Source organism: Mastigoproctus giganteus, chromosome 6 (assembly GCF_048544385.1).
Source record: "Mastigoproctus giganteus isolate SK-2022 chromosome 6, ASM4854438v1, whole genome shotgun sequence".
NCBI lineage: Eukaryota > Metazoa > Arthropoda > Arachnida > Uropygi > Thelyphonidae > Mastigoproctus > Mastigoproctus giganteus.
This window is the reverse complement of record NC_143580.1, coordinates 14428983-14565121: the sequence shown is the minus strand read 5'-3', so window position 1 is coordinate 14565121 and position 136139 is coordinate 14428983. Positions and strand designations below refer to the sequence as shown.

The 136139-nt window shown below is 36.3% G+C and overlaps 1 protein-coding gene across 2 annotated transcripts; it reads left to right on the top strand.

Moving 5' to 3' along the window:
• The first annotated feature begins 16862 nt into the window (after positions 1 to 16862).
• On the top strand, positions 16863 to 131064 carry LOC150083962 (unc-112-related protein-like). 2 transcript variants are annotated; one of them, XM_090375840.1, is made up of 14 exons: positions 16863 to 17349; positions 39039 to 39199; positions 45107 to 45340; positions 57979 to 58184; positions 70866 to 71062; positions 79062 to 79164; positions 91590 to 91697; positions 101378 to 101550; positions 105848 to 105963; positions 112214 to 112320; positions 116126 to 116341; positions 116941 to 116943; positions 121264 to 121410; positions 130116 to 131064. In XM_090375840.1, exons 2-14 carry the CDS (start codon positions 39058 to 39060, stop codon positions 130404 to 130406), a joined length of 2043 nt encoding a protein of 680 aa, XP_090231966.1. In that variant the 5' UTR covers positions 16863 to 17349; positions 39039 to 39057; the 3' UTR covers positions 130407 to 131064. The 2 variants fall into 2 exon arrangements, with proteins under 2 accessions (XP_090231966.1, XP_090231965.1); XM_090375839.1 differs by lacking the exon at positions 116941 to 116943.
• Positions 131065 to 136139: the final 5075 nt, after the last annotated feature.

Below are 136139 nucleotides of genomic sequence, written 5' to 3'. Positions count from 1 at the left end.
GTCCGAATTTTACAAACAGGAACTTAATTATTCCATGGGATAAAAAACGCTTACTGTGAAAATTGCTAGTGATTTAAATAAGGGAAAATGAAGTGGCGAGCAGTTCATGACCCATATTACATTATGTAGGCCATTATATTTCTTTTATGAAAATTTCAAGTGGCAACTGGTACATGACCTGCATTGGAAGCGACACGTCACTTGGTGCTTACTGTCTGTCATGGGTGATTAGATTCACTTAAACTTTATTCTGACTGATGAAATATTTCAAAATAGGTTCAGAAACCTGCCATTTTCCAAGTTAAGTGAAGATTAACACCAAAGGAAACAAAATTTTCTCTCTCGCTAGAGGACTAAATTTATATTTGTTTACAATATGGATATATAAAATACATTAGGTACAAAGCAAGGTTTTCAAAATGCAATTTTTAAATCGAAAGTATGAATAACTGTGCACAAATAAGATCGTTAACACATTAAAAAATTAATTAATTCGATTGTTTATTTTAAAAGAAGCTATATGGTGCTCGTTTTGAAGATAATGGAAGGAGACCAAATTGTTTACAAGTGTCAAAACAAAATGAAAAGTAATCACGATATGATATTCAGTATAATGGGTAAAACATAAATTTTAAAAATCTGATTTGAATCGACTCAGTATGGTAGATCATGTTTTTCTGCTTAAGAGATTATAGAATATTACATGGTTAATTATACCAGAAGTGAATATTGTACAATAATAGCTATATTTCAATTTTCTCAGCGATTTTGAGGAGACAAGGATTTGGTCTCATCCAGATATTACTGTAGACAATATCGATGATGGAGCATGGTAGTTTGAATAATTTTAAATCATTGTATCGTCGGAAAAAAAAAGTTCTTTAATATCACATTTCTTTAAATATGAGGATTCAAAAGAGAACCCTGAAAGACCCAGATCTGAGGGCATTATGAAAGAAGCAGAAGCAGCATCTTCACTTGTGATCCTTGAGATAAAATCTGCCCTTTTTGCTCATTCTGTTCTTTCTGCCTCGGGTTTATTCCATACAATTTGAGTTTCCGTGCAATAATATCATGCTGTACATGATCAAACGCCATCTTTTTGAATATATGAAAGAAATTCAAAAAGATGGCGTCAGTTTAATGACCTCTGCTAGATTATTGTTGTAGGACTTTAGGAGCATCAGCGACTACGGCCATATTGCTCCTTGTATACTGTCTGACGATTTATCCTACGAGGACTTCTGCTAGATTCAGATGCATACAGTGTGCAATCGTAATCATATTTGAAATGGCAAAACGATTAAAAAAAATTCCAGTTGTATTTCGAAAATGAAAGAAATAAAGTATTATTAATTTCATAAAACATGTAGCATAATCAAAGATAGCATCAACTGAAACCGAAGTTCCACTTAGCTGGAGAAGGCCATCTGCTCTGAAAAACTGACAGTGCTACTCTAAGATTAATGACAGTCCTTCAGTGAAGAGCAGGAAAGTAAACAGAAAATATTTTATTTTGAAGAGTGAGTGCATGATTTTTAGGAGTACAATATGTAACCGAAGCACTGAAGAGGAGTGACGTTCTTTTACTTTATGTATATCAGCTTATAGAAAGTTTGGTTGCCATTCTCTTGGAAGAAAGGCAAACATTTTTGCTTTTTTTCCCCCAAGATTGTTTTCAGCTGGACCCTTTTATTCTGAATTAATTGAGAAGAAATTCTAATTATTAATTTTATAAATTGACTGAGCTTGATTTGGTATTAATTTAATTATAATCAATAATTAAATTAATATTATGTTCTGATAATTATTATTATTATTAGATTCGCTATTCTCTGTTATACTTCACACAGATTCGACAACTTTCTATTAGTGTTCAGAAGTTTAGAGCTGAACATGGCGAAACATATCTTGTCTGAATTAGAAATGTTAAAAAAAAAATAATAAAAAAAATCCACAGGAGAAAGAAAAGTGATAAATAGAAGGTAGAATTAGGTCACACATCCAGCAACAGCTAGTATGCGTTTCTTTCAAACAGTTCATTGGTTCTTTGCCAACGTTTCCAGACAGCGTTCTCTTCGTTGGTAAATAAGCCAATACCCAAACAATCTCCTGCAGTCTCGATGTCTCACAGGTGAATAGGATCCATGAGGTATATGCTTCTTCTCGGGAAGGTATCAGCTACTCTTCTGGAAACTGATAATAAAATTACAAAAAAAGTTTAAATTTTATATATAAAAATATTGATTTCATACACATTAAAAGTTCAATAACTTATACATACTTGTCCATAAACTTACGTACGTGAGGCCATCACGGTTAGCACAGTGGTTATAATCACCGGCCTCCTGCACACCAAGTAGTATTGTAGTAGAAGGGTTTTAGGAGCATCAGCGACTAAGGCCATATTGCTCCCTGTATACTGTCTGTAAATTGCATGCGTTCTGACGTCGAGTTTCTGTTTGCTGGATGAAAAACCCGTGTTTCCGGGAGAAAAAGCCATGCTACCCTCGCCTGAAACTGAATAACTCAGCCAGTTGTGAAAAAGGCCCATAAAAATTCCTCATGTCCTCGACGTGAGGAATTAATTAAATTAAAGAAATAATTAAAATAAGTGTGCTGTAATTTTGGTGTTTATTTTGTGTTTGGTGGGTTTTTTTTTTTTTTTTTTTGTGATTTATGAAAAATTTTGTTCACCAAATTGTATGAAAAAAAAATTCACCAAATTTTATGAAAAATTTGGTGTTTATTTATCGGTTTAAATCAGGAGGGGAGAATAAAGGAAACAGCATGAGTCCGTGGACTCCTCCTGCGAGGTGTCAACAATGCAAGTTGGTAATGGCGGTGTAATGGTGTAGAGCGTGCTTGCTTTCACGGTGCCCAATGGAACCGAATACTAGAGCAACATCAGATGCTACAAGTTTTTTATTATTATTATTATTATCTCTTAAGTTAGGTTGGTCCCAGACTATGGCAAACCGGCCACGTGTTTATGTGCATTACTGGACCCAGCAAGGCCGTTCCATGTTATGTTACACATCTATATTCTGATCCATAGCAGACTAGTATAATACATGTATATAATTCGTCACATATAAGTTGGTTCCAGTCCATACTCAGTATTGAACTCAGTAATCAATGAATACAAATCCGTGAATTAGAATTGTAACATTTTATCCGCCATTGTACAGCACAAGGAGCTGCATCATAAACTAGTTGTATTATATCCTCCAAATTGCAGCACAAGGAACTGCAGAGTGCAGCATAAGGAACTGCATCGTAACCGATTACTACCTGTTATCAATATGCGCAGCACAATGAACTTTACATCCTACAGACACAGCACCATGAGCTGCTTCCATATAAATGCATGATCCTTATATTACCATGAATTCACAACACCATGAAATGTGTGTTAAAGGAACTATAATTCACCATATATCCTTCTGCATTCATCGCCATATATAAGTTATCTGGAAATTGTTTCCCACTAGACGCATTCCTTCATGGTATAGTGTATCCATCTGTGAATATGTTCTTTCAACATCATAATGCGCTATGTTTCAAGGACAAAATTGTACAGAACTGATTCCAGTAACATAAGAACGAATGCAGCCTACTGCAGTGACCTTCCCAATCACCAGATTTCAATCCAATCTTAGTCTCAATCCGCAACCGTCCTGTTTTCAACAACTTTGGGAAGCAACTGAGCCAACATGGAGTAGCATCCCTGTGGCACGCTTTCGACACCTTGTTCAGTACGCCCTAGAATCGGGATTTTCTGAAGGAGGAACTAAAGCAGTATTTAGAGAAATCATTGAGCTATGGTCATCACGTAGCAATAAAAAATAAGTAAAACAAAATCCACATTATTTTTATCATGGAGAAACTATAGTCCATTTAGCCGCTATGCAGGTTGATTGGTGTAGGGTTTTAGGCACATCAGCAACTTACGCCGTGTTGTGCCGTAAATGTCGATCTGCTGTTTGCTGGACAAAAACCCAAGTTTTCGGGAGTAAAAATCATGTCTGAGACCGACTAACTCAGTCGCGTGAAAAAGCCCATAAAAATTCCTTGCATCATTGACAGATTAGAACTCAAGTCTTTTCCACCCGATATGGGGTGGAAGTTGATTATACCAGTTGTGCTACCCACGAGAACTCCCCATCTGGAACGGCCATTTGGACAATTGTACCCTTCATACACGGTGGTAGCAGTATGAGAAGAGCCTTTTATATTTCAGCATGATATTGAACGATAACATACTTCATAGCCTGTAGTGGCTTTGTTTTAAGATATAGACTTGTAAAAGCTTCATTGGCCTGCCCAGAGAGCCGATCTTAATCCCACTGAACACCTTTGGGTTGTGGTTGAAGTCGGCTTTGGGGCAATGTCAACACGCCTCTCAGTGGATTAATTGCCTGCTATGCAAGAGGAATGGACAGCAGCACCGCATGTCTCTTATAAATAATTGGTTCGGAGTGTATCGACAACGATTCAGTGTGTATTTAATTAAAGCCAATGGTGTGCGAACGCTTTAATAAATATTATATCAGTAAAAGGTTCTTTAGAACATGCAGATGTCCGGTTACTTTTGGCAATATAGTGTAATTCGCAGTTATCAAAATTGGGACATTTTTAAAACTGTTCTAACAATTTAAGGAGAAGACAACAGTGTAGAAATTTGAATCACGTGTCCAGGTGTTTTGCTCTCTGTACCACCAAAGTTTCTTGAAGTAGTTGTTGTTGTTATTTGGTTTTTAGGAGCATTAGCAACTAAGGCCATATTGCTCCGGGGATATGCGGTGGTCATTCCCTGACCTTTCCGCAGCCTCCGTATTTGGTGGTCACGGACTCGAAACCCGGTCTAATCAAGAAGCGTGTGCTACGCACTGCTGCTCCTGCCCACCTGGCTACGGAGGCGCCTTCTTGAAGTAGTCGATGCTCTTTGATCTCCAGTGTATGCGTAACATTTTGACATACTTAGATAAGTAAACAAGTCTCTGATCGGTAACTGTTTTTTTTTATTACTATTTTTCTTCTAAAAATAAGCAAATATTCCCTTCTTTCCTAACTTGTTCTCGTGATCCCAGTATTGCACAGACCACAAGTACTTTAAGTAGTTTCTGCAATTGGGAAACACACATTCAGGCAAACGCGCCTAAAAATCCCTGAAAAACGTCTGTTTAAAGGGATTAAGGCGAGCAAGGCAAAGAAAAAATAAATAAAAACACCGCATGAGCCTAACCTAAACCCACACACAAACCAATTCTTTCAAACTTCCTATAGAGAGCTAATAATTTCTAAGAAATTGCAACTTCCTTTTTCTTTATTTTGTAATCAGTTCCTTGATTTGAGGAAGTAAGTTATGTGCGTAAGAAATGGAATCAGGTGAGTTGTTGCTATGAGAACATCTTTGAATAATCAGGAAGAGGAGAAATTGATGCCTCCTAAGCATTTTTAGTTTCCCTCTTTGTCGTGATGATAAAGACGGAAACTTAATTGCATAATTGATTGACTCATATGGATATGGAAGAGGTAGAGAAAACGAAAAATTTATGCATTCTGCTTACAGAATCATAAAAATGCTCTAAGTTTAATTGACTCTGTTTAAGTACAAGGGTTATATCCACAAAAGGATACAGGGCTCCTTTGGCGGTGGCTGTTTCGAGAAAATAAACTGAAATTTATTTATTTATTATTGTTTAATGCGGTAAAGTTATTTCACTGGAAGGAAAAATGGTTTCTGGGATATGTTTAATAAGCAAAATCAGCACCCTAAAGTACGCAGTTTTTTCATTAGTTTTTAGGATGATGGCGCCACTTAAGTTTCCCCTTCGTCAAAAATTCTTAAGAACCAAGGAATGTGAAAGTAATGCTGATTATTGCATAAGACTATAATGACGTCATTCTGAATTGTGACGTTTCACATGCGAACGCTAAATGCTGCCTGTCACCACTCATTCCAGCAGACAGTACCAGTTATCTTGCACGATGGTACGTTTGGAGCTGTGAATGCGTTATTCCAGAGGTGGCATTGGGAAAGTGTTACCTTTGGAGTAGTGCTCGCCTCCTACCCCCTTTCCCGAGTATTCTCCAGACATGGCATTGAGTTGTACAGAAAGCTGCAGATTACTTTGACGGAATGTAACAGTAAAATACTTGTAAATACGAGTTATGGTAATAAAGGCCCTCGAGTGACGCAATAAAAATGACCCAAAGTGAAGGAGCTGAAATATGGTTTTATTTTTATTCAAAGTAATCACTACCTGATTGAATGCACTTATTACACCGTTCCAAAAGTTTCTTTTGGCGAAGGCGTCCAAAGAGATAATGTTCAGTTGCGGTCACGTTTTTCTTTAAGTCCTGAAATCTCTTTCCTTTGAGGACAGTTCCTTGAAGACTTCTTTTTCCCCAGATTTTCATCTTGGGAAAAAGGAAGAAGTCCATTAATGCTAGATCGGGAGAATAGGATGAATTGTTCATCTGTACAGTGCCATATTTCATCAAAAATGTCTTCATAACAAGTGTGGAATGGGCGAGGACATTGTCGTGCAACATGAACCAGCTGACTTTCTCTCGACATTGCGGCCCACCTGGGAAATGCGCTTCAATAATCTTTGAGGCACCTATACACAGTACACATTGACTCTTTCTGTCCCCTTCAGGTACAGATGGCTTGTGATTCCCACCGTGTTTGTCGAAAAAATAATCGGCATCGTCTTGATCCTGGACTTCTGTAAACGAAAGGCTTTGTGCCTTGGTGATGATTTCGAAATCCATACATGCTCTGACGCTTCATCTCTAGGTTATACTGAAACGCCCAACACTCATCTCCAGTATCAATAGAGTTGAAAAATTAGGATTGTCTTGACAAGTCTGGATGAAGTCTTCGCATGATGACATTCTATATTGCTGCTGCTCATCCGTGAGACCGTGCGGCACAAACTTTTCACATACCTTCCTTTTCCATAATTCTTCATGAATTTGACGAATCTTCTCCTTGTCCATAACTAACTCATCAGCTATCATGCTGCGGGTCAAACGACGATCTCTTGCCACAATTTCCAGAACATTTGGAACTCCTCATTTCAAGAGATTGACGGACGCTCACTTTTTGGGCCATCGCGAACATCCTCACATCTGTCTTTGAACCGCTTATACCATTCAGACAAACTGGTTCGGCTTCAAGTTTCACACCAAAATAGTTTTTTAACATTTCACGCGTTTCTGTTGTTGATTTTCCCAGTTTAAAGTAAAATTTGATATTCGTTCATTGCTCCATTGCAAAATCGTGACACGGAACACCAACGCTACTAACAAAACTGGTTGTTACTTGCAATCTGTGAGCCTACTGGACTGTTTCTGTACCACCATCTGTTGGAGGAAATTAGAACCACAACGTATCACTTCCATTTATTTTCAAACTCAGCGAACATGACTACCATAGCACCACTCCGGGAATTTTATTGCCACACCTCGTATATACATTTGTATATATATATACAGTATTTTAATAGACATTTTACCACAATTTTTTTCAGAAACCCTTGTAAGTTGATGTGGCAAAACGTATGAAACGTGAGCGTTTGTTACTGGTCCATTCTAACGGAAAAATATGGAGTTCTTAACAAAACAATGATTTTACTGAGCAACGTGTGTTTTGCGTGAAAATGTTTTATAGAATCTATTGGAATATACCTCGACTTTCATTAAGATTTGACATTCATTAAGATTAAAATAATACATAAATGTTGCCTAAAATACCATGAAGAGAAATGGGCCTATATGATTTTGGACTATCTACTGGTTTACCGGACTTTATCAACATCTTTAAATGAGCAGATTTCCAAGCAAGAGAAAGTAAGTGGCCATTAAAACAACTATTATAAAATGATGGAGAACCTTTCAGAACTTGGAATACATTTTAGTAATGAATAAACGTTCATTCTTATCCTCACCAAGACATTTTTAAAGAATTTGTCGTGGAGATAGCAGCATCAATTTCAGCTCTAGAAAACGGCGAAGCTAATATTTCCAACTTGTAAGAAATATTTTCACTTCTAGTAGATTAATGTAAAGGTAAGTCTGCTTCTAAATCATCCGGTAACAAAAATGTGTCAATATCCTGTAATCTTTTTTAGAAATCGCTACATTTTTATCGCTAAGGTACGGTCCAATTTGTTTCACTTTTGTTTGCATTGGTTATCGTTTTGTTTTAGATATTTTAGACACAACTTGGACTCAGCCTTCGTGGGTAGCATCGTTGGTATAATCACCGTCCTTCGCACATCGGGTGTAAAAGAGCTGAGTTCGGTTCCCGTCTATAATGTGAGGCATTTTATAGGCCTTTTTCACAACATGACTGAATTAGTCGGTTTCAGACGGGGGTAGCATGGTTTTTCCTCCCGGAAACTCAGGTTTTTCGTCAAGCAAACAAAAAAATCGACAACAGACCACACATTTTGTAGATATAATGTGCGGCGAAATATGGTCTAAGTCGCTGATGCGCTTAAACCCTACAGCAACCAACCAAACCACCATAACTCGTCGTCTTGCCAACTTGAATAAGAATATGTTGGTGTGTGTTTATTAAGCGCCAAAGCAACTAAGGCTATGAGCCGGATATAACAAGCAGAACCAGTACTAGGTGTTTCTGCACGTGAGAAAACTGTTCTAAAGGGAGATCAAAGTAGCTATTCAGAAATGTGTTCCCTGTTCCTTCTCCAACTAACTATATCACATCAACTTACACCATTAAGTCCTTTAAATCTTGCTTCCTTGGGAAAATGTTCACTGCCGCTCCTGCTCTTTCAATGTGAACGCTGTTTTTGCTCCTAGCTTAATTCACTCACACATACAATGAATTAGTCCTTGGTTAATTAGGTGGCAGTGCCAGCCACAGCTTTCAGGGGGAGAACACAGAGAGTGGTAATCAATGGACACTGCTCATTGTAGACTAATGTTATTAGTGGTGTCCCTCAGGGTTCAGTCTTGGGTCCATCGTTGTTTTCTGTATTTATAAATGATATTGATGATGGTATATCAAGCTTAATGTCCAAGTTTGCAGACGATACAAAAGTTGGCAGGGTTGTTAAGGACACTACTGACAGTATGCTGCTGCAACAGGATCTGGAAAGATTGAGCAGATGGGCTGAGAGGTGGCAAATGAAGTTTAACATTGACAAATGTAAAGTACTACATAAGGGTAACAGTAACCCCAGAGCAACGTATCAACTCTGTGGTACTACACTGACAGTGGTAGAGAATGAAAAGGACCTGGCGGTAATTGTGCAGGCAGATATGAAGTTCTCTGAGCAGTGCAGAGGGGCTGCAAGAGTAACTCATGGTGTCTTGTCAATGATATACAGGAACTTTTCTAGCAGGGATAAGGAGGTGATTATTCCCTTGTATAAGGCAATGGTCAGGCCACACCTTGAGTACTGTATACAGGTCTGGAGGGCTCATTTCAAGAAGGATGTAGCGCTGCTGGAACGAGTACAGAGAAGGGCAACAAGATTAGTGAATGGAACAAAGGGTTGCTCTTACGACCAAAGGCTTAAGTTTTGCAAATTACAGTGTCTGCAGACTAGGCACCGGCGAGGTGATCTGATGGAGGTGTATAAAGCCTTGAATGGTTTGAGCACGCTCAGTGCTGATGGGATTATTCCTCTTGCTCAGAATAATCACCTGAGAGGGCATAAATTCAAATTGAGGAAAGACAGATGTAGGATAGATGTGCGGAAATTTGCCTTTAGCCAGTGGGTAGTTGGTTGGTGGAACAGACTTCCATCTCTTGTTGTAGAAGTTGATAGCCTAAATAAATTTAAGGCTCAGCTGGGCAGGTATTTCGAACGAACGGAGGGGTGAAGTGGAATTTTTTTTTTTTTTTTTTTTTTCCTGGCTGATGCTGCTGCATAAGCTTGCTTTCTTGCATCATATGCCTCTACTAATGCCAATGCTAATGCTAAAGAATGTCGACCTCATGAAGTCTCTCTCTCTCTCTCTCTCTCTCTGGTGCGCCACCAAACAAGGTGCTGTAATGGCTTGGGGTATGTTCTGTACGAACTAAGTCCACTCATGCCGTTACGCCTTTAAAAGATCATGATGCCTCCAATATAAATGTGGTTCGGACCAATTTTACCCTGCAATATTTCATTTTTCTTAGGATTGCGATAAAAGTTTTCAAGACAACAACGCAGAATTTATCCACCTTGATAAATTTGACATTCCCATAATTCCCATTTCTTCCCTAGGCGCCTAATTTTCCAGATCTGAATCCAATTGAGAATGCCTGGGATATGATGTAAAAGGCAGTTCGGTTTCGCAGTTCTCTACCAACCACAGTACAGCAGCTGACTATCCTGATGAAAGAATGGTAAAATCTGGAACCAGGCTCCCTCACTCACCCAGTTGAATCCCTGACACGACGTATACAAATTCGGGCCAAAGGTAGCCCTAATGGATATTGAATATCGATGTGTTAAAGTTTGTGTGTGTGTACCCCAGGGTTTTCCTATTTGCCACTGAGTCATCTATAGTGAGGCAAAATGCCAAGGCTGGCCGTTTGTGTGTAGTGTTTGTATAGAAGCGTGATGTTTTGTTATGTTGTAGTATTGGTGACCGGCAACTGGCTTCTTAGCAGCCAAGAAGCAATTAACACCAGATCAGTCGCCACCTGACTCCCGCCCGTACAGCCGGGAAGTGTGACAGATTTTTCTATTAGCTCAGGTTCGGCTTCCCAAAACCAAAGGTTTGGTAGAAGCGCGGGTAGTCAGAGGAACGGCATAGGAAGATGACCAGAAGTCTGGCAGTAGTGGAATGGGGAAAAGTGATAGAAAGTTGGGAACAATGAATGAAGCATCCCATAAGAAAAGAAAGTAAAGAGGTAGTGGAACAGAAGTAGGGTTGGACAGTGGGAGTACATGTTCCCACCCCTATTTCTAGGGTCGGCAGAAGTGCTATGCCAGTGACAGTAGCAATGTTCCACCCCCAGCGCAAGTCGGAGATCAGCAAATTGCCTTCCCCGAAGGGTTAGGTCAGTAGCCACTCAACGTCAAAGTTGTAGACGTCCGCGAGTATGTTAGTGGCAATGATAAAATTGGGTGTCACGTCTAAGAGTGATGGTCTAGTCGAGGATTTAAAACTGTGTTCAGTACAAGTTGCCTTTGCATACGGTCAGAAGTCCACCTGAGGTGATGAAAAAGAAACAATTCCGTTTGGTTAATTATTGCTGATGTCCTGTCTGGGTTGTTTGTTCACTATATGTGGGTTTTCACTACTCTTCACTTACAGTTTTTGGTGTATGTGTAGAGCACTAAGTAATTTCATTATTTTCAGCAAGTGTGGTAGCTGGAGACGAACCATAGAAGAACAGTTCGTCTACAGCTCCAGGCGTGAGCAGCAGCCTGAACAAGAAGATGCAGGGTATTTCAGAGACTGTTGGGAGACATTGCGGTACAAGTAAACACATGAGTTGTGTTAGGGTAGCTAAGAATAGGAACAAGTGCATATATACTTGCATGTACACCAATGCTAGGAGTTTGGTAAATAAATTTGATGAATTTGAGGTATTGCTCAAAACATCAAAGGCAGATATTGTTGGGATATCAGAGACGTGGTGTCACACAGATATAAGGGATGCAGAACTGCAATTTGGGGAGTACAACGTCTGCAGAAAGGATAGGAAGGGAGGAGTTGTTATGCTATTAGTTAAGAAACACATGAAATCCAAGGAAGTACTGCCAATCGACATGGCTGGACAATGCAGTGTCAAGTCAGTTTGGTGTGAAATAGGTTGAAATGTCTTATACACCTAATGACATCTGATGAGTATAATAAATAACTACAGAGAAATAGATTGGGCCAGTAAATCAGAGAGTCTTGTAATAGGGAATTTTAATTTCCCAGATATAGACAGGAATTTGTGGGTTGGTCACTCACACACTAACAAATCCACTTCTGTGGATTTATTGGATGATTGTTTTCTACATCAGCATGTTCGGGAGGCAACTAGAGGGAGTAATACTCTTGATCTGATTATCAATAGTGATTCTTCATACATTAAGAATCTGCAGATAAAGGAACCGCTAGGTGGCAGTGATCACAGTGTGCTGAAGTGGGATTTACTTAAAGAGGTAACTACCATGAAGGGTAAAGGGAAGAGTTTTAGCTTTCGTAAAAGCGACTACGATGGCCTGAGACAGTATTTAAATTCTATACAGTGGGACCAACTGATGATGTTGCCAACAGCAAAATCAAAATGGGTAGCATTCAAAGAATTTATCTTGGAAGCTACTACGCTTCATATACCAACTAAGAAATAATGTTCAAGGTTTAGGCCTAAATGGATTCAGATGAACTAATGAGACAAATGGTTGAGAAGAAAAATGCTTGGGATACATATAAATTAATGATAGATAATGATGGAAGGCTGTGATAGATATAAGCTGGTTTGAAACCAAGTCACAAAGGAAATTAGACAGGCAAAGGCAGATTATGAGAAATCTTTGGCAATGGATGCAAAGAAAAACAACAAAGAGTTATTTACCTATGTAAACTCTAGAAGGAAAGGGATGAATCAGATTGGTCCACTAGATATTGATGGTTCAACTGTTGATGATCCTGTTCAGGTGGCTATCAAATTAAATGAGTATTTTGCATCTACATTCACCCATGAAGAGTTATTCAGGGAGGGGAATGCCAGACGTGAGTTAAACTTTGGCAGTGAGCTAGATGATTTTGTAATAACTGAGATGAAAGTGGAGGAGAAATTGTAGAAGATAAACATAAAAAAGGAACCCGGGGTGGATGGTATCTCCAGTTATATTAAAGGAGGCAGCAAAGAAAGTAAGCAAACCATAATTATGAGAGCTTCTTTGGACTCAGGGGAGGTACCTATGGACTGGAGATGTGCAAATGTGACCCCAATTCACAAAGGAGGATCAAAGGCTGACACAAGTAATTATAGACCTGTGAGCTTAACTTCTGTTCCAGAAAAATTAATGGAGGCACTGATTAAAGAGTCACTGCAGGATCATCTAGACAAGACTTCAGTAATAGCTCAGACACAGCATGGTTTTGTTAAGGGAAAGTCTTGTCTGACCAATTTGATTGGATACTATGATGTGGTCACAAAGGAACTGGATGCAGGGAATCACTTTGATATATTTGGACCTTAGAAAGGCTTTTCATACTGTTGCACATGGAAGACTGTTGAACAAATTGGAGCAGTGTGGCATTGGAGGCAAATTGCTGCTATGGATAAAGGGATGGTGAGTGGGAGAACACAGAGTGGTAATCAATGGACACTGCTCATCGTGGACTAATGTTATTAGTAGAGTCCCTCAGGGTTCAGTGTTGGGTTCATTGTTGTTTTCTGTATTTATAAATGATATTGATGATGGTATATCAAGCTTAATATCCGAGTTTGCAGACGATACGAAGGTTCGCAGGGTTGTTAAGGACACTAATGACAGTACGCTGCTGCAACAGGATCTAGAAAAGTTGAGCAGATGGGCTGAGAGGTGGCAAATGAAGTTTAACCTTGACAAAAGTACTACATATGGGAAGCAGTAACCCCAGAGTGATGTGTCAACTCTGTGGTACTACACTGAGAGTGTTACAGAACGAAAAGAACCTGGGGGTATTTGTGCAGGCAGATATGAAGTTTTCTGAGCAGTGCAGACGGTCTGCAACAGTAGCTCGTAGTGTCTTGTCAATGATATACAGGAATTTTTCTAGCAGGGATAAGGAGGTGATTATCCTCTTTTATAAAGCAATGGTCTGGCTACACCTTGAGTACCGTATACAGGTCTGGAGGCCAGATTTTAAGAATGATGTAGAGCTGTTGGAACGAATACAGAGAAGGGCAACAAGATTAGTGAATGGAACAAAGGATTGCCCTTACGAAGAAAGGCTTAAGTTTTTCGAATTAGTGTCTGGAGACTAGGCACTGCGAGGCGATCTGATTGAGGTGTGTAAAGCCTTGAATGGTTTGAGCATGCTCAATGCTAATGGGATTCTTCCTCTTGCTCAGAATAATCACTTGAGGGGGCATAAATTCAAATTGAGGAAAGGTAAATGTAGGATAGAAGTGTGAAAGTTTGCCTTTAGCCAGCGGGTAGTTGGTTGGTGGAACAGACATCCATCCTTTGTTGTGTAAGTTGATAGCCTAAATAAATTTAAGTCTGAGCTGGACAGGTATTTGGAATGAACGGAGGGGTGAAATGGTAGTGGTTTTTTTTTTTTTTTTTGGCTGATGTTGCCTAAGCTTACTTTCATGCATCGTATGCCTCTACTAATGCTAATGTTAATATCAGCATATATGTGACAGAAAAACCTAAGGTGGTCCCATGTTTCCGGGGACCCAAATGAACAACCCATCCAGTGTGTTTGCCAAGCGCATGTTAAAGAACTTTGCGTTAAAGCTTCCATGACCTATCAGAAAAGCCACATGAAAACCAGGACCATTGGTTTTTTGCAATGTGTTTAACTTCTGGTAGGAAGAGGTGCGTGATCTGTTCGTATTCGAATGGTTGCCAAATGGCCTGTCATCTTGTTTGGGCGGTATAGCTGGGTTCACTTCAGTTCCAAGAGTGTTGTCTCTGATTTCCTTTTGATGAAGGTACTTCAGGTGATGGAATACACTGGGTTGGTATCATTTTCCCTGTGATGATCTTCAGGACATTTGACAGTTACCTGCAGGCCTTGGTCATGAATAGAAGCATTGCTCTTTGTGCTTGTTGTAGCTGCTTGAGTAGAGCCAGCCTCTATGATAGCCTTACACCCTCAAGCTCCCACTCCATAGGTGACGATGGTCAGGAAGATTGTCTTGTAGTTAAAGTTTCACAGTGCCGGGTTTGAGTCCCCCATTGTTTTATTGTAACTGCTACTAATCTTGCTGGAAAGTTTGGTTTTTTTCTTTTATGTAATGCCCATGTGGAATAAAGGACAATATTTGGTCGAAGATCACTCCGATACACTTGAACTCTAACACTTATTTGATGGACTGATCGTTATACTTCAGAGTTGGTAGTCTGTGTGGATCCAGTCTCCCTCTCAGGTGCATTTGTACTGTTTTCTGTGGGGAAACCTGGAGTTTGGGATTTCAGTTAAAATGAAGTTGATTCTATATTCAAGCTGGGCCCGAGAGTTCCCAGCCACCATTACGGTTAAACATCGGCATACGGGACGAATGTACAGTTATCGTAATGTTTGTTAAGCCAGGTGTCAAAAGCATCGTTCCAGCACAGGAGCCATAGAAAAAACCCCTGTGGACAACCCTCTGGTCACCTGTCTGTTGATACTCTGATGTGCGGTTCTGACAACTAGAGTTCTGTCTGAAAAATAGCTGGCGATAAGGCTATAAATAGGTTTTGGGAAGCCGGCTTCCTTGAGTCTCTCCAGGACACTTTGCTACCAAAGAGTTGTCAAAGACCCCTTTGAAGTCTTTGAAGAGACCAAGATATTTCTGTGGCGTATTTTCTGCAATGTGCAGTATGACCCTCATGGCATCTACAGCAAAGCCGTACTTATGGGAAGCGGGTTCCTAGTGTTTGCCCTTGATATGTCTAGATGAAGCATTTGGCAAGAAGTTTATGTAGAATCTTGGCAAACACTGGCATCAGGGAAATTGGCCTGTAGGACTCCGGCTCTGCTGCCAGCTATTGAATCGATATTGAATAAAGATTTCTAATTTTTTGGTCAGTGAGTGTATGTATATCCAGCAAAAGAGTATGTGGTAGAGGAGAAAGATGTGCGTCCAAATCAAGTTAGAAATTATCGTTTTTTCCAATGGGTAGGAGGGACTTGTGGTTAACCACGGTGTTCAGGTCGTCAGGAAGAAAATGGAAAAGAAAGAAAGTTTTAGTTTTCAAATTGAATATGCAATATTTTAATATTTAACTTATGTTTAATGGTTATTTTTATCAACAGAGGGAGCAGCGTACATACCCAAGAAAATAAGAGAAATCTACGTTAAAAGAAATTTATAATAATCGTGGTTTCCTTTCCTACGTCATTATCTAATGCTACTGCCACCATTTAAACGAGTATTGATTTCTGAGACAATAAAATGTCATTATACAATATTCTAAGCATAAAACAGCCCTTCGCTTTTTGGAGATGTGGAAAAGTCTTAGATACGTGAGGGATGGACTAAGCACTAGTATTGCCCCCATAGCGGTGCTGTGCAGTTTTACTGTCACCAGATAATGATAGGATAAACGGGGTTAGGAGTACCAACTCGCCAGGATGTTTCCTAATGGACTGTTAGAATTTACTACAAATAGCCAATTCAATAAGATGGATTTTTGCGCAAAATCTCGGCAGATTAAATACTACCTTGCTTGGAAGCTTGTTTGACCGTGGGCGGTGATTTTTCAAGCATTTTGAGCTCGTTGTGTAAGCAGAAATAATCCCATAAATTTTATAAACTACTTAAAACACCTAACAGGTGTTTCCACAATTGGGTAAGCAACGCCCACACAATGTTTTTCCCAGTTCTCTAAATTTTATAGTATTTATTAAAGCCAGTTTTTCGTGGGTGTAACAAAATACAGATGTGCGAAATTGTGGCTTGTATATCAAACCGGGCTGAAAATTGAACTTTAAATGGCATCATTTTAGGCCGAAGCAGAAGATGATTTTCACTAAGAACTGTGCCAAGTTCGGAAGTTAATTGATTTTAATAATAGAATGCGCCGTGAGGTGCAGCGTAATTACCTGAGTAATTTTTTTTTATTGCGCATGTGTTATGCATACATGTCAAGTGTATTGGCCAATCACACACCTTGACGCCAACCGAGAACGAGTAGTCTCGGGTTCCGGAACTCATTTCCTTTTTTGGGCTCAGTTTCTCTTACTTCGTACGCCTCTGCGTGTTCTCGTCATAGCCGCACGTGAGTGTCATTTGCGGAAATTGCGGTCTCACTTAACTTACAAGCCGACGTTAGGATTTAGAAAAATTATTTCTTAAAAAAAAAAAAAGAAAAAAGAAAAAGAAATTAAGACGTGGGTGTTGTCTGAAGCCTAGCCCGAGCTAGGAGGTGTGTAGTGTGTACCTCCGTGTTTTGTTAAAAGTTTTCGAGTACGAAGTTTGGAAATGATGTTCACTTAGGCGTGTCCGCGGACTGTTGCGGGGTTTCACATGAAAACATCCACCGTCAGTAACTCTACTCTTGGATTCTTCCGTGCTTGTTGGCATAATATCAATCCCAGCGGTATATCCGGTCCTGACACAACCCGGAGCATATGTGATTTTATTCTATTACTTCACTAGTTCGTTGGTGCTATCGGTGACTAGCATTTCGTGTTTAGCTGTTATACTCAATTTTCTTCGATAAACAGGTGAGGATTTATCTCTGAATTATATAGTACAATAATAGTTAATTAATGTTTGTACTACAAAAAAATAAAACGTGGGATTTAATTGTAGACTAGATATGTGAGAATTTTATGGGCAAGTTTCCTTCTAGCCAAATAATTAATTATATAAACAAATCGTGTTGAATTGGAAAAGTTGCGAAAACAAAATAAATGAAAACTATTCAAAAATAATTGGCATAGTTTTGCTAATTTTTTTTTTTTTTTAAGGCAGTTGATACAAGTTTTGTTTATGTTACTTTGTGAATATTAAAAGCATGAAATGTCAAGTTAAATGTCAAATGTCGGACTTATGACATTTGACTTAATGAGCTGATCACAAAGTTAATCGTAGGTGAGTTTTGACTACAAGAAAGAAATTTTGTAAATGTGTGAATTGGTTTTTATTTTAGATGCAAAGAAAGTAGGTTTGAATGAAACGTGATAGTTGCAAGTTATACTGTTGTGTGCAACGAAGAAATATAAGTAATCCTTACAGCTGATGTTACATTTCTTGATACAATCAAAACAACATTGACACCAAAACTGTTGAAATCAGATACATTTCGAAATACATACAAATAAATGTTTCGTCAACCCCCTCTCCGTGCGATTAATTTATTTATATTAGAAATCTCATATTATAAACTACTACTGTTCGAGCATTTACAACGTACTCTCAGTGAAATAGCTCTCAAGTTAAAACTTAAGAACTTTAACCTCGATAATTAAATATAATTAATCGTCAAAAAGGGCTTTTTCATACCCTTGAGAAAGAGGTTTACAGTGTGGGAAGGAGATGCGAAATATGTTAGTAAAGCTATATAACAGATAGATACGGATAGTTTTTAGCGAAGCTGAATGATATGCAGATTGTAGCATGTTATGATCCATATTGCTATTGTGTTCTCAGGTTCGCACTGATAGGTGCCAACCCACCTGCTGAGGAGATGCCAGTAGGTTGAAACAGCGGTCTGGGTGGTTTCAACACATGATTAAACAGTATTTTACTTCTCCCTAGGAAAGAGATATTTAAGCTGTATTCACCAGCAACTTAGAGGTGCCTACATTTCAGATACCACATGGCTTATATATGTATTTTATTTTTTAATTTTTTTTTCTTAAGCTCCTCTTTTGTTATGGTATGTGTAGCTTAGGGCACACAAACCATTTCTTCTGCATTAACTAGCCTGTTTTCCAGTCTGATATAATGTTTAATCGTTTATGTTTATTCAATGACATTAATCAGTTCCGTTAAGTTTAAATTTGCTTTGAATATTTTATATATACAGTATATAGGGTTTTTTTTTTTTTTTTTTACAAACATTTGTTGTCAGTATAGGAGATGTTTTGCTCAAGTCCTGCATTTTAAAATACTGAATTGATGAAATAATAATTTATACGAAATATTATTTAAAATAGCTAGTCAAAAATAAATAATAAATTATAGGAGATCAGGCCTCAGTCACTAAGTGGTACAAGTAGCAACTAGGTTCACCAATGTGTCCAATAGTTTCTAGTTTGTAGTTGCACAGTAGCGTTTCCTTATGGTTGCTTGTTTACAAGTTACACTGTTACATGTAAACGAAGTATCTTTGAAATGTGGTTCAAACACAATTATTATCCGCACAATTTTTTTGGGAAAAGGAACCACGATAAATTCAATCCAATACATTGAGACATTGGACAAGCTGTTGGGGGGGGGGGGAAATCAAAGTAAGGCTTCATGATATAGCAGTGCTGCTTCAACACATAATGTCACTGCAACCATTGCATGGTTTCAGTGACATCTCCAAGGTAACAAATATGACTCTGGTGAAAAAGTTTTAAAAGCAGCCATGAAGAGGCATTGGCCTGTTTGCCAAAAACAAATTAGTTCTTTTTCCCTTTCCCATACATCCATCACTACATATACATACATTGATAGATCTTATTTAGCATTGCAATAATATTGAAATGTTATTATGCATTTCAAACATATCTTGTTATATATTCAAGATATGTTTGAAATTATTATCTAATAACTCAAAATATGTTATCAGGGGATACTCTCCTTATCTGTGTTGATAATATGTTAAATTCTTTGCTTACACATTTGGTAACTGACTTTGGATGTGGAGGTTCGAAACATTAAGTGCATCCCATATAGGTTGATTTGACTGTACTCCCCTAAATATGTTGGCCGTTATAATCTGTCTTTTAAATTCTGTTGTATTAATATACATTATTGTTTTTTGATGTATTACCATTCTTTAGAATTGATTAAATCTTTCTCTCTGTCGTATTTGGCATTCATATGCAAATTCTAATCCTCATGGTATATTAATGCATGTTCAACCATTTAATTGATTTATGCAATTTGATTATTACCTGTTACTCACCTTTCATTTTGCAATAGAAATAATTTCTTATTCTTTCTTTTTATATTAAAATAAAACTAAATGTAACTATGCATAATATTTTAAGAGCTTAAAATTATCTATATAATATCGGTGTAGATACACCATAGACAGCTCTTAAAGAAAAAACTACGATAGTAGTGTAAAGGGAATTATTTCTTTTGGTAATATGAGATACAGATGAAATGATGCCCTTTTCACTATTATTGTTTTTCTTTAAGAGCTATGAATGGTGTATCTACATCAATATTATATAGATAATTTTAAGCTCTTAAAAATGTTATGCCTAGCTGCATTTAGTTTTATTTTAGTATTATCACATGCACCTTTTGGCATCTCTCGTATTGTGGGATTAACTTCACAACTGGGTTGACATGTTCGCAATACCAGGGTACCTGCCCACCCACCGATGAAAGGCCAACAAGCTTTGAAACAGTGCCATCTGGGTGGTGGTGCCCACCGGGAATAAGTAACAATAGTCTTCTCTATTAGTGAAGCATTACTTATTCAAAGTAATTACACACGATAACTCATGAAGGACGATCACAATATTAGATACAGATGAAATAGATGCCCTTTACACTACTGTTGTGGTTTTTTCTTTTAAGAGCTGTCTATGGTGTATCTACACCTATATTATATATATCCTTTTTCAAACATAATTTTCTATTACTTTATAGGCTTAGCAAACTATGTACTTAACACTGCATCTTTTTCCAATTTATTCTTAAATTTACATATATTATATTTAAATTCTGATCAAGCTGCTTTGCACTTCATAGATCTAAATTCCATATCCCGTTTTTATCTAAAACTCACATTCATTCATCCATACAGTTTTGTTTACATCATAATAAAAATGAAAGAGAGAGAAAGAAATATATATAGCATTAGCATACAGTGATAGTAGAGGCATACAATGCAAGAAAGCAAGCTTATGCAGCATCAGCCAAAAAAAAAAAAACACTCCCATTTCACCCCTCCAATTCAAGAAAGAGCTATATATATATATATATATATATATATATATATATAGAGAGAGAGAGAGAGAGAGAGAGAGAGAGAGAGAGAGTTTTGTTTACATCATAATAAAAATGAGAGAGAGAAATATATGTATTATTATTATTATTATTAGCTACATGGTGCAAGGAAGCCTTATGCTGCACCAGCCAAAAAAAAAAAAAATCCCGAGTTACCCTGAGAGAGAGAGAGAGAGAGAGAGAGAGAGAGAGAGAGAGAGAGAGAGAGAGAAATAGAAGAGAATCACCAAGAAAGAGAAGAATGATGATATCCAGCTCGGGACCCTGGGTGTGCCAAGCCCATATTCACCAGATGTGAGCCCCAGGGGTTACTATATATATATATTTTTTTTTTTTTATTATAGCCTTAGTAAAATAGGTACATGCTATTTAGTCGGATATTATGTTAGTTATATTGGTAGAGGCCGAAAATGTAAAAAACCAAATCTATTCTTGTATAAATATACGAACATATGTAATTTAACATGCTGACCACGATATACCTGCAGATCAAATCATCCAAGAAACTCTATAATAGCCAATAATGGCTTCCGTGGCCAAACCTAATGTGGCAATACTAATGTATTGCTAATTAGTATTCTTTATACTAATAGCCAATAATGGCTTCCGTGGTCAAACCTAATGTGGCAATACTAATGTATTGCTAATTAGTATTCTTTACTAGGTTTGGCCACGGAAGCCATTATTGGCTATTATAGAGTGTCTTGGGTGATTTAATCTACAGGTATATCGTGGTCAGCATGTTAAATTACATATGTTCGTATATTTATACAAGAATAGATTCGGTTTTTTACATTTTCGCCCTCTGCTAATATAACTAATATAATATCCGACTAAGGCTATAATAAAATATATTACAACGGATGTAATGTACAATCTAATATAGATGGCATTAATCCGATCTGGATTATATTACATTATATAAAATATTTATTAGTAAATAAATAAGAGGAGTTAACCTCAATATAGTACATGGAACACTTCCGTATGATACCCTCCAGAAATTAATTTCTGGAGGGTATCATACAGAAGTGTTCCACGTACTATATTGAGGTTAACTCCTCTTATTTATTTACTAATATTATCATCAACGTAGAACATATTGAGTTATTACAGCTCTGATTCATACTATAAAATATTTATAAATTGCTCTTATTATATATATATATGTGTGTGTGTGTGTGTGTGTGTGTACATATTAAAAAATATGACAAATAAAAATAAAGATGATGGTAGTGCAAAATGTCCGGAAAGCCACAGGCCAAAAAAGGGAGATAGCCGAAAATGTGGTAAGCTTTAAAATAAAAATGTGGTAACTTTTAAAAATAAAAATAAAAAATAACAGCAGCCTACATCAGATAAAGGTGGAAAAAAATTTTATAAAAATACCTCGAAACGGGAAAGAAAGGCAAATATGCCATTAATAAAAAAATGAAATCTGATGACGGCAAAGTAAATATTGATACATAATTAGGTATTTCATCACGGAACTACACCTAACCATGCATCAAACGACTGCGTTTTCATACTTGCCAATAGCTATGTAAGGGAAAATTTTAAAATATAAACATAACGGAAAGATATCTCTTACACGGACAAGGTAGTTCCTACGCAGTTTTTTAAAAAAAAGGAAGATACAAGTAAAAATTAGTAAAAACGATAAGCTGGAAGATTAACAATTATACCTGAAAATGGCGAAAGAAAATACATGAGGTTAGACCAATACCTGCAAACCAAACAGTAACAAGTAGGGAGAAATCTGTTAAATAATACAGCAACTAACATGAAAGAGAGCTATAAAAAATGGAGGACAATATATATATATATATATATTTTTTTTTTTTTTTTTTCAAGCAGTTTGTAAGCTATTATTCTTATTGTAATTGTTCTCAAATATTGCAGAAACTACCCACACTTAGAAATGTCAATACAAAATATATATATATATAGAGGGAGAGAGAGAGAGAGGCAAATATATATAAAGAGAGAGAGATAACACGTATATAGAGGGAGAGAGAAAGCATGTGAACACACACACACACACACACACACACACACACACACACACACACACACACACACACACACACACACACACACACACACACACACACACAGGGTGTTTTGGCGCCTCCGTAGCCAGGTGGGAAGGAGCAGCAGTGCACAGCACACGCTTCTTGATTAGTTGATTAGACCGGGGTTCAACATTGTCACTACCAAATACGGAGGATGCGGAAAGGTCAGGGAATGACCACCGCATATCCCGGAGCAATATGGCCTTTGTTGCTAATGCTCCTAAAAACCAAATAACAACAACAACAAACACAGGGTGTTTCAATTTAAAGGCACCAGAGTATACAGTTTCCTCCTCAGTGGGTAAGCTGTTATCTAAAGAAAATAAAATAATATTAATACAATAGTTGTAGCACAGGAAGTCACAGCACAACTGCATACACACAGCTAGCATAACTTATTGAAAGAGCAAACACACCACTTACAACTGTTGTTTCTCTCTCTCTCTCTCTCTCTCTCTCTCTCTCTCTCTCTCTCTCTCTCTCTCTCTCTCTCTCTCTCTCTCTCTTTGACTAAACTGATAATGGAGAATTTGGAAATCATATCTAATTGGTAACACAGTCTAATTTTAATATCCAATTCAAAAGTTTCAGCCAAATGTATAATAAAAAGGTTCAAATGATAAAATATATACAAATGTATAAAAAAATGTATAATAAAAAGGTTCAAATGAATTATATATACACATAAATGCAAATTATTAATAGAATACAGTACATTGTCATCATTTAATATATCTATCACATAATTAACTTTTAACTATTACTTTCCTTCATTATGGCTGTTATAATTAATTTTACTTCTACAAACAACACACACACACACACACACCAATATCTGAATAATATATATGAGAATAAATTTAGCATATGTACCAACCAGTACCACTGCTTTTTTCTTTTTTTATGAAATTCCCAAACATGACAGCTATTAGAACTTATAGAACTTAGTACCATGCTTGGGTTGGAGGTTGAGAAGACGAAAGAAGATATTTGCTGACATTAGACTTGAACTTCTGCAGACTGTAATTTTCAGGAAATACATATGAAGGAAGGTAGTTCCAGAAAACGGCAGTTGAATGAATAAACGAGGAAGATGAAAAGTTGGTTCTGTGAGTTTGAAGTTGGACAGTAAATGGATGTTGGTGGGTGGCGGCACGTGTTCGGACTGTTTTGAAAGAGAGAATCAATGGAAGAAGATCATTAATAAACAAGAGGAAAAGAGTGGGGGAAAGAACTGAACCTTGGGACACACCAGCATTAGTGGAGAAGTTAGAAGAGAGAGAGTCATGTACCATTACCCTCAGTGAGAAAACTGGATAACCAATTACAAAAAACAATTGGCAAACCATAAGGCGGAAGCTTGTTTAGAAGACCTTTATGCCAGACACAATCGAAAGCCTTTGAGATGTCAAGAGCAACTGCTTTTCGGTGTGTTTCACCGAAATTTTCCATTCAATTTCTCCATAAATGGGTAACATAAGCCAGAATATCACCAGTGGATCGACACTGATGGAATCTATACTGGCAATCGCTGATCAGATGGAAGGATTGTAAGTAGTTTAAGAGTTGGCAGTTAATTGATTTCTCCATTACTTTAGAAAGAGTAGAAGCAATTGCAATGGGACGATAATTGGATGGGAGGGATTTGTCACCCTTTTTAGGAACTGCTGGATTTGAGCAAATTTCCAAGCAGAAGGAAAAACACCTTTGGAATAAGAAAGCGGAAAAAGATGGCAAAGAACAGGAGTAAGTTCAGGAGCACAGGTTTTGAGAACAAGTGGAGAAATACCATCGGGAACTGGGGCTTTCTTAGCATCAAGATTCATCAAAATCCTTTTGACAGAAGACCACAGGAGGCATTGAATGGAGCGTGTTGGGAATGGTGGGAGGTGTTTTTCCAAGATCGTTAATTCATGAATTGGAAGAAATATGGGATGCTAGAAGGTCAGCTTTATCCTTGGCCGAAGTGACAACAGAACCATTTGGTTTTGACAGAGGTGGAAGCAGAGATGGGCAAAAGTTGCAGCCAATAGCTTTGGCAAGAGACCAGAATTCTTGCCTACTATTAGGGCAAGAAGCAAGTTTTCTACTCTTAGCCTGTTCAAAATCTAGTTTGGACTGATTAATAACTGCTTTACAATTGTTGCAAGCTTTGGTGTAGGCAGAAATGAAACTGAAGAATTGGAAACAAGCCAATTACGATATGCAAGGTTCTTCTCTTGAACAGCCTTAGCACATTTATTGGAAAACCAAGGTTTAGATAAAGAACGAGATTTTAAAGTGGAGTGTGGAATAAAGGATTCCATTCCTAAAGAATAATTTCACTGGCATGATCTGAGCAAACATTAACATCTGGAGTTTTGAAACAGTAATCTGACCAAGGAAAAGAAATCTCACAGGTCATCCCCATTTTGCATTCTTGTAATGCCAAACAATACGAGGTTGGGAATAGCCATGAGATAAAGGCTCCATTGGAGAAGAGACAATCACCAAGTTGTGATCTGAGGTGCCTAAACAACCACTCACTTCAACCATGTACTTAGAAGGGTTGTTTGTGAGAAAAAGATCGAACATGTTGGCTGTATGGTTAGAATTGTCTGGTATTCTTGTTGGTAAATGAACAATCTGTGCAAGGTCATTAGCAATTGTAAAAGCCTCAGCATCTTGACCAGCTTTATCCTTCATCATTTAATGAAGAATGGAAGCCAGCTGGAGTTGTGAACATTAAAATCACCAAGAAAAATTACCTCACCGTTAGGAAAGTTGGACTGAGAAATCAAGTTGCAAAGAGAGGAAGTCAAAGAGCTCGAAGTGATTAGTGGAGTTGGGAGAATGGTAGAGACAACAGATGTATTTGACACAATGAGGTAGATAGATTTTAAACCAGAGAAGGTCGAAAAGAGAAAATTCCAAATTACCAAGTCTCTGACAGAGAATATCGGAATGGACATGTGCATAAGTACCACCTTTGAGACCAAAGGAATCATCCAGCGAATAATTTGGGCAACTCAGATGAGCAGTGGTTGAATCAACCGATAGCTGAGATTCTGTCAGAAAAAGTACATGGAGTTTAGCAAACTGCAAGTGGAAAAGGACATCGTTGAGATTAGAACTGAGACCACATATATTTGTGAAATGGACTAGGAAGTGTTTGGGAGGTTTAGATCTTTTAGAAGATAAGCTTACTCTATTAGTTTGACAATTCATGGTGTAGGCAATAGTAAGAAAAAGTGTGTGGGGGGGGGAACATGCTATATGAAGTAATGAAATTTTCGGATATGGCGTACACGTGGTAAGAATATACCCAGATCCTTGACATAATGTGGCCTCAAAAATTTGTCACCCCCCCCCCCCCGCATACACACTACTCAGATACCCTCCAGTCACTATCTGGCAGAGTAGAGGTAGCAAGATTATACACTAGCTGATCCAGAAGCCTCGTAAAGAGTTATCAATAGGTTCGGGTCCGGTGTGCTAACTAGCGGTCGGCCTGCGAATACTGTTTTAGAGCTGTACCCTTGAAATGTAAGGAAGACTGGATCTCACCATGATGTTCCTCATAACCTCAAAAGTCATCAATCATACTGCATGATGGAAGAGTTGGGGAAGGTTTGACCGGAACTTGGCTCTGGAGACTAAACATAGGTTCCACCACTTCAAGCCTCCAATAAGCAAGGTGGTGGTATTGCTCTGGTTGAGAGTCATCTACCACCAGTATTGCCTGGTAACACAGAGGAGCGACATTCCTCCATGTGGTGTGGGCACACCACACCTTGACCCCTGCTTACATTGGTTCATACCTGGATGTTCACCCACAGAGTGCTTGCGCATTGGGTTTATACCTAGGATTACTAACAGTCCTACTGTTGTGAAAAGTGCAAGAGGATTTGGCTGTCGCAGATCATCCAGACCTTGCCTAAACTGGGTCCACTTGACTTGAGTGACACCTAAATATCAGTTCCATCGCCATTTTAGACTCCCAGGTGGCAAGTAGGGCTTGTCTGGCACCTCCGTAGCCAAGTGGGGAGGAGCAGCAGTGCATAGCACACGCTTCTTGATTAGACCGGGGTTCAAGACCATGACCACCAAATACGGAGGATGCGGAAAGGCCAGGGAATGACCACCACATATCCCGGAGCAGTATGGCCTTAGTTGCTAATGCTCCTAAAAACCAAATAACAAACAAACAAACAAACAGGGCTTGTCTGGCATATCTGAGAAAATGTCTGCAACAACCTCAAGGATCAGTTCAATTGCTGTTGTTATGCAATGTTCAATTGCTTAGTAATTGAACATTGCATAAGTTGTAAATACATAAACATAACTAGTCTCAGTTAATTAAACATTAATAATATATACCTGTATGGATCAAGATAGTACAAATATAATGAAATCCATCAAAACGTGAAAGAGATTACCCCTAAATATGCCACATCTTACTTTTTAAAAAAAAAAAAAAATTACTTTTTCGAAGTACAGTACTTTTTTTAATCAGTACTTTTTTGAAGACGTGTGTGTTGATACGGGCTAATATATTGGAGCTATTTATGCAGAAGTATTTTCACATAAAATATTTTACATTTTCACATAAAAATCATTATTTAACAGTTGTTGTAAAATTAAAGCATGTAATAATTAAAATTTTAAAAATGTAAGTTCTTCAGCCAGATTAATTTATATGTCTAGTTATTCTCATTAACATCTGGCATTATATTAATTTAAAATTGCATTCTCTTGGAATTTAAAATCTTAATGAGTTCTCTTTGTACTATATAATCTTTTTAGAATTCAAATAATTTGGTGCAAAGACAGAATCCAATAAAGAATTGGAAATGTGGCCACTTTTTAATTTGGACATTGACACTGAAAATTGGCCTATGAACACTCATTTGTGTAAAACATAACATACTGGTACAGTATGGCCCAAAATGCTGATACCGTAATAAAGCCAGTAAGCAACAACGTGATTACAGAAATGCCTATGATCATAAGTCCATCCTAAATATGATATTAGTATTGGCAAAATGATGCAAAGAAGCAAGCTTATTAAAAAAAAAAAAACCAGTCCGCTTCTTATTGGTGAGTACAGTATTTTTGTAAATGTTTGGCTAAATCCAGTAAAAGCATTTAAATTTGGTATTATTTGCATGATGCATCGTGAATGTCTATATTTTTGTCAGCTGCTTGTGGTTAGCCTGAGAAGCCAAAGCTGTGCAATGAGGTTAGACACCGGTCACACCAAACAAAAAATTGTCTTATAATTCATAGGACAATTTTTTTGTCCTATGAATTATAAAACAGAAAATACTGTATAACTACTCATAAATGTTGGTGGGCAAAGGTACACAGGGGTATTTGATTTAATTTCCAAATTAACAAACAAACAAACAAAAGAAAAATTTTTGAAGATTAAACATTTTCTATGACAGTGTAATGGTTTTGCCTTTTGTCATTAGAAGATTAAATGTTTTCTATGACAGTGTAGTGGTTTTGCCTTTTGTCATTCATTTGGAGAGGTTTGGATTCAAATTCTATTGGAAATCTCCTGTTCTGTTGGAGATCTCCTGTAAATCTCCTTGTTCCTTAGGCTCACTATAGGATTGACATTGTAAAACCCGCTGATCTGTGATGTGCCAAGTGATATTTCCTTGCTCTCAGTAGGTGTTCAGAATGGTAGTCATATTCTATCTACAAGGAGACCAAAATATACCTTAAACACTCATCCACAAGTCACATTCTTAAAGTCAATGTATACCATGTTAGCAAAATATGTTAAACATAATTACTTAAAAATATGTATAAAAAAAAAGAGAAAAATCACAAGAAAGTAGAATGCTTTTATTGCGATTGCTGTGGCCACATTCTCATATGCTGATACATTTCTGCTAATAGGATTCAAGGCAGTGCAAAAATGCTAACAAAGCGGATTGGGAGAAAAATATTTTCCACTTATGGAAATCATATAACTGCCAGTGGGTTGATATACTCATTATCAACCCATTGGTTGATAACGAGCTGTAACTGAGTCTTGTTAAACCCACAATTGGTGAAGTAGCCCTGTTTGTTTCTTTTATTCTCATAATGCTAAGGTAGTTAATGAGACCTTCAAAGAAATATGGACCGAACAAGTGCAAGGTAGATATTGTCTGTGATATAATAACATGTAGTGGGTTATAATATATTTCTCCAAAAGAATTGTAGGCTTGTCTACTCCAGAAATAAGCATTTTTCTTTTTTGAGTAAAGGTAAATTGCACATTAGACATAGAATATCATTTTAACACATGCAAAAATTGTTGGAAAATCTTCCAGAAAATTCACAGCTTCTGCATGGTGCTTAATTGATTAACAATTGAAGAGAAATATGTTTTTGTGCAAAGATCTTTAGTGATTTCATTTGTCATTGTGCATGTGAAGATTCCATGTTCATGCAATCATTTCAAACATCATTCCTTCCACAAGCAGTGCACAGTTGGATTTTTTTTCCCCCACAGGAAAGACCATATCATAATGATCATATGATATGGTGGGTGCCTCCGCAGCCAGGTGGGAAGGAGCAGCAGTGCGTAGCACACGCTTCTTGATTAGACCGGGGTTCGAGCCTGTCACCACCAAATACGGAGGATGCGGAAAGGTCAGGGAATGACCACTGCATATCCCGGAGCAATATGGCCTTAGTTGCTAATGCTCCTAAAAACCAAATAACAAACAATATGATATGGTCTTCCCTTATCTTAATTAAGTTCGATACTAGTTCTTAATAGAACTAGTATCGAACAACTTTTCCTAGTGTAATACTTGATTTTCTGATGGTGGTGGTGCCCTGTTGAATCTCACAATGAAATCAGTCTGGATATCTTTCATGGTTTTAACATTATGTAGCCTTTCATAAGCCCGTGTGCATATCAGTGTCCTTTCTACCAGAATCTAAGTGGATCAGGCAGCCAGTGCTTACATGACTCTGTAATACCTAGAAGAAACAATAGCTAATATTAGGAGGTTGCATATATAACATTTCAATTAAAGACATAAATAGCATCTAAATTTATAGCAAATTAATTTTTACAACATATAATGGAATTTTCTGGACACCCCGTACAATCTTCTAAACTTAAAAGATGTGGCATGTTTAAAGTATGTATTGCCTGTGAACCTATTACAAAATTTTGGCAGCATCCCCTTGTATGTCCTCATAGTATACCAATTGAGAACTAATATATAAGCAGTAGCAGTTTTTCCATGCTTTCTCTGCTTCATTTGTGACTTTGCATATGTGTATTTTTTTCCTAAAATGTTTCCGATTAATTCTCCTAATTATACGGGCTGTTCAATAAAGAATGATCATTATATTTCATGAGCAACTGTACTGCTTGCTATTTCTAGCTGAGCTGGGAATTTAAGACTAAACCATGCCTGTTCATTTTCACCTATGTAATAATGGATGTGACACACAAGGAACAGTCTGCTGCTCTCAAATTTTGTTTCTGTCTCAAGAAAACATCAGCTGAATAGTATGAAATGTTAAAAGAGGCTTATGGTGAATCTATGCTTTCACATAGCACAACTTGCAGGTGGTTTAGAATGTTTAAAGATGGATGTGATTCAATCACAAAAATTGGCAGTCTTAGAGCTTTAAACCACTGCTGTCACTACAGAAACCATAAACACTGCTTCTGTAATTATGAGAGAAGATTGTTGTATAACAGTAAGGCAACTGGCAGAAGTGTTGAGAATATCAGTAGAAAGTGTGATGATGCAAATGGTCATGGGTCATGATATTCTCCATGACCATTTGCATATGACACATTTTCTCCATGCTCAGTTCCAAGACTACTCGCACCTAAGCAACAGCAAGTTCACATGGTTTGTTGGGAGCAGTTGTAACAGATGGTTACTGAAGATGGTGGGGTTCTTCACAAGGTGAAGAACCCCACAGTGGATGGGACATGGCTTCATTTCGACCCAGAGAGTAGGCAGCAAAGTTGTTTGGAAGTCTACGTCATTGAAAAAGAGCAAACGTTGTGGCTTCTGCAGGAAAGCATTAGCATTAGTAGAGGCATTTGATGCAAGAAAGCAAGCTTACAGCATCAGCCAAAAAAAAAAAAAAAAACCCCCACTTCCACTTCACCCCTCTGTTCGTTCAAAATACCTGTCCAGCTGAGCCTTAAACTTATTTAGGCTATCAACCTCCACCACAAGGGATGGAAGTCTGTTCCACCAACCAACCACCCGCTGGCTAAAGGCAAATTTCCACACGTCTATCCTACATCTGTCTTTCCTCAATTTGAATTTATGCCCTCTCAGGTGATTTTTCTGAGCTAGAGGAAGAATCCCATCAGCATTGAGCATGCTTAAACCATTCAAGGCTTTATACACCTCTATCAGATCACCTCGCTGGTGCCTAGTCTCCAGACACTGTAATTTGCAAAACTTAAGCCTTTCTTCGTAAGAGAACCCCTTTGTTCCATTCAATAATCTTGTTGCCCTTCTCTGTACTCATTCCAGCAGCTCTACATCCTTCTTGAAATGAGGCCTCCAGACCTGTATACAGTACTCTAGGTGTGGCCTGGCCATTGCCTTATACAATGGAATAATCACCTCCTTATCCCTGCTGGAAAAATTCCTGTATATCATTGACAATACTCCATGAGCTACTCTTGCAGCCCATCTGCACTGCTCAGAGAATTTCATATCTGCCTGCACAACCACCCCCAAGTCCCTTTCATTCTCTACCACTGTCAGTGTAGTACCACAGAGTTGATACGTTGCTCTGGGGTTGCTGTTTCCCATGTGTAGTACTTTACATTTGTCAATGTTAAACTTCATTTGCCACCTCTCAGCCCATCTGCTCAACCTTTCCAGATCCTGTTGCAGCAGCATAGTGTCAGTAGTGTCCTTGACAACCCTGCCAACCTTTGTATCGTCTGCAAACGTGGACATTAAGCTTGATATACCATCATCAATATCATTTATAAATACAGAAAACAATAATGGACCCAACACTGAGCCCTGAGGGACTCCACTAATAACATTAGTCCACGATGAGCAGTGTCCATTGATTACCATCCTCTGTCTTCTCCCCCTCAACCACCCCTTTATCCATAGCAGCAATTTGCCTCCAATGTCACACTGCTCCAATTTGTGTAGCAGTCTTCCATGTGCAACAGTATCAAAAGCCTTTCTAAGATCCAAGTATATAATATCAAAGTTATTCCCTGCATCCAGTTCTTTTGTGACTGCATCATAGTATCCAATCAAGTTGGTCAGGCAAGACTTCCCCTTAACAAAACCATGCTGTGTCTGAGCTATAACTGAAGTCTTGTCTAAATGATCCTGCAGTGCTTCTTTAACCAGTGCCTCCATTAATTTTCCTGGAACAGAAGTTAAGCTCACAGGTCTATAATTACTTGTGTCAGCCTTTGATCCTCCTTTGTGAATTGGGGTCACATTTGCACATTTCCAGTCTATGGGTACCTCCCCTGAGTCCAAGGAAGCTCTCATAATTATGGCTAAGGGTTTGCTTACTTCCTTTGCTGCCTCCTTTAATATAACTGGATAGATCCCATCCACCACGGGTGCCTTTCTTGTGTTTCTCTTCAACAGTTTCTCCTCCACTTTACTCCCAGTTATTTCAAGATTCTGTAGCTTACTGCTAGGGTTGAATACACCTCTGGCATTCCCCTTGCTGAATAACTCCTCATGTGTGAATGTCGATGCAAAATATTCATTTAGTTTGTTAGCTACCTGAGCAGGATCATCAACAGTGGACCCATCAATATCAAGTGGACCAATCTGATTCATTCCCTTCCTTCTAGAGTTTACATACGTAAAGAACTCTTTGCTGTTTTTCTTTGCATCCCTTGCCAAGGATTTCTCGTAATCTGCCTTCGCCTGCCTAACCTCCTTTGTAACTTGGTTGCATATCAACTTGTATCTATCATAGGCTTCTGTGTCATGTGTTAATTTGTAAGTATCCCATGCATTTTTCTTCACTGCCATATGCCTCATTAGTTCATCTGACATCCATTTTGGCCTAAACCTTGAACAATATTTCTTAGTTGTATGTAAAGCCTAATAGCTTCCAAGATAAGTTCTTTGAATGCTTCCCATTTTGAATTTGCTGTTGGTAACATCATCAGTTGGTCCCACTGTATAGAATTTAAATACTGTCTCAGTCCATCGTAGTCGCCTTTACGGAAGCAATAACCCTTCCCTTTACCCCTAATGGTAGTTACCTCTTTGAGTAAATCCCACTTCAGCACACTGTGATCACTGCCACCTAGTGGTTCATTTATCTGCAGATTCTTAATGCATGAAGAATCACTGCTGATAATCAAATCAAGAGTATTACTCCCTCTAGTTGCCTTCCGAACATGCTGATGTAGAAAACAATCATCCAATAAATCCACAAAAGCCCTGCTAGTGTGTGAGTAACCAGCCCCCAAATTCCAGTCAATATCTGGGAAATTAAAATCTCCCATTATAAGACTCTCTGATTTACTGGCCCACTCTATTTCCCTGTACAGTTCCTTATTATACTCATCAGAGTCATTAGGCCTATAGCACACTCGTACTCTCAATTTTGATCTCCCAATGCTTATGTCACACCAAACTGACTCAACACTGCCCTGTCCAGCGATGTCGATTGGCTTCACTTCCTTGGTTTTTATGTGTTTCTTAACTAATTGCATAACCCCTTCCTATCCTGTCTATCCTTTCTGTAGACGTTGTACTCCCCAAATTGCAGTTCTGCATCCCTTATATCTGTGTGACACCACGTCTCTGATATCCCAACAATATCTGCCTTCGATGTTTTGAGCAATACCTCAAATTCATCAAATTTATTTACTAAACTCCTAGCATTGGTGTACATGCAAGTATACCTGCACCTGTTTCTATTCTTAGCTACCCTAACACAACCCATGTGTTTACTTGTACCGCAATGGCTCCCAGCAGTCTCTGAAATACCATGCATCTTGTTTTTCAGGCTTCTGCTCATTGTAATATAAGCAGTGCAAGAATCTCTTTCACCTCTGCCAGTGGCTACTGTCAATCTATTGGTCTTCGTCTCCCCCCAAGCTAGCGGTTTTCCGACCCACCTAACACTGCCTCGATAGCATCAGCAAATATTCTTGCACCCTTTCTATTTAAGTGTATCCCATCCCTTATGGTCATCTCTCTTTTTTTTTTTTTTTTTTTCCTGACATTCAAGGTATGGTTTTCAGCATGTTTTGCACGTCACACTGTTATTGAGACCTTACTACAGAACTGTACTGCACACTTTGCAGAATCACATTCATTGCAAATGACCACAACTTCACTCATGTGTGTGTATGCTGCATCATGAATGTGAGATGTGACATTGCTTATACTCTCATACAATACTTAGCCAGCATTAATGTCTTGTGTTCCTCATCTGCCTGCAGCCCTGCAATTTTTTTTTTATTTCCAAAGTTATAGAAGGAGCTGTGAGGAAAACATTTTCAGTTGTCAGAAATTGTAAAAAAAATCAGAGGTGATGTTCAAATGCTTGTCAAAAAATGGCTTCCAACATGTTTTTAAAGAATGGCAGAATCATTGGAGTAAGTGCATTTCACTAAATTGGGACTACTTTGAAAAGGGCCAAAAAATATGGATGATTAATAAAGATATGTTGTGAAAAATAAATTATGATCATTCTTTATTGAACAGCCCTCGTATTTGCTCTTGAAAAAAATATACAGCTTATCTGATGATGGTGAAAGACACACACCTACTGCAGAATAAAAGAAATTCTACCATTCCATATATGCAGAATGTGTTATTTATTTTTCATTCCATGTTCTTCATCACATAATGTCCTACAAATCATTCATAATGAGTTTTGTGTGTGGTTGTGAAAAGTGAGATTAGCATTGATCTACTTCAGATACAACAATACCAAGTTCATAAACAACAATGCGCATCTTAAAACAAGGTCAATTTTATTTTTAAAATGAAGAAGACACTGTTGCTTCTTTAAAGTATTCAACATTATTACAGTATAATATGTTTTACTTTAATTTCATTGGTTGTTTTTGTAAGGAACTTAAATATAAAAGTAATAAAAATAAATTTTGCACCCGAACTTCAAATAAAAGTTTTAAAATATTTCTAGAAGCACTTGTATACTTCACTAAACAATCTATCAGGGTGTATATGACCTGCAAGCTACCAATTCAGGAGCAGCAGTGTGTAGCACACACTTCTTGATTAGACTGGGGTTCGAGCCCGTGACCACCAAATACGGAGGATGGGAAAAGATCAGGGAATGACCACCACATATCCCTGGAGCAATATGGCCTTAGTTGCTAATGCTCCTAAAAACCAAATAACAATAACAACAACAATAGCTACCAATTGAACAATTACAGTGATAATTTCCTAAATCATCGAATAACTTTCAGTGAAAAATTTTTCTTAAGAGAAATTTTTACTTTTTTATTAATTTTTTAAAGCCTAAGGATACCAATAGATATAGCATTTCATTATTTGTATAAAGTAAATGAAAGATTATAGTGAAATAGAAACATGATTGCTTAAAAACTTGCTTTATAATTTTCAGAAAAAAATCAGAAAAGTAAGAGGTAAAGCTATAATACTTTAACTGGCATTTGTATTTTGGCAGATGTTATTTTAATGTTCTGTTGATGCTTTAAATTTACTGGCGTCATCATCACTGCCCAGTACCAGATGGCCCTTCATTACTGTATGGGTTGTGCAGGAGGTAAAGCATTCATGTTTAAATCTCTGCATAAGGAGGTGATGATGTAAAGAAACCACCCTTTGCATCATATTAGTAGGTAGTTGCTGATATTAATAATAATAAAAAAAGGTGCAGTTTAGTAATCTTGTGCATTTTCACTGATTGATTTGAGAGATATTTGTTGTGTACTTAAATTAGTATGCTCAATTACTGCTTTTTAATCACTGAAAGTGTAAAGTAAAATAAGAAATATAATGCTCTTATTTCTTATTTTATGATTATCACATCCACAGTTTAAATTTTCTCTGTTTTTTTTTTTTTTCCCCTGTTGTTTAAATTCCTTCTTAGAAAATTTCTCATAAAACTTTCCAATTTTCTAACAACAAAAGAAATTGAAACTAAAAGATTGAGTCTTTAGGATGCAATGCAGAAATTTATGTTGTGTGCAGCTGTGCATCTCTTAGTATGAACACTTGCAATTCTTGGCTTCCTTGGATGTGATCTGTTTGGCTCTTATTTCCATTTTCATAGGTTTTCTTATGTTGAATTTTATGTCTAAATTTGTTTGCAATACATAATCCTGTACTTTTTGCAATTTCTAAATAATATTGTAATTTTTACTTGCAATTCCACATCACACTCTCTGTGTGCCCCTTCCAACTTGTATTTTGTGAATTAAAGTGATTTGTCCTTTTCTGTATTATTCATTGAATGTTTGAGCTGTGTTGTTTTGGACTTTGACCATTTAATGATGCTTCATTTCACTATATAATCTAATTTCACTAACATATTGATGAGCTATACTGCTATTGTGCTAACCCTAATATTTTACTGTAAATTTTTGTAAAATAATAAGAGAAGTTTACCTCAATATAATATGTAGAACACTTCCGTATGATACTCTCCAGCAATTAAAATGAAAAAATCCGAAATCTTACATTAAGTAAAAAATAAAAAAATAATTAAAAATTAATTGAACACAATTAAAAATTAAATTAATTAAAATAAATTTAACAAAAAAAAATTGCAAAACGATTTTTCTTCCTGCTTCAGGAAGGAAAATCGTTTTAATTGCTGGAGAGTATCATACAGAAGTGTTCTACATCATATTACATTGGGATAAATTTCCCTTATTATTTTACAAATATTGATATCAACATAGAACATATTGAGCATTACAGCTCTGGTTCATACTATCAAATTTACCGTAAATTATATACTGTATTTATTGTGAGTTTGCTTTTCAGAGAATATTAAAAATTAAAATACATTTTTATTGTTAACATGTTCATTGGCATATCTCAGATGTATTTTTCTGCAGGTTTAGTTTGATGCTGATTTTTCTTAGATATCTAGTTTGGTAACTTGTTCTATAAAAATTCTGGCATATAGCCATAACTTTTTTTTTTCCATTTCTTCTAGGCATTCTGTGTTGCTGTGTGCCTAATTTTAGCACATTGTCTTTGTTTCAATGAGACTTAAAAAAAGAAAACTATACTTTATCAGTTTTTTTTTTTTAATTATTCTATTCCTAATCAGTACTAGTTTGGATTTTGCTTTCCTTATCATAAAATTAAAATAGTTTGATTCATTAATAAAGGAATCCATAATACAAAATGAAGTCTCTGTTTTCTATATATAAATCATAATTCAAAATATTTGCTTTTTGTTACCACAAAGTTCTTAGGTTAAATTATATTTTCTCAGAGGCTTTCCATGATTTACTACCATGAATAAACTTATTGAAATTCTGTTAATACTGGAAAGAAATGCAATTCTCCATTTTTATTTTTATTTTTCTTCTCATTCCTCAGTGTTGATATTTTCTGTTATTTCCTGTGTTAAGATTCAGTCTGTTTCCTCCTGTATGTAAATCCATTTTAACATAATATAAATTATATTATAATTTATCTATGTTTGTTTTCACCCTTAAATTCTTTTAGCTATTGCCCATAACTTATATTCAATTTCTCTCTTTTCTTTTGATATCCACTTATTATATACATTTCTTATGTAATGCTGTTTTTTTTTTTTTTTTTTTTATAAATATAAATATATATATATATATATATATATATATATATATATATATATATATATAATGTACATACTCATTTTGTGTACATGTTGTGTGTTGTGGTCACAGGCAATGATATAGCAGTTTAGTTAACATTAGGCAAGGAATTAGGATATAGAAATACACTCCTGCTCGCATATGAACTAATAGCCCAGAGTGTGAAAAATTAAATGGAGCAAAATTAATAGTAAATTAGTTGGAGCAAAATTAATAGTAAATTAGTTGGAGCAAAATTAACAGTACATGAATGAAGGATATAAAGTTAGTGCTCAGGTTGTTATCCGGGAGCACAGTTTCCTGTCCGTGCTAGTGATGGCCCTGGACATTGTAGATATGTGGATCAGTAAATGGTTGCATGTATACAGATATATTTTTGTTGCTGTATTAATAAACCTTAGAATCTTATACTATACTATATTAGTTTTATGGACAGCTTTGAGCCAAGATAATCTTATACTTAAAGATTATCTTGTAATTATCTTGCAATTATGGGTAAATGGTTGTATGTGTACCAATATATCTTTTTGTTACTGATTAATAATATTATTGTCTTATCTATTAATATTATAATTACCTTACACTTATTGGTAACTGGTTGAATATGTGAAATGGTATCTCATCAGGATGCCACCCCATTTCACTATCTCATTACTTATGAGCATAAGATAATTATAAGGGGGGTAGTACTTTTGTTTACCTCCATTCTTATTCTGCACACTCATTCTAACATAATATTCAATGCCAGTGATGTAATAATTTTTGAGAATGTTATTTTGAATCCTCTCCTAGCTCACTGAATTTTATCTACAAAACAGTTAAATAATTAGTAATTATCTTCTCCTGGTAATATTTCTATAAATCTAGGTAAATATGAACATCTGCAAATTTCTTCCAAACAGAGGATGGTAGAACCACAACTCAAAAGAACATAGCTATTCTGTTTCCACCAAATTAATCTCATTCTTCATATAAATCATGTTTTCATAACATTTGCAAACGTTATTTGAATTTTAAAACAGCATCATTTAGTCTCATCTCAGTTAGTCATTGAATATTTCAATATAATTGTAAAATGGAACATTTTGTGTGCCTCCCCAGTTTGTCAAAAGCTGAAGTTGCCACTCTAATTTAAAACATTATCCTCCCTTAAATATGGGTTCCTTAAATGAACTTTTAAAAGCAAAACTATGAAGAGGGTATGTCAGAAATTACTATGGCTGTATGCTTAAACTATTCTTCATTTGAATTTGACATTCTAAAAACAAATCTCTTTCATTATTCCTATCATTAAACATACAATAAATGTATATATAACAGAGTGACTCTTTAATAATAATTTACTTTTTGGTGTATTTTTCAGATTTTTAAAGTCAATAAAAATGATAGCAGATGGCTATCTGGTAGGAGATGGATCCTGGGAGTTGCATGTTTTTGTAACTGATCTGCGGGTAGAGAGGACCCTAAGGGTTAAAGGTGACCTCCACATTGGTGGGCTTATGCTGAAACTTGTTGAAGATTTAGGTGAATATCATTTCTTTTCTCTGACAAATTTTTAGTTGGTATAGCTTGGGTGGTTTATAAATTACTTCCATGAACAGACTGAGGTACCCAGCAGCAAAAAAAATTAAAAATAAATAATAATCCCTTTCAAAATCCATCTCTGCCGAAAATATAGTTCATAAAAAAGTATTTGTATATTTCATTTAAAAATGTTCTTAATTTATGAAATGATTTATTCACATTTTTTTATAATATGAATCAATCAGAGCTGCACTCAGTGCAATAGAATCCCAGCTATTCAAAATAGTTGTGATTGAAAGTATTTCAGATAGGGTCTTTTTAGATAATCAATTTTAAAATTGATTATCTAAAAGAAAACAGGAAAAATGTTAATGAGAAAAAATTACAGAAATTACAGCAATTTTTGAATTTATTATTCTCACATTATACAGGTTATCTCCAAAACAAGTGCAGTTAATTGGAGGGTGTGTTCTATGGACCAAAACAATGAAAAAATGTTATGTACATAAAAATGTTTCATTAACAAACTAGTCTTTCAAAAACTTTCTGAAATTTACAGTACAATACAATCCAGACATCAATTTTTTTTTTTTCCCCTTAATGTTTGAGCTGGTATTGAAGGAGAAAATTTGATAGCTTTACCCAGTTGTGCTGTATACAGCCATATTTTGAAACACTCTTTACCACAGTTACTGGACACTATCCCATTGAAAATTTTACAATATGTGGTAGTGCTCCAGCCCATATCAGTTGCATTGCCAAAAATTACCTTAAGACTGCCTACCCAGGCAATGAATAGGAATGCAAGGACCAGTATCCTAGCCAATCACCAGATCTGAATCCTGTGATTTTATTTTCTTTGTGGGTATCTATAAAATGTGGCTTATACTTTGCTGGTGGATATTGCAGAGGAACTGCTGCAACATATTCAAAATGCCTTTGCCTCAGCCTGCAGTATTATCATTTATCACTGTATCTTTTAGTCCGTGAGCTAACAGGAGACAGCTTATGTGGTTAGCATTTTAAGTATCTACTGTAACAATAACAGTTGTTGCTTTTTGCCACTCAAGTGGAAAAGGACTCTTTTGTCTTGTAAAACTACATTTTTAGTCTATTTTTGTATAAATAAAATTTTTTGAACAAATAAATTTGAAAAAAATTTTTATTTTGAACAAATTTTATTTAAAAAAAACAAAAGCAAGTGGAAAAGTAAAAAAAAAAGGGGGGGGGGGTGCTTGACACGTCATTGGTTGACTATGAAACTAGAAGAAAAGAGCATTAGAAACAGGAGTTATAACAGAGGTTTATTGTATCCGTTTTTGTGTTCTGCCATACTAAATAATCAAACAAGTTCTTCTGTCTGTTTTCTGAGTTTCCTTTCATGTTCTTGCAAAGTGCTTGCAGCTAGTCTACTTGATTTGAAGTACTGTTCTCTGCATTACCCTGTTCTCTCATTTAATCACCTTAATTTTCAACAACTTTCTGCATTGTTTTCGAAATGCTTTCAAGTTAGAGGTATTTTTCTCTTAGCTCTCTAACGATCCATTTGCAACCTTCACAACATTGTAATATACTTTGCTTTTTCTTAATTGTATACAAGTTTCCATTCCATGAAAATCTTTCATTTCTTACATTTAGGGCGCCTCCGTAGCCAGGTGGAAGGAGCAGCAGTGCGTAGCACACGCTTCTTGATTAGACCGGGGTTCGAGCCCGTCACCACCAAATACGGAGGATGCGGAAAGGTCAAGGAATGACCACCGCATATCCTGGAGCAATATGGCCATAGTTGCTAATGCTCCTAAAAAACAAAAAACAAACAAAAACAAACAATCTTACATTTAGTCTATAATGTAAAGTTTATTTGTAAATGTATATGAATGAAATTTAATTTGGTTAAGTGAATATATAAAATCTTTCATATCAGTATTTTCTTAATATCTGTTGTTGTTTTAGCTTTTTTTTTTTTTTTTTGTTTGCTTGTAAAGTATATTATTTGGGAAGGTATATTTTTCCATAGACTTTTTATATAAATTCCTGGGATGACATGTTTAGTTTTATTAGAGTTATAAAATATTTTTAATGCATTAATTTTTAGTTGTTAAAGTAATGTATTGATGTATTTGTAAGTCAAAGCATTCTTAAAAAAAAACTGCCGTTAATTTTTATTTGTAAGGTGTTAGTCTGATTTGTATTAAGTAAATGAAGTAATTTATGAAGTTTTGGGAAAAAAATATAGAAAACACCAGAGAAACATCTCATTTCATACCAAATGCTTTGAATGTAATCATTTCAGAGTACTTAATCTATTATTCATAGTTTTTGAAATAGTGCAATACCAAGCTAACTCACTAAAGTTGGAGCATGTTCCATGATATTGCAGAAAAAGCTTTTATTATTATTGCTGGAAAAGTACCTCCCTCAACAGAAAAAAAATTATTAATATTATACATTTGCAATGAAAAAAGTAGAAAATAATGACGATATTAATAATTAAACAAAACAAAATTTAATTTAAAAATTTGTTCTGTAGATAGTTGATTTTTATTGAATACTGGCAAGAGGTAGACACTTACTGCAAAGCCATTCTTGTTATTCTGTGACCACTTTGACGTGGTAATTTATAACAGGGAAGTTGTCGGAAGGTCATAGGACTGTCTGTTGCTATTTGAAAGAAAAATTATCAACTTATTAGTAATTGGAGAACTCAGAGTTACTCATTCTTATAGTCCTTTTATGAAACATTTTTATTCATAATTAAAACATTCTTGATATTTTGTAAATATAGTTTCTTACCATGACTTTTTAAAATATAAAAATGAAATGCATATTTGATGGTTAGGTGCTCTTGAAGCACCAGTTCAACCTCTAAAGCTCAAAAACACTCTTATTGTACAACATTGTAAAAATCTATTTCTCTAGATTTTTACAATGTTTTCTATTTGGAATTACTATAAAAAAGGAAATTAATCTATCAGTTTCCTATAGGAAACTCACAGAAATGAACTTGAAATTCATAGACAACAAATCTGAGTTTCCTGTTGGGAGTTGAATGTATTTTAATTTGTTTTGTTACTTTTATTTAAAAATTTGTAAATTTTTAAATTTACAAATAAAATTTAATTTAATTTAAAAATTTAAATAAAAGTAACACAAATTTTAAGAGGATATCTTGCAAAATGAATCAGTACACATTTTTATTCCTGTTTAAAATAAGTGATTTCAGTACTGTTTTGAGTGTATTTAAAATAACTTATGAAAACTTAAAACCATTCTACAATGTTTCATAAGTTTTCTTGATTACTGTAAGACGAAAAGGCTAGCAAACAACCTTCTACTTGAACTACTTAACTCTCACTGCATGTGACTAATGTTATTTATTTTTATCACAAAATATGCTTTTTTTTTTTTTTTTTTTTTAATTTAAAGGCTTTTTTCCTTAATACAGTGCATGAGACCTTACTGCAGTTGATGCTTCATGGTCCAAGGCCAGCAGATGTTTTTCATTTATCAAACAGCTTGGCCATTTTTAAAATATACACAGATCCTGTTACAGCACTTAATTGCTAGTGAATTTGAAAACACTGTGGTATTCTAAAACTACAGAGTAAAATTCCAGCAAAAATACTTGTAATATATTGTGAGGAATTTTTATACATAAATATCTCTTTAACACAAGCTTACAAAAATTTTAGGGGCACACTAAAAAAAATTGCAACCTATGTATCAGAAATATATACTGGTTTTGTAGTGAAAAATCCTTGTTTGTTTACCAAATCTCTGTAATGTTACTAAATAAGAAAATATATTAAAAGCCACTTTACAATGTGAAATATTTAATGTTTATATGAGATTTCTGTAGCTAGTGCTCCTCAGCTTGATACAGTTAGGTTTTTCCTGTGATCAATGGATAATCTTCTCCTAAACCCAAAATCCAGCTAAAGATGGATTTAAATACAGTATAGAAATCTAAAATGTAGCCAGTTTTATTTAGCTGTTTCTAGTAGTTTAATTTAATTTGTCCTTTTGTACCAAACTAATTAAATATTTCACAGGATAAAATGAATTTTATGAAAAAATATTCTTATTTAGTAGCATTTTTGTGTAATATCCTTCCTAGTTTTAATTCTATAATATTAATTATTTTAATAATGTAAATGTGTATTTAATAGAAAATTGTTTTACCCACAAAATATCTTTAACTAAATAGTTTATAAAGTTCTTGTTGTAAGTTTTGCAGGTCTCTCACAGTTAATGGAAGATAATCTCTTTCTGATTTCTGAATCCCTCTCCTTTTTTGATAATTGCTGCTCAATTGTGTCCTTCCTATTTTTTTAATATATTATACCCAGGGTTTTTTCTGTAAATTTTAACTTCCAGGTTGTTGAGGAAGTCCCTCTAGGAAAAGGGGGGGTCCCCCTTGAGAAAGGCCTCTGTAGCCAGGTGGGCAGGAGCAGCAGTGCATAGCACACACTTCTTGATTAGACCAGGGTTCGAGCCTGTGCCTACCAAATACGGAGGATGCGGAAAGGTCAGGGAATGACCACCGCATATTCCCGGAGCGATAATGGCCTTAGTTGCTAATGCTCCTAAAAACCAAATAACAAACAAACCCTTGAGAAAAAATTTTAGAAAATCCTAATGCAGATTGCACCAAATTTTCAAATTTGGAGGTTTTTACTGTTTTAAACAGTTAGTTTTGAATGTTTTTTATTTATTTATTATTATTTTTTTTTCCCTGGGTTCTCAAGAAAATTTATTTTATATTGAAAAATAATCATTGTGTAGGTGTAATATTATTTTGATACTCCAATAATATTACGCCTACACAATGCACAGTATGCGCACACACCAACCGCATTAGTAATAATAAATAGTTTTTGTTTTAAATATATGATTTTTTATTTGTATTTCTTTTTAACTTCTGGAACACCATTCTGGTAGAAAAACAAAGCCCAAATTATACCTATATTAATCTGTGAATAAGTGGTATAACCATAGTTTTTCATATGGTATTTATTTCCCTTGTTTTTTTGTTATGCATGGAAGTTTAAATTTTAATTACACAAATTATCACTGTTATATTTCTACATTATATTCTTATTTATGTTCATGAGTTCAGTATTTTATTATAATTCATTTAAAATATAAAAATGCAATATTAAAATAAATTAATTCTTTTTAGTTTAGTAGTAGCAGATGATGCAAGAGAGTAATTACTTGCATCATTTCTGTACAGCAAAAATTGCATAATTTCTACATCAGTCAAAAAAAAAATAATAAAATAAAAACCCACTTCTCACATCACCTGTCCGTCGTCTAAGAATTTGCCTAGTTCTTAAAATTATTCAGACTACCCATTTCCACAACACCAACAGATAGAAATTTGCTTTCAGAGTTTTCAAATAAAGATCAAATGTGGTTGTTTTACTGGTTTCTCCTAGTAAAGATTTAGTGGTATGTGTATTAGATTAAATGATTTGTAATTTGTGCTTTTCAGTTAAAAAAAAAAAAAAATGATGAACTAACAGAATTATTATCAAACCATAAAAAATTTGGCTGTATTGCAGACTATTAGATGATCACAATTATTTTTCCAGTGAAATGAATGATAATTAATTTTTATTTACTAAATTATTTACAAAGCTACTAAATAACCTAGTTATATTAAATTTGAGATACATTCTTAAACATGCAGTCCCAGTACCACATAGTAATTTTTTGTCACAAAAACTTATATTTTTGTTGGACTTGATTATCGATTATTTAGTTTAGAGGGATTAATTTTTAAAGGAAAGTTTGTATCTAACCAGTAGTGTTATCATAGTTTGTAAAGTGCCATTGTAAAAACTAAGGAAGTAAATATTGTAATTAAAATAATAATATATATATATGTCTATGTTTTTGTAGATGTTGCAATTGATTGGTCTGATCATGCATTGTGGTGGCCAAGAAAGAACACGTGGCTTAGCCGCACTCGTTCCACACTCGACCAGTATGGAGTTCAGGCAGATTCTGTTCTTCATTTTACACCAATGCATAAGACACTGAGGCTACAACTTCCTGACTTGAGGTTCATTGATGTAAAAACTGACTTTTCTTGTAAAACTTTTGCAGCAGTTGTAAAATTATGTAAAGAACTTGGTAAGTAAGCATTTTTTGATTAAATATTTTATAACATTGGAGTGTTTTAGATCTTTTTGTTAATTAACTAACTGACTATTAACAATGCATTTACAGTTTGGTCAAAATGGCTTTGTCAGTGTTAATTAAATAAATTATTCTTAAAAATATTCACCACATTTGCGATGAAAAAACTGACTAGTTAAAATCAGTATTCTGAAAATAAAACTTTAGAATTTTATAGGATTGTGGGGGGAAGACATTTTAATACAGTAGCTGAAATCGAATTAGGATAGGAAAAAATTTTGGGGGGAAGACATTTTAATACAGTAGCTGAAATCGAATTAGGATAGGAAAAACATAGCCCAAGTCTACAAGTTAAAAGTACATATAATGGTTTTCACGTGTTTAAATGGAAGTTTCACTTCCATACACTACTTGACTATTAGTTCAGTTAGAAAAATTACATTATTCACTGTTTTGGCATACATTTATTAATATAAACCACTCACCAACTGATGAGAAGCTAGTATGCTTAGAAACAGCTGTCTTAGAGGTGTCTCACTTTTTTAAATGTATAACAGATTCACCTTTTAAAGTGATGCTATACAATTTAAAAAGATATTAGCAACTTATGCAGGGCTGCAGATAATTGTATTTGTCTCTAAGTTGAACATATTCACCCTTCCACTGATGTGAAATGTTTGGAAACTTCATATCTAGTTATATTAGCTTACCCATATTTGTATACAAATGTGAAGTGTAATTGATAATCTGGCTTGCATACGACTTGGACACACTGCATGCAGTATGGGTATATTGCCAAGTATTACCAATATGTGGCACACAAACATACAGAAATACCTTATACTCTTCCTGGGGCCCTGTTGTACATCCACTAGTATGTTGTTTGTGCCATACCATATTTCTTCAAACATGCAATGCCACTTCACTATGGAATCATACTTAGAAGGATTTCAGACATCAGTGACACAGCAAAACTCAGACTTAACCAGCCACAGAACATACATTGTTTGCTGCTGTTCATTTGATGGCATCTTTAATTTCCTGTGTATCACATTCTGTACGTGCACAATGAGTATTGCATAACAAACTCTGAGTTTAATGGAGTTTCCATATCCAGGCAGATCACCTTCAACTTCAGACTAATGTTATTAGTGGAGTCCCACAGGGTTCAGTGTTCGACCCACTGTTGTTTTGTATATTTTTATCAATGATATTGATGAAGGTATATCAGGCTTAGTATCGAAGTTTGCAGATGATACAAAGGTTTAACAGGGTTGTTAATGACAGTAATGGCAGAGTGCTACTGCAACAGGATCTAGAAAAGTTAGGCAGATGGGCTGAAAAGTAGCAACTGAAGTTTTAACATTGACAGATGCAAAGTACTGCATATGGGTAGAAGTAACCCCAGAGGAACGTACCAACTGTGTGGTACTACACTTAGGGTGGTAGAAAATGAAAAAGACCTGGAAGTAATTGTGCAATCAGATATGAAGTTTACTGAGCAATGCAGACATGCTGCCAGAGCAGGTCATGGGGTGTTGTCAATGGTATACAGGAATTTTGCTAGCAGGGAAAAGGAGATGATTATCCCTTTGTATAAGGAAATGGTGAGGCCACGCCTTGAGTACTGCCTTACAGGTCTGAAGGCCTCATTTTAGGAAGGATGTAGAGTTGCTTGAGCATGTACAGAGAAGGGCAACAAGATTGGTGAGGGGAATGAAGGGGTCCTCTTACCAAGAAAGGCTTAAGTTCTGCAAATTGCAGCAGCTGGAAACTACCTGCAAGGTGATCTGATTGGGGTGTATAAGGCCTTGAATGAATGGGTTGAGCATGCTGAATTCTAATGGGATTCTTCTGCTTGCTCATATTACAAACCTGATGGGGCATAAATTCAAATTGAGGAAAGACAGTTGTAGAATAGATGTGTGGAAATTTGCATTTAGCCAGTGGGTGGTTATTTGCTGGAACAAACTTCCATCTGTAGTTGTGAAAGTTGATAGCTTAAATAAATTCAAGGAAGAACTAGACAAACTTTTAGAGGGAATGGTTGTGTGAAATTGTTTGTTTATTTATTTATTTTTTTTTTTTTTTTGGCTGATTCTACATAAGCTCATACGCTTGCTTTCTTGCATCACATGCCTCTATTTCTACTACCTTCTGAAACAGAAGTTGTCATCTCACAGATACAAATCTATATTTTATAATATAGATTTGTATCTGTGAGATGACAACTTCTGTAGATTTGTCTTTATATATATATTGTTCTTTAATGTTTTTACTGAACTATGATTTTGCATTTAACAACTACAATTCAGCCAATGGTAATCCTCAGCCTCTGTCAAATCATCCAATTTTCCAATTCTTCCTCTCAATCTCTTTCCCATCACTTTACTTCCGTTACAGCTCTCATTAAATTTTCTCCTCTTAGCAGTACATGTCCAACTAAATTTTTCTTTTATGTTCCTTATAGCTTTTATCATACTTTGATTTTCTTATATTTTTTTCAATACTTTCTCATTTCTAACCCTGTCTGCCCATTTCACCCTTTCATTCTTCCTTCGTACCCATTTCTCAAAAAGTTTCAGTTATTCTAATATTCTCTTTTAGTGCCTGTGTCTCAGTCCATTAAACCATGACACTCCATACAAAGCCTTAATCTTTTCTGAATTTTATATCCATTCTCCCTGTAAATATCTGCTTTCTTTTCTCAAATGCTGCCTTACAAATTGCAATTCCAGATCTAATTTCTTGACTACTTTTCCTGTCAGTTGTCAGCAGATTGCCAAGATCTCTGTATTTGTCCACTTTTAATGTCCTCTTATCTACTTTAGTAATTTCCTTTTCATCACTTCCTACAATCATAACTCTAGTCCTCTCAGTTTCAGTCTTATCATCCCGTATTCTTCAGCCTTTCTTAAATCTTCCCAATGAAATCTGTAACTTCTCTAATGTTAGAGAGGTTACAGATTTAGTACCATCTCATCTGCAAATCTCACTGTCTGTATGATTTTTACTCCCTACTCCTTTATCTCTCCTTCCATCCTCATCATCTCTCTTGTTAACTATTACCCTTACACATATATTAAACAATGTTGGGAAGAGAACATCTCATCCCTCTGCCTGCTTCTAATTTCTTGTAGCCATTTTCAACATCCTGTTTTAGTTCTGCTTATCAATCTTCTAGCTCTCCAAATAATCAAATGTTAAAGGTAGGTAGGGTTTTTTTTTTTTTTTATAATGAAAACCCCAAACACGAGAGGTATTAGAACCTGTAGTACTTAATACTGTGCTGAGTTGAAAGTTGAGAAAATGAAAGAAGATACTTGTTGATAGTAGACTTGATTTTCTGTAGATTGTAATTTCAGGAAATATGTATGAAGATAGGTTGTTCCAGAAAATGGAAGTTTGAAGGAATAAATGAAGAAGTAGAAAAGTTGGTTCTGTGAGTTTGAAGTTGGGCAGTAAGGTATGTTGACTAGTTGCAGCACGTATTTGGACTGCTTTGGAAAAGAGAGTGCGAATTATTGAAGCCAATTGAGAAGAACAGTGCCCATAGAAGTAGCTATAGATAAGACATGCAGCAGAAACAGAATATCTATGAGACAGAGAGTGGAGAGACTGTTAGAGATGTCATTAATTAACCTAACTGCCCTAGTTTGAATGGAATCAAGAAGCCTAAGAGAGATTTTGGGGACACTGCCCTAGATGTGGGAACAATATTCCATGGTAGGGCAGATTTGTAATTTGTACAGCGTGAACAGCTGTTTGGAAGAAAAGTAATGCCAATAGCAAAAGAAAAAAACCCAGTTTTTTTAGATGCAGAGGAAGCAATATTTGCAATGTGCTTATGCCACGAGAGAGAGAGAGAGAGAGAGAGAGAGAGAGAGAGAGAGAGAGAGAGAGAGAGAGAGAGATTAGAAATCAGAATGTCATTGAAGATAAGCATAGGAGCAGAAGAATTTTTTTTTTTTTTTTTTTTTGAGATATAAGACAGGACTTTTACTAGAATTGAAATCAACTAAGTTGTTTTGCCTCAGCATTTGAGGAATTGGTAGTGGATATTCGAGAAGTTAAAGCTGTTTATGCAGGGCAAGGTTTCTCAAACTGGAAGGTGGAATGCAATCATCTATCATCAGCAACACTGTAGGTAGGATTTCCAGTCAATGGAAGAAGGTCATTAATATACGAGGGGAAAAGAGTGGGAAAAAGAATGAACTGGACCTTGGGAACACCAGCATGGAGAAGCCAGAAGACAGAGAGCCATCTACCATCACCCGCAGAGAGCAGTCAGAGAGAAAACTGAATACCCAATTACAAAAATCAATTGGCAAACCATAATAAGATGGAAGCTTGTTTAGAAGACCTTTATGCCAAACACAATCGAAAGCCTTTGAAATGTGAAGAGCAACTGCTTGAGTTTCAACCAAATTTTTCAATTGAATTTGTCCATAAATGGGTAACATAAACCAGAATATACATTTTTAAATAAATTTTTGCATTAATGAGTATACTGTGTAATAATTATTAATTTATTGCATATAAGTGCTATTAGTTACAGCACTTATATGCAATAAAGTATTCAAGTGCAGCTTCTTTTTTAACTCTAAAAAATAAATATTAGTTTATTCAAGAGTGCCAAGATTATGGCTGTGACTGTATAAATACATTCAATTAAGGAAAGTCTGTTTTTTATTTATTTACTTTTTTATTTTATTTATTGTGCCACACATTTATCAAAGGTTTATCAAACTGTAACAGGGTGCTTAATGATTTTGTAATAACTGAGAACAAAGTGGAGGACAAATTATTGAAGTTAAACATAAGAAAAGCACCTGAGGTGAATGGGATGTATCCAGTTATATTAAAGGAGGCGGCAAAAAAAGTAAGAAAAAACCCTTAGAGAAGTTAAAGTTAGAGAAGGATCCCTTAGCCATAATTATGTGAGCTTCCTTGGACTCAGGGGAAGTCTTCACTGACTGGAGATGTGCAAATGTATTGCCAATTCACAAAGGGGGAATCTAAGTATGATATGAGTAATTACAGACCAGTTAGTATAACTTCTGTTCTGAAGAAAATAATGGAGTCACTGGTTAAAGATGCATTGCAGGATCATCTAGACAAGACTGCAGTAATAATTCAGACACAGCATGAGTTTGTTAAGGGAAAGTCTTGTCTGGCAAATTTGATTGGATACTATGATGTGATTACCAAGGAACTAGATGCAAAAAATAATTTTGATATCATATACTTGGATTTCAGGAAAGCTTTTGACACTGTTGCACACAGAAGACTACTGTACAAATTGGAGGAGTATAGTATTAAGGGTAAGTTGCTACAATGGATAAAAGTGTGGTTGAGTTGGAGAAAACTGAGTGGTAATCAATGGAATCTGCTCTTCGTGGACTATTGTTATTAGTGGAGTCCCCCAGGGTTCGGTGTTGGACCTACTGTTGTTTTGTGTGTTTATCAATGATGTTTATCAAGTGCTTATCAAGGCTTAATGTCAAAATTTTCAGACGATACAAAGGTTGGCAGGGTTGTTAATGACAGTAATGGCCATGTGTTACTGCAACAGGATCTAGAAAAGATGGGCTGAGTTGTTGTGCTGAGAATTTTTTGGCACAAGGGGGCTGAGAAGTGGCAACTGAAGTTTAACATTGACAAATGCAAAGTACTGCATATGGGTAGAAGTAACCCCAGAGAAATATACAAACTGTGTGGTACTACACTTAAGGTGGTAAAAAATGAAAAAAGATCTGGTAGTAATTGTGCAGTCAGATATGAAATTTCCTGAGCAGTGCAGACAGGCTGCCAGAGCAGGTCATTGGGTATTGTCAGTGATATACAGAAATTTTGCTGGTGGTAGGAAATAGGAGGCAATTATCCCTTTGTATAAGGCATGGTCACACCATGCCTTGAGTACTGTGTACAGATCTGGATGCCTCATTTTAATAAGTATGTGCTGCTGCTGGAACAAGTACAGAGAAGGGCAACAAGATTGGTGAGGGGAATGAAGAGGTAGTCTTACCAAGAAAGGCTTAAGTTCTTCAAATTGCAACATCTGGAGACTAGGCACCTGCAGTGTGATCTGATTGAGGTGTATAAGGCTTTGAATGGGTTGAGCAGGCTCAATTCTGATGTGACTCTTCCTCTTGCTCAGATTACGAACCTGATGGGGCATAAATTCAAATTGAGGAAACAGTTGTAGAATAGATGTGTGGAAATTTGCCTTTAGCCAGCGGGTGGTTAATTGCTGGAACAAACTTCCATCTGTCGTTGTGGAGGTTGAGAGCTTAAATAAAATCAAGGAGGAACTGGACAAATGTTTAGAGGGAATGGATGTGTGAAATGTTTTTTGTTTTTCCCATGCTACTACTACTATTATTATTTTTATTAAATGTGGGTCACATGGGCTAAACCTGGAACTTCCTTACTTGTTGCCATCTGTGCCTGAGTACAAAAGAAAGAAAAGAAAGTAGTACAAAATGACCAAAAAAAAATTTTTGTACCTTCTTTATATTGCTAAAAATTCCCAATAAACAATAAAATTATGTGCCACTTGGTAATTAAAGAATCAGGTATAATCATTGCCATTTTTTTTTCTTTTTTATCATTATTGGACCATTAAAAGTATATAAAAGTATCAGTAAATTGGGATATTTTCTTATAATGTTAATATGAATATACAGTGTTCCAAAAGTAATGTATGCAAGAACAGAATTTATTACTACAGTAATGAAACCACTTGCATGCATAAGCATAACATTACTTTTCTATATACTTACATACCTGTTAACCCTTGGGATTTAGTTGGAAGTTTTCCAATAATTGGGTGCGGTTTCATTATCCAATAGTTTAGTTTTCTTCCAATTTTTGGTTAAGTTTCTGTTATTTTTGAAATATACAGGTATATTGTTGTTATTATTGATTTTTTTATTTTTCATTATAAATCTACTTAATTTAATTATGTGATGTTTCAAACCAACTTAGTAAGCTTGGATTAATTTGGAAGAAAGTTTTGAGTTACCATTTAGCATTAGCAAAGGCACATGATGCAAGAAAGCAAGCTTATATAGCATCAGCCATTAAAAAAAAAAAAAAAAAAAAACCCTTATTTCACCCATCCACTTGCTCCAAATGTTTGTCAAGTTCTGCCTTGACTCTTATTTAAGCTATCAACTTCTACAACAACAGATGGAAGTTTGTTCCAGCAATCAATCACACGCTGGCTAAAGGCAAACTTACACACATCTATCTCACAACCATCTTTCCTCAATTTGAATTTATGCCCTCTCAGGCGATTATTCTAAGCAAGAGGAAAAATCTCATCCGCGAGCATGCTCAAACCATTCAAGGCTTTATGCACCCCAATCAGATCACCTCGCTGGTGCATAGTCTCCAGACACTGTAATTTGCAAAACTTAAGCCTTTCTTCATAAGAGCAACCCTTTGTTCCATTCACTAATCTTGATGCCCTTCTCTGTACTCATTCCAACAGCTCTACATCCTTCTTAAAATGAGGCCTCCAGACCTGTATACAGTACTCAAGATGTGGTCAGACCATTGCCTTATACAAGTGGATAATCACCTCCCTATCCCTGCTAGAAAAATTCCTGTATATCATTGACAAGACATCATGAGCTACTCTTGCAGAATGTCTGCACTGCTTAGAAAACTTCATATCTGCCTGCACAATTACCCCAGGTCCTTTTCATTCTCTACCACTGTCAGTGTGGTACCACAGAGTTGATACGTTACTCTGGGATTACTGCTTCCCATATGTAGTACTTTACATTTGTCAATGTTAAACTTCATTTGCCACCTCTCAGCCCATCTGCTCAACTTTTCTAGATCCTGCAGTATACTGTCATTAGTGTCATTAACAACCCTGCCAACCTTCATATCATCTGCAAACTTGGACATTAAGCCTGATATACCATTATCACTATCATTTATAAATACAGAAAAAAACAAGGGACCCAACACTGATCCCTGAGAGACTCCACTAATAACATTAGTCCACGAAGAGCAGTGTCCATTGATTACCACTCTCTGTCTTCTCCCATTCAACCATCCATCCCTTTATCCATAGCAGCAATTTGCTTCCAATGCCACACTGCTCCAACTTGTGCAGCATTCTTCCATGTGCAACAGTATCAAAGGCTTTTCTAAGATCCAAATATATGATATCAAAGTTATTCTTTGCATACAGTTCCTTTGTGACTACATCATAGCATCCAATCAAATTAGTCAGACAAGACTTCCCCTTAAAAAAACCCATGCTGTGTCCAAGTTATAACTGAAGTCTTGTTTAGATGATCCTGCAATGCTTCTTTAACCAGTGTCTCCATTAATTTCTCTGGAACAGAAGTTAAACTAACAGGTCTGTAATTACCTGTGTCTCCCTTTGATCCTCCTTTGTGGATTGGGGTCACATTTGCACATCTCCAGTCCATGGGTACCTCCCCTGAGTCCAGGGAAGCTCTCATAATTATGGCTAAGGGTTTGCTTACTTCCTTTGCCGCCTCCTTTAATATAACTGGATAGGTGCCTTTCTTGTTTTTATCTTCAACAATTTCTCCTCCACTTTACTCTCAGTTATTTCAAGATTGTCTAGCTTACTGCCAGAGTTGAATATACCTCTGGCATTTCCCTTCCTGAATAACTCCTCATGTGTGAATGTCGATGCAAAATATTCATTTAGTTTGTTAGCTACCTGAGCAGGATTATCAACAGTTGAACTGTCAATATCAAGTGGACCGATCTGATTAATCCCCTTCCTTCTAGATTTTAGATAATTAAAGAACTCTTTGCTGTTTTTCTTTGCATCCTTTGCCAAAGATTTCTCGTAATCTGCCTTTGCCTGCCTAACCTCCTTTGTAACTTGGTTACAGACCAGCTTATATCTATCATAGGCTTCTGTGTCATATGTTAATTTATATGTATCCCATGCATTTTTCTTCTCTGTCACATGTCTAATTAGTTCATCTGACATCCATTTAGGCCTAAATAGGTGCAATATGGCCTAAGTAGCCCTTGCGCCAGAATTAACTATACCAATGCCAATAGGCCTAAATCTTGAACAATAATTCTTTGTTGGTATGGAAAGCCTAGTAGATTCCAAGATTAATTCTTTGAATGCTTCCCATTTTGAATTTTCTGTTGGTAACATCATCAGTTGGTTCCACTGTATAGAATTTAAATTGTGTCTCAGACCACCGTAGTCACCTTTACGAAAGCAAAAACCCTTCCCTTTACCCTTGATGGTAGTTACCTCTTTGAGTAAATCCCACTTCAGCACACTGTGATCACTGCCAACTAGTGGTTCCTTTATCTGCAGATTCTTGATGCATGAAGAGGATTACTCCCTCTAGTTGCCTCCCGAACATGCTGCTGTAGAAAACAACCATCCAATAAATCCACAAAAGCCTTGCTAGTGTGTGAGTGACCAACCCACAAATTCAAGTCAATATCCGAGTAATTAAAATCCCCCATTATAAGACACTTTAATTTACTGGCCCACTCTATTTCTCTGCACAATTGCTCATTATACTCATCAGATTCATTAGGCCTATAACCCACACTTACTCTCATTTTTCCTTTTTCAGTGCTTATGTCACACCAAACAGGCTCAAAATTGCATTGTTCACCCACATCAGTTGGGTGCACTTTCTTAGATTTTGTGTTTCTTAACTAATAGCATAATCCCTCCTCCCTGCCCTGTCTATTCTTTCTGTACACATTGGAATCCCCAGATTCCAGTTCTGCACTGCTTATGTCTGTGTGACACCATGTCTCTGAAATCTCAACAATATCTGCCTTTGATGTCTTGACTAGCACTTCAAGCTAATCGAATTTGTTGACTATACTCCTAGCATTGGTGTACATGCAAGTATACATGCACCTGTTTCTACTCTTAGTTACCCTAACACAGCCCATGTATTTACTTGTTTCACTCTGACTCCCAACAGTCCTGGAAATTCCCATTGCCTTTCTTTCCAGGCTGCTGCTCAATTGCATTTCAATAGAAGTAGTGCAAGAATCACTTTTACCTCTGCTAGCGGCTACTACTGTTAATCTATTAGTCCGTGTATCACCCCCAAGCTAGCAGTTTTCCGACCCACCTAACTCTGCCTCGATAGCATCAGCAAATATTCTTGCACCCTTTCTATTTAAGTGTATCCCATCCCTGTAGAAGCAGTCTCTCCTGTTAACAAGCACAAACCAGGCTGAGTAAAATTCTACCCCCTTGAGCCTTGCACAGTCTCTCCAGGGCAGAATTGATCGACGAGGCTCTCATCATATACTCCCTCCTATCTATCTGGGCAGAATTGCACACTTTCAAATTCAACCCTAAGTCATGGCTTTTTCTCAGCATTGTCTTGTACTTGTTAAGTAATTCTGCCGGTTTCCACCATTGCATTTTGGCATTGTGCAAATGCTGAAATTCAATTCTGGAGCCTTCTGGCTAAAGCTGTATCTCAATTAAAAAGTCTTGACTTTTGATATCTGAATGTTGGAAAGTTCGTGATTACAACCCCAGATTAGCACAAATTTCAGTACACAGAAATTTGTTTCCTTCTCATAATGTGTTTCCTGTATGCAACAGTAGGCTCCTGATAAATTTATATTGGTTCTTGCTGCCATATTGGTTTGTTGTCATGTGGAATTACAGACCTAGTGTGCCCTTCTTTCTGTGTAGTAAAATATATAATTTATATGTTCATATATATTGTGTAAACAGAGAGGTGGAATTTCTGGAACACTTTATGTGACAAAAAAAATTCATCTTCTTTTAAGGGGGTAAGAAGAATAGGAATGAAAAGGGAATAGCTTCCACCAGAAGTGGCCTGCAGAGGCTGTTAGACCAGGCCTATGCCCTCTTTTGCAAAAGAGGCTTGGCCATTGACCTGTCTAAATCATGGACTTTGTCTTTAGTACCATCTGGCCAAAATAAGAAAATCAAGGTTCAGGATGATAAATTTTTACTAGATAGGACTGAATTACCATATTCTTCAGTCAAGACTATGTGGACATATCTGGGGATAAAATTTTCACCCAGCAGTAGAACGAGAGTGGGATGCAATTTAGAAGACATGCTTGATAAGATCTGGAAAGCCCTCTCCTAACTATGGCCTTGTATGTCTAATTCTTCCTTAAATTTATTCAAACTACCCACTTTCACAATGTTTGTTCCAACAATCAATACTCTGGCTGAAAACAAAGTTTTGCACATCTATCCCGCAACCATCCTTTTTAAATTTCAGTTTATGTCCCCCTTGAGTGCATTTTATGAGAGTTAAAATACCATCAGTATTGAGTTTACTCAATCCATTTTGCGTGCCTTAAACACCGCAATCAGGTCTTCTTACAAGTTCCTAGTTTCCAAGCACTGCAGTTTGCAGAACTGAAGTCTTTTGTGGTAAGAGTACTTTTTTTTTTTGTGTTCTTGACTAATCTGGTTGCTCTTACATACACCTGTTCCAAGAGATCAGGATTCACATCTTTCTTAAAATGAGGTTTTCCAGATCTGTATGCAGTACTCAAGGTGCAGCCTAACCATTTATGGTCTGAACATGCAATTCAGCAAGAACTTTGGACATTACCAGTGTACAACTTTATATTGTAGTGGATTTACTGCTTAAAAGTACAGTAAACTAACTAAACTTGTATAAAAAAATGCACAATGTAGATGACGGCTTTCTTTCATAATTGTTTCCAGTGAACAACCACATACTGTCCATTCTAAATCATATTTTCCATATATCTAGAATCATGTAGGCTTTGTAAAGAGTTTTTTGTACAATCTGTGCTATCTAAAAATATTAACACATAGGAATGAATTTAATACCTGGCAATTGGGCTAGTCATTTGTGATTTGATGCAAGAGTGTATATATATATACAAGTATATACAAAAGAATGCCTAAATGTTGGCATATTTATAACATTTACAATGATAAAAATAAGTTTTAAAAAATTCTTGATAAATATCAGTAATACTGTGCTTTTCATTGATATTTTAAAGGGCCCTGAAAGTTATTTTCACTTAGGTCCTGCACAACACTATATAAACCAGGCTCCAATCCTAGACATTTAATTTAATGTTGCACAAGAAATTAACAAAGTAATATTCATTCAGATTTTAAATATTATTTTTGCTTTACATCTTTATTTTCGAATTATTTTAAAAAAATCACTGTTGTTATAATGAATATTTATTCAATTAATTGATATTTATTTATTATTTTATTTCATATAGTTATTTATATTTTATATTATTAATATTGTATATAATATATTTATATTTATTTGATTAATGAAAAGATTTCACCCAAAAAATTATATAGTGGGAACCAAAGTCAAAGCAAAACCAGAATATAACCAAAATTTGGCATTTTGCAAGAGTAAGAATGAAAAGTGGAGTGAACAGAAGAGCTCCTCTGATTGCATGGTTGTTCTGGAGTATAAACATAAAATTTATTTTTATTTATTAATTTTATTTTGATGCTCTGGTTAATTCCTTTGTCTTGAATATACCTTGCTAGTTAATATTATTAGGTTGCTAGTTAATAATGTGAGCAGTTCCATTTGATATGAATAATAAACGTTACCTTATTTTTTTTTTTTAAGGAATAAGGCATCCTGAAGAATTGTCACTTTATCGTCCACTTATACCTGAACATCTAAAAAGAAACTTCCGAGCAGTTGGAGTCAGTCCAAGGCAGCGAAGTAAAGAACCTACTGCTGGGATGAACCTTAGCCAGAACAACATCAATAATAATACTCCAGAAAAACCTACTTCTGATACTTTAACATCTGGATTGACCTTAAACAATGTAAGAATTTAATGAAATTAATTACATAAAAATTTATAGTCTCACTATAATCTTTCATTGTAAGAATTTAAACATTTTGCAGATTTGTCCTTTTCATTTGTCCATTATGCAATGCATGGTGAACCATGTAAATCATTACAAACAATTTTCTGAAACTGATGAGGCTAAATTTCTGCTGTTATTTTTTATACAAAAGCTGAACTTTGATTTCATACTATTAAAAACTGTGCTCTTTCAGTTAATGAAGTATGGCTCCATTAACTTGTTACTCAAAAATTTAAATAGAATAAGGGCTGAACAATTTCATATTTTAAAGAGTAATTTTTTTCTTGTCTCATGCTCTTACCAAGTTAGAGCATCTAAAATTTTATTTAACCTAAAATAAAAAACGTTGCAAATATTGAAACTTCCAAACTAAATTCAACTTTTACTTACCTAACGTAATAAATATTCAAAATTACCACCACTCATAATAAGCTGTTCTTTATTACAAAAAAATAAATAAATAAAATAAAATACATTACATTCAATACAGGCGCAATCAAATATGAAAACTGGAAGGGTTTATAATCAATTAATAAAAACAAACAGTTACTCATCAAGATTCTCTTGATTGACTTCTTCATTGCTAGTGTCATGAAACATCTATCCAGCTTTTTAAGTTAGAAGGCCTTAAGAAAAGAGCAATATACTTCACTGATTAGCAGATAAACCCTCCCATTCAACAAAGTATGCATTTAAAAAATCATCAGCATCCATGTTCAAGTTAAACAAATTAGTTAATGTATGCAGCGCATTACATTTCAGGCAAGTTCGTTTTTAAAAAATACTTTTTCTTTCTCTGATAATTAATTTAAGTGAAAAGTAAGTATAGTTATCTCCTTATCAATTAATTACTAAGATTATAACTTAATAGAACACTTAATAAAGCTCAATAGTTTTATGTTCTTTAAACTTAGCTGTTAATTCAATTACTAATATATAATATTTATTACTCTTCTCCCACTTGTCTCCTCTCTCTCTCTCTCTCTCTCTCTCTCTCTCTCTCTCTCTCTCTCTCTCTCTCTCTCTCTCTCTCTCTCTCTCTCTCTCTCTCTCTCTCTCTCTCTCTCTCTCTCTCTACGATCTAGGGCATATTTCATCAGCAGCTGGCATGAATATATATACCATACATTTTCTGTCTCTAACACTTTAACAGATGATTCTTGCTATCTGTGTGTACCTTTTTACCCCTTTTTTTTTTTTTTTTTCATGTTATATTTATGGAAATATGCCAAGTTATGCACAGTCACCCCAACCTCCTTTGCTTTCTAATTATATAAACATAAATTGGAAGCATCATTTAAGAATGGCAGAATAAATATATATTATGCTAAAATAAAGATTCATAAATGAATTATGTAATTTGGGTTTTACAACCATTCACAGAACATGATAATATAAAATTCACTGTGATCTTGACAAGCTGGGCCATGTTCCTGTGTTTTCTTTGAAATGCGGAAGTTTAAAAATAAACCTCCTGCAGTTTGAGCATTTGAAAGAAAGCAGAAGACTAATGAAAATAAAGTAGCCTAGTTTCAATTTTTTTTATAAAAAAAAAAAAAAAAGGGAAAGAAAGAAAAGAAAACAACACTTAATTGGCTAAATGCATAAGAAGTAACTTTACTTGTCAGTTTTTGTCATCCTTTTACCGATTTATAAAATCGGTAGATTTATTTTAATTTAATGCACAGAAAATTCATTATCATGTTAAAATGAATTTTGTTTGTTTTTAATTTTCTGTATGTTAAATTTAAAAGGAATTTAACCCACAGAAAATTCTTTGTCATATTATATATACAGTATATGAATTTGTTTTCAATCCCAGGGGCTCACGTCTGGTGAGTATGGGCTTGAGCTGGGTCCTGAGCTGGATATCAGGGTGGTGCAGAATAAGCCTCATAATAATATTACTTGTATGTCTGGTTGAAAACCCCTGATCTGGATGCCAGCAAGAACTTAATTCCATATTTAACATCTGAAATATAAATAGAAGGAAGGTGGATGATTTTTGCCTCTCTTGGATGTATATATCAATGAACATGTTGCAGCCTCTTCTGTTAATTAAAAAAATTCCATGGAATGATGTAAATAAACAATTTCAGTCAGTTTTTACTGAAATTGCACTTGGGTTGAATTTCAGTGAAAAAAAAAAAATAATAATAATACATAAAGACTTTTGCCAGGCCAAATCACAAGTTTTTAAACAGAAAATATGCAAAAGTGATTTGTGGTTTATCAGCAAAGAAAGTTTTCAATAATATAATCATCTCAGTTTCTCTGTTGTGGGATTATGATAAAAATAGCAAAGAACTTGAGAGAATACGAATTGGTAATGCTGAAAACCAAGAATTTTATATTCAGTGCATGCATGCATGCCATTTTTAATTGTTCAGAATTCAGTATGTAGTAAAATTTTTTTTTTTTTTTTTTGGTTAGTTTTATGAAATTTGATACTGTTTTTAATTTGTACTGCATGCAGTGCCATTATCCAGAATTTATAAAAAAAAAAAAAAAAACTTTTTTTGGTCTGATTATATATTTAAAAATTAAAGTTTCCATATGAAAATGTTAATATCTAATTAGAATTCTAAACTAATAGTTGTGATTGTGTAGGATGCTGCTTTGTAGTATTGTTGTTGCTATAATGACTCACTGTAAAGGAAGGGAAGTCCCTGCTTCCCTCTGAATTAGTCATTCCCAGAACAAACAAATTCTTATTGTATAATACAGGAAATATTTACCTACTTAAACATTTTATTTAATCTATGTATTTTGAAAATAAAAAAAAATTGTTGAGAAAGGTTTAGTATGCATTTTTGTCATATTCTTTATTTAAGATTTAAGTTTTTAAATAAAATGTTGATATTTGTGTGTGCATGCTCTTGTTCCAACATAGAGCTCTTTAGTTTCTCTTCTTTCCAAGATGTCCTTAATGTAGAGTATTGTTTATGATGGATATCGTATATTGAATGTGAAGTATGCTGGCATGTTACAGGAAATAGGGTGATTAGCTATTTTTAGAATTAAATGTTTCAGTCATGCACAGCTTCAATAGCAACATTAAGATGGGAGTAATCTAAGTTGGTTGGAATTTAAAGAGCACCTGCAATTCACATCTCATATTAGATACACTTCATTATATTGTTTCTTAGAGAAAGCATAGAATTAATATTATACTTTAGTTAAAAGTTCAGGATCGATTTTTATAATCTCACATTGAACATAAATACATCTGGAAAATATTAATTTTCTTATGTACTAAAATGTAATGATTTTTGTCTCATAATTTCCTAATAAAATTTTAGAACCTCTGATTGGTGTTCTATTGCTTGTTGATAGTTATTTTTATTTTGTGTTTACTAGTATAAAACCATTAGAAAATAAAAGGATCCTGATAAAAAACAAATATCAGATTCCAGTCTCAGAACTTGCTGAAATTAATAGTTTCTGTATTTGTAGCATTGTCATATAAATAGCAGTGACAAATGATGCAAAAAAGCAAAGCTTTATACAGCATCAGCAAAATAAAAAAAAAAAAAAAAAAAACACTTCCCATTTTACCTACTCAATTCCCTCCAATTTTTTATCATCTAGCTCTTTCACCTACTCAATTCCCTCCAATTTTTTATCATCTAGCTCTTCCATTTATTTTAACTATCAACTTCCACAACAGCAGATGTAAGTTTGTTCCAGCAGTCAACCATCCACTGGCTAAAGGTAAACTTCCACACATCTATTTGGCAACTGTCCTTCTTCAATTGAATTTGTCCCCTCATGTGTGTGGTCTGAGCAAGAAGAAGAATCCCATTAGCATTCAGCTTGCACAATACATTCAAAGCCTTAAACACCTCAATCAGATCACCTCGCAGGTGCCTAGTCTCCATACATTGCAATTTGCAGAACTGAAACCTTTCCTGGCAAGAGCACACCTTTGTTCCATGTACCAATCTCATTGCCCTTTTCTGTACTCGTTCCAGCAGCTCCACGTTCTTCCTAAAATGAGGCCACTGGACCTGTATGCAGTACTCAAGATGTGGCCTGGCCATTGCCTTATACAATGTGATTATCCCTGCTAGCAAAATTCCTGTATATCATTGACAAAATCTGATGAGCTGTCTTGGCAGCTTATCTGTATTGCTCAGAGAATTTCATATCTGACTGCACAATTACCCCTAGCCCTTTTCATTTCCCACTACCCTGAGTGTAGAACCACACATTTGAAAACTTACTCTGGGTTTACTGCTACCCATATACAGTATCTTGCATTTTTTTTTCCCATTACAGTAAACTCCCGTGAATTACGTTCCTGAAAAATGCCACAAATACCGAAAACGCAAATACTGAGTTATGGCTCCCATAGTAATAAAGGGGTTCCGTTCCAAAGTATGAAATATATAAGAAAAACTTGTCTAAAATTTTGTCTATGTATGTATTATATGTACCTTCATAATATGACTATGTACATAGACAGTACATAGTGAAATGCGAGCATATGGCATCGAAATGAAAATAAGAAACAATTTAATATTAAATGTAATATTTATTAGAAATTTCAAACAAATCTTTCAAACCAGTGCCTTTGCTAGCTAAAAAACTTATCCCGCCAGTGCTATCACCAGTTTCACTAAAGCGTTAATAAAGGAGTTTTGCCTTTTCACGAATGATGAGTGAACTTAACGGAATTTTATTTTGAGTTCGGTCTTCTATCCACAGATTAAAATCTTTTTCCATTTTTTCTAATTTAACATCACGAGTTACAGAGCAAATTTTTGAAGCAGTTAGCGCGTTTTCACAGACACTACGGCGGATTTTTTCTTCCGATTGTTGATTCCAATCATTGATTTTATAATGTTTTGCCACTGAGGAGGCACTTTCACCATTAGAAATTTTGTCTAATAACTCAATTTTATTCGCTAATGTCATCACCTTTGATCTTTTCACATTTCCCTTGTTATTCGTAGCCATATTTTTGTATGGGTTCGAAAGACCTTGTCCACAATAAAGTCACTTTCTTCTGTTAAAAAGTTTGTTCTACACTGCAAAAAGTCTGTTTTACACTGCAAAATGGTAGATTTATCATTTTTGTAAGCATATCAATTTATAAATTGATAAATTTATTCAATTTATAAGCATATAAATTAACAGCAAACGACGAAACCTTCCATGACAAGCGCATAACACACTGAACAAGGATTAGCGAGAAACATCCACGCTCGTGATTTTGTCACCCCTCTCCCCCACCCACTGAGTGCTGTTTTGACCAGGAAAGATAATTTTAGCCACGCCCATGTTTTTTTATGGCGGAAAATGTTCACGGCGCTTTAAAATTCGCATTTTTTTTAGGTTTCATTTTATATTAAATCAGCAACCGCGAACAGATACCGCAAATAGCGGGGGTTTACTGTATATATATATATATATATATGGTTGCAATTGAACTCGCACAACACAGTGGCAACCTGCAAGGCAGAATGTGCTGGTTCCAAAGGAACAAGTTGTTTCGACGACTCTATTGTCAGGGACACAGGGAATATACTATGCAAGAAGGATATGTGGAACAGGACCAGGGTATGTCTGCCAGGGGCAAAGGGCATGGGCATGCCCCACTGAAAATGGGGGACCACCTTCCTATCTGACCCCCGCTTCTTCCTATTTCATCCCCCCAAATATACACTCTCCCTCCCATTACTTTCTCTTGTACAGCGATTGCCCCACATGTCCAAATTTAAATCACATCAAATTTTGTCTGACCTTTTAAGCTCTCTAGAAATAGTTCTTTCAGCGTAAAACCCCACGTGCGCTTTCTAAATGCAATTTTACTTAAATCAACAGCGATAACTCCAACCTTTATTTTAGGTCCTAGTCACCGAAATCCCTTTAAAGTAAGTGGCAGGACCCACCAGAGTATAATTAGTCTCTTGGTACACCTGGCCGGCATCCCCGTCGCTAGGTATGGTAACGCCGGGTCCCACTGTGGGCCCAGCGGCCAACAGGCCGGATGAACAATGGGCACAACAATCTACATACCACATGACCCATACATTATTTTTAAACCTCTGGCACAGACAGGGTACTGTCACTCGATACATAGACATAGGCGGAGATGGGAGAAATCCCGGGAGCCGTCAGACCCTCAACATACCTATACCTACCTGTATATATATGAGGTCATCATTTTTTACTGTTTTGGCATGAAATTTTTATGGCCGGATACCCTTCCTGACCCCAGCCCTCACTATCCGGGCTTGGGATATGTGGTGGTCATTCCCTGCCCTTCCACATCCTCCGTATTTCATGGTCACGAGCTTGAACCCCAGTCTAATCAGAAAGCACGTGCTACGCACTGCTGCTCCTGCCCACCTAGCTACGGAGGCACCAGGTGTGCAGGTGCCTCCGTAGCCAGGATTTAAATTGAGGGCCCATCAAGCACTCAGCTGCCCACATCAATGCCAGAGCTTGCAATTGAACGTCACACAACACAGTGGCAACCTGCAAGGCAGAATGTGCTGGTCCCAAAGGAACAAGTTGTTGTCGACGACTCTATTGTCAGGGAAACAGGGAATATACTATGCAAGAAGGATAGGTGGAACAGGACCACGGTATGTCTGCCAGGGGCAAGGTTGATGATGTGGAGTAGATATCATCTTTTAAGGGCACAAAAGTTGATATTGTTGTACACGTTGGCACTAATGATGTTAAGAGTAGGAGACCTGCATAATTACTTAACAAGTACAGGTCAATGTTGAAAAAAAAAAGCTATGAGTTAGGGTTGAATTTGAAAGTGTCTGCAATTCTGCCCAGAAACAACAGGAGGGAGTATATGATGAGGGCCTTGTCAGCCAATTCGGCCCTGGAGAGATTGTGCAAGGCTCAAGGGGTAGACTTTTTCTCAGCCTGGTCTGTCCTTGTTAACAGGAAAGACTGCTTCTACAGGGATGGGATACACTTAAATAGAAAGGGTGCAAGAATATTTGCTGATGCTATCGAAGCAGTGTTAGATGGGTCTGAAAACTGCTAGCTCGGGGGGGGGGGGGGGGGGCTACACAGACTAATAGATTAACAGTAGCCACTGGCAGAGGCTACTGGGAAAGTGAATCTTGCACTGCTTCTATTGAAATGAGCAGCACCCTGGAATACAAGTTGCAGGGGATTCCAGAGGCTGCTGGAGTGATTGCGGCAAGTGAATACAAGGGCTGTGTTAGGGTAGCTAAGAATAGAAACAGGTGCATGTATACTTGTGTGTACACCAATGCTAGGAGTTTGGTAAATAAATTTCATGAATTCGAGGTGCTGATCAAAACTTCAAAGGCAGGTATTGCTGGGATAACAGAGGTGGTGTCACACAGATATAAGGAATGCAGAACTGGAATTTGGGGAGTACAATCAATGTGTATAGGAAGGGAGGAGGGGTTAAGTTATTGGTTAAGAAACACATAAAATCCAAGGAAGTACAGCCAGTTGACATCGCTGGACAGTGCAATGTCGAGTCAGTTTGGTGTGACATAAGCACTGAAAAATCAAAGTTGAGAGTAGGAGTGTGTTATAGGCATAAAGACTCTGATGAGTATAATAAACAACTGTACAGAGAAATAGAGTGGGCCAGTAAATCAGAGTGTCTTATAATGGGGGATTTTAATTTCCCAGAGATTGACTGGAATTTGTGGGTTGGTCACTCACACACTAGCAAGGCTTTTGTGGATTTATTGGATGATTGTTTTCTACAGCAGCATGTTCGAGAGGCAACTAGAGGGAGTAATAACCTTGATCTGATTATCAGTAGTGATTCTTCATACATTACGAATCTGCAGATAAAGAAACCACTAGGTGGCAGTGATCACAGTGTGCTGAAGTGGGATTTACTGAAAGAAGCACCTACCATCGGGTAAAGGGGAGGGTTTTTGCTTTTGTAAAGTATTTAAATTCCATCATCAGTTGGTCACACCATACAGTGTGACCAATTGGTGATGTTACCAACACCAAATTCAAAATAGGAAGCATTCAAAGAATTAATCTTGGAAGCTACTAGGCTTTTCATACCAACTAAGAAATATTGTTCAAGATTTAAGCCTAAGTGGATGTCAGATGAATTAATTAGACATTTGGCAGAAGAGAAAAATGCATGGGATACATATAAATTAACAGGTGACATGGAGGTTTATGATAGATATAAGCTGGTCTATAACCAAGTCACGCTGCCTGGCAACCCAAAGGTCGCGGGTTCGATCGGGCTTGGATCAAAGTACTGCAAAAACCTTGGGAGGTGCAATATGGCCACAGAAGCCGATGCGCCAACAACTACCAAATCAAATCAAATCAAACCAAGTCACATAGGAGGTTAGGCAGGCAAAGGCAGATTACGAGAAATCTTTGGAAAAGGATGGAAAGAGTTCTTTACTTATGTAAACTCTAGAAGGAAGAGGGAATGAATCATATTGGTCCACTTGATATCGATGGTTCAACTGTTGATGATCCTGCTCAGGTAGCTAACAAACTAAATGAATATTTTGCATCTACCTTCACACATGAGGAGTTATTCAGGGAGGGGAATGCCAGAGGTTTATTAAACTCTGGCAGTAAGCTAGATAATCTTGTAATAACTGAGAGCAAAGTGGATAAGAAATTTTTGAAGATAAACATAAGAAAGGCACCTGGGGTGGATGAAATCTATCCAGTTATATTAAAGGAGGCAGCAAAGGAAGTAAGCAAATCCTTAGCCAACTTGTGCAAATGTGACCCCAATCTACAAAGGAGGATCAAAGGGAGACACAGGTAATTACAGACCTGTTAGATTAACTTCTGTTCCAGGGAAATTAATGGAGGCACTAGTTAAAGAAGCATTGCAGGATCATATAGACAAGACTTCAGTTATTGCTTGGACACAGCATGGTTTTGTTAAGGGGACGTCTTGTCTGACCAATTTGATTGGATACTATGATGTGGTCACAAAGTAACTGGATGCAAAGAATAATTTTGATATCATATATTTGGATCTTAGAAAGGCTTTTGATACTGTTGCATGTGGAAGACTGCTACAGAGATTGGAGCAGTGTGGCATTGGAGGAAAATTGCTGCTATGGATAAAGGGATGGTTCAGTGGAAGAAGACAGAGAGTGGTAATCAATGGACATTGCTCTTTGTGGACTAATGTTATTAGTGGAGTCTCTCAGGGATCAGTGTTGGGTCCCTTGTTGTTTTCTGTATTTATAAATGATATTGATGATGGTATATCAGACTTAATGTCCAAGTTTGCAGACGGTACGAATGTCAGCAGGGTTGTTAATGACACTAATGACAGTACACCGCTGCAACAGGATCTAGAAAAGTTGAGCAGGTGGGTTGAGAGGTGGCAACTGAAGTTTAACATTTGACAAATGTAAAGTACTGCATATGGGTAGCAGTAACTCCAGAGCAATTGTGTCAACTGTCTGGTACTACACTGACAGTGGTAGAGAGTGAAAAAGACCTGGGGGTAATTGGGCAGGCAGATATGAAGTTTTCTGTGCAGTGTAGACGGTCTGAAAGAGTAGCTCATGGTGTCTTGTCAATGATATACTGGAATTTTTCTAGCAGGGATAAGGAGGTGATTATCCCTTTGTATAAGGCAATGGTCAGGCCACACCTTGAGTACTGTATACAGGTCTGAAGGATGTAGAGCTGCTGGAACGAATACAGAGAAGGGCAACAAGATTAGTGAATGAAACAACGGGTTGCTCTTACAAAGAAACACTTTTTAACTTTTGCAAATTACAGTGTCTGGAGACTAGGCACCTACAAGGTGATCTGATTGAGGTGTATAAAGCCTTGAATAGTTTGAGCATGCTCAGTGCTGATGGGATTCTTCCTCTTCTTGCTCAGAATAATCGCCTGAGAGGTCATAAAATGAAATTGAGGAAAGGTAGTTGTAGGATAGATGTACGGAAGTTTACCTTTAGCCAGCGGGTGGTTTATTGCTGGAACAAACTTCCATCTGTTGTTGTAGAAGTTGATAGCTTAAATAGATTCAAGGCAGAACTAGACAAACACTTGGAGCAAGTGGATGGGTGAAATGAGAAGGGTGCGTGTGTTTTTTTTTTTTTTTTTTTTTTTGGTTGCTGGAACAGACTTCCATCTCTTGTTGTGGAAGTTGGTAGCTTAAATAATTTTTTTTAAGGCTGAGCTGGATAAGCATTTAGAATGAACAGATGAATGAAATTAGAGGGTTTTTTTTTTTTTTTTTTTGCTGATGCTGCATAAGCTTGCTTTTTTGCATCGTATGCCTCTGTTAATGCTAATGCTAAACTTCAGTTGCCATTTCTCAACCCATCTGCCTAACTTTTCTCGATCCTTTTACAGTAGCATACTGTCTTTAACCACCCTGCCAACCTTTGTATCATCTGAAAACCTGGACATTAAGCCTGATAAACCTTCATCAATATCATTGATGAAGGTTTATCAGGCTTAATATTCAAGTTTGAAGAGATAAATATAGAAAACAACAATGGGCCCAACACTAAACTCCGCGGGACTCCACGTATAACATTAGTCCATGAAGAGCAATATCGATTGACTACCACTCTCTATCTTCTCCCACTCAACCATCTCTTTTTCCGTAGCAACAACTTGTCCTTAATGCCACACTGTCCCAATTTGTACAGCAGTCTTTTATGTGCAACAATATCAAAAACTTTCGTGAAATCCAAGTATACGATATGAAAATTATTTTTTGCATCCAGTTCCTTTATGATCACATCACAGAAACCAATCAGATTTGTCAAACAAGATTTTCCCTTAAGAAACCCATGCTCTGTTTGAAGTATAATTATGGCTTTATCTAGATGACCCTGCATTACTTCTTTTACTAATGACTCCATTATTTTCACTGGAATAAAAGTTAAACTGGCACGTCTGCAATTAATTACTCATGCCACCCTTTGATCCGTCTATGTGAATTTTGCACATCTTCAATCCATAGGGATCTCCCCTGCGTCCAAGAATACTCTCTCCCAGGTGCCTTTATGTTTAACTTCAACAATTTTTCTTCCACTTTTCTCTCAGTTATTACAAAATCATTTAGCTCCCTGTTAGAGTTTGATAAGCTTCTGGCATCTCCTTTGCTAAAGAATTCCTCATGTGTGAATGTAGATGCAAAATACTTATTCAGTTTGCCAGCAACCTGAGCAGAATCATCAACAGTCCAACCATCAATGTTGAGTGTACCAATTTGATTCATCCCCTATCTTCTAGTGTTTACATAAGTAAAGAAGTCTTTGCATCCTTTGCCAAAGATTTCTCATAATCTGTCTGTCTTAACTTGCCTGACTTCCTGTGTGACTTGATTACAGACTAGTTTATATCTGCCATAGGCTTCTGTTTTGACCAATAATTTATATGCATTCCATGCACTTTTCTTCTCAGCCACAAGTTTCATCAGTTCATCTGACATCCATTTAAGCCTATACCTTGAAGAGTATTTCTTGGTTGGTATGAAAAGCTTAGTAGCTTCTGTGAATGCTTCCTATTTAGAATTTTTTCTGATTGTAACATGATCAGTTGGTCCCACTGTATAAAAACTTTTTCATCTTATGTTGCATTATTTGCATAATCTGTTATTGCATAAATGGAAATAGATAGATAAACTTCAATGCATTACAGGCTAAGAAAACATGACGGATATTCAGATGGATGAACTTAGCAAATTTTATATGTGACTGTGCATTGAGAGAGAGATTCAGTGAAATGTTGGCAGTATACCTATTGCACTACCAAATATTAGAAAACAGCATGCAGGTCCACCTTTACCACTGATAAGAGCAGCAGTCCTACTTGGCATGGATTTTACTAGATGCTGGTATGTGTGTAGGCATTCCTGGTGTGATGTTATTCTATTTATGTTTGGGATTGACCTTGAAATCTATGAGATTTACTGGTCATCTCTGATCCTCAGCCTTCCCCAAAGAAAAATCTTGGGTTTGCTATCAGTTTCCATGATGCTTGCCCCACACCACTGCTTTTGGGTTAGTTTAGTTAGATCTCCACCTGTGTATATGTCATGCAAATTTACTCCATTAAACCAATCATAAATTTGAAATTATCACACTGTCAAACTTGTTATTCTTATACAAAATGTTTTTTTGTATGGATGAAATAAGTGATGTTTCATTTATTCCCTTTGTAACATTCTCACCAGTTTGTAAACAGGTGAGAATGTTTCCACCAGTTTACACAGTGCATCAATACGGCTTTCAGAACTGGTTAGGTTCTCAGGTGACCTATTCTTAAATTGTCCATAATACTCCCAGTTACGTTCCAATGTAGCACAATAGCTAATGTACCCATAAACAGTAAACAACAACCACCACACCAATTCCATTTATCTTGAAAACATTCCAACCAACAGATTTTTTTTTCTGCAATTAAAAAAATAAATAAATAATAGTTTATTTTCGTACCTTATTTTTGTACAAAATTTCTCATGGGACAGCCTGTATAATGAAAGAAAAAATTTTTTTTTAGACTTAAGATAAAACCATTTATTACTATTCTGGAAAATAACATGGAAAGTAGTAAAAAAAATTATAAAACTCTTTTTAGAGTAACCAAAAATTATTGCTATTCTCATTTCTTACCTTCATTGACATGATTTGATCTCATTTCCTTTAGTCATGGAGCAATGGTAGGAGCTATTCTCCCTCATCTGGAATGTTTAATGGTTCATCATTTTTGAATTGCTCGTTAGATGGAAGTACAAGTGGGCTTGATCTTCCATTGGCTCACAGTCCGAAAACTCCTTCTGAAGAATCGAAGCAGGGTCTGTTACGTCCAAAATCTCTGGTAGAGCGGGCTCGACTTAATGTAGGGTAAGAAAAAGTTATCTTGAAGCATTCTGTTATAACTATAATTGCTAATGCTCCTAAAAACCAAATAACAAACAAACATAACTATAATAATAATAACTTGTATTATGAATGCTGAATGAATTACAGAAATGTACACAGTTTACATAGCTTTTAAAGCATTTATACCCTAGATAGCTGACACTCCACCTTTCTGATGAATTTCCCAAGTAATACACTCCTTTTAGATAGGCTGTCATAGCGTTTAAACAAACTGCTATCATAGCCTTGTTTTAGGGCTTCCTGGTTCCTCATCAGAAGCAAAAATGTACAAAAAGAATCTGAAAAATGCCTTCATGTTAGTGTAAAATTTCTTTTAATTTTGTTAATCTGTCAGTACCAATTTTTAACTTGTTTGATTTGATTTATTTACATAATTCAAGCAGAGATCATAATATCCACATCACAAATACCTGTTCTCCAACTGGCATGTTGAGTCCAGCAAATCATATACTAGTCACTGTCATCAGTGGAGCTAATTGACAGTTTATTTTTAAAAACAAAACTAAATTAAACAAAAACCTTAATCGTACACTGCAAAAGAATGCACAGATATTCATTCTGTGTATAGTTCTACAGCAACAGTTTTTGAGTTACTGGAATAGATATTTTTTCCCCTTCCTAAGAGGAGACATGCTAAATGCTCTTTTTTCAGTAAAGTCCATGATGGTTTTAATGAAGGGGCTTCATAGTTTCACATCAGCAGAGTGGTGACTGGTTCCCAGACGGCCAATGTGTAAGACTAAGAAAACATTCTGCATGCTAATCAAAATTAAAAACCACCTATCAAATTCGTTGACATTTTGGGATTCCTCAAAGTGTTGTTTGGTATATACTGCATTAGCATTAGTAGAGGCATATGATGCAAGAAAGCAAGCTTATGCAGCATCAGCCAGAAAAAAAAAAAAAAAAACTTCCACTTCACCACTCTGTTTGTTCGAAATACCTGTCCAGCTGAGCCTTAAATTTATTTAGGCTATCAACTTCCACAACAAGGGATGGAAGTCTGTTCCACCAACCAACTACCCGCTGGCTAAAGACAAATTTCTGGACATCTATCCTACATCTGTCTTTCCTCAATTTGAATTTATGCCCTCTCAGGTGATTATTCTGAGCAAGAGGCAGAATCCCATCAGCATTGAGCATGCTCAAACCATTCAAGGCTTTATACACCTCTATCAGATCACCTCGCTGGTGCCTAGTCTCAAGACACTGTAATTTGCAAAACTTAAGCCTTTCTTCGTAAGAGCAACCCTTTGTTCCATTCACTAACCTTGTTGCCCTTCTCTGTACTCATTCCAGCAGCTCTACATCCTTCTTGAAATGAGGCCTCCAGACCTGTATACAGTACTCAAGGTGTGGCCTGACCATTGCCTTATACAAGGGAATAATCAAGTGTCCTGCTAGAAAAATTCCTGTATATCATTGATAAGACACCATGAGCTACTCTTGCAGCCCGTCTACACTGCTCAGAGAACATCATATCTGCCTGCACAGTTACCCCCAGATCCTTTTCATTCTCTACCACTGTCAGTGTAGTACCACAGAGCTGATACGTTGCTCCGGGGTTGCTGTTTCCCAGCAGTGCATAGCACATGCTTCTTGATTAGACCGGGGTTCGAGCCCGTCACCACCAAATATGGAGGATGCGGAAAGGTCAGGGAATGACCACCGCATATCCCGGAGCAACATGGCCTTAGTTGCTAATGCTCCTAAAAACCAAACAACACAGCTGTTTCCCATATGTAGTACTTTACATTTGTCAATTTTAAACTTCATTTGCCACCTCTCAGCCCATCTGCTCAACCTTTGCAGATCCTGTTGCAGCAGCAGCATAGCGTCAGTAGTGTCCTTAACAACCCTGCCAACTTTTGTATCGTCTGCAAACTTGGACATTAAGCTTGATATACCATCATCAATATTATTTATAAATACAGAAAACAATAATAGACCCAACACTGAACCCTGAGGGACTCCACTAATAACATTAGTCCATGATGAGCAGTGTCCAATGATTACCACTCTCTGTCTTCTGCCCCTCAACCACCCCTTTATCCATAGCGGCAATTTGCCTCCAATGCCACACTGCTCCAATTTGTTCAGCAGTCTTCCATATGCAACAGTATCAAAAGCCTTTCTAAGATCCAAGTATATAATATCAAAGTTATTCCCTGCATCCAGTTGTTTTGTGACTGCATCATAGTATCCAATCAAATTAGTCAGGCAAGACTTCCCCTTAAAAAAACCATGCTGTGTCCAAGCTATAATTGAGGTCTTGTCTGGATGATCCTGCAGTGCTTCTTTAACCAGTGCCTTCATTAATTTTCCTGGAACAGAAGTTAAACTCACAGGTCTATAATTACTTGTGTCATCCTTTGATCCTCCTTTGTGAATTGGGGTCACATTTGCATATCTGCAGTCTATGGGTATCTCCCCTGAGTCTAAGGAGCTCTCATAACTATGGCTAAGGGTTTGCTTACTTCCTTTGCTGCCTCCTTTAATATAACTGGATAGATCCCATCCACCCCAGGTGCCTTTCTTGTGTTTATCTTCAACAATTTCTCCTCCACTTTACTCTCAGTTATTACAAGATTATCTAGCTTACTGCCAGAGTTTAATACACCACTGGCATTCTTTGAATGTCGATGCAAAATATTCGTTTAGTTGGTTAGCTATCTGAGCAGGATCATCAACAGTTAAACCATCGATATCAAGTGGACCAATCTGATTCATCCCCTTCCTTCTATAGTTTACATAAGAAAAGAACTCTTTACTGTTTTTCTTTGCATCCTTTGCCAAAGATTTCTCGTAATCTGCCTTCGCCTGCCTAACCTCCTTTGTAACTTGGTTACAGATCAACTTATATCTATCATAGGATTCTGTGCCACATGTTAATTTATATGTATCCCAAGCATTTTTCTTCTCTGTCATATGTCTCATTAGTTCATCTGACATCCATTTAGGCCTAAACTTTGAACAATATTTCTTAGTTGGTATGTAAAGCCTAGTAGCTTCCAAGATAAGTTCTTTGAATGCTTCCCATTTTGAATTTTCTGTTGGCAACATCATCAGTTGGTCCCACTGTATAGAATTTAAATACTGTCTCACACCATCGTAGTCGCCTTTATGAAAGCAATAACCCTTCCCTTTACCCCTGATGGTAGTTACCTCTTTGAGTAAATCCCACTTCAGCACACTGTGATCAATGCCACCTAGTGGTTCATTTACCGGCAGATTCTTAATGCATGAAGAATCACTACTGATAATCAAATCAAGAGTATTACTCCCTCTAGTTGCCTCCCGAACATGCTGATGTAGAAAACAATCATCCAATAAATCCACAAAAGCCTTGCTAGTGTGTGAGTGACCAACCCACAAATTCCTGTCAATATCTGTGAAATTAAAATCCCCCATTATAAGACTCTCTGATTTACTGGCCCACTCTATTTCCCTGTACAGTTTCTTATTATACTCATCAGAGTCATTAGGCCTATAGCACACTCCTACTCTCAATTTTGATCTCCCAGTGCCTTATATCACACCAAACTGACTCGACACTGCACTGTCCAGCGATGTCGACTGGCTTCACTTCCTTGGATTTTATGTGTTTCTTAACTAATAGCATAACCCCTCCTCCCTTCCTATTCTGTCTATCCTTTCTGTAGACGTTCTCCCCAAATTCCAGTTCTGCATTCCTTATATATGTGTGACACCACGTCTCTGATATCCCAACAATATCCACCTACCTTTGATGCTTTCAGCAATACCTCAAATTCATCAAATTTATTTACCAAACTCCTAGCATTGGTGTACACGCAAGTATACATGCACCTGTTCTTTTTCTTAGCTACCCTAACACAACCCATATGTTTACTTGTACCGCAATGACTCCCAGCAGTCTCTGAAATATCCTGCATCTTGTTTTCCAGGTTTCTGCTCATTCCAATGAAGCAGTGCAACAATCACTTTCACCTCTGTCAGTGTCTGCTGTTAATCTATTAGTCCAGTTCTTGTATCCCCCCAAGCTAGCAGTTTTCCGATCCACCTAACACTGCCTCGATAGCATCAGCAAATATTCTTGCACCCTTTCTATTTAAGTGTATCCCATCCCTGTAGAAGCAGTCCCTTCTGTTAACAAGTACAGACCAGGCTGAAAAAAATTCTAACCTTGAGCCTTGCACAATCTTTCCAGGGCGGAATTGATCGACAAGGCTCTCATCATATACTCCCTCCTATCGTGTCTGGGCAGAATTGCAGACACTTTCAAATTCAACCCTAATTTATGGCTTGTTTTTCAACAGTGACCTGAACTTGTTAAGTAATTCTGCCGGTCTCCTACTCTTAATATCATTAGTGCCGACGTGTACAACTATATCACCTTTTGTGCCCTTAAAAGATGAGATCTGCTCTACAACGTCATAAACCTTTGCCCCTGGCAGACATACCCTGGTCCTGTTCCACCTATCCTTTTTACAAAGCATGTTCCCTGTTTCCCTGACAATAGAGTCACCAACAACTACTAGTTCCTGTGGGACCAGCGCATTCTGCCTTGGGGTTGCCGCATATAAAAGGATTACATACTTTTCTCATCTATTATGCTCATTCACTTTAATATGTAGTGCTGAACTTTGTATTTTTGTTGCCTGTTCCTTCACACCTTGTTGATGAAGTGGACTTAATTTGAATTCCAAAAAGAAGTGCATTTTAAAAATTCTGCCTGTAATTATAATATTTATAGGTAGAATCGCTAGCTTGAAATATGAAGTATATCATTTTGACTCATCTAAAAGTGAAAATCTGGCTGATAAAAATTATTAATTATACTGTAAAATTACATAATTTCTACACAGAAAAATATGGTTTCCAACCTTAGCTGAATATTTCTCTAGTTACTGCAATCATTACCATGAGATATTTACAATAATTCAACCTTCTTTTTTGGCCCTGATGTGATTGACTTTAATCACTGAATACTTAAGAATCTATTATTGTTCCAAGGTCAAACTAATATTACGTAGCAGGGCTATTTGTGACTTTAAAAGGTCATTTACTTTACAGGTTATTTTCATTGAGAAATAACTACAAATTATTACACTATTGCACCACAATTGTCACCTTTTTAACATTATATTTCAGAACCTCATCCTATTCCTTGGTCTCATATACCACTCCTTTCAGTGAACAAGATATCCAGGAAAATAAGAGTGTATATTTACAATGTTTAGCAATTTATTTGAAACTAAAATTGCTGAACATTGTAAACATGTATAAAAGGGAAATGCTAGGAAATCAGAAGTAGCTGAACATGGTTATGAATGCTCCCATCATGTTTTTAATGTAAAAGATTTTAAAGTAGCTATGTATGTAAGAAAATTTAAAGGGGTAGGTTTTGATAAGTGGGCTTTTCTGATTACAGGGCTAATAACTCTCTAATGACATAATCTTCCTTCTCTTGCTTTCTTGGACATCATGATCATGGAGAGGAGTGGTACTTCTGCTTAAAGAAAACTGGAAGAGGTTATGGGATATAATGCAGTTAACAAAGATAATAATCACAGGGTTATTGGTTCCAAATTTACTTTTGACTTCAGTTCTGAAAAAAGTTCATTGCCCATTTCTTAAAAATCTGGAAAAAAAGTTAGAATTGCTAGCCCTTTGTCTGCATAATAATACCTTAGGACAGTAATAGATTTTTGAGTATTCAGTCATACACCTGTAAAGTCAACCAAATTAGAATTAAAGGCAGATTGAGTTACTATGTTGTGTAATAATAACTGCAATAACTCAAAATGTACAGGCTGTGTTTAGCCATAAAGCAAGTGCTTTGGTGTATCTCCCTGCCAAAAGAAAGAAACTTAATGAAAATATCTCTTAGAGTAACGCAAAATATTAGTATCCCTTCATTATAGTTTGGACTTTCAAAATGCATCATTAATTTCATCAAATTTCGAGAAGTATGGCCATAAAAACCCATGATCTCTCATTTCACACTAGGATATATGCTACAGTTATGTGCTTGCTTATGCAGCTTTTTTAAGGATGATCAACTTTTAATTTTTGAAAAGCTTTCAAACAGTTATCTTCCCTCCCTTGAAAAAAAATTGGCATCCTTCTGGGTTAAAAAAGGTGTATTGCTGAAACTCTATTACATTGTTGCAATAAAAAAGGAAAGAAAATAGATTTTTTGTAATTCTGTCCTTTATATATTGGACTGAATAACAATTGAAATTACAAAGTGCACATATTTAGCCAAAGAAATCAGTCATTTGTAAAGCGAAAATTCAATTGCAAACTTATTTGCCATCCTGTACATAAACATGTTTATGTACAAGCAAAATGAGTATCTAGACTAAAAGGGTTAACAGTAAGGCTTACGAGGATTTTAAAAAGAGAGCTAATTTTTGCTTCTTCTTTATTCTAAAAACACATCCAATCCAATATTTGTCAGTATATCATCATGTACTGTGTACAGGTCTGGAGGCCTCCTCATTGTAGGAAGAATTTAGAGCTGTTGGAATGAACACAGAGGTTTTGATTTGATTTGGGTTTTATTGGTGCATTAGCAACTAAGGCTATAATGCGCCATCACAGAGAAGGGCAAGAAGATTGGTGAGGGGAATGAAGGGGTGGTCTTACCAAGAAAGGCTTAAATTCTGCAAATTCCATAAGCTTGCATAATTTACATAAGCTTGCTTCCTTGCATCACATGCCTCTACTATTACTATGTGGAAGAATCTGTTATTATTGGTAAGTTACTTGTGTAGTAATAGTAAGTTAATATTGGAAATAAATTCTGTTTTTAAATTAGAAATTTGAAACCACTTTTGTTGATACCTTCTTGGTTGGTATTGATAGATTTTAAGAAGTGAGTGAATATTTCAAGCTCTAGCAGTTGAATCTTGTCTCTTCCTTTATTGTTGATTAAATACATTTCAAACTTGAATACTGTGAACATATCAGTTATACATTTAAGCCTCATAATCTGAGCGTTCTAAGGTGCAACTTGCATATGCTTTCATTGTCATGGCAAGTCCATCGCACACCTTTTTGCTTATGAAAATAGATCCTTTAGAAATTATAAAACCAATGAAAGATGAAGTTAGGTGTATATTTGTTGACACTTCCAAACTACATATCGCAACAGAGAGTGAAAAATGACCAAGTAATTTTAGTAACTTGAAAACATTTGATTCTAGCTAATTTTATCCTACTTATTGAAGGTAAAATATCATGACAAAAGTAACTCATTAATCCAAGATAAAACTTTATTATGTAGAAGTTAACTAATATTTTCAGAATATAAAAAAAGTGTTTTTTTTTTTTTTTTTTTTTTTGTAAATTCAGGATCAAAGGTGAATTTTCATAACTTTGAAAATATTATTTTTTTTTTATAATGAATGTATATCATATGAAATTAAAGCATATTAAAGAGCCAAGACCTGTTTGAACCTGTAATCTTAATTAGAAGTGAAGATACTGCCATTTAAAGATTGCAGGATATACCAAAAATATCCTCTTATATTAAGCTGATAACTCGATAGTGCTCAAATTTTTGTCTGAATTTTTTTCTTATATGTATTTATTGTACTATATGTTTTAACAATGATCATATATTAAGAACTTCTGAAACATGAAATTGTCGAGTGTCAGAATATAGTGTCCTATTGTCTTCTTATACTTGGATAAAAGTACAAGTAGTGTACATTTATGTTAGTCCTGAATGCTGCTTAAGACCTCAAAATGTTTCTTCTGATTTATTTCATATTCTTTATAAAAGTACTGCACGTGGTTTATTTATTTGTTTATGTGCCCACCTTGTATATTTAGAGCAAAAAGATTTATGTAATAACTTTTTAAAATGTTGCTAATCATTAAGAATATGATGTGCTTTTAGTTAATACATGAACTAAATAAAAAAGAAAACCATAAAACCATTTCTTATTTATAATGTATTCATTTCCAGGTGGCTAGATTCATCTCTGTCTTTAATGGAACAAAATGTTAGAGAGTTCGATAGCCTCTTACTGCGTTTCAAATTCTACTCATTCTACGATTTAAATCCTAAGGTAATCCTTCAGTGCTTATTCAGTTAAAATAGTTATTGTCTTTAAGATAAAAAAATATATTAAGATAAAAATATCTAAGTAAAATATATAAATTCTTAACTACTGATTAAAAAGTAAATTTTATTAATATTCATTAAATTTAGAATAAATTAAAATTATAATTGAGATTATGATGAGCATTAATTATAATCATTTTAAAACTATTTAAGAGGTGTACACACACACACACACACACACACACACACACACACACACACACACTCCATCTATCCTAAATCCTATCGCTATTTTTGCCTTATTTTGAACATCTTTTCTCCCCTTCCCCTCCCCTAGAATTTACCATTCCCTATACCATTTGCTTGTCTATACTTTTTCATGCACTTCACATACATTTGTATTATATTTCATATTACACTTTTGTAAATTTATATATATTTGTATTTATTTTAATTTACATGTTTTACACTGCTTAGGAACTACCTTGCCTACTAATATTACGATAAAAGGCTGCATATTTCCCCCCCCCCTTTTCTAATACTACAGACAAGTTTGGAAACGCAGTGCCTGATACATGGTCAGGAGTAGTCCCCTGATGAATTTCCTGACTATGTATCATATTTTCATCTCCTATATTCAAATTATGCATATTTGCCATCCCCTGATTCGACCACTTGATAAAATTGGCCTCCCATATCTGAATATAGTGTTATTTATTTATTTATAATTCCTTTTTTTTTTTTTTTTTCTCCTCAGTCCCAGTTCATTTTTTTACCCTTGGTTTTTCAAATTCTTTCACCTGTTTAACCACTACTTCACTTCCACTTTCTACTATCCCTTAAACTTCTCTTAATTCAGGCACCATGTGTATTTTCATTTCCATTTTCACAGACACTTTATTTATTTTACAGACCACACGTTATTTATATATATATATATATACAGTGCTTTTTTTGTGACGGTACGCAACAGTACGGCGTACCGGCACCTTTATTAACAGTGACATGTGACATTTGGATGCAATGCACTTCGAAATTTATAATATTCCGTAAATTTTTTCACATGCTTACCTACTATTCAAATAAGCTTAAAATGATTTAACTAGATTTGCATTTTTTACTGTTTATTGTTAAGATATTTTCTATATAAAACTGTATAACCATTTTTATAATTCTAAATTACTCAGTCGGACCTCTGTTTAATTATTTTGAATTCCCCTTGGAAGTTAAATTTAAAATAGTTTCGGTTGAGGGAAGAAAATTTTCACATAGCGAACTGTTCGCATTTCTGGCCTTCACACAATTAGTGCTGCTGCTGCGCAAATTAAGAGAGCTAAAGTGATTAGTATTGTATAACTTAGCAGTACCTGGTAAAATCTATCCGACCACCTGTCCCACATACAGAGAAGTCGTGCTAGTCAAGAGTGAGCAGATCAAGGGGTATTCCCAATGGGCTCTGGCCCACCGTCTACTGCAGTGGTGTCCAACCTTTTCCAGTACCGGGGCCATATTCAAAAAAGTTCAATGTTTCTTTAGTGTGTTACATTTTCAATATCTTGTTGTATGTAAAAGTAAAATTGAAAATATTCAAAAATTTAATTAAGTACAATACACAATTACATTTACTGAACAAAACATTTAATGAGAAAAAGTTTTTGATAATAAAATTTAAAATGCTGTTTTAGTTCACTTTCCTTGCGAGTCGTAGGTTGGACACCTTTGTGAATTAAATGTAAGCACCCGTTCAAGAATTAGAAAAGTGATTTTCTTTTACCCCATAAACAATCATCTGTTATTTCGCGGAAGTGCATTATCCACATTTTTCCGAAAATTTTCCCTATCTCTGTTTACACTTTACTTTACCTGAATATCCGAATGAAACCGATAATTTGGACAGTTTCAAAAAAAGAAAAGAAAAAAAAAATTTTAATTTAAGAACTAGTGACAATACCGATGACGAGAGAAGGAAAACAAGGACAACGAAGGTATTAAACCTTCTAAACATGAATTGTTGGCATTTGGTGAAAATGAAGTTAGAAAATTGTCAGAGTTAAATGCAATTCGTGGATACCTAATTGATAAGGTTTCCGAAGAATTGAAGCAATTGATGAATGCTCTGAGTACGATAAGAATTTCACCGAGTGAATGTGAACGAGGATTTTCAGAAATAAATCTGATCGACAACCAAAGCTTCGTTGATAACAAAAACAGTTTCTTCACTACTGTTAATTGTGGGCCGTCCACTGACATGCTGTGATCCAGCAAAATATGTCGATTCGTGGCTGCTCCGGAAACGTCATTCAGCAATCGATACAAAGAGCAGGAAAAGAAGTCAGCATAGGGTGATGAGAACTTAATAAAATTTTGGAATATTCTACAAAAACTTTATATGAAATTATTTTTACTTATTTTACTCACATTTTACTTATTTTTTTATATACTTGAATAATAAATTTATGCTTAATAAACTGTGTTAATATACTCAATTTCTTGTTCTTATTCTTAAAAAAAAAAAAAAAAAAATTACTACTAAAGTAACAATATCGGGGGGGGGGGGGGAGAATTAGTACTTTTCATATCCTTTTAATTTTCAGTTTTTTCCGATAGCAAAGAATAGTACCGGCACCTATTTTTTTTTACAAAAAAAAAGCACTGTATATATATATATATATATATATATATATATATATATATTGAAAATCATAAAAAAAAAAGTTGAACCACTACTCAAAGGCTGTAAAGGATATCAATTTTTCAAAATGCTAGTGTTTTTTTCTACACCTTTTCGAGGAAGTTTCTGGAAAATTATGCTGGTTATATGACATAGCAATTTGCTCAGTTGATCAAATTGAAATACGAATTCTCCAAGTTGATTAATTTCTCAATGTACTTGAGTTTTGCTTGCATTGTTTTTTATTAATCAGTTGCATTGTCAAAATTTTTAAACAAAGTTTATGTTTGTAATGTATATAGGTTTTCTGATTAATGATTCTTTGATTCTTCACCATCCAAACCTGCTATGCCCAGTGGACATACAAGTCGCTATGATAGTAAAAATCACTTACTATTATTGATTGACCAACTGACCACCCAACTGACGTATACAGAGTAATCTATGGAAAATGTATTCTTCAGTCATGCTTACTTAGCTAGCAGATATATATGGAAAGACTGGATTAAAACATCTTGCTCTCACTCTCCGTGTTTCTCTCATAACAATATGCTAGGCCGTGCGTGGCGATTGCCATTTCTAGCTAACAGTAAACGACCAGTGTAGGCGCTTATACATCAATGCAATTTGATTTTACCCACTATAATTGAGACAACTTGGCTATTTATTCAAAATTGTTATTGTTAGGAGCATTAGCAACTAAGGCCATATTGCTCCGGGGATATGCGGTGGTCATTCTCTGACCTTTCCGCATCCTCCGTATTTGGTAGCTCACGGGCTCGAACTCCCGTCTAATCAAGAAGCATGTGCTACGCACTGCTGCTCCTGCCCACCTGGCTACGGAGGTGCCATTCAAAATTGTATCATTTGATTAATCTTATAAACTTGGCATTGAAATAACTTTAAATATCACTCTTTAGTTTGCTATAATATTAAATATATGACATTCATCATATATCACAAAAAATTCTGGAAAGCACCAAATAATCTCCAGCTTATACACATCTCCTTGTCTCCCTCTACCTGCAGACTATAATCAGTTTGACTCTCAACTCTGTATTTTAATATAAAATCTGTTAAGTTAAGTCTTCAAAAACAATAATATGAAGTATTTTGTTATTGTTTGTTGGTGGTTTTAAACACTTTCGTTTCAGTAAATGTCATTATTGGAACGCTCAAACTAAAACTTCATAGAACATGACTTTCCGCATTTTAAATTCAGTTTTACAGGGTACGCTAACATTTTGCAAATTTCTCTAAATGTGGTAGTTAGAATCCCTTTTATTTTGACCTGCACTAAAGGGCCAAACTGCAAAATCAACCAGAGTTGTTAAATTTTTTCCAGTTTTTGGTAATTTTAAAAGAATAAGAGAAGTTTACCTCAATATGATACGTAGAACACTTCCATGTGATACTCTCTAGAATTAAAACGAAAACAATTAAAAAAAAAAATTTTTTTTTTACATTACAGTAAGAAATTACACTTCCTTACATTACACTTCCTAATTCATTTCACAAATATATGTGGTCTCAATTCTAATCTTAATGATGTCCATTTCCACTTGCAGTCTGCCAAACCCCATGTACTTTTTCTGACAGAATCTCAGTTATCAGTTGATTCAACTACTGCTCATCTCAGATGCCAAATTATTTGCTGTATGATTCCTTTCGCCTCAAAGGTGGTACTTGTGCATATGTCCGTGCTGATATTCCCTGTCAGAGACTTGGAAATTTCGAATCTACTCTCTTTGATCTTCTCTGGCTCAGAATCTCTCTACCTCATTGTGTAAAATTCATCTGTTGTCTCTACCGTTCTCCCAACTCCACTAATCACTTGGAGCTCTTTGACCTCCTCTCTTTGCAACTTGACTTTCTCCAGTCCAACTTTCCTAACAGTGAGGTAATTTTCTTTGGTGATTCTAATATTCACAACTCCAGCTGGCTTCCGTTTTTTAGTCACACTGACCCAGCTGGTTGAGATGCTGAGGCTTTTGCAATTACTAATGACCTTGCACAGATCGTTCCTTTACCTACAAGAATACCGGACAATCCTAATCATACAGCCAACACACTTGATCTTTTTCTCACAAACAACCCTTCTAAGTACATGGTCGAAGTTAGAGGTCTTTAGGCACTTCAGATCACAACTTGGTGATTGTCTCTTCTCCAATGGAGCCTTTATCTCATGGCTATTCCCAACCTCGTGTTGTTCGACATTACAAGAATGAAAAATGGGATGACCTATGAGATTTCTTTTCTTCTTTTCCTTGGTCGGATTACTGTTTCAAAACTTCTGATGTCAACGTTTGCTCAGATCGCGTCAGTGAAATTATTCTTGCAGGAATGGAATCCTTTATCCCACACTCCACTTTAAAATCTCGTCCTTTATCTAAACCTTGGTTTTCCAATAAATGTGCTAAGGCTGTTCAAGAGAAGAACGTTGCATATCGTAATTGGCTTGTTTCTAATTCTTCAGTTTCATTTTCTGCCTACACTAAAGCTCGCAACAATTGTAAAGCAGTTATTAATCAGTCCAAACTAGAGTTTGAACAGGCTAAGAGTAGAAAACTTGCTTCTTGCCCTAATCGTAGCCGAGCATTCTGGTCCCTTGCCAAAACTATTGGCCGCAACTTTTGCCCAACTCTGCACCCACCTCTGTCCAAACCAGATTGTTCTGTTGTCACTTCAGCCAAGGATAAAGCTGACCTGCTAGCATCCCATTTTTCTTCCAACTCATATATTAATGATCTTGGTAAAACACCTCCCACCATTCTCAACATGCTCCATTCAATGCTTCCTGTGGTCTTCCGTCAAAAGGATGTCAGAAGGATTTTTGACGAATCTTGATGCTAAGAAAGCTCCAGGTCCTGATGATATTTCTCCACTTGTTCTCAAAACCTGTGCTCCTGAACTTACTCCTATTCTTTGCAGCCTTTTTTTCACTTTCTTATTCCAAAGGTGTTTTTCCTTCTGCTTGGAAATTTGCTCATATCCAGCCAATTCTTAAAAAGGGTGACAAATCCCTCCCATCCAGTTATCGTCCCATTGCAATTACTTCTACTCTTTCTAAAGTAATGGAGAAATCAATTAACCGACAACTCTTAAACTACCTAGAAACCTTCCATCTGATCAATGATCGGCAGTGTGGATTCCGTCAGTGTCGATCCACTGGTGATGTTCTGGCTTATGTTACCCATTTATGGACTAATTCAATGGAAAGGTTTGGTGAAACACAAGTAGTTGCTCTTGACATCTCAAAGGCTTCCGATCGTGTTTGGCATAAAGGTCTTCTAAACAAGCTTCCATCTTATGGTTTGCCAATTGTTTTTAGTAATTAATTATCCAGTTTTCTCTCTGATCACTCACTGAGGGTGATGGTAGATGGCTCTGTCTTCTAACTTCTCCACTAATGCCGGTGTCTCCCAAGGTTCAGTTCTTTCCCCCCACTCTTTTCCTCTTGTATATTAATGACCTTCTTCCATTGACTGGAAATCCTATTCATAGTTTTGCCGATGATAGTAAATTGCATTCCACTTTCCATTTTGAGAAACCTTGTCCCGTTCAATCAGCTTCAACTTCTCGAAAATCTGCTACCAATTCCTTAAATGCTGATCTTCAGGTATTTCTCCAGTGGGGCAAAGACAACTTAGTTGATTTCAACCCTTCTAAAACTCAGTCTTGTCTTATATCTTGCAAAAAGGATTCTTCTGCTCCTATGCTTATCTTTGGTGACACTCTGATATCTCTTTTGGGGATTTCCTTGACTTCTAATCTCTCTTGGCACAAGCACATTACAAATATTGCTTCCTCTGCATCTAAAAAACTTGGTTTTCTCTTTCGTTCTTGGCGTTACTTTTCTTCCAAACAGCTGCTCACTCTGTATAAATCGCAAATCTGCCCTGCCATGGAATATTGTTCCCACATCTGGGGTGGTGCCCCCAAAACCTCGCTCAGGCTTCTTGATTCCATTCAGAAGAGGGCAGTTAGGTTAATTAATGATTCATCTCTAAGAGAGTCTCTCCACTCGCTGTCTCATAGACGTACTATTTCTGCTGCATGCCTCTTCTACAGATACTTCCATGGGCACTGTTCTTCTGAATTGGCTTCTATAATTCCTGCTCTCTCTTTCAAAACAGTCTGAACACGTGCCGCCAACATCCATTTACTGTCCAAATTGAAACTCACAGAACCAACTTTTCATCTTCCTCGTTTATTCATTCAACTGCCGTTTTCTGGAACAACCTTCCTTCATACGTATTTCCTGAAACTTACAGTCTACAGAAATTAAAGTACAATGTCAACAAATATCTTCTTTCGTCTTCTCAACCTCCAACCCAAGCACGGTTGGAGGTTGAGAAGGTTGACAATTTTTTAGATAAAAAAAAGAAATAATTAACAATAATTAAAAATCAAATGAACACAATTAAAAATTAAGTAAAAAATTAATTTAATGAAAAAAAAAAATGCAAAACGATTTCCTTCTGAAGCTGGCAATGCTTTTCGACTATATGTCATAATCACAGGAATGAAAATTACTGAATTGTGGTGACCATGGAACTTAAATAGGAATTATTTGTCTTCATGCATGCGTATGAAGGACCACAAGTTTGAGATTAGATATGGCTGGCGAACATTAACAGAATTCTCATTTAATTTAATTTCGACGGTTTCTACAATTAATAGTCTCGTATAATTACATTGGACACTAAGTATTTTGGCCTCATTAAATAAAAAAGTGTTTTTAATAAACGGCATGAAAGGCTAATTCTGACACTGCTGAACGAGAAGCATGCACTCAGGCCACATGTTGATTAACACAAATTCAGAGGGAACCTTGTAGAACCCTGATAAGATGAGTCACAATCACCGCAGGAAATGTTGTATACTAGGTCATTTATCTGTGTTGAAAACATGGGAAGGACTGAGGGATTGTTCAGTATAGCGTGTAATTTCCATATTGGCCTGGCTACAATTTTTAAATTCAGTATCGTTAAAGAATCTGTTAAGTTGTTTGTGCCATTGTTCAACATATGGGACAGAAATGAGTATTTTTTGATATTACTATTGTTGATTGGTGTATTTTTTTGTATTCTATCCTTAGCTTGTTCCCTAATTCTGTCTATTGTAGCAAGTGGGTAACCTCTGTTTAAGAATCTGCTTACGATAGATGTTAAATTGGATTTTATTTGTGTCCCAAATAAGCGTGAAATTTAGAAAATTTAATGTCTTAATATCTGTATTCTCCCTTTCCAATGTAAATTTGAAGCTCTGGTTCATACTATCAAGTTTTTTGTAATATATTTCATTTAACAATATTAATTATTATAATTTTTGTCACAGTACAGTACAGTACTTTATAACACAACTATTTTTTTTTTTTTTTTTAATATACTGTATTTACAGCATTGTCCAACAGACTTTTAAGACATTAGTTTTAACTTACTAAAGTCTGAGTCATATCATTTCATAATTGGAAAAAAAAATAATAAATAAATATTGAATAAACATATTGTATTTTAAGAAAGTCCAACCTCACATTCTTGTTATGTGGGAGCAACATGAAGTAGGGGATTGCCCTGCAGGGTGAAATATGGTGGAGACCTTGGGAACCCTGGGCTGCTACAGTAGCCATGAAGGCTAACAAAGAACCTTGAAAAGTAGCTGACTAAAGGGACTCTAGTGAACACCAACCTGTCTAGTCAATGTGGTGTTCTATGGCCAATGAGATTGGCCATAGTGATGCTAGGAGACATTGGAACACTCAAACTAGAGACCATCCTCACAGGAGGGATAGGTAATAACAGAGGAAAGGCTAAGAATGAAAAGTAAATAATTAAAAAAAAAAGACAAGACATTGTTTCTGTGTACATACAACTATTCAAAGTGACAGTTGACTAGAGGAACTGATGAAAATATTTGAAGAGATAGTGTGGGATATAGTTGAATTGTCTGAAGTGAGAATAAAAGAGAAGACTCTGTTGACACTACAGAATGGCCATCAGAGAACATGAGAGCAACTATGTAAATAGAGTAGGCTTTCTAATAAATAAATCATTGAAGAACCAGGTAACATTTATTAATCAAATAACTAAAATTGGGTATCGTGTAAATAACAGATATCAAATAAAAACTTTCCAAGTTTATGTCCCAACCTCAAGCCATACAAATAGAGATGCCGACCGGGCTAGCCAGATGGGTAAAGTGCCTGCCTGGCAATCCAAAGGTCGCGGGTTCGAATCCCGCCTCTGGCTTGGATCAGAGTAGTGAAAAAACTTTGGGAGGTGCATTATAGCCACAGAAGCCGATGTGCCAACAATTAACAAAAAAAAAAAAAAAAAAAGAGATAGAAGAGTTTTATGATAATATGGAAAATCCAATCAACAATAACAAAGAATTCTATATAATGATAATGGGTGATTTCAATACCAAGATAGGAAAGAGAGAAGACCATTTAAAATCTATGGGAAGTTGAGAGAGAAATGAAAGAGGGGCAAGATTAATAAAATTTGCAGAAGAAAAAGGGATGTATATAATGAATAGCTATGCTTTAAAAAAAAAAAAAAAAAAGAACACTGAAGATGGATATGGAGAAGTCCAAACAGACTAGTCTTCAATGAAGATAATTAGTAATAAAATTAAAGCAGGTCTAGAGAGCTCACAGCCATGGGAGTAAGTGTGTTTCAGAAGTAATTATAGTGCAATAGATCACATCCATGCAATTAGACAGTTAATAAAACAAAATTAAAAAAACACAACTATGAATATTACAAACCATTGTCTAATGTGTGGATTATAAAAAAGCATTTGACATGATCAAAACATTAGCAATTCTAGCAGCCCTAAGGAAACAGGGCATTGAGAAGACAACATTTATTTTAAAGAGAACATTAAAATACATCTATAGCAATACAAGATCAACCATTAAACTTCATAAAAACAATGAAATTCCAGTTGAGAATGGAATCCACTGACATACTGTTTTCCTTAAACTATTTACTGCAGCATTAGAGGAAGTATTTAGAGGCATGGATTGGACATCAGGTGGAATTAACATAAATGGAGAGAGAGGCCAACCCATCTAAAATTTGTTGACGATGTGGTATTGATTGTTGAAGACACGTTCGATTTAGAAAGAATGAACTTAAAGTCTCTAGTAAAATAGAACATTAAGTTCTGCAGTTATTTTTGAGGCAGTTTGTTTTCAGGCTACAATCCTTTTCAGTGTTCAATGGTCTCTTTCAGTCAGCTTTGCTTTTCTGCCACAATTTGTCTAATCAGATTTTGAGGAATTTATTGTAGCTTAAACACAGAGCGTACAGATAAAGCAGAAATATATGAGCTTTCGGCTATATGGTAGCCTTCGTCAGAATTAAAATACATGAATGGCAGTTGGAATGAAGATGTGCACTGCCAGGTGCGTGAGACGCGAGGTTTAATTGTTTGTTGACGTCTGTGGCTGTGACGCATGATGACGTGGCCAGCGCTTGTCCAATGACAGAACTACTGACTCTGTGATCGGGTTGACTTGGTAACCACTGTTCCTGTTTAAGGATTTATCCGAAGATTTTATATTTAATGATTCCAACCAGGTACGCTTTAGGTAATGGTGGGATCTGTCTACCACCACGACATCGCGGTGTGGGTCGATGTCGTGGTGGGTTGTCCAGACATGTTCGGCGATAGCTGAGTGTTCTATATCCGCTAAACGGATCGCTCTTTTGTGCTCCGAGAGACGTTTCTCGAGTCGACGTCCAGTCTCTCCGAAGTAGCAGCTAGTGCAGTCACGGCAAGAGATGCGGTAGACTAAACCGCTCTGCAGAAGGGTGGGGACAGGTGTTTTCACGTTGGAAATGAAAGAACGCAGTTTCCTGCCTGGGAGCTGGATGCACTTTATTCCGTGCGTTCTCAGGATTCTGCCGATCTGTTGTGACAGGTTGGGGTAGTATGGGATGAATGCCCTTGTGGATGGCTCGTCACTGTTGGTGTTGTAGCTGGATGTCACGTGTCTGTAGATCACACCTGTCGAGGACGTCAATGGGGTAGCCACACCTCGTAAGGTCTACTTTGACCCTAGTGACCTCTTTGCGTCTTTCATCAGCGGAGCTGGAGTGTGTCCAGGCGCGAGTAAGCAAGGTTCGGGCCGTGGAGAGGAGGTGGCCTCGCGCGTGTGCTGACCGGAAGTTGGTAAACTGGCCAGCACACATGGGCTTACGATAAACTGTAGTCCTCAGGTATGTGCCTTCACGTCGGACAAGTGTAGGGACAACCTGTCACAACAGATCGGCAGAATCCTGAGAACGCACGGAATAAAGTGCATCCAGCTCCCAGGCAGGAAACTGCGTTCTTTCATTTCCAACGTGAAAACACCTGTCCCCACCCTTCTGCAGAGCGGTTTAGTCTACCGCATCTCTTGCCGTGACTGCACTAGCTGCTACTTCGGAGAGACTGGACGTCGACTCGAGAAACGTCTCTCGAAGCACAAAAGAGCGATCCGTTTAGCGGATATAGAACACTCAGCTATCGCCGAACATGTCTGGACAACCCACCACGACATCGACCCACACCGCGATGTCGTGGTGGTAGACAGATCCCACCATTACCTAAAGCGTACCTGGTTGGAATCATTAAATATAAAATCTTCGGATAAATCCTTAAACAGGAACAGTGGTTACCAAGTCAACCCGATCACAGAGTCAGTAGTTCTGTCATTGGACAAGCGCTGGCCACGTCATCATGCGTCACAGCCACAGACGTCAACAAACAATTAAACCTCGCGTCTCACGCACCTGGCAGTGCACATCTTCATTCCAACTGCCATTCATGTATTTTAATTCTGACGAAGGCTACCATATAGCCGAAAGCTCATATATTTCTGCTTTATCTGTACGCTCTGTGTTTAAGCTACAATAAATTCCTCAATGAATCCAGAGCGCGTAGGCCTGTTTCGTTATGTTATAATCAGATTTTGTTTTTCCATACTTAATGAATGCAGATATCACTTTTAAAAACAGCAGTTTTAGTCATCAATGCCCCTGCTAAATGTGCACGAACAATTTGACCGCTTTGGAATTCAGTCAGGTCAATCATTTTCTTCGTGTGCCTTTTTCATATCCCCTCTAAATAAACATTAGCTTTTATCATCTCTCCCTCATAGTACTACTCCAAGAAACAAAAAAACTTATCAGTGCACATTAATAAATACGTCATACAGCCATTACAAAAAATTCTACTTTCATATCAGGTTTTGTCCACCCCTGTATGTGTCTGATAATGAGCATAATTACTGAAAAACTATGTTACAACATTTTTACAAGTTGAAGTAAACTCTTAAAATCCAACGCTCTTTAGGAACTGAGAGGTGCCTGCTCATTTATAAAATTTTCTGTATTTAAATAGTGCTATTGTTATATGTGAATAACAGTTCAGTTTATTAAACATAAAGAAATGGCAATAAACAGAGTTGCAGCAAATATCAGTGAATATGCTCCTGAGAAAAAAATACTTTTGCATTAGAGTTTAAAATAAAATAAAATAACTTTTATTCTTAAAGAGTAATTATAACAAAGTATGTGCAGTTTTTTACCAATTTATTTTGGCAGTTGTAATCTTAAAATACTAAATATTTAACGTTTGCATTTGAGAAGCTGGCTGTAATAAATAAGTTCATATTATTCAGGATTTTAGATCATATTTTTAATTTTTTTAATGAATCAGTTACTAAATATGATACTTGGATTTCTTTAATCCACCATTTTTAGTATGATGCAGTAAGAATCAATCAGATATATGAACAAGCAAAATGGGCCATTCTGACAGAAGAAATTGATTGTACCGAAGAGGAGATGATGCTGTTTGCAGCACTTCAGGTGAACTTTTCTTCTGTTGTCTTTTTTTTATTATTTTAAGAGTAACTATACACGGAGATAGCTTCACATTAGGAACAGCTACCTAGTACCTGGTTATCAACACAGCCTGAATATATCATGGCATGAGATGCTGCAGAGCACCAACAGGAATGGTAGCCCATTCATTTCATACTGTATCCCACATTTGCTGGGTGTTTGGTGATAACATATTTGGATCCAGTGTTTGATTATACTGGATCCAAGTGTCGAATTGTCTGTTCCACAATATCCTACATATGTTCATTTGGGCTGAGACTGGGCAAGTTTGGCTGCCAGAGGAGGATGGAAAACTTTCCAGAATGCTCATCAGATCAGAATATCACCATCACAGCCTTGGTGGCCCAGTCTCCTTATTCAAATATGCTCAAGACCATTATGCTCCTCCTGCCAGCCTGTACAGCCCCCCTTTTGTGCAGCATGGTTCAAGATCCTCACGTCAAGTACACCACTTGTAGTTGAAAATGCAATTCATTGGACCAGGCAACTGTTTCCAGTCATCCACTGTCCAATAACTCTTCTCCCATGCCCATTTCCTTATGATCTACTCAGAAATGTACTCCTGCTGATGTCAGGCCATCAGTAGTTGTATTCTGGTAAACACATGCTGTTGTTTGCAAAAATTTATAACAGTATTGCAACTAGGTGGTTCCCCTTCTCATAGATAAATGATTAGTTTTGCAAGTGTCCTGTGTATGTGCAGTTAATATCACTTACATGGTTTTGGATATAACTTGCATTATATCCAAAACTATACTTTAACTAGGTGTAGTATATTGAGGTTGCAGTGTATATTAAGGTGTAATTTACTCTTTATTCTGACATTATATTAGATTATAAGAACTGATAGCATCTTTAATAATATAGTGCTATCCAAAAAATAAAAAATAATTTACCTCACTGTATGGCATCCATCAATGAACAAGAGAAATTGAAGTTTAAACCAAAAACCTTATGAGAAAATTGAAATTGTACACAAGCATGTGAGTAGTAGTGCACATTGTGCACCACTAGTCCCTGAGGGTTGTTGCAGACATTTTTCCAGTGATGTTAGCTGAGGCTACTATCTTGGAGCCTAAAATGCTGATGGAACTGAAATGCAAGTCCCACTTGTGAATTGGATGAACTGAATTTAAGCAAAGCCCAGTCCTGCAACAGTCAAATCCTCTGTTTGCACCCTCACACTTGTGGGACTATTAGTGGCTCCCTTGTGCAAAAATACCACACCTGTTTTGCTAGAGAGAGTCATCCATCCCTCTGTGTCCAAACCACACAGAGGTATGGTTGACCCTCTCTGAACACTAGGCAGTAACAGGTAATAGATGACTCTCATCACACAATTCAATACCACCACTTTGCTTAATGAAAGTTCAAAGTGATGAAAACATGGTTTTCATCACTTTGAACTTCCATGATATGAAAACATTGAAAAGCTCTTACATCTCTGCTTATTAAAAAAAAATGTTCTGCTTATACTCTAGAACTAACCACTAAGTAAGAGGAGTTTGCAGTTAATCGTGTTGATAGCAAATACAATCATTAACCATGCTTAGTAGTTACTTCAGCTTAAACCAGCGTTTACTCAAACACGTGTGCTAGTGCACTCTCGTGCTTGACCATTTAGCTACATTAGGCCATCCTTATCTACTTCCATAGCAACGAAGAAGTCATGCCTTTTAAAGTTATGATGGACATTATGATGACATCCAGTATTCCTTACACTTTAAGGTTAGAGCTTTAAAATTGTATTTGCAGTCCAGGCACTATATATTTCACCAGACCAAACATATTGATAATTCTCTAAGAGGCATCTGCATCAGGTAGTTTATCTACCAGCAGACTTCTGCAACCCAGCATTTTTTCAGTTTAAATTTATATCCCCCTCCTTATGTGCATCATCTGAGAAAGAGTAAAGACATCAGCATTTAGTTAACTTATCCTTTTTTAAAACCTTAAACACCTCATTTATGCTTTCATGTAGATGCCTAATTTCTAGATCTGGCACTTTACAGAACTAAAGTCTTTTTTGGTAAGAATACCCTTTTCTGTCACTAACTATACTCATTGCTCTTCTCTTAACTCTTTCTAAGATTTAATTCTGTCCTAAAATGAGGATTTCAGATCTATATGCAGTTATTCCAGATGTTGTCTAACCATGGCAACATCTAGAATACTGTATGTAGATCACTGACAGACCCCCGTGTGAGCTGTTCCAGAGCCTGTTTGCACTGCTCAAAGAACTTGATGCTGGACTGTACAATTACTCTCCCCCCCCACATCTTTTTCATTATCAACTACATTGAGTATGTTATCCTGGGATTACTGCTATCCAAATGCAGCATCTTAATTTATCAATGTTATAACCTCATTTTCCTTTTTATCAGCTTGTCTACATGGTGTAGCTAAAATGAAATGAGAATCATTGCTTACCAACACCTTACTACTGTACATGTCAACAACATTCATATTGTGCTGTAGCTTGTTTTTTCCTGTACAGATGAGTTTTTATTTCGTTGCAATCAGTTAAGGTTTGATTGAACTGTGCCTCTTTAAGTGAATCAGTGTTTTAACCCTTCAGCAGAAAAATGAGTGATTGTAATTTAGAGCAAATAATTGTTATTAAATTTTTGGATTCACTGATAGCAAGAGATGAATCCTGGGTCTTTCAATATGATCCGCAAACCCCAAGTGGCAAACTCACTCTTCTTCCCATTTAAAGAAAGCAAGAATGTCTCAATCGAAGGTCAACTCTGCGCTTGTCATTTTCTTTGATTTCATGTTGTTCATCATGAATTTGTCCAGCCAAATCTGACTGTTAGTCAGACACCCTACATTGTGATTTTAGAATGACTGTAAAAACTTTGAAAGGCAAGACTCAGTTTATGGCCAGACAAATGGGTTTTGCATCATGACAATGTGCCATGTCATTTCATGTAGAATACATGTGCAGAAATTTGCCTTTAGCCAGCGGGTGGTTAATTGCTGGAACAAACTTCCATCTGTCGTTGTGGAAGTTGATAGGTTGAATAAATTTAAGGAGGAACTGGACAGGCATTTGGAGGGAATGTTGTGATTTTTTTTTTTTTGGCTGATGCTGCATAAGCTCATACACTTGCTTTCTTGCATCACATGCCACTACTACTACTATTCCTGTATCACAGTGAGAGGGTTTTTAACAAAAAAACAAGATCTCAGCATTGGAGCACCCACCTTATTTGCTAAATCTGGTGCCATGCGACTTTTTTCTGTTCCTGAAAATTTAAATCCATCTCAAAGAAAAACAATTTGAGAACTTAAGAAGACATTCAGAACATAATGCAGCAATTAAAAGCAGTATTTTTCGAGGACTTCTGCTGCTGTTTTCGATCCTGAAAATCATGAATGGAGCACTGCAGCCAAATAGGCATGGCTGAAGAATACTTTGAAGGGGATAGACATTGAAATTTTATTTAAAATAATAAATTATTTAAAAACTTTTTCTCATTTCTTTTTAGCCACATCTTTTAACTAGTTTATCTAGATCTTGTTGAAGTAGTGAGCGGATATCATCTTTTAAGGGAACAAAAGGTGATATAGTTGTACACGTTGGCACTAATGATATTAAGAGTAGGAGACCTGCGTAATTACTTAACAAATACAGGTCAATGTTGAAAAAAAGGAGGGGATTAGGGTTGAATTTGAAAGTGTCTGCAATTCTGCCCAGACACGATAGAAGAGAGTATATGATGAGAGCCTTGTTGATCAATTCGGCACTGGAAAGATTGTGCAAGGCTCAAGGGGTAGAGTTTTTTTCAGCCTTGTCTGTACTTGTTAACAGGAGAGACTGCTTCTACAGGGATGGGATACACTTAAATAGAAAGTATGCAAGAATATTTGCTGATGCTATCGAGGCAGGGTAAGGTGGGTCGGAAAACTGCTAGCTTGGGGGGATACAAGGACTAATAGTTTTACAGTAGCCACAGGCAGAGGTGAAGGTGATTCTTGCACAACGTCTATTAGAATAAGTAGCGACCTGAAGCGAGGGGTGTTGGGGGTTTCAGGGACAGATGGCAATCATCGTGAAATAGGTGGGTATATGGGATGTGTTAGAGTAACTAGGAATAGGAATAGGAACATGTATACCAATGCTAGAAGTATAGTAAATAAATTTGATGAATTTGAAGTGTTGGTCAAGACATCAAAGGCGGATATTGTTGGGATAGCAGAGACGTGGTGTCACACAGATATAAGGAATGCAGAACTGGAATTTGGGGAGTATAATGTATACAGAAAGGATAGACAGGATAGAAAGGGAGGAGGTGTTATGCTGTTAATTAAGAAAAACATAAAATCAAAAGAAGTGCACACAGTTGATATAGATGAATAGTGCACTGTTGAGTCAGTCTGGTGTGACATAAGCACTGTGAAAGCAAAAATAAGAGTAGGAGTGTATTATAGGCCTAATGAGTACAATGAACAATTGTACAGAGAAATACTGGGCTAGTAAATCGGAATGTCTTATAATGGGGGATTTTAACTTCCCAGATATTGACTGGAACTTGTGGGTTGGTCACTCACACACTAGTCAGACTTTTGTGGATTTAGTGGATAAATGTTTTCTGCAGCAGCATGTTCGAGAGGCATCCAGAGAGAGTAATACTATTGATCTGGTTATCAGAAGGGATCATTCGTGTATTAAGAATTTGCAGATAAAAGAACGACTAGGTGGTAGTGATCACAGTGTACTGATGTGGGATTTACTTAAAGATTTAATTACCATCAGGGGTAAAGGAAAGGGTTTTTGCTTCCGTAAAGGCAAGTACAGTGGTCTCAGAAAGTTTTAAATTCTGTACAGTGGGATAAACTGACGATGTTACCAACGGTAAATTCTAAGTGGGAAGCATTCAAGGAATTAATCGTGGATGCTACTAAAAGTTTCATACCTATTAAGAAATACTGTTCAAGGTTTAGGCCTAAATGGTTATCTAATGAACTAATGAGACTCGTAACAGAGAAGAAAAATGCATGGGATGCATATAAATTATCAAGCGACTCAGAAGCCTATGGCAGATATAAGCTAGTCTTTAATGAGGTCACAAAGGAGGCAGATTACGAGAAATCCATGGCAAAAGATGCTAAGAAAAACAGCAAGGATTTCTTTACTTATATAAACTCTAAAAGGAAGGAGATGAATCTGATTGGTCCACTTGACATTGATGGTTCGACTGTTGATGATCCTGCTCAGATAGCAAACAGACTGAATGAGTATTTTGCATCTACATTCACACATGAGGAATTATTAAGGTTTGAAAATGGCAGAAGGTTATCAAATTGTAGCTGGATACTTAATGATTTTGTAATAACTGATAAGCAAAGTGGAGGATAAATTGTTGAAGTTAAACATAAGAAAAGTACCTGGGGTGGATGGGATCTATCCAGTTATGTTCAAGGAGGCAGCAAAGCAACTAAGCAAACACTTAGCCATAATTATGAGAGCATCCTTGGACTCAGAGGAGGTTCCCACAGACTGGAGAAGTGCAAATGTATTCCCAATTCACAAGGGAGATCGAAGGGTGACACCAGTAATTACAGACCAGTCAGTTTAACTTCTGTTCTGGTAAAATAATGGAGTCACTGGTTAAAGATGCATTGCAGGATCATCTAGACAAGACTGCAGCAATAATTCAGACACAGCATGGGTTTGTTAAGGGAAAGTCTTGTCTGACAATTTTGATATCGTATATTTGGATTTCAGGAAACTTTTGACACTGTTGCGCATGGAAGACTATTGTGCAAATTGGAGCAGAGTGGTATTAAGGGTAAGTTGCTACAACGGATAAAAGGATGGTTAAGTGGGAGAAGACAGAGGGTGGTAATCAGTGGGTGCTGCTCTTCGTGGACTAATGATATTAGTGGAGTCGGGTGCCTCCATCCATAGCCAGGTGAGCACGAGCAGCAGTACTTAGCACACGCTTCTTGATTAGACCAGGGTTCGAGCCCGTGCCCACCAAATACGGAAGATGCAGAAAGGTCAGGGAATGACCACCGCAAATCCCCGTAGCAATATGGCCTTAGTTGCTAATGCTCCTAAAAACCAAATAACAACAACATTAGTGGAGTCCCACAGGGTTCGGTGTTGGGTCCTCTGTTGTTCTGTATATTTATCAATGATATTGATGAAGGTACATCAGGCTTAATGTCGAAGTTTGCAGATGATACAAAGGTTGGCAGGGTTGTTAATGGCAGTGTGCTACTGCAACAGGATCTAGATAATTTTGGCAGATGGGCTAAGAAGTGGCAACTGAAGTTTAACCTTGACAAATGCAAAGTACTGCATATGGGTAGAAGTAACCCCAGAAAAACGTACCAACTGTGTGGTACTACACTTAAGGTGGTAGAAAATGAAAAAGACCTGGGAGTAATTGTGCAGTCAGATGTGAAGTTTTCTGAGCAATGCAGACAGGCTGCCAAGGGCAGGTCATGGGGTTTTGTCAATGATATATAGGAATTTTGCTAGCAGGGAAAAGGAGGTGATTTTCCCTCTGTATAAGGCAATGGTCAGGCGACGCCTTCAGTACTGCATACAGATCTGGAGGCCTCATTTTAGGAAGGATGTAGATTTGCTTGAACGTGTACAGAAAAGGGCAACAAGATTGGTGAGGGGTATGAAGGGATCCTCTTACCAAGAGAGGCTCAAGTTCTGCAAATTGCAGTGGCTGGAGACTAGGCACCTGTGCGGTGATCTGATTCAGGTGTATAAGGCCTTGAATGGGTTGAGCATGCTGAATTCTGATGGGATCCTTCCACTTGTTCAGATTACAAACCTAATGGGGCATAAATTCAAATTAAGAAAGGACAGATGTAGAATTGATGTGCGGAAATTTGCCTTTAGCCAGCGGGTGGTTAATTGCTGGAACAAACTTCATCTGTCGTTGTAGAAGTTGATAGGTTGAATAAATTTAAGGAGGAACTGGACAGGCATTTGGAGGGAATGGTGTGATTTTTTTTTTTGGCTGATGCTTCATAAGCTCATACACTTGCTTTCTTGCATCACATGCCACTGCTACTACTCCTTAGCTGTGAACCTTTGAAAAGTAGCATATTTTGTACTTTTTGTGAAAAAATAGCAGAAAGGGAAACAGTAGGGGTTTTTTTTTTTAATCTAGACTTTGGATTTGAAAATGAATTATACCGACAACATATGTATTTTATATTAAATATAGCATTTGATTGTTTTCTAGTATTACTAGCACAGTATACTTTCAAACATTAGTACATCTAGGATTTTTCTGTTTGCAGATTTATGTTTATATTGTCTTTAAACACCAAAAACTCACTATGCTTCAAAGAAGATACAATTTCAGCATTCATTTGCCCCCTGCAGAAATGTTGAATCGAAGTTTTGTTTATAAGAATAACCATGTTGATTAGACATACTTATCAAAAGCAATTCCATTGTTCAGTCAGGAAGACACCTGAACATTTTTTTTTTTTTTTTCACCTAGGTCAATATCCTTGTACTAAGCTATTAGGAATTGAGGAATTGATAAAGTGCCATGTATGACTTGAAATAATTTGTTATATTTCAAAACTTTTTGAAATATAATTTGTTATATTTCAAGACAGACAGCTGTCTGTCCGTCCGTCCATGTGTGTAACAAATGTGGTTTAACTTTACACCAGATCAGAGTAATAAAATATAGAGTATTAATATTTATTGTGTATTTCATATATTTAGGTGTGTTAGCCTATATGCAACATAGGCTAACACACCTAACAGCCAATTTGTTAACCAGAGATGAATAACAAATCTCATTTGGTGCCTCCGTAACCAGGTGGGAAGGAGCAGCAGTGCATAGCACACGCTTCTTGATTAGACCGGGGTTCGAGCCCGTCACCACCAAATACGGAGGATGCGGAAAGGTCAGGGAATGACCACCGCATATCCCGGAGCAATATGGCCTTAGTTGCTAATGCTCCTAAAAACCAAACAACATAACAAATCTCAAGCAGAAATTTCCAGAACCGTTTTAAAAATTACAGATTTAATGGTGAAGCCATAATTTGTATATATATATATATATATATATATATATATATATATATATATATATATATATATATATTTGTAAAATAATGAGGAGTTTACCTCAATATAGTACGTAGAACATTCTCCAGAAATTTGCCTTTAGCCAGCGGGTGGTTGGTTGGTGGAATAGACTTCCATCCCTTGTCGTGGAAGTTGATAGTCTAAATAAGTTTAAGGCTCAGCTGGACATGTATTTTGAACGAACAGAGGGTTGAATTGGAAGTGGTTATTTTTTATTTATTTATTTATTATTATTTTTTTTTTATTTATTTATTTTTTTTTTTTGGCTGATGCTGCATAAACTTGCTTTCTTGCATCAAATGCCTCTACTAATGCTAATACTAAAATTAAAACGAAAAAATCAAAAAACTTACATTAGAGTAACAAATAGTTTAAAAAATAATTAAAAATTAATTTAACACAATTAAAAATCAGTTTAATGCAATTAAAAATAAGAGAATCAATTAAAAGAATTTAAGGAAACAAATTACAAAACTATTTTCCTTCCTGAATCTGACAGGAATTTTCATTCCTGTGATCACGACATATAGTTGAAAAGCGTTGTCAGCTTCAGGAAGGAAAATTGTTTTGCAATTTTTTTTTGTTAAATTCTTTTAATTGATTATCTTATTTTTAATTGCGTTAAATTGATTTTTAATTATTTTTTAAACTATTTGTTGTTCTAATGTAAGTTTTTCGATTTTTTCATTTTAATTTCTGGAGAGTATCATACGGAAGTGTTCTATGTACTATATTGAGGTAAACTCCTCATTATTTAACAAATATTGATATCAACGTAGAACATATCGAGCATTACAGCTGTGGTTCATACTATATATATATATATATATACAAATGTTTTTTTATGAAAAAGTAAAGTAAAAACTATTGGGATAGTGAGCAAGAGTATGAGTTGAAAAGATGGCCTCTTTTAAATCTGGAGAGTTGGCAGGTCATTAACCATGCTGTCCTCATTTACTAATGATACATCATCAGCAAACTTGGACATTAAACTTTGGAATACCTACAAAAAAGGCCAACAAGGGCACTACTCAAAACTTTGTGGGGTCCCACTCATAACATTAGCCCAGGAAAGCAGTGGCCATTTATAACTACTCTTAGTCTCCTACTACTTAATAATCTCTTTATCCATATAGTAGTAACTTGTCCCTAATGCCATGTTGCTCCGATAAAGCTTTACTTAAATGTAAGTATATAATATCAGAATTACTCTTTGCATCCAGTTCCTTTGTGATCCTCTCATAGTAGCTAATCATATTGGTCAGGCATTATTTCCTTAACAAATCCATTTATATCCAAATGATCTTGTATTACTTCTTTAACTCTGTTCATTGGATAAAATATTACCTTGTATTTTTAATACTGAAATTGTATGATGAATTTCATAAGGCTGTGTGATCAATTATTAATATCCTCTTGTGTGAACAGTAGATTATTGTCTTAAACACTGTTAATGCGCATTGCTCACGCAAGAAATGTAGATGTATTGTTGTTGAATGTTTTTTTAGCCTGAATTGATGAAGTAAACTTTTTTTTTTTTTTTTTTTTTTTGTAGGTACAAGTAAATTTGCAGGCAAATGTACCACAACCTGACATATATCAGGAAGATGAAGACATTGACTCAGCTCTTACTGACCTTCAGGTGTCCTTAGAAGGAACTTTAATTAGCAAGGGACCATTGAATATTACACACATACCTGAATTAGCAGACTATTTACGATTTATGAAGTATGTAACACTTGTTCGTATATTTTTGCAAAATGGCTATTATTTTAGATCTGTAGTGTGATTGATTTCTTTTCTATAGATTAGAGAAATCTAAACAAGATACCACTGGTATATTCCAGGCCACTGCTGGGTGCTAAAAACATCTTCCATAAATATGTTTTTATGTACATTAGTTTCATTTTAACAATTAGAGTAATAAATTCATTCAAATCATATATTGGTTGTATGCCTAACACATTTACTATAGTTACATGATTCACTATTAAATAGGAAATGAAGTGTGTGAGAAACCTGAGCTCACACATCTGATTTTCTCATGATGGCAGCTGATGTAAGTCCTGTATTTCAAGATCACTTCAGATCAGTGATAAGCATATTTCTTTTCCCATCCGATTCATTTTTATTGCTAACCAACTGTGGGGAAAAACCCTAAGATATGCCAGATGTGTGCATATTGATGGATCAAAATTAACTTTCAGTACTAATTTTTGTTCTGCTGCCTAATCATCAAATTTTAACACAGTGTACTCAGGGAATCTCACTGGAAGATTTCTCTTCTGATAGGGATCCATCTGGTTGTGATGTTCTCGATCTTGATGGTGGTTCTCCATTTTGCCACAGTTGCTTCTAGCAAGTGTGTCATTGTTGGGATGAAACCTTCAGTGTCTCAATCAACCAGCTGTGGAATATGAAGTCGAAGGCCTTGCGGTGGTTGATGTAGGCCATGTATAGGTTGCAGTGCTTCTTGCAGGCTTGCTCCATGACTGTAGCATCAATGGTCAATTGCTCCTTATATCCTTTGCTCATGTGCATACGGCCTTTCTGCTGCTCGGCCATGATGTTCTGGCCCTCTTCAAGTGATGTGATTTCTTCTTAGTTATGCAATGCAACTGGTGAGGATGTTGTATATTATTGAGAAACAGGTGATTGGTCTATGCTTCACTGGGTTTGTGTTATCTTTGTCCTTAGCCTTCAGGTAGGCAATTACTTGAGTGAGAGACTGGGATTGTGTTAGGGGTGCCTTATCAACTGGGTGAACTGCTTTGCTATGTGCCTGCGTGCGTGCGCAGCTGAACTTCTTGTACCAGTAGTTGTGGATGTTATCTATTCTTGGGGGTTGCCAGTTGTGAGGCTTCCTGATCAACTGTTGTACTTCCTTCTGAATCTCCCATTCTGTCATCTCGTACATCCTTGGTTTTGTTCCATTCTGTGTATAGCCAGAGAGCACAGCCATTATGGCTAATTTTGCTGCTCAACAGGTTACTCCAGAACCTCCTCGAGTGCCTTCTGGTCAGGGAGTCCATTGCCCTCCTTCCCCTGTTCAGTTTTCCTCTAGAAAGCTCTCTGGCTGGTTTTTATCAAATATCTAGTCTTTCTCTGGGCACTCTCCCTATATCAGGGAAGTATCTTACTGAGTGCCAAGAGGTCCTGCTTGAAGGTGTTTGGGTATTCTTCAATTCTCTGATATAGGTCTCATGTTTGCTGTGGATTATGTCTTTCTTGAGGATGGTTTTCACTTGTCTGATCAGCGTCTTACTTCTGTTACCCAGTTGGTGCTGGATCAGCAGGCCTCCGTAGCCGAGTGGGCAGGAGCGGGAGTGCAGTAGCACACGCTCTTTGAGTAGACCGGGGTTCAAGCCCCTGACTGCTGAATACGGTCGAACTGCCAACCCGCACTGGACCAGCATGGCAGATTATGGTCCATTTCCCTCAACATGAATTGTTGAGGAGGCTTCCATCCTGCAGTGGGTTGATAATGGCTGCACTTTACTTTTTACACTCTTAGCTCTTCTACCTTGTGCTGTAGCCTCCTTTCCCAGGCTGGTGTTTCCTTGTCTTTGCTGTTTGTTTTTTGTTGGATGGTATCTGTTAATTCATGGTTGTTGAGGGAATCCGGTATTATTCAATGATTGATGTAGTTTTTGACTTTTCACATGATTCTGTTGGGTCTCTGCTTGGTATGGTATGGGCCTTTTTGGGGTCCATGCCCTCAAATTCTACCAAGGTCTTCTTCTATTCTCAATATCATGACCTCATTTGTTTCCACTTTGGCTGGTCCAGGTTGTAGTTCTTGTACTTGTTGTTCCTTCTCCAATTCTGGCTTGGTTGTGCTTGTATTCTTTGTAGTTGTTTGCTCACATTCCGCTTGATTTTTTTCCATGATTGCAGGAGTTATCAGGTTCTTCATGACGATGGTCTGTCTCTGGTCTGCTATTCGTTCAGTAACCTGAACAGTCAGAAACTGTTCCAACCACTGTATTGTTTTGTCTTGTACATTGTCATGTTGGTCTCTAGCTTATGCAGCATCAGCCAAAAAAAAAAAAAAAAATTCACACAACCATTCCCTCTAAATGTTTGTCCAGTTCCTCCTTAAATTTATTTAACCTATCAACTTCCATAATGACAAATGGAAGTTTGTTCCAGCAATTAACCAGCTAAAGGCAAATTTCCGCACATCTATTCTACAGCTGTCTTTCCTCAATTTGAATTTATGCCCCCTTAGGTTCATAATCTCAACAAGTGGAAGAATCCCATCAGAATTCAGCATGCTCAACCCATTTAAGGCCTTATACACCTCAATCAGATGCCTTATACACTGCAATTTTCAGAACTTAAGCCGCTCTTGGTAAGAGGAGCCCTTCATTCCCCTCACCAGTCTTGTTTCCCTTCTCTGTACACGCTCAAGCAAATCTACATCCTTCCTTAAATGAGGCCGCCAGACCTGCACGCAGTACTCAAGGTGTGGCTTGACCATTGCCTTATACAGAGGGGCAATCACCTCCTTTTCCCTGCTAGAAGGTGCCTCTGTAGCCAGGTGGGAAGGAGCAGCAGCAGCACGTAGCACACGCTTCTTGATTAGACCGGGGTTCGAGCCCGTCACCACCACGGAGGATGCGGAAAGGTCAGGGAATGACCACCGCATATTCCCGGAGCAATATGGCCTTAGTTGCTAATGCTCCTAAAAACCAAATAACAAACAATAACAAATCCCTGCTAAAAAAATTCCTGTATATTATTGACAAAACCCCATGACCTGCTCTTGCAGCCTGTCTGCATTGTTCAGAAAACTTCATATCTGACTGCACAATACTCCCAAGTCTTTCATTTTCAACCACCCTAAGTGTAGTACTGCACAGTTGGTACATTCCTCTGGGGTTGCTTCTACCCATATGCAGTACTTTTCATTTGTCAATGTTAAACTTCAGTTGCCACTTCTCAGCCCATCTGCCCATATTTTCTAGATCCTGTTGCAGTAGCACACTGCCATTACTGTCATTAACAACCTTGCCAACCTTTGTATCATCTGCAAACTTCGACACTAAGCCTGATATACTTTCATCAATATCATTGATAAACCCTGTGGGATTCCACAAATAACATTAGTCCATGAAGAGCAGTGCCCATTGATTAACACCCTCTGTCTTCTCCAACTCAACCATCCTTTTATCCATTGTAGCAACTTGCCCTTAATACCATTCTGCTCCAATTTGTACAGTAGTCTTCCATGCGCAACAGTGTCAAAAGCTTTCCTGAAATCCAACTATATGATATCAAAATTATTTTTTGTGTCCAGTTCCTTCGTTACCACATCATAATATCCAATCAAATTTGAATAATTGAATTTAACATGAATGTTCATTTTGTCCAACCCCTGAGGTGTATGCTATACACTGAAAATTCTGTATTAGCTGGTTTCTACTTCTGGAATCTACTTCTGCCAGTTCCTGTTGTAAATTAGTGTTTTACCATAAATTGCATTTATTTATATATTTCTTGGGACAAGAGCAGACATGATGTTACCCAAATTATATCTGAAATTGTGGTATTATAACAAGGCATACTATATTGAGGTTGCATTGTTTATATATTTATTATTATTTATTTATTTATTATAATCCAGTTGCTTGAATGTTGGAATAATTAGTATTCCACTGTACTTGGTATTCTAGTTGCAATTGAAGAATTCAACAGACGGTGCAATGATTGAATAGCAAGAAAAGTGAAAAAATCCATGGAAAAGAATAATGAATTATTAAAATTCTTTATGAAACAAGGGATAAAATTTCAACACTTATTTCTATAATTTAATTATAGAAATAAGTAATTTTTTTATTTAATTTAGTTATTATTATTTTATTTATTCACTACTTTTTTTTTTTTTGCTGCTGCAGCAAACATCTGGGAATTACTTGCACCATATAGTCAATACTAATAAATTAATAAGGTATGTAGCTCAGTTTGTCTGTTGTATCCAGTATTTGGAAATGTATTTCATTATAGTAATTTTATTTTCCAGACCAAAACGTTTTACACTAAAAGGCTTCAAACGATTCTACTTTTCATTAAGAGATACATATTTGTCCATATACAAATCAAAGGATGATGCCCCAGCATTGAGCATATGTTTGAAAGGTAAAAACATTATAAAATAACCAAATACTTGTTAAAGATGCCTTGCATAAATAAATGATTTTGTGTTTGATTTTCTTTTCACCAAGCTTCGTTTACAATTAATTAATTGTTAACAATAATATCAATTTGTAATATCAGTCTATTTTAGGAACTTTTTTTTCACTTGCTACCTAAACATTGCAAAAGGACTAAAGCCCTACAACTTGTGTACTCAGCCACAGTACACAATTATTAGGCTATTTTATTTTGCTAATAATTTTAGCAAATTATTTGAAGTGGGCTCAATATATATTGCTCCATAGCAACTAATATTAATACAAATGAAAGACATTGTTAAACCTCATGCAAATGCTAAGTACATTTTTTTTTTTTTTTTAATGAAACCCCCAAACACGAGAGGTATTAGAACCTATAGTACCTAGTACAATGCTTGGGGTGGAGGCTGAGAAGACGAAATAAAATATTTGTTGACAATGGACTTGAGCTTCTGTAGACTGTAATTTTCAGGAAATACGTATGAAGGAAGGTTGTTCCAGAAAATGGCAGTTGAATGAATAAACGAAGAAGATGAAAAGTTGGTTCTGTGAGTTCGAAGTTGGACACTAAACGGATATTGGCTGGTGGTGGCACGTGTTTAGACTGTTTTGAAAGAGAGAGCGGGAATTATAGAAACCAATTCAGAAGAACAGTGCCCATGCAACTATCTGAAGAAAAGGCATGCAGCAGAAACAGTACATCTATGAGACAGCGAGTGGAGAGACTCTGTTAGAGACTAGTCATTAATTAACCTAACTGCCTTCTTCTGAATGGAATCTAGAAGCCTGAGAGAGGTTTTGGTGGCACCACCCCAGATGTGGGAACAATATTCCATGGTAGGGTGGATTTGCGATTTTTACAGAGTGAACAGCTGTTTGGAAGAAAAGTAACACCAAGAACGAAAGAGAAAACCAAGTTTTTTAGATGCAGAGGAAGCAATATTTGTAATGTGCTTGTGCCAAGAGAGATTAGAAGTCAGGGAAATCCCCAAAAGAGATATCAGAGTGTCACCAAAGATAAGCATAGGAGCAGAAGAATCCTTTTTGCAAGATATAAGACAAGACTGAGTTTTAGAAGGATTGAAATCAACTAAGTTGTCTTTGCCCCACTGGAGATCGGCATTTAAGGAATTGGTAGCGGATATTCGAGAAGTTGAAGCTGATTGAGCAGGACAAGGTTTCTCAAAATAGAAAGTGGAATGCAATGTGCTATCAATGGCAAAACTATGGATAGGATTTCCATACAATGGAAGAAGGTCATTAATATACAAGGAAAAGAGTGGGGGAAAGGACTGAACCTTGGGGGACATCAGCATTAGTGGAGAAGTGAGAAGACAGAGAGCCATCTACCATCACACTCAGTGAGCGATCAGAGAGAAAACTGGATAACCAGTTAGAAAAAAACAGTTGGCAAACCATAAGATGGAAGCTTGTTAAGAAGACTTTTATGCCAAACATGATCAAAAGCCTTTGAGATATCAAGAACAACTGTTTGTGTTTCACCGAAATTTTCCATTCAATTTCTTCATAAATGTGTAACATAAGCCAGAACATCACCAGTGGATCAACAGTGACAGAATCCATACTGGCGATCTTTGATCAGAACGAAGGTTTCTGGTTAGTTTAAGAGTTGTCGGTTAATTGATTTCTCCATTACTTTAGAAAGTGTAGACATAATTGCAATGGGACGATAATAAATCGATGGGAGGGATTTGTCACCCTTTTTAGGAACTGGCTGGATATGAGCAAATTTCCAAGCAAGAAGGAAAAACACCTTTGGAATAAGAAAGTGAAAAAAGGTGGCAAACAATGGGAGTAAGTTCAGGAGCACAGGTTTTGAGAACAAGTGGAGAAATACCATCAGGACCTGGAGCTTTCTTAGCAAGATTTATCAAAATCCTTCTGCCATCCTTTTGACGGAAGACCACAGGAGGCATTGAATGGAGCGTGCTGGGAATGGTGTGAGGTGTTTTTACCAAGATCATTAATACGTGAGTTGGAAGAAAAATGGGATGCTAACAGACCAGCTTTATCCTTGGCCAAAGTGACAACAGAACCATCTGGTTTTGACAGAGGTGGGAGCAGAGATGGGCAAAAGTTGTGGCCAGTAGCTTTCGCAAGAGACCAGAATCCTCGGCTACCATTAGGGCCAGAAGCAAGTTTTCTACTCTTAGCTTGTTCAAAATCTAGTTTGGACTGATTAATAACTGGTTTACAATTGTTGTGAGCTTTGGTGTAGGCAGAAAATGAAACTGAAGAATTGGAAACAAGCCAATTACAATATACAACGTTCTTCTCTTGAACAGCCTTGGCACATTTATTGGAAACCAAGGTTTAGATAAAGGATGAGATTTTAAAGTGGAGTATGGAACAAAGGATTCCATTCCTACAAGAATAATTTCACTGACACGATCTGAGAAAACATTAACATCAGAAGTTTTGAAACAGTAATCCGACCAAGGAAAAGAAGAAAAGAAATCTCACAGGTCATCCCATTTTGCAATTCTTGTAATGCCAAACAATACAAGGTTGGGAATAACCATGAGATAAAGGCTCCATTGGAGAAGAGACAATCACCAAGTTGTGAGCTGAGGTGCCTAAAGGACCACTCACTTTTACCCTGTACTTAGAAGGGTTGTTTGTGAGAAAAAGATTAAGCGTGTTGGCTGTATGGTTAGGATTGGCCATATTTTTGTAGGTAAATGAACAATCTGTGCAGTCATTAGTAATTGCAAAAGCCTCAGCATGTCGACCAGCTGGGTCGGTGTGACTAGAAAACAGAAGCCAGCTGGAGATGTGACCATTAAAATCGGCAAGGAAAATTTCCTCACTGTTAGGAAAGTTGGACTGGAGAAAGTCAAGTTGCAAAGAGAGGAAGTCAAAGAGCTCCAAGTGATTAGTGGAGTTAGGAGAACGGTAGAGACAACAGATGAATTTGATACAATGAGGTAGGGAGTTTTTAAGCCAGAGAATATCGAAAAGAGGAGATTCCAAATTACCAAGTATCTGAGAAGGAATATTGGAACAGACATATGCAGAAGTACCGCCTTTGAGGCGAAAGTTATCATACAGTGAATAATTTGGGCAACTGAGATGAGAAATAGTTGAATCAACCGACAACTGAGATTCTGTCAGAAAAAGTACATGGGGTTTGGCAGACTGCGAATGGAAATGGACATTGTTGAGATTAGAATTTAGACCATGTATATTTGTGAAATGAACTAGGAAGTGTTTGGGAGGTTTAGATCTTTTAGCAGATAAGCTTACTCTATTAGTTTGACAATTCATGGTGTATTCAATAGCAAGAAAAAGTGGGGGGACATGCTGTATGAAGTAATGGAATTTTTGGATATGGCATACACATGGCAAGAATATTCACAGATCCTTGATGTAATGTGGCCTCAACAATTCACCCCACATATACTGGCTGATCCGGAAGCCTCCTAAAGAGTTACCAATAGGTTCAGTCTGGTGTACTAACTAGCGGCCGGCCTGTGAACACCGTTTTAGAGCTGTACCCTTGAAATATAAGGAAGATTGGATCTCGCTGTGATGTCCATCATAATGTCAAAAGTCATCAGTCATACTGCATGATGGAAGAGATGGGGGAAGGGTTGACCGGAACTTAGCTCTAGAGACTAAACATGGGTTCCACCACTTCAAGCCTCCAGTAAGCAAAGTGGTGGTATTGCATCGGTTGATGAGTCATCTGCCACCTAGTATTGCCTGGTAACACAGTGGGGCGGTATTCCTCCGTGTGGTGTGGACGCCACTCCTCGACCCCTGCTTACATTGGTTCACACCCGGGTGGTCACCCACAGTGTGCTTGTGCATGGAGGTTATACCTAGGATTACTAAAGGTTCCATCATCATTAAGGTGCAAGCAGATGATTTGGCTGTCACAGACCGTCCGGACTTCGCCAAAATTGGGTCCACTTGACTTGAATGTCACCCGATGTAAAGGAAGAAACAGTTCCATCAGTGTTTTAGAACTCCCAGGTTACAAGTACAGCTTATCTGGTATATCTGAGAGAATGTCTGTGACAACCTCAAGGACCTAATTGGAATGGTTATAAACAAATATGATAAATAACTGTCACAACATAGGTACCTAGCAGCTTGGTAATGTTTCCTAACTCAACTGATTAAAATCCCTATACAATTGTAATTTGCAACAATAAAAATCAAATAAATTTAAAGTTCGCAATTATGGGATGCAAGATCCAATTAGAATTGAGCACAGACATTTTAATAGTGCATAGTAAGTTAAAACAAAGATACATTACAAAAATACAGTAATTATGAAGGTATAATACAATTTCTGTGTTATCTTTTTTTATTACTGCACTTTTGTAATGCATCTATGTTTTAACAAAACTATGTACTATTAAAATGCTTGTACTCAATTCTACTTGGAATTGCATCCTATATTTTTTTTTTTTTTTTTTTATGAAAAGGCCAAACATATAGTACTTAGTGCTTAGTACCATGCATGAGCTGAAGGTTGAGAAGATGAAAGAAGACTGTTATCAACATTTCTGTAGATTGTAATTTTCAGGAAATGTGTGAAATGGGAGAGGTTATTCCAGAAAAAGAAAATTGAAGGAATAAATGAGGAAGAAAAGTTAGTTTTTCTGTGAGTTTGAATTGAATGGTAAAGGGATGCTGACTGGTTGCAGCATGTTTTTGGACTGGTTTGGAATGGGGGATTATAGTCAAGTCAAAAGAACAGTGCCCATGGGTGTACCTATAGAATAGGAGTTGGCGGTTAATAGATTTCTCCATTACTTTAGAATTAGTAGAAGTGGATTGAATGGGACAATAATTGGGCAGGAGGGATTTGTCACCCTTTATAGGAACTAGCTGGATGTGAGCAAATTTCCAAGTAGAAAAATAAAACACCTGTGGAATAAGGAAGTGTAAAAAGGTAACACAGAAAAAAGCATAAGTTATGGGGCACAGGTGAAAACAGTTGTGTATTTCATTAAATGTACACTGAGTTGTTGCATTAGAAACACTGTAGGAATGGTCTGTTATGCTGGTGAAGGCTCAAAGTCAGGAATGGCTGATATAAGGTTGTGGTTTACACACATGGTTTTTGTGTGTAAACTAATTACCATGTGGTTTACACACATGGTTTTTGAGCATCTGCAAAGGAGACTGGGTCGGTGTCAAGGCCTTTCCAACTTCAAATGTGGAATGATTGCAGGGCAATACATGCAGGTACCAGTATCTCAACAACGGCCAACATGGTTAAGTGCTCCCATTCTGTGGTGTCATGAATCTACCATGACTGGTTCAACAGCTGTTGAAAAACTAGCCATAGGTTGCACGTGGGACAGTCACATAGGGCTGACAGTCTTGGTGAACACTGTGTCTCATAACACAGCATTGATGCATCACAGTGGCTCAGCTAACCATCCAGTAAAGTGTAGGAATAGCAAGACCAGTATTCAAATGGACTAAGCATGGACATTAACTCGTACAGGCAATGGCAGTTGATGGCCATCACAAGTATCCATGCTCACTGCAAGACGCCTAAGAAATTGTGCCTTGCATGGTCATGTCAGCATCAATACTGGACCACTGACATATGGAAATCTCTCACCTAGACTGATGAATCTCATTTCCAACTCTATTGTGCTAATAGATGTATCCACATTTGGAGAAAGAAACTTGAGACTGTGGAACCTGAATGCACTCTTGGTGTTCAGTGGACTGGAGGCAGTGGTGTTAGGGTTTGGGGCTGTTTTCATGGCATACTCTAGATCCTTTGATCACTGTTAATCTGCAGCTTACTGGAAACACCTGCCTTTATCACACAGAACACCCTTCAACACCTTGTGGAGTCTATGCAAAGGTACGTATGGGCTGTTTTACAGGGTTGTCCCACGAGCATTAAATAGGTGTTGCTAATGCAAAGCCAAGTGTGTGTGTGTGCACGTGCGTGTGTGTGTGTGTGTGTGTGAGTTAGTTAGTTAGTTATTAATTTTTCCAAATAATTACTTGGTGGCTACATGAAACACATCTCAAGTTTATAGGAATAAGTGTATGGGAAAATATTTCATGTTACTCATTCATATTACCGCTGATTTCTTTTTCTATAAGCATAGAGGTCTGCTTGTAGTATTAAATTTATAATGTTCTACTCTTAGTACGCTTAAATTGATTTGTAATTTGAATTGGTTTAATATTTAAAAATCTTTTGTATACAGGTTGTGAATTAACTCCAGATGTTAATATTGCACAAGGAAAGTATGGAATCAGGTTGGAGGTTCCTAGTCATGATGGAATGACAGAATACTGCATCAGATGTGAATCTGTAAGTTTCATTAAACTTTTCACTCACACAATGAAATAAGCATTTTCTTAATTAATAAATGTATATATAACAATTCACTGTTCATTGCATCTATGTTATTCTTTTTATGTTAGGTAATATAAAAATCAATACCTTATTGAATGACAAGGCAAACTTTTGTTTTGAATATATATATGTGTATATACAAGGGATGATCATTTAATTCACATTAATCATTTCCTCAAAATACTTTCCCTTGAACTTTACATACTTTCACCACCATCATGCCCGCACATTAAATGCTTCTTGCAAGCCAGGGATAAGGAGGTGATTATTCCCTTGTATAAGGCAATGGTCAGGCCACACCTAGAGTACTGTATACAGGCCTGGAGGCCTCATTTCAGGAAGGATGTAGAGCTGCTGGAACGAGTACAGAGAAGGGCAACTAGATTGGTGAATGGGACAAAGGGGTTCTCTTACGAAGAAAGGCTTAAGTTTTGCAAATTACAGTGTCTGGAAACTAGGCACCAGCGGGGTGATCTGATAGAGGTGTACAAAGCCTTGAATGGTTTGAGCATGCTCAATGCTGATGGGATTCTTCCTCTAGCTCAGAAAAATCACCTGAGAGGGCATAAATTCAAATTGAGGAAAGACAGATGTAGGATAGATGTGCGGAAATTTGCCTTTAGCCAGCGGGTGGTTGGTGGGTGGAACAGACTTCCATCCCTTGTCGTGGAAGTTGATAGCCTAAATAAGTTTAAGGCTCAGCTGGACAGGTATTTCGAACGAACAGAGGGGTGAAGTGGAAGTGGTTATTTTTATTTATTTATGTTACTTTTTTTTTTTTTTTTTTTTTTTTTTTTGGCTGATGCTGCATAAGCTTGCTTTCTTGCATCAAATGCCTCTACTAATGCTAATGCTAATGCCATTTTTCGAAAGACTGTGAAGGCTTCCATTGTGGCTCTGTGAGCATCACTGTGTCAGATGCAAAACGCTTGCCTTTCGGTTCTTTCTTCAGATATGGAAACAGAAAGAAACCACATGGGGCTAAGTCCAGTGAATAAGGGGGAGGGGGTGGCAGAACCTCAGCACCTATGGCAGTGATCACTGCCTGCACAATATTAGCCGTATGGGGCCTGGCATTGACTTGATGTAAAAACCACTTCACACCAGAATATGGCCTTCCTACCATGACACTCATTACCATATGCTTCAGTCATCTCTTTAACTGTTTCCGATGCATTTAAGTCTTACACAATAATGAATCACATATTAGTATGTCCAACATGATACTTGCTTCAAAACTATTGTCAGTGACATGCAGCTAAAAAAACTGTCTTCATGCAACACTAGCTGGCATGCGCACACAGAGTCTGCTCAGTAGCAGTCAGGGAGAGTCCCTGTAACGGCACTTATGGAAAGTTTGCATGATAAACATAAAACCAGTCTGAGAATTAAATGATCACCGTGTGTGTGTGTGTGTGTGTGTGTGTGTGTGTGTGTGTGTGTGTGTGTGTGTGTGTGTGTGTGTGTGTGTGTGTGTGTGTGTGTGTGTGTGTGTGAGTGAGTGAGTGAGTGAGTGAGTGAGTGAGTGAGAACCTTCTTTATTGACAAAACAAAAATAAAAAAGAGCCATACTTCAAAACAAATTTTAAAAAATCGATTTCCAAAGTGCTAAAATTATCAAATAAAATTCAAGGCAATTACATAAAGAATTCTGCTCATGACATCCTTCCTGCACTAGATTAACAAACCAAGAAGAAAATACATATTTCTAATCATTTAACAAGTCTTAGTGAGGTATTCCTTTTCTACTTTGAATCAACATACTACAGAACTGTGTCCACATTAAGGTCATTTACTAAGCTGACTCCAGTATCAGGAAGTAGGAGTCTGTTTTCTTAAGATTCCTAAGATTATTTAAGAGTAAGCTGTAGGGAAGTCCTCCCTGCAAGGTAGCACCAGCAAGGAACTCCATCAATAACACCAGCAATGTGACTAGATAGTCAGGAAACTAATTTCATCTTCCATCTGATTTGAACTGGCAGAGGTTTCAAGTTATCACAAAACCTTGAAAATGATGGGCGCAGCTTTAATTTGAAAAAAATTGAAACCTAAACTATTTTAAATTTAAAAACTTGCAGGAAAGTACAGGTTGTAGAACGGATTTTGATTGATTCAGAACACCATATGAATAATAAATAAGTGTCCATTTATACTCTGGATAGCCAAGGCCAGAGGAGTTTACAACTTCATTGTAACTGTTTTATTGCAGCCAACATAACAGCATGGAGCTAATGACGGGCTGTGCACTTTTTTGTGGCAATGTGCAGGCTTGATCTCACAATGTGAAAATTTGCAAAGGTACATGAAACTCCAGGACCAAAGCCAACCCAGGAAGGAAGCATAAAAAAAAATTCAGCAAAATAGAGAAAATAATATTTCAGAATAGTTGACTAATCAGAAACCAATATGAGATTACTTTTAGGCAACCAAAATATGTGGAATAGGGTAATCTTAATTTAACACAGTGCAACCTAAAAGACAACTTTGCGTCGAATACCATTCTAGAAATCTTACCAGTTCTACAAAATTAATAGAATTGGGACCAACAGCAGATATCCTTTAAAGAATTTAAAATTGCCTTCAACGGCATTTCAGTAACTTTAACATTTAAAAGGGAAAAAAATTATGATAAATCATGGATCCATTACAATCATGCAAAAAAAATTGGCAAAACGTTTTCTTCATCTGATTTATTGATATTATATTTTGTTTTAGTTTCAAACAGAAATGAAACAAAGTAAGGGTGCTTCTTAGGGTAAAAAAAAATTATTCCCCCCCTTCTGAGTGACTTGCTGAAAACCAGAAGAAAGATCCTAGGAAATGTTCCTCCAGTTATCATTGGGATTTGAATCCTTGAACTTTTCTACTTAACAGAAACATCATTAATTGCTCTACAAGCCACAGCTATCCATTAATGGTTAGCCAAATTTTAAAATGTGCCACAATTCGTCAATTTTAAAATGTGCCACAATTTGTCATTTATCTAGAAGTGGTACACCTTTTACTAAGAATGGGACACTTTTTTATACTAAACAAAAAAAAGTTCCCTGTGTTTTCAGAGAACCCTAAGAAATTGACTTATCCATTGAACTAAAAATTGCTTATAGAGCAGCTTGCAATTTTTAGAGAAGCTTGATTCTTGTTTCTGTATAAATCACATTGTTAGAGGTAAATCAGTGAATTACTTAGTTGATAAAGATTTTTGCACCAAAGCAATTGAGGTTAGCTGACCGGGCTAGCTGGGTGGGTAAAGTATCTGCCTAGCAACCCGAAGGTCGCAGGTTCGAATCCCGCCTCGGGCTTGGATCAAAGTACTGAAAAAAAACCTTGGGAGGTGCATTATGGCCACAGAAGCCGATGCGCCAACAACTACCAAAAAAAAAAAAAAATTGAGGCTAGGTAAGTATATTGTGTCCATAAATTACATATATTCTATGGTTGATTTTCCTGGATTTTCTTGCTGGTTGGTATAATTACCGAAATTGTATAATGCTCTCCAGATTTTTTTGGAAATTTTTTCCAGTTCACAATAAAGCTTTCTATTCTTTCTCTTTTAAGAAAAGAACTTTTTTAAACATGTTTTCTCTCTTCATTTAATACCTTAGTTTTATTTTACAAGATTTTCTAAGCTAAAATACAATAACCCAGAATTAGTTGGAAATATAGTCTACATATTAAATGTGCATTCAGTATTTCATTGTATTATGTCATTAATAAGCAGATTATTTCTGGTTTAATTCATTTCATTTTGTTCTTCTAGGAAGAACAGTATGCTAAATGGATGGCAGCTTGTCGACTGGCAGCCAAAGGGAAAACAATGGCAGACAGCTCCTATGATCTAGAAGTAAAATCAATCAAGGATTTTCTCAGCATGCAGCGACCAGCTCCTGCACCAGTCATTAGCCCTTCCCAGATTGATATTAATCCCGATGACTTTATAGCTCCTCGCTTCCTGCGGAAACCAAAGGCCAAACAAGTACAAATACTTTTTTATTTTTTTAAGTTGTAATATCTGTATAGCAATTAGAACATTGTTCAAACTTCAGTCTGAATTCATTTTATTAGTTTCATGGATGTTATCCTTCACTTAATGGGTGGTGATTATGCAGAGATCTTTTGCTGTCCTCAAATTAGGTATCGGGATGTCCAAAACACAGTATGCATTGCCAAACCCTGTTTGTAATATGAAGTGAGGTTTTAACCAGCCAGGGCATAGTCATGAATGAAATATATGTGCAGATTTATGAAGATACAAGCACAGTTTTTAAACAATTCTTTTGAATAGGTAAAAAATTATATTTTGGTTCCTGTTGTAGAAATAGAAATAGGGCAGACTTAAATATATCTGTATTTATTTTTATAGTAGTGAGGGAAAAAAAAAATTGCTTTTTTTTTATTATTCTTATTTTCAAAAATATTGGCCAAAAGATGCAAGGAATCCAGAACAAAAAAAAAAAAAAAAAAAAAAAACCTATAACTATATCTACTCTAAAACATGCTCATCTTTCCAGAAGCTACTCTGATCCAGCTGCTCCTTAAATTTCATTAGATTGTCAACCTTAACTGCCCAGAGAGGCAGTTATTGCAGTGGTTAACAACATGCTAATGAAAGAAATCTACTGAGATTTACTTAATTAGTTTGTATTTATGCCATCTTGTTTTTGTTCCATTTCACTGTGAAAATTCTGTCATTCATTTTTCCCTCTTCTCCATTTCCTATGCTTGGTTTCCAAGCTCTGTAATCCATATCAAATAAGTCTTTGGAATCTTTTAAGGAGCTCAATATCTTTCTTCAGATGTGGGCATAGGCCTAACACAAAATTCCAAGTGCAGCCTCACCACTGGCTTGTACAAGAGAACTATAACTTCCTCCCTAGATGAAAATATATAATAAATTACTAAGGCACTATGTGCCCAAGTCTCTCTCCTCACTTATACCCTTCAGCTCTAGGGTTATTCTCAGATGTAGAACCGTATTTGGTAGAATTAAAATATAACTGCCATTTTGCTGACTTGCATTGTTAGCCACACTCCCGACCTTCATATTATCTGAAAATTTCAACATTATACCCTATCATTAAAGAAAATCAGAAATAAGAGTGACCCTGGCAGTGAACCTTGAATGAGCTCTGCTTAATAATCCTCTGCCTCCTTTCCTAAATCCATCTCAGAACCTTGCCTGTAATTTCAGTATGCTCCAACTTATATAGCAACCCCAGTGTGAGAAGTTGCTCTTTTACTTCTTCCAGAATAAAGAAAGCCATGTGATCTTGGTAGAGTTATCATTATAAATGTAAAAGGAGGAATACAGCAGACAAGGGAACATTAGATCCTGAATCCTTAATGATAGACTATGAGAAAGGAAGTACCATTGCTTCCTCTAAAATATACCCGAATACAGCTATAACCGGCTGTTTGTTTCATATGGCAAAAAAACATTTACTGCAAAATCATTGATATCGGACAAAAGTTGCGCTGTCAAATAGATGCCGAATTTAACATGAAAATTAAATGCATTACAGTGCTAGCATTTCTTCCAGTTAGCGACATTATTGGTGGCTTTATCGAGCTGACACATGACAATGATTTGCCCCAAGGGTTGGTTTCTTATTTTGAAACTCTGCCTCTTTCTCCTCATTGGAAGAGAAAGAGGCCGAGGGCCTCAAAGACGCAGAGTTGAACCCACATTTCCCATAGATCTTTGGAACATCTATCAACGGACATGTGACAATATGGTAAGAACGAACCACAGTGTAGAAGGCTTTCACAATGCAGTACAAAGCTCAGTTACAAATATGCATCCTAGTATTTGGAAACTGATACCTCTCTTAATGAAGGAAGAAATTTTAGCGAAAAAGAAAAAGTGTGATGCCGAAAGCGGAGACGTATCAACAAGCAAAAAATGTATAATACTACGAACAAAAGACTTCAAAGACAAGTGCTTAGGTACGATCCACAAAATAAAATCTGTTATTTGCGCAGTATTGCCAGGAATTTTCGCACATTTTAAATGTATTCAAATATTTTGGATTTTAATTTTTTGCAATAAAGTCTTTTTTTTTTAATTTTGTTATTAATTTTTCATGTTTTGTTATTAATTTTTCATGTTTTGTTATGTCCTTTTTAATGTCCCTCTTTTATTTTTCATTATTTTTATCTTTTACAGCAAAATTGCCTTACGGCGAAAATACCTAGAACCATTTTTTGTATTTTAATCTGTATGTGTGAGATTTTTTAAACAATAAAAACATTTGTTTGAAATTACCATGTCAGATGGATTAATTTAGAAAAATAACACAAAGGTATATTTTTCAACAATCTTTATTAACAATCAAATCTCCATGAGTCCACCATTATTTTCTGATAAGCAATCCAGACAGAGGCAGCTGTGTTCACTACTCTTGACAGATTGAGTCATTCAAATCCAAAAGAGTTGAAGAGAAATCTCTCTAAACACAATGTTTCAGATATCCCTACAACAAAAAATCTGCTGGAGTTAGGTCAGACAATCTTTCAGGCCAGGGTTTGAGGAAAATGGCAACTGTGGTGATAATGCTGTTTGACATTATCACCATCCTGCATACAAATTATGCTTCCATATAAACCACATTCATTAATCTCTGGGATAATTTTGGTCTACGTAGGCTAAGATATCATCTGTCATCAGTTGTTCAAGTTTCAAATAAAGAGGGAACAATAATAGCATGTGCCATAGATCCACACCATATTGAAATCTTCAATGGATGGGATGATTCCTCAATGTGCACATAAATGTTTCTCTAGCTTAAAATTGATAATTTAAAAATTTGTCAAATAAAAAAAGAGAGAGAAATGTCTCGAGGCCTTCTTGTTTGAGAAAAACCATATTAAATATTGTGAGACATCTATCAAGGTAAAAATGTGCTTCATCTATCTGTCAGATGTTAAATAACTATTCTGGATCCTGCACAACTTTGATAGTCTTAGATGCAGATGTTTGATTTTATAGGAAAACAGGTGGAGGCCTACCTTTAAGGCTTTACATTCCATGCTACAAGGAATACCAGTAAAACTGGCAAGCAGTATATAATCTCAACAAATCTGATTGGGCATTTTGCTGTTTCACCTCATCAGTTCTTAGAATAACTTTTTAATGATGCTGTAGGAGTCAGGCAGCTTTCTCCAAGCCATACAATATTTAATATGGTCTTTCTCAAAGGATGCCTTGATAAGTGATTTACAGTTTTTACACAATGTTTTAAAATGAACATTTACTGGACTTTGGTTACTTAAATTAGGGCTACGGTTTCAAGATTTTTTTTGTCTTGATGAAGAATGAGGTTATGACAAGCATTCAGATTGTTCCTTTGAAGAGATGGGACATCAGCAGCAGCCAAATTCCTCTTCTTACTTTTTCTCAGATATTTCTATTCTTCAATATGCAGTCATTGTTTTATTCATTTTATTTTCTCTAAGTTTTCAGTTGGTGACAGCTTTAGCTGTCTTAGAGACATTATCTCACTGGCATTCCAGAGTTTTCACTTGTGAAAATTTTTGTTCTTGGTTTTTTTAATATACAGGGTGTCCAGAAAAAAATGTATACACACTCTTTATCAGCCCATAACTCAGTAAACTTTTTTCTTTTTCAGTTGCAAGTTGGTGGTAATAATGGAGAAGACCAGACTTACATTTGAACAGTGGAAATTTGTGTTGAAGTAGTATTGGAAGTCAGAAAATGTCAACGAAGTCCAGAGACAGTTTAGGAGTGAATTACCACACTGAACCACCAATGCATCTCACAATTTCGAAACGGATGGCACTGTGCAAAATGTACACAGGCAACGATCAGGAAGACCTCACACATACACGAGAGCACAAGAGGTGTTGGAACTTTTCCGACAAACACCAAGGAAATCTGTCCAACAAGCTGCTTGTGAAACAGCAATCCCTAAATCCAGGCATAACATTTTGAAGTGTGCAAAGTGGAAAAGCTACATTCGTGAGCTATTTGAGGATGATGATGACTTATTTTCAACATGATGAGAAACCTCCCCATTTTCATCGCAATATTAGGGCTTATCCGGATGAAAATTTCCCAGATGGATTGGACGAAGAGGCAGTGTTCAGTTTCCTCTGCATTCTCCAGATCTAACGACAGTGAACTTTTATTTATGGGGATACCTCAAAGATAAAGTTTATGCCACAAAACCAGCAACAATAACTGAATTATGGCAAGTTATTGAAGCAGAATGTGCAGCAATATCAAGAGATATCTTAGGTGATGTATGCACTTCAGTTTCTCAACGATGTCAACAATGCTTGTATGAGAATGGAGAACAATTTGAACACTTCTGTTAATGCACATTTTTTTCTATTTTTTATTTAATTATAAAATAGAATTTATGAAAATAAACATAGAAGTTATTAACAATCAAAGTGTGTATACATTTTTTCTGGACACCCTATATATATATATATATATATATATATATATATTCATGTAAACCTGCAGAGAAAGGCATATGGATTCACTGGCTTTTTAGAACTTTCTCTTCTTTTAAAATCATTCTTTCTACAAATTTTTCAAGCCATATTTTTGTTTGGTTGGTGTTGACAGAATATTGTATGTAAACACTCAGTTTTTCAGTCCCAGAGTCATTTCATTTTATAAGAAACACAAAAGCTTAATTTTTTTATTGGAAGGAATAAATTGCTTAGCCACTGGTAGTCATGTTTCAAACAACTGTTTTTATTGTTTAAAAAATCCAACATATGCCGAATACAATTTTTTTTGATATGAAATAAGTTATTAATTTTTAAAAATATGAAAAGACTTTATAACCATCCTGTACATGAATAACACATATGTATTGATTGAAAAATCCCAGTATAAAGCATATTTGTTTTTTATAATTACAGATAATTCAAAGGGTGTTAGAAGCTCATGCTAATGTTAAAGATCTAAACCTGCTTGAAGCCAAGTTACATTATATCAAGGCCTGGCAAGCACTTCCTGAATTTGGAATCTCACTATTTATTGTGAGATTTGTTGGAAGCAAAAAGGATGTAAGTTTCACTTTTTAGCCACTTATGTTAAAATACTTCATTAACTACCTAAATTGATAGGAGATGTCAGATGTTTATCAAGCTCTAACAGAGAGCTAAATGATTTTGTAATAACTGTGAGATGAAAGTGGAAGAGAAGTTGAACATAAGAAAGGCACCTGAGGTTGATGGGATCTGTCTAGTTATATTAAGGGAGACAGCAAAGGAAGTAAGCAAACTCTTAGCTATAATTATGAGAGCATTTTTGGATTCAGGGGAGGGCCTAAGGAATGGAGATGTGCAAGTAATTACAGACCTGTTAGTTTAACTTCTATTAAATCAATAATAAAATGAAAAATCAAAATTAAAAATTTCCACCGTGGCCTGTTTCCTAATTTCAGAAATAAAATAAATTTTATACTCTAATCACATTCATCTGATTAAAGCACAATTAGCATACTGATATTGCTGAGATGCACTGGCACTTCAGAAGTGAAAATGTTAATAATGTACCTCGGCTTGCATGCATCTCCTTTTATTGAAACATATTTAAAACTTCTTGTACTAAACGCTATCCAGTATTTACCTTCATGGAAGTCCATGAAGGTAAATATGGTCTGATGTGGTCCAATGTGGTCTGAGTGATTGTATGCATCAAACAGTGATTCCTTAAACAGCTAAAGGAATTATTACAATTTGAAGAAAAAAAATTATAACCAACTACAGAAATATGCCACATATTACATAAATTGCACATTCAACCAAGACAAATATTTAGCAATAAATTTCATCTATTGCTGACAAACTTTCCAACAGAAAAAAATTTGCCATTATGGTGAATAATGTTTGGGAAATAGCTTTTAAAGAGAATCAAATCTACCAGAAACTCTTAAAATCCTACTTTTAGGAATGTGCCTGCAAACAGCCTTCCAAATATTAACAGAATCTTGACCAACACAAATATTAAAATTTTGATCTTTTATTTTTTATTATTTGATCTTTTATTTTTCATTATTTGATTTTTTTATTTTGATATAATTTAATATATTGAAAATTTTTGATCTTAATGAACTGAATATCTAGTGAAAATTACTAATCAGTCAAGTTTTATAAACAGTATATGGTATAAATGGCCAAAATTTTGGCTCACTTCACAAGCCCACATTTTACAAAAAAAGCATGAGGCTGAAGGCCAGATTTTCGAAACATACAAAATAACAGAATATCAGTGTTGGTGCTCTCTTATTTTGTATGTTTATAGAATCTGGGGAGTAACTTTATTCTTGTTATTTTATTATGAAAGGGACTGGAATATCCAAAGCATGTTGAATAGAACCTGCATGTGTGTGCCTGCACGAGTGTACGTTTGCAGGTTGGTCTGTATGTTTTTAACTTGAAAAGTGCAAGGTGACTCATGGGGAAAACCCTATACCTTCCAACTGAGATCAGCTGACTGCAGTCACAATTGAGGAGGCCTAGAGAATTCCTCCATTCACTGGTAGGTTTTGATCCCAGATCTCTCCAAACAAGTGAGATCCTACTCTACTGTCACAAGAGTAGAAAGGCACAATATATTATTGAGATAAGCCATGAATTAAAGAAGCATATCATATAATGGGATGATAAAAATGGCATAGAATCAAAGCGTGTGCAGGTGCCTTGCACTTAGTTGTAGCAAGGGGATGGTGTTACTAGTGTTTAAGCACATATCAAGTTGACAGTATGGCATAAATAGTGGTCCTCTCAGCTAAGGTGGGGTGAAATATTTGATCTCACATGGGGCAAAATTGGCACGTGGTCCTTGCCTTGTTTAGAAGTAAAAATTAAATTATTTGATCAACTCTCAGGCATCTTTCAAATCATAAAATGTGAGAAATATTAGATTAGTAAGAATATTCTTACATTGTATGCCGGAAAAATATTGGCTATCAGTAATATGGCACAATAATTTCATTATGATGCATAAAACAAAATAATTTGGTTATTGCTGTTTACATTGACATTTGCAATTGATTGTGACATCTGGAAGATCGTTGATTTCCAGGGGTCCTGGACTAATGCTATTTGTATACACCACCAATAATCATCACTTTAGTTGTATGATAAGCTGTATAAGCTATATTATAGAAAGAACACAATTTTGCATTTCAAAAAATTCTCAAAAGTTAGTTAATGATGAAAGAATGGCTGAATTTGTGTAAGAGCACCACACTAGAATTAGCTATAACTAAGACTACATTGCCATGCATAATGTGACTCATTCTAGTAGATTCCTTACAAAGAAACATTCTACAACTAGCTAGGAAATGGAATGTCATCATTAATTGGCTTCAGAGAATTTTCTGAAATATGGAATTGTGTTCTTCTTTCTACTGTTTATAGTCATCATTTTGTTGAAAATTGAGTATTTGGTTTGAAAATCATGTTTTAAAACTTTAGCAATACATTGTATGCTGTAATATATATTCAAATGAATAAAAAGTAAAATTTGATATACAGTTTAGCTTAGTATCACACAATAAAGTTGTTTCAGAAGCCGATGCGCCAACAACTACCAAAAAAAAAAAAACGATCAAGTTGTTTAATTGTGACAAAAGATCTCAACAAAATATATTATTTAATCCAACCCCCCACCTCCCATGTAAATTTTCCCTTGATTATGAGATCCTCTAACTCCAGCAGTACTCAGCCTGTTTTCACACTGCATATTGCTTCTGGTCTAAAAAATTGTTCTTTGGCTTACTTAACTGTAAAATATACAGGATCTTCTGGATATAAAATATTTATATATACTTGTGGGTGATTCCCAGCCCTTCTTGAAGGTGACCACTAATCAGCGGGTAAAAGTACATTGGAAATGCCTTGACCAAATAATACCGGAATATGCAAACCTACACATCATAAATTCTTTAAGTACTGCATTTTGTTATCACTTGAATTAAAGCAGCAATTCTCAACCACTGTTTATTTTTATAAGTTGAGCAGCCTTTTATAATAACTTTTGCTATAATGTACATTATAGCAAAAGTTCGGAAATATTTGTCCCCTAACATTCTCATTGTTTCAAGTTTGCGCTTTATTTGGAATAAATGTATCAATAAATTTAAATATTTGAGATCATTTTCATATTTTGGGACTACCTTTAATTTAATTTCTGAGATTGCAAGATCTTTGCAACAAAATAAATATGTCATTATGTAAAAAAAAAAAAAAAAAGTCTGTTCACACTCTACAACCATATAAGATGATATTCAAGCAAAGGTTGTTGCTGCATTAACTAGAAAGCTATTAGCTATCTTAATTATTTTAACAATACTATATTTTTAATTTGGTCTTATGTTTTCTTATATCTAATGAATGACAAATTTAACTGCTTTTGTGGGTAACACAGTTGGTAGAATTGCCACCCTTGCCACATCATGTAGAAAAGACTCATGTCCGAGTACCGTCAATAATGTGAGGAGTTTTTTATGGGGCTTTTTTTTCACATGGCTGAGTTAGTTGGTCTCGGTGAGGGTAGCATGATTTTTTTCTCCCAGAAATTTGGGTTTTTCATGCAGAAAGCAGAAAATCGAACATAGAACCATGCAATTTACAGACAATATACGTAAAGCAATATGGCCTTAGTTGCTGATGCTCCTAAAACCCTATTACAACAACAAATTTAACTTGCAAATTGAGCATGTCTGTGTTTTACTATACGGGGTCATCGAAAAAGGTGCCTGTGATTTCCCTTTTAATTATCTTCAGAAATATTTGATCGATTGCTGTGATCGTAGCAGTAAACAGTGTAGTAACTCACTAAGTTTTATTTGTCACCTAAACAATGTATATATATGGCACCTCCGTAGCCAGGTGGGAAGGAGTAGCAGTGCTTAACACATGCTTCTTGATTAGACCGGGGTTCGATCCCGTCACCACCAAATACGGAGGATGTGGAAAGGTCAGGGAATGACTACTGCATATTTCCGAAGCAATATGGCCTTAGTTGCTAATGCTCCTAAAAACCAAATAACAAACAACCTCAACAATGACCTTGGCTACGCCGTGAGTGTGTGCTGGATGACTCCTACACGCACCACCTGAGTCAGTGTCAGTAAGATGGCCATGCAACGGAAAACACAGTGTGTGTTGGTGTACCACAACACACACACACACACACAGTGTGTGTTGTGGCACGCTGAATTTCAATACCGACATACATTGGTATTGACGTTGCATTGTTATAACAGATTTAAATTCAGTGTAGCACAACACACTGCACTTTCTGTTGCACAGCCATCTTACTGACACTGACTGAGGCAGTGGGCGTAGGAGTCATTCTAGACACGCTCATGGAGGCGCCTCCGTAGCCAGGTGGGAAGGAGCAGCAGTGCATAGCACACGCTTCTTGATTAGACCGGGGTTCGAGCCCGTCACCACCAAATACGGAGGATGCGGAAAGGTCATTCAGGGAATGACCACCGCATATCCCGGAGCAATATGGCCTTAGTTGCTAATGCTCCTAAAAACCAAATAACAACAACAACACGCTCATGGCGCAGCCAAGGTCATTGTTGATGTGTCAAATAAAACTTAGTGAGTTACCACACTGTTTGCTGCTACGATCACAGCAATCGCTCAAATATTTTTGAAGATAATTGAAAGGGAAATCACGGACACTTTTCAATGACCCTGTATTATATCTCAAACTGTCTTTTAATTGATACGGATCAATAAAAAGACATATTGGCAAACGTGGACAGACTTACGTTGGGTCTTTTTTGGTTTTTTTTTTTTTTTTTTTTTGTTTATGTTATATATTACAATTATATTAGAAAAGATCTAAACCTCCCAAGCACTTCCTAATTCATTTCACAAATATATGTGGTCTCAATTCTAATCTCAACGATGTCCATTTCCACTTGCAGTCTGCCAAACCCCATGTACTTTTTCTGACAGAATCTCAGTTATCGGTTGATTCAACTACTGCTCATCTCAGATGCCCAAATTATTCGCTGTATGATTCCTTTCGCCTCAAAGGTGGTACTTGTGCATATGTCCGTTCTGATATTCCCTGTCAGAGACTTGGCAATTTGGAATCTCCTCTCTTTGACTTCTCTGGCTTAAAATCCTCTACCTCATTTTGTCAAATTCAAAAAAAATTGTTGTCTCTACCGTTCTCCCAACTCCACTAATCACTTGGAGCTCTTTGACATCCTCTCTTTGCAACTTGACTTTCTCCAGTCCAACTTTCCTAACAGTGAGGTAATTTTCCTTGGTGATTTTAATGTTCACAACTCCAGATGGCATCAGTTTTCTAGTCACACCGACCCAGCAGGTCGAGATGCTGAGGCTTTTGCAATTACTAATGACCTAGCACAGATTGTTCATTTACCGACAAGAATACCGGACAATCCTAATCATACAGCCAATACGCTTGATCTTTTTCTTACAAACAACCCTTCTAAGTACACGGTTGAAGTGAGAGGTCCTTTAGGCACTTCAGATCACAACTTGGTGATTGTCTCTTCTCCAATGGAACTGTTTGGCATTACAAGAATGCAAAATGGGATGACCTGCGAGACTTCTTTTCTTCTTTTCCTTGGTTGGATTACTGTTTCAAAACTTCTGATGTCAACGTTTGCTCAGATCGTGTCAGTGAAATTATTCTTGCAGGAATGGAATCCTTTATCCCACACTCCACTTCAAAATCTTGTCCTTTATCTAAACCTTGGTTTTCCAATAAATGTGCTAAGGCTGTTCAAGAGAAGAATGTTGCATATCGTAATTGGCTTGTTTCTAATTCTTCAGTTTCATTTTCTGCCTACACCAAAGCTCGCAACAATTGCAAAGCAGTTATTAATCAGTCCAAACTAGAGTTTGAACAGGCTAAGAGTAGAAAACTTGCTTCTTGCCCTAATGGTAGCCGAGCATTCTGGTCTCTTGCCAAAGCTATTGGCCGCAACTTTTGCCCATCTCTGCTCCCACCTCTGTCTAAACCAGATGCTTCTGTTGTCACTTTAGCCAAGAATAAAGCTGACCTGCTAGCATCCCATTTTTCTTCCAGCTCATGTATTAATGATCTTGGTAAAACACCTCCCACCATTCCCAACACGCTCCATTCAATGCCTCCTGTGGTCTTCCGTCAAAAGGATATCAGAAGGATTGTGATGAATCTTGATGCTAAGAAAGCTCCAGGTCCTGAACTTACTCCTATTCTTTGCCGCCTTTTTTCACTTTCTTATTCCAAAGATGTTTTTCCTTCTGCTTGAAAATTTGCTCATATCCAGCCAGTTCCTAAAAAGGGTGACAAATCCCTCCCATCCAATTATCGTCCCATTACAATTACTTCTACTCTTTCTAAAGTAATGGAGAAATCAAATAACCGACAACTCTTAAACTACCTAGAAACCTTCCATCTGATCAAAGATCGCCAGTATAGATTCCGTCAGTGTCGATCCACTGGTGATATTCTGGCTTATGTTACCCATTTATGGACTAATTCAATGGAAAGGTTCGGTGAAACACAAGTAGTTGCTCTTGACATCTCAAAGGCTTTTGATCATGTTTGGCATAAAGGTCTTCTAAACAAGCTTCCATCTTATGGTTTGCCAACTGTTTTTAGTAATTGGTTATCCAGTTTTCTCTCTGATCGCTCACTGAGGGTGATGGTAGATGGCTCTCTGTCTTCTAACTTCTCCACTAATGCTGGTGTCCCCCGAGGTTCAGTTCTTTCCCCCACTCTTTTCCTCTTGTATATTAATGATCTTCCATTGACTGGAAATCCTATCCATTGTTTTGCCGATGATAGCACATTGCATTCAACTTTCCATTTTGAGAAACCTTGTCCTGCTCAATCAGCTTCAACTTCTCGAAAATCTGCTACCAATTCCTTAAATGCCGATCTTCAGGTATTTCTCCAGTGGGGCAAAGACAACTTAGTTGATTTCAACCCTTCTAAAACTCAGTCTTGTCTTATATCTCGCAAAAAGATTCTTCTGCTCCTATATCTTTAGTGACACTCCGATTTCTAGGCAAAATGATATATCTCTTTTGGGGATTACCCTGACTTCTAATCTCTCTTGGCACAAGCACATTACAAATATTGCTTCCTCTGCATCTAAAAAACTTGGTTCTCTCTTTCGCTCTCGGTATTACTTTTCTTCCAAACAGCTGCTCACTCTGTATAAATCGCAAATCCGCCCTGCCATGGAATATTGTTCCCACATCTGGGGGTGGTGCCCCCAAAACCTCTTGATTCCATTCAGAAGAGGGCAGTTAGGTTAATTTATGACTAGTCTCTAACAGAGTCTCTCCGCTCGCTGTCTCATAGATGTTCTGTTTCTGCTGCATGCCTTTTCTACAGATACTTCCATGAGCATTGTTCTTCTGAATTGGCTTCTATAATTCCCGCTCTCTCTCTCTCTCTCTCTCTCTCTCTCTCTCTCTCTCTCTCTCTCAAAACAGTCCAAACACGTGCTGCCACCAGCCAACATCCATTTACTGTCCAACTTCAAACCCACAGAACCATCTTTTCATCTTCCTCATTTATTCATTCAACTGCCGTTTTCTGGAACAACCTTCCTCCATACGTATTTCCTGAAAATTACAATCTACAGAAGTGTTGACAAGTCCATTGTCAACAAATATCTTCTTTCGCCTTCTCCAACCCAAGCACAGTACTAAGTACTATAGGTTCTAATACCTCTCGTGTTTGGGGTTCACATAAAAAAAAAAAAAAAAAATTATATTAGATACACACATTAATTTGTATATATACAGGGGTTTCTGTAAATGATGTTTCCGATTTTGATATTTTTTATTCAGAATTACTTCAAGCTACACTCATGAAATACCTACCAACTAAAAGATCAATTCAATAAGTTTTATTGAAATTGGCACTCGACTGCCAGTTTTGCATTCTGCCCGCTATGCAGCACTACATTTACTAGAATGGCAAAGGGCCGGAGAAAGTGTTCCGTGTGTTAGCATTTCATGAAACAGAATCTGTTGTTACAGTGCAACGACAGTTTCGATGAAAGTACGGGAAGGCTCCTCAGAGTAAACCATCTATTCATGCTTGGTACAAGCATTTTGTTACCAAGGGCTGTGTGTAAACACAAAGTGCCATGTCTTTCAATCCACGGACAAAGTGAAGTGGTTTGACTTCTGTTGCAACTTCCCCAAAAAACTGGCTGACGATAATACATTTCTGAACAAGGTGGTCTTCAATGATGAGGTGAACCTCCACCTGTTGGGATGAGGGAATGCAGGAGCTGAGGGCACAGATTACAGAGGACTTTGGTAAAACTGATCGCGAAATGAAGCACATCATGTGGCAGGAGATTGAATATCACTATGATTTCGCTCGAGTTACTCATGGTGCCCACATTTTGCCAATGACTTTATGTACCTTCATAAAACTTATTGAATTGATCTTTCAGCTGGTATGTGTGTCATGAGTGTAGTTGGAAGTAATTCTGAATAAAAAAAAATATATATCAAAATTGGAACATCATTTATGGACACTCTGTATACTTTTTTATAAGAACAAACTGGATCAAGTAAGGAGGAATTGTCCGAATAGCACAAAGGTCTTTATGTGGTTGGTATTAATTACTGACATGCAGTTTTGATATCCTAAATAATCAGAGGTGTATTAAATATGACTTTCATTTTAACCATCTTATATTTGCCTTTTTTCACATTATTAATTCTGTTTAATTATATTGTACTGATTGCAGGAACTACTTGGAGTAGCATTTAATCGTATCATGCGCATGGAGCTAAACACTGGAGATCACATAAAGACCTGGAGGTACAACACTATGAAAGCATGGAATGTAAACTGGGAGGTAAAACAAGTGATGATACAATTTGAAGAAGATAACGTTGCTTTTAGTTGTCTCACTGCTGACTGCAAAGTGGTTCACGAATTTGTTGGAGGCTACATATTTCTCTCAATGCGCTCTAAGGACCAGAATCAAACTCTTAATGACGAACTCTTTTATAAACTTACTGGTGGTTGGGTTTGAGCAACAGTGTATATTTTATGTGCATCAACTGTTACCTTGTAAAAATGGGAAACTAAATATATTAAATTATAACTTGAATATCCAGTGACCAGAAGAGAGAGAGAGAGAGAAGGAGGGAGGGATGTTTCTGAGAACCTGTTTAACAACAACTTAAACTTTTATCTGTTTTGTTGTTGCAGTATGATATATTGTTTCTTTATGCTTGATTTATATTTTTATAGTCATAGTTAATGTTAAATTTTCTCAAACCAAACACAACACAAGGAAACACAGATGACTGTAACAACTAATTTCCCTACTCTCGAATAAAAACATTAATGGCTGGAGTTAAGAGATCTGGAGTAAGCCTTAAAATAGGTGAGCGATACTAGTTCTGTTCCAAGTAAATGTTATTAAAAAAATGGTGTTTGTAGATTTTTCATTGGGGATTTAGCCATCATACTGATATTCTGAATACAACCCTGTGCATTTGTCGACTTATTGTATTTCTTTTTTATTGCACATTGTTTTTCTACAGGAGGAAACAATTATAGGCAAATGCATTTCACAGAAATTGGCCAAATAAAATGTATGTATTGATGAATTGTATGCAAAGTTATCACAAAATGAAGCATTTTAAATAGTATTAAAAAATACTATGAAAACCAGCTTCCTTTTCTTCCCCCTTCTCTTTTTTTTTTTTTTTTTTTTTACTGTTATGGTTTTGTGTGTCAGAATTTTAAGTAAGTTGCAACTTTGCAATTTTATGACTAAACAGTTTCTGTTTTGTGTAAAATATTTGTATAATTTTGCAATTTTGACAGTGCCTTTAATGACTATCTTACATATAGTTTGTTTTTTATTTAATCTAAGAATAGCTTATGGTTACTTCACATTGTGCTAAAACCATCTATATTTAATATGAAATACTTTGATGCATACATTGTCAAATGATATGGTTGTATATTTTGTTGTTTGTATATTGACATTTATTGATTGTGTGCGCTCTTAGATTTCTTAAATTACACTAGATCATGCATTTGTTAATTCTTCCTTATGAGGAGTTCATTCTTTTTGTCTTTGTATTTCTTATGCTTAGCATAAATAATTGTGTGAAACTTGGGATTATTGTAAATTCAGATTGTTCCTTGAAATTATCTGCATGCTACAAAGGTTGTACAAAAATTACTGAGTACTGAGCATAATTCTCTGTAGGAATGTGTTTTATTTGCTGTTTCAATACTTGGAAAAGTAGGCGTGGACATCCTTAATATCCCTGAATACAGTGAAATTGACTTTCTCTTGCACAGTAGAAACTTCTTTGGGCAAGAATTTTGGCAGTGCATTTTGTAGACTGCCTTCTTTTGCAAAATAATGTGGAAAATTCTGGTTGAGTGTCCAGCTTCAAGTATAGATTTCCATACATTTGTGTATTCAAATGTGGACAGTGCCAAAATATGCAGTCCTTTGCTAATAGTGAGTGTTATATTTGACTACTGTCAGTCCCTGTAAAATACACATTTTTATATCACAGAGTCACCAAGCAGAAGCAAACAGTGTATTGTCTAAAATTGTTGTCCTGGTGCAGCCTTTGTCATTGTTGTGCCAGTAAAACTGAAATCTAATCCGGTGTAAACTGTGTGTTTTTCTGATCAGTTTGCCTGTTTTTATGGACAAACAACCCAAGCTTCCAGGAGGGAAAATGCTTCTCTCACCTAAGACTAAATAACTTGGCTGAACTGTGAAAAAATCCCATAAAAGTTCCTCATGTCTCTGTTACTTCGTGCTCATGTCTGTCAGTCTCATAGCTATAAACTTGTCTGGCTCTACATGGTCATCCTGGAATGTAAGTGTAAAAGTTATTTTTTATTTTCACTTGTTTTCTGTGGTCAGCCCAAGGAGTCACACCCTTAGCATGTCACTAGACTTGGTTCTGTAGAGTAAATTTACAGTGTTGAATAATTGGTTGGATTTATCTATAGGGAGGTGGAAAATTCCTAAGTTTCCTGGTAAGAGAAGCCATGCAACCACTGCGAGAGACCAGTTAACAGCCATTTGTAAAAACTGTAGCAGAGATTCCTTTAACCAGTTTCCTTCAGATCTGTACCTTTTGTGTTTTTCCCCCCCTAAAGCATGATTATTTTGTTAGTATATATATCATTTATTTATTACTTGCCATCTCCAGGTAACAAACACTTATATGACACCACGCACACAACTACCATCAACTATCATTGTCTTGCACCATCTCCTTTGTGGCTTGAATCTTTTTCGTGATGCTTTATTTTTTTTCAATGTGTTTAGCACGAGGGGGAAGGTTTAAGTATATAAAGTGCCTTAAAGACTTGTGCCATTAACCAGTGCCTCAAAATCTGAGAGTGATGCTAATTATCTAGCCTGTTATTTCACAAACCTTAAACCTACCATTAGTGTATGGCACCTGTCATGCTTAGGTCAGTGACTTTTTGCAACAGCATAAAATTAAGGATTAAAAGTAGCACATTTGTCGACTATGAGGGTTGTTATAATGTATAATAAAATGGTAGGTTATGGCAAACAGCCATTTTAAGGCAAAAAGTGAGGCAGATACTTTTATTATAGCCATTCTATATATATATATATATATATATATATATATATATATATAGTTGATAGCTAATACCAAAAAATCATAAAGATAGTTTTACAATCCATTGAAATCTTATTGAAGGTTTGCAGGAGTTGCACATGATATGGGAATTTAATAATCCATTTATAACTTAGTCTGTACCACACCGAGATAAATACATTATGTTCCTTATCTATAGAACATAACGTATTTCTAGTGATATCCTCTACTCTTTGTCAGGATCATAAAAATATAAAAAAATGAGAGCAGGAAGCCTGCAGTGTAATTGTAATGCAGTCGTGCATTGAAAAATTATATGCGTAATCACGTGGAGCTATAATAGTCTTGTGCTTTAAGACACAGAGATTGGTCATATTTCTCACTTTTTTTTTTTTTTTTTCGCTGTGATATTTATTATTAAAAAAATTCATAACCTAAATTGCTATGCCAATGACTTTTAGCCTCAAATATTTCTCATTGAATTCCCCCCCACACCCCACCCCCGAGGCGCCTCCGTAGCCAGGTGGGAAGGAGCAGTAGTGCGTAGCACACGCTTCTTGATTAGACCGGGGTTCGAGCCCGTCACCACCAAATACGGAAGATGCGGAAAGATCAGGGAATGACCACCGCATATTCCCGGAGCAATATGGCCTTAGTTGCTAATGCTCCTAAAAACCAAATAACAAACGAATCCTCCCCCCCTCTGGTCAGTAGTTCTACAAGCACCATCTGAAATATCATATTCATAGCTGCATTTTTTTTTTTTTTTTTTTTTTTTTTTATGTCTATATCAGTATTTCCAGTTAGTCCTTACAATCTTGTAACCCTTCCGATTGATTGTCTTAGCAGTGATTGACATTAAAGATGTTTATCATGCCCCCATGCTCTTTTAAAATTGGGAACTTGTTTTCCAATTTTAAAACAACAGAAAAAGAGGGAGATAAACACCCTAAGACTAACCATAGCAGGTTAGGCATGTTAATCACTGCTACTCACAACGATCAATCAGAAGGGGTACCAGATTGTAAAGACTAACAGTATTTCTTTCTTTTTTTGTGAACAGTATTATAAAATATTCTTTGTTCTTTTTATACTCCAGCAAGATCTGATTGTAATTACAGTAGTTTCTTTTTTATTGTTTCTTAACATCAAACCATTCTATTTTTAGATAATTCATCAATCATCTCTCACAAAGCATGCCTGCCAAAGTAATTCTTTACAATAACAAATAAATAAATAAATAACTTTTGTGTTATTAAAGCACTGCACAAACATGATAGCAGTAGATCAAGTTTCTGTAAACATTGTATGTAGGAGTTATCACATCACCCATCACCACAAAGCTGCTCTGTCTAGTGGTGCTTTCTTCTTAAGTTGGGACCTTGACAATAATAAATAAGTAAGCAACTTTCTCTGAAAGATATCTTATGGTTTCTTTATAGATTACTTGCCATAAATGGTGTGACTTTTGGCTGCTTTTGTCTAATCCATTTTCTGCAATGACCACTGATAAATGGATTTTATTGCTGTCAATACAAATTGAAGTTTGAGCTGGATACTCAATATTTCTGTAGCCCACCGGTTAATGACCTTGACAAAAAATAGAGCATACCACTTAAAATGTAACTATTAGCCTTCTATTCTATTATTATTGGGTGCAGTAAAGTGATTTTCACTTAGGACATACTGCAGTGATATAATATAGCTTTTCAATCATATGTGCATATGATTAAAAAACTTTCAAGTCACATCACTGTCAGCAATGCCTGATGGGTATTGTTTATTTTGTGTTAAGTGGTACCATAACTTAGTTGATGGTTACTCATGGAGGATTTTTGATCATCATTATATACGGTTATTCTTTAGGATGAAATTGGTTGAACAGCATATAGCTAACATCACTAGATTTTGTATTTAAGTAAGGGAATAAAATTACAAAATGGTGCATTTCCTTACCAATTAAGAAGGCAAAATTTCATTCTTACCACTTGAATGTGTCCATAATCATTAAGTATTCTTTCTGTATTAGTCAAAATAAGTTCAAGAATACTTAAAGCCATCAGCAATGGTCTTTTTAATGGAAGCAGTTAGATCTGAAAATACATGTATACGCTTTAAAAAGGTAGCACATAATACAAAGTATATTTTTATTTGTCATTTATTAGATATATTCTGCCTATCCTGCTAGGTAATAACAATCCCATTTATATAAAGTGAATATATATATAATCACTATTTCCATTTTATTTTAGAAGAAATGAAAGTGTAAGTTTAGATATATATTTTAAACACATATTTACCTTCTAGGCCAAATGTATTTCTTTAATGTGTGTAAAGTAAATGGTTAATATTATGACTTTTTGTATATGTTTTCTTCGTGTTCTGTTATGTCATACATTTGAAATATGTGACCAATGTCCTACTAACGTAAAGTAGGTATCTATAAGATAATGAAATGAAAAGGTGCTTTTTTTGCCATCCAAAAATACTGACAACTCATTAAAATGTGCCTTAAGAATATATATAAACTATTTTATTGACACAAATTCCTCTGGTTTTTATGCTGTTTTTATTGAAATGCAAATAGCTAAACTTTACTGGTAGATGTAAGTTAGCTATGTACCATATACATATATTCATATTTGCTTTGTTGATGTTATTAAAATAAAGGTACTGACAACTGGTGCATAACTATTTTTGTGATATAATTGTGGTAAAAATGAGCAAATAAAGTAATTTGCATTTTGTTTTCTGTTTAATCTGTTGCTGTAATCATCATTATTGTTATTTGTGGTAATAAACAGTATACACCATGTAATACAGGCAACCCTGTATAACACGGTACTTTTAAAACACGGTTTAACTCTAACACTGTTAGAGAATTGCAGAAAACCTTGCATAGCACGGTATTTTTTACCTTTTTGTGGGGGGGGGGGACCTTGCTATTATATTGGATGTAAAATTTCAACATTTCCATTCTTTCTTGTGAATCCCTGCTGTTGACTCACTAGTCATTGCGCAAAAAAAAAAAAAAAAATGTTGGGAACTGCTTGTTTGAGATGATTAAAAAGGTTATTTTGGTGTTTATTTGATCGTTTATAAATTTTTCTGGGTATGTATTACTAAAATTCATTCTTAAGAACCGT

Excerpts from the sequence above, each read along its gene's own strand:
- LOC150083962 (XM_090375840.1), top strand. The coding sequence starts at position 39,058 with ATGATAGCAGATGGCTATCTGGTAGGAGATGGATCCTGGGAGTTGCAT. Across the intron at positions 58,185-70,865 it reads CTGGATTGACCTTAAACAAT|TCATGGAGCAATGGTAGGAG; the intron begins GTAAGAATTTAA and ends CATTTCCTTTAG. Across the intron at positions 101,551-105,847 it reads GACTATTTACGATTTATGAA|ACCAAAACGTTTTACACTAA; the intron begins GTATGTAACACT and ends TTTATTTTCCAG.